General features: G+C 52.0%; 3 protein-coding genes, 1 non-coding gene and 1 pseudogene across 5 annotated transcripts in view; 1 reads left to right on the top strand and 4 right to left on the bottom strand.

The window, feature by feature from the left end:
- LOC135192840 (blood vessel epicardial substance-like) overlaps nt 1-31,383 on the top strand; it is a 35,130-nt gene extending 3,747 nt beyond the window's left edge. Inside the window, 7 exon segments of the mRNA XM_064176216.1 lie at nt 5,992-6,222; nt 9,410-9,534; nt 12,547-12,734; nt 13,655-13,769; nt 17,148-17,315; nt 23,132-23,273; nt 31,076-31,383. Of these exon segments, the coding sequence (XP_064032286.1) occupies nt 6,003-6,222; nt 9,410-9,534; nt 12,547-12,734; nt 13,655-13,769; nt 17,148-17,315; nt 23,132-23,273; nt 31,076-31,200 (1,083 nt within the window). The 5' untranslated portion in view covers nt 5,992-6,002 and the 3' untranslated portion in view covers nt 31,201-31,383.
- An 11,064-nt stretch (nt 31,384-42,447) lies between these two features.
- Nucleotides 42,448-96,213, bottom strand: LOC135192839 (protein lin-28 homolog B-like). Of its 2 annotated transcripts, none has more exons than XM_064176214.1 (4): nt 95,962-96,213; nt 95,304-95,491; nt 62,709-62,893; nt 42,448-43,247 (listed from the first exon to the last, which is right to left on the bottom strand). In XM_064176214.1, exons 1-4 carry the CDS (start codon nt 95,990-95,992, stop codon nt 42,953-42,955), a joined length of 699 nt encoding a protein of 232 aa, XP_064032284.1. In that variant the 5' UTR covers nt 95,993-96,213; the 3' UTR covers nt 42,448-42,952. The 2 variants fall into 2 exon arrangements, with proteins under 2 accessions (XP_064032284.1, XP_064032285.1); XM_064176215.1 differs by having other exon boundaries at nt 95,304-95,488.
- A 3,224-nt stretch (nt 96,214-99,437) lies between these two features.
- LOC135192889 (28S ribosomal RNA) lies at nt 99,438-103,608 on the bottom strand (annotated as a pseudogene).
- A 900-nt stretch (nt 103,609-104,508) lies between these two features.
- LOC135192890 (5.8S ribosomal RNA) lies at nt 104,509-104,661 on the bottom strand. The gene has a single exon (XR_010309065.1). It is a non-coding gene; the product is annotated as a 5.8S ribosomal RNA (ribosomal RNA).
- A 19,573-nt stretch (nt 104,662-124,234) lies between these two features.
- On the bottom strand, nt 124,235-126,670 carry LOC135192838 (class II histocompatibility antigen, B-L beta chain-like). Its single transcript, XM_064176213.1, has 5 exons — nt 126,580-126,670; nt 126,041-126,310; nt 124,791-125,072; nt 124,517-124,623; nt 124,235-124,287 (listed from the first exon to the last, which is right to left on the bottom strand). Exons 1-5 carry the CDS (start codon nt 126,668-126,670, stop codon nt 124,279-124,281), a joined length of 759 nt encoding a protein of 252 aa, XP_064032283.1. The 3' UTR covers nt 124,235-124,278.
- Nucleotides 126,671-141,075: the final 14,405 nt, after the last annotated feature.

Below are 141,075 nucleotides of genomic sequence, written 5' to 3'. Positions count from 1 at the left end.
CATCAAACCAGACCCCCTGAATTATAATTGGGCCACTGGACAAGAGCTCCAACATACCCAAGTGCTAGCAGTCCATAGTTCCAAAGAAGCCCAACATATTCATGTTTCCTAGGAGCAGAAGACCTTGAAAACGAAAAGGGGGGGGGGGGGAGTGGAGTGGGATAGTCTTCTTCATCTGGCAGGAGTACAACATGTACTGGTGGTTCATCAATTCTGATTCAAATTGGACTAAAATCTGTAATGCTTTTTTAAATGCCAGATCGTGCCTGGATGATAAAATAGATAGCATCTTCAATGCTGCCTTTGCAACCACAGAGGATTGCACTGTGGGTTTTGCAGTGATAAATGAAGAATCATTCAAGCAGTGGAAGCTATGTCTCTAGTAAGCTGGGCTTTGAATATTTAAAGACTAAATAATAGCAGCTTCTCTGTATGCAGCACTTCTAATGAACCCTAAACTGTTCCCTGTTGATGCCTTCCCCCTCACCCAGCCTTTTCTCCACTTAAATATATATATATATGTTGGCAGAAATCTGAGGGAATTGGAAGTAAAATCAAACCTTACCAAGCTCAGTCAGCTATAAGTCATAGAATCAAGCAGGGCTGGAAGGGACCACAAGGATCAGCCAGCTCCAACCTCCCTGCCATGGGCAGGGACACCTCACACTACATCAGGCTGTCCACAGCCTCATCCAGCCTGGCCTTAAACACCTCCAGGGATGGGGATTCCACCACCTCCCTGGGCAACCCATCCCAGGCTTTCACCACCCTCATGCTGAAGAGCTTCTTCCTAACATCCAGTCTGAATTTAGCCATTTCCAGCTTTGTTCCATTCCTCCCAGTCCTACCACTCCCTGACAGCCTAAAAAGTCCTTCCCCAGCTTTCTTGTGGCCTTAAGATAGTGAAAGGCCACAATAAAGTCACCTCAGAGCCTTTTCCACTCCAGACTGAACAGCCCCAATTCCTTCAGTCTCTCCTCACAGCAGAGCAGCTCCAGCCCTCTGCTCATCCTTGTGGCCTTTCTCTGGACACCTTCCAGCACCTCCATAGCCCTCTTGTCCCAGGGGCCCCAGAACTGGATGCAGTACTCCAGGTGGGGTCTCACTCAGTGCAGAGTGGCAGGATCACTTCCCTCGCCCTGCTGCCCACACTGCACTTGCTGCAGCCCAGGCTCTGGTTGCTCTCTGGACTACAAGAGCACACTGACAGCTCAGATTGAGCTTCTCATCCATCAGCACCCTCAAGTCCCCCTCCTCAGGGCTGCTCTCAAGCCAGTCACTGCCCAGCCAGTATTGATGCTTGGGATTGCCTCGACCCAGATACAGGAGCTTGCACTTGGTCCATGGAAGGGCTCCTGTTGAAGCTGTCTGCTTTGGAGGAAGCAGTTCTACATCTGCTGCAGCAGGCAGTCCGGTGAGGCCAAGCAGTCACCATGCTCATGCTGCTGGTGGATTGATTGTGTGGAGCACTAACTTCAACACAGAGACAGCACTGGGTGCCTCCAGGCTTAGGTGGCAGCTCATTGAAGAGCATTCTTGGTTGAAATGTCTTGAACATAGGAACCTATATTCTCCCTGTCCAAAGCAGGGGTTTGGCTCCAAAATGTGTCACTTGGCTAGTGGTCATTTCTCAGAGCTGCCCTGAAGGCACTGAAGCACCACTGATGGCAGGATGTGCCCCAGCTTTGAGCATTCCCAGAAGGATTGCTTCCCAAGAAGCACGAATGTTCCAGGGGCAAGGGTGCAGTTCAGCAGTCAAAGCCCACCAGGGTCCTGGAAGGACTGCTAAGGGTGCAGTTTGGCCATTCGTGCCAGGGCCTGAGATGCTTCACCTACCAAGGGACAGCCTACACTGACCTGGGGGGTGAGGCATAGTGCTGAGACATCAGCCAGACACAAGATGCCTTCCTCAGCCCGAGGGAGAGCAAATCCATGCTCCTTCCTCCCGTGAGGGTGCCTCGAGTGACTCAGTTTGGTTCCTGTGGGTGGGTCACTTGCTGCCCTTCCTGTTGAAGCTGTGCTGTGCAGGAAGGAGGCTGAAGGAGAGAGAGCTGCACTGCAGCCACTCTTCATTTGGCACTGGGGACACTTGCCCAAGGGGCAGCATGCAGAGGCTGGAGCTGCAGTCCTGTCTCGTGTAGACATCCCTTCTTTGGAACACATGGGCAGGTGGGATACTGGCTCCACATGGGTGAAGGCTGCTTCTGGAAGGTCTGTGTGAGGACTAATTTCAGAGGTCTACCTGTCCTCAGGGGTTTATGTTCTCTAAGGTAGCTGCTTAGCTGGTGTCTGAGTTGGGCTTCCAGGTTGCTACATAACAGAAAATAGAACTGCAGTAAATCAATTAATTATTTTTAATAATAGCATCCCAGCACCAGCAGCACTTTAAGCATTGACTTCTGTGGCTCTTGAGGGCAACCAAAAAGCTACCTTTGATATTCTAGAGAAGCTAATCATTTCCACTGCAAGGCAGTTCTTAGCTTCCCTGCTGTCTACCAGGAAGAGAAGCAGACAGTAAAAGACTTTGGGTTGCCATTCTGATGACACCAGTGATAGACCCTGGCTTTCAAATTCCAGCCATGGCTAATCTCACCTGGGAGCAGGTATCTGCACTTCAACAGGCAGGCAGAGGAAGCTGGCTCTGGTTTCATTTGATGATTCCTTTTGTGGGTTGGTGCATTGTTTTTTTTTTCCCTTTCACCCTTTTGGGTGGCACATTTAACATCTTTTATTTGATCCATTGAATGTTTTTGCAGTGTTAAACAATGAAATGTGGCCTGTGGCATGAAATTATACGAGGTAGAAGTTGGGATGTTATCAAATTGCTTTGTGAATGCTCTCTGTAAAGTGCTTTGCATTTTCCAGTGAGAGAACCTCTCTGAAACTCTTTAAGCTTTGCAGTCTTCCTTATCCAGGGCAGCTTTGTCACCCTTGCTGGAGAAAAAAACACCTCCCATGACACCAGGATTTCCCTTTCTGTGGTGTTTGGGTGTGTAGTTTATTGTCTCTGATACCAGAGAGCAGCCTTGCTCAGCTCCATGAGAGCGGTGGGACCTAACTGCAGAGGAGGTGAACAAAGAACAGGAGTTTGCTGTCGGTTCTTGCCCAAGCACTATGTAGGGCATCAAGTGAGACCTTGCAGGCAGCCTTCAAATGGGGGAGGATTTACAGCCTGGTCATAAAGTAAGGTAGCCTCTCTTCTCCCAGTAACACAGCACAGCTTTTTTTGCTATTCACAAGAAACATGAAATAAGTCCTCTGGAAAGCTGTGTGGGTTTATAATAGGATGCAGACAAAGTTACTTCTTGCAGTCATTTTGATCTTGATCTTTGAAAGGAGGTTGGAGCAAAGAAGGAGACAGCCTCTCCTCCCTGGTGGCAAGTGGCAGGGCTAGAGGGAATGGTTACAAGCTGCAGGATGGGGGTTTAGGCTGGATATTGGGGATGTTTTTTCACTGAAGGGGTTCTCCAACGTTGGAATGGTCTGCCCAGGGTGGTGCTGGAGTCACCATCCCTGGAGGTATTTAAACAGCATGCAGACCTGGCACTCAAGGACATGGTTTAGTGTTGACCTTGCAGCGCTGGGACAAAGATTGGAGTGGATGATCTTGAAGGTCTCTTCACTCTTTAATTCAGTGATTCTGATGGGCTTATGGTTGGGTTTGTATCTGTATGTGAGTTTGGTTGTCTTTGCTTGCTCTCTGGCCACATGATGCTTTTGTTGGCGGATGATGGAGCAGCAAAAGACTGGATATAGATGGGAACTCAGTTGCTGACTGTGCCAAAGCTCTAGAGGCCCTGCTGTCCAGTATTGGTTTATATTGGTTGAAACCAGCAGGAACAGGACGAGGAGAGGTGTGTAAATGAGCACAAACACAGTTAACTTCTGCTGCTGAGCACACAAAAATACCAGCCCTGCAGCTTGGTGCAGGCTCCGTGTGTGAGTGCCTTTGTCAGGACAGTGGAGCTGCTCTCCTGGCTGTCACTAAACTCAGGCCAAAGAGATGGAGGCAAGCAGGAGCAGGTCTGGTGCCTGTGTGATACCTGGACTGTGGATTTATTTGAGCACTGTGGTCATTGGTAACAACTCAGTGTAGAATTTGTCTGTGCCAGACCCCCTTGTTATCACCAGCCTTTGTGTGTAACTAATGCAGGAATGAAAAGAGGAAAGTGAGCCTGAAGGAAATAAGTGAATTATGTGTTTTGGTAAGAACTAGATTAATATTTCTTTCCTTGACAATTAGTTCTCTCCAGATATGGATATCACTGTGCCTGTGCTAGTGTCTGATCCTGCAAGATGCCTCTGCACATTCTGCAGCATGCCTTAGTGGTGACGGGTTCTGGGCGTTGAAGTGGAACTGCTAGAGGGATGAAGTTTTCTTTCTGATTTCTTTATTCCTCCTATCAATAGGCATTTAAGAGATTAATTTCAGAAACTGCCCAGCTTGCTTCTGCCTTGTACAGAAGTTGATTGCAGGCAGAATAATAGCTCTGGGCGAGGCAACTCGAAATCCCTTCACAGCCGAAGAAACACTCAAGAGAGCTGCTGAGCATATTCCAGCCTGCAGGAAATGCTGACTGTTAACTGGGACTCAGAATTGTCTGCTGAGCAGAAGAATTGCTTGAGAGTTAGTAAGCACACACAGCAGGGCCTTGCACTGTCTCTACAGGGCACAGCTGAATGCAAATCCCACCACATGCCATGTCCCGGAGCCTGTTTGCTCAGGGGCAGGTGCATGTGTCTCATTAAGGGGACGCAAGCCAAGCTCCAGCAATCTCTGCTGCTGTGGCAGTGAGGAACCTTTTGTGCTCCACTAAAAGCAGGATTCTCCTGTGTTTTTCACAGCCTGGCTAGAACAGTCATGTTCCTCCAGCTGGGAACTGCTCTGGGTTGAGGAGACCTTCTGGAGCGCTTGTAAGACTGACTGCAGCTCTCCAGAGAGAGCAGCTAGGGAAGCTTTAAAGAGTTTTAAAGGTAATGTCTTGAGATCTTCCAGTAGTAGTTATTTTAATAGGATTATTTTTTACTTTGTATTGAGAAGATTTGCTCACAGATACTTCTTTTTCCCCTCCTAAGTGCTGTGAAAGGAAAATGCAATAAGCTTATTAGAGCAAGCACAGCCCTCTGTGATTTTCAATTAGAAATCAGCTTTAACTGCCTTTGTTTTCTCCAGGAGTGTGACAGATAACCAAAGGTCTGTCAAGGTTGCTCATAGCAGGTAGACCAAGTGACTACTCTGAAAGAATGGCAACCTTAACCCTTAGCAACCTAGGCATCTCCTCTTCTGATTTGGTCCTGCACCTGGGGAGGAATCATAAACTGCACCAGAACAGGCTGGGAGATGATCTGCTGGAGAGCAGCCCTGTGGAGAGGGACCTGGGAGTGCTGGGGGAGAGCATCCATGGCACAGCAATGTGCCCTGCTGGCCAAGAGGGGCTATGGGATTGTGGGATGCATTAAGCAGAGTGTGTCCAGCAGATCAAGGGAGGTTCTCCTCTGCCTCTACTCTGCCCTGGTGAGACCTCATCTTGAGTACTGCCTTCAGTTTTGGGCTCCTCAGTTTAAGAGATTCGGGGATCTGCTGGAAAGGGTCCAAGGGAGGGCTACAAGGATGATGAGCCTGAAGCACTCCCTGATGAGGAGAGGCTGAGTGACCTCCCTGGAGGTGTTCAAGGCCAGGTTGGAAGAGGCCTTGAGCGACTTGTTCTAGTGGGAGATAACCCTGCCTATGGCAGGAGGTTGGAACTGGATGATCTCTGAGGTCCCTTCCAACCTAACCCATGCTATGAGTCTGTTTAACCTATGATGGCAACTGCTGGGTGACTTCTCTCTGTATGTGAGCTCCTTGATAGGTTTTTCTCTGCCCTGTCATCTGAGGAAGGAAGCCATAGAGAGTCTTTGCTGGGCACCTGGCATCCAGCCACCAGAGTGTCTCATCTCTTTCAGTTTAAAGCACAGTGGTTTTTAATTCTTCTCTCTCTTTCCTTGCAGGAGTCTCCAAGATGGACACCACAGCAAAGAGCCCCCTGGCTGTTCCTCCACTTGGTTTTAGTCCGGACTCAAATGCCACACTTGTGCCTTTCAACGAGACCGCCTGTGAAAACTGGAAAGAGATCCATCACCTTGTGTTCCACGTGGCAAACATTTGCTTTGCAGCTGGCCTGGTTATTCCAACCACCCTGAACCTTCACATGATTTTTCTGCGGGGGCTGCTGACCATAGGTAGGAGACTCACCCTGGAGAGACTCGCGGAATAATCTCTCCTGTAACCCAGGTGCCAGTTTGGGACCATTCCGGAGCTTCCTCCTGGTCCCTTCAGCTTCCAGTGAAATTCTAGCACATACTCATAGTTGTTGTACTCTGAAGGTGGTTTTGATGTAAGAGGAGGTCTGTTCTGACCCTGACAGACTTATTCTAGAAAGGTCATTTGTCTCTAGGCTCTCAAAACATCCCAGAAATACAACTTACATCTTCAAGCCTGTGTAGATGTCAACCAGAAAATAAGTGCACCTCGTTTACTTCAGGCAGGCCTGACTGCTCATAGCCCATTTAATTCCAAACTATAGTTAAGTCTTTGGATCCTTAAGATCTTCATTTTAGATTCCAGTTAAGCACATTGCCTGCTGTGACTGCAAGAAGTAAGGTTTGCCTTGAGAAGCTTGATTGTAGAGTCAGAGAATGCACTGAGTTGGAAAGGGGCATCTAAAGGTCATCTTGCCCAACACTCCTGCAGTCAGCAGCACCTTCTCCTCTACAGAATCACAGAAGCATCCAGCTTGGATCAGGATCACCAAGTCCAACCTCTATCACCAAGTCCAACATCTAGGTCAGGTTGCTCAGAGCCCTGACAAGCCTGATCTTGGAGGTCTCCAGGGATGGGGCCTCCACCACCTCCTCTGCAACCTGTGGAATGTGTTCCACCACCCTCATACTAAAGAATTCCTTTTGCCTGGATATCACCTCCCATAGAATCATCATCACAGAATTAGCCAGGTTGGAAAAGACCTCTGAGATCATCCAGCCCAACCTATCACCTAACCCTTCTCATTAACTAACCCATGGCACCGAGTGCCTCATCCAGCCTCCTCTTAAATACCTTCAGGGATGGGGACTCCACCACCTTCCTGGGCAGCCCATTCCAATGCCAGTCACTCTCTCTGTCAAGAACTTCTTCCTAACACCCAGTCTGAACCTGCCCTGGCAAAGCTTGAGGCTATGTCTCTGGGTGCCTGGCAGAAGAGCCCAAACCCACCTGGCCACAACATCCCTTCAGGTAGTTGTAGAAAGCAATGAGGTCTGTCCTGAGCCTCCTCTTCTCCAGGGTGAGAAAAGTTGTTTGGATTGGAAAAAATCTCTCAGATCATTGAGTCCCATTCTGGGCTGTACCTTTCTGCTCTTCCCCAGTCCTGATGTGAATTCTTGCCATGCCAGGATTGCAGTCCCATGCCACAGGACCCCATGCAGCTGTCAGCCTGCAACCTCCAGTCCTTACTAGATAGAGAGGGGAACATAGTGACAAAGGATGAGGAAAAGGCAGAGGTGCTTAACACCTTCTTTGCCTCAATCTTCACTAATGGGACAGGTTTTCTCCAGGACAGCTGGACTCCTGAAGTGGTGGATGGAGTCAGGGACCAGTACAGTCCCCCTCTAATCCATGAGGAAGCAGTAAGGAACCTGCTGCGTCATTTGGATCCTCACAAGTCCATGGGACCGGATGGGATCCACCCTAGGGTGCTGAGAGAGCTGGCAGCTGAGCTGGCCAAGCCACTCTCCATCATTTATCAGCAGTCCTGGCTCACTGGAGAGGTCCCTGAAGACTGGAAGCTGGCCAATGTGATACCCATTCACAAGAAGGGCCGTAAGGAGGAGCCAGAAAACTACAGACCTGTGAGCCTGACCTCAGTGCCAGGCAAGGTCATGGAACAGGTAATCTTGGGTGCCATCACAAAGCACCTACAGGATGGCCAAGGGATCAGGCCCAGCCAGTATGGGTTTAGGAAGGGCAGGTTCTGCCTCACCAACCTGATCTCATTTTATGATCAGGTTACCTCACCTGGTGAATGTGGGGAAGGCTGTGGATGGAGTCTACTTGGACTGCAGCAGAGCCTTTGACACAGTCTGCCACAAGAAGCTCCTGGCCAAGCTGGCAGCTCATGGTTTGGACAGATTCACTCTGTGCTGGATCAAGAACTGGCTGGATGGCAGAGCTCAGAGAGTGGTGGTGAATGGTGCCACATCCAGTTGGCAGCCAGTCACTAGTGGTGTTCCCCAAGGATCAGTGCTGGGCCCAGTCCTGTTCAATATCTTTATTGATGACCTGGACAAGGGGATTGAGTCCAGCATCAGTAAGTTTGCAGATGACACCAAGCTAGGAGTGGGTGTTGATCTGTTGGAAGGTAGGAGAGCCCTGCAGAGGGACCTCACAGGCTGGATGGGTGGGCAGAGGCCAATGGGATGAGATTTAACAAGGCCAAGTGCAGGGTTCTGCACTTTGGCCACAACAACCTCAAGCAGCGCTATAGGCTGGGGACTGAGTGGCTGGAGAGCAGCCAGGAGGAAAGGGACCTGGGGGTACTGACAGATAGTAAGCTGAAGATGAGCCAGCAGTGTGCCCAGGTGGCCAAGAGAGCCAATGGCATCCTGGCCTGCATCAGGAGCAGTGTGGCCAGTAGGACAAGGGAGGTTATTCTGCCCCTGTACTCAGCACTGGTCAGGCCACACCTTGAGTACTGTGTCCAGTTCTGGGCCCCTCAATTCAAGAAAGATGTTGAGGTGCTGGAACATGTCCAGAGAAGGGCAACAAAGCTGGTGAGGGGCCTGGAGCACAAATCCTATGAGGAGAGGCTGAGGGAGCTGGGCCTGTTCAGCCTGGAGAAGAGGAGGCTCAGGGGTGATCTTATTACTGTCTACAACTACCTGAAGGGGCATTGTAGCCAGGTGGGGGGTGGCCTCTTCTCCCAGGCAACCAGCAATAGAACAAGGGGACACAGTCTCAAGTTGTGCCAGGGTAGGTATAGGCTGGATGTTAGGAAGAAGTTCTTCACAGAGAGAGTGATTGGCATTGGAATGGGCTGCCCAGGGAGGTGGCGGAGGCACCGTCCCTGGAGGTGTTCAAGAAAAGACTGGATGAGGCACTCAGTGCCATGGTCTAGTTGATTGGTTAGGGCTGGGTGCTAGGTTGGACTGGATGATCTTGGAGGTCTCTTCCAACCTGGTTGATTCTATGATTCTATGGTGCATGTTTGTAGCGTTGCAGCTCTCCTACCAGTGCATGCATGGCTCCACAGAGCCTGACTGCAGCAAAGCTTGGAGGGTGTGCTGGCTTTGGGGGTGGGCAGGTTCCTGCTGCCTTGGTGTGGATGTGTTTACAGCTCAGTGGGATTTCACTGCCTTCTCTCCACTGTCACAGGGTGTGCATTGTTCATCATTTGGGCTACGCTCTACCGCTGTGCCTTGGACATCATGATCTGGAACTCTGTGTTTTTGGTGGTCAACCTCTTGCATTTCATCTACCTGGTGTACAAAAGAAGGCCAGTAAGTATGGCAGCTGCACTGCTCTGGCAGCCTAGGAAGGTGCAACAAAAATTAAAGCTTTAGAATCATAGAATCAGGCAGGGTTGGAAGGGAGCACAAGGAGCAGGCAGTTCCAACCACCCTGCCATGCCCAGGGACACCTCACACTAGAGCAGGTTGCACACAGCCTCAGCCAGCCTGGCCTTAAATACCTCCAGGGATGGGGCCTCAACCACCTCCCTGGGCAACCCATGCCAGCCTCTCACCACTCTCATGCTCAACAACTTCCTTCTCACCTCCAGGCTGACTCTCCCCACCTTCAGCTTTGCTCCATTCCCCCCAGTCCTATCACTCCCTGACAGACTGAAAAGTCCCTCCTCAGCTTTTTTGGAGGCCCCTTCAGAATCTGGAAGGCCACAAGAAGGTCACTTTGGAATGGATTGAAGCTTGAGTAGGGCAGACTTAGGCTGGAGATTGAGAAGAAATTCTTAACAGTGAGGGTGGTGAAACACTGACACAGGTTGCCCAGGGAGGTTGTGGATGCTCACTCCTTGGAGGTGTTCCAGGCCAGGCTGGTTGAGGCTTTGAGCAACCTGGGCTGGTGGAAAGTGTCCCTGCCCATGGCAGGGGGGCTGGAACTGGATGACCTTGAAGTTCCCTTCCAATCTAAATGATTCCATGAATTCTTTTAGCACATTCAATGAATGACAGCATGGTGAAGCTGCACTGTATTTCTGCTAGTTGGCCATGACCCTGCTGTCTGCTGCACCATGTCAAATCACAGCAGGTTTAAAACCAAAAAGCTAAAACAAGGCTCTCAGGAACTCATTTTGAATGAGATTTTTTTTTCTGCCTGCAGCTATTGCATTGCCCATCTCAAAATCAATTTTATTTAGTCATCTGCACAAATGATGTTTTTAAGGAAAGAAAGGAATGGAAGAATAATGAGAAGTTGGTGATATTACAAAATGAATAATTGATCTGTGCAGTTGTTAATTATTTATTTTGTTAAATGGAGCAGCAAGTTTCTTTTCTGACCAGAAGAGTATTTCTGTGCCTTTGACTCCTTGGAGCTTTAGAGATTTGGCTTTTTTAGTCTGAGTGGAAGCTGAAAGAGTGTAATCAGTGTCTCTACAGAGCTCTGAGTCGAAGCTCTGGCAGCATCCCAGGAGATTTCAACCACTGCTGAACAAAACATTACACCTACCCATATGGCTCACTTGGAACATGACCCACGTGGATGACTGCAGGAGCAGTCAGCTGTGCTGGTGAAGAGTGAACAGTCTGGTGTGAGAGGGACCACCTAAGGTCTGCCTGAGGGGGACCACCTAAAGTCTGCCTGCAGCATCCAGAGTCACGAAGTGCATCTGGTTGGAAGGGACCCTCTAAGGTCATCTTGTCCAACCCCCTCGCAGGCAAGCAGGGACACCTCCAAACAGAGCACATCCAACCAGAGCCACATCCAGTCTGATCTTGAATGTCTCCTAGGAGGGTGCCTCGACCACATCCCTGTTGCAGTGTCTCACCACTCTTTGTGCAGATCTTCCTCCTGATGTCCAGCCTAAATCTCCCCTGCTCCACTTTCAAACCTTTCTCCCTCATCCTATCACCACAAGCCCTTCTAAACAGTCCCTCCCCAACCTTCCTGTAGGCTTCCTTCAGCTACTGAAATGCAGCTCTGGAGTGCCCCTGGAGCCTTCTCTTCTCCAGGCTGAACAGCCCTGCTTCTTCCAGCCTGAATTTACAGGAGAGGCTCTGCAGCCCTCTCTCTTCTCCCCTGTTCTTAATGTTGCAACACAAACAGATGTAGAAAGTGGCACCAACTTGGAACTTCCTGATTTGTTGAAGGGTTGACTTTCTCCTTTCCTTCCTCCTTTTTTCCTTTTTCTTGGATGCTTTTCCTCATTCTCTGTCCTATGCATATTTTATCTTTTCATTATCTGGTGCCTCTTGTTCTCCTTTGTTTCCCTCCCACCAAATATGCAGCCTTTGTTCAGGCTGCCTCTGCTGTCACAGGGAATTCAGGACACTGTCTCATTCCCTGCTGCCTTCATTCAGGAAAGATTTCCAGGCTGCTGGGTTTCAGCCAGCATCCTTTCCCTCGTTGCTGCTGCCTGAGTTTGGGTGGGCTCCTAGATGTGGGATGTTCAGCTGGCAATGTTTTGGGGTGGGTTTTTTTTTGTCCTCCATCACATCTGGTTTTAATAGGATGGGTTTGTTTTTCAGGACTTACTTGTTGCTCTACTGCAAGTAAGCCAAGAAGCTCAGGGATGGAAAGGGCTCCCAGAAGAGCTTGAGAGATGCCCAGAAGGAGGTGTGCATGGGGAGTGAAAGATGCCAGCAACCTCTTTTTGGTTTATTTTTTTCCTTTTCTTTTCCCCTCTGTACTTCTGGCCCAAGTCCTCCTCACTGTTACACCAGCAGAAGTCTCAGAAGACACCTTGTGTCTGATGAAATGTGCTCCTGGGGTGGAACAGCATTCCACAGCCACAGTGTGCCACTGGCTGATTTCAGATAAGGTTTGGGTCACCTTGTCCTAGGCAGTGTCTGTGGAAAAGATGTCACACTTTACCACTCCTTTTCTTGCTGAAACTTCATGGAAGTCAAAGGTGACCTTATTGTGGCCTTTCAGTGTCTTAAGGGGGGCTACAGGAAATCTGGGGAGGGACTTTTTGGGATATCAGGGAGTGATAGGAAAAAAAGATAGAAATGGGTAGAGTCAGACTGGATATTAGGAAGAAGTTCTTCAGCATGAGGGTGGTGAGAGCCTGGGATGGGTTGCCCAGGGAAGTGGTCAAGCCTCCTTCCTGCAGATGTTTAAGGTCAGCCTGGATAAGGCTGTGGACAGCCTGATCTAGTGTGAGCTGTCCCTGCCCACAGCAAGGGGGCTGGAACTGCCTGATCCTTGTGGTCCCTTCCAGCCCTGACTGATATATGATGTCCCTCACATGTAGCAACTAAAGCCTATGTGCAGGCTCACCCTTCTGTAACTAATGCCTGTGTTTGTTGATGTCTTTTGTCTTGGCATTCTAGATCAAGATAGAGAAGGAACTGAGCAGCCTCTACAAGAGAATGTTTGAACCTCTCCATGTGCCTCCAGAGCTCTTCCAGAGACTAACTGGACAATTCTGCAACATTCAGACTTTAAAGCCAGGTCAAGCCTATGCTGCAGAAGATAAAACCTCAGTTGATGATAGGCTAAGCATCCTCCTGAAGGGGAAGTAGGTTCTATAAAGCCTGGGTCCAGTCTCATGTTTGATGTGATGGCTGAATAGATCAGAGAGTTGTTGGAGGTTTTGCTTAGCTTTTAAATGTTCCTGTTTCTAGAGAGTTCTGGCCTGTGGCTGAGTAACCTGTAGCTCTAGAGTGTTTGTGGCACTGCTTTCAAATGGCTGTGATGCTTCCTGCTGGGAGCATACAATGTCCCCAGGTGTGTGTGCAGCTGCATGGGTTTTAATGGGAGCTGTATTTATGTCGTGCCAAAGGCAGAGTCTTCCAGAACAAGGTTTGTTTGAGTCTTAGATACCTAAGCCATCTTCTCAGTGCATTCTCAGGCTGTAAGGTTAAAAATACTGTGCATAAGGCAGGGGGGGTGGAGGAGGGACTGCCCCTCCAGCAGACCGCGTGACAAGCTCATTGGAGTTGCAGGCAGGAAGGGGCATCTCTGGTGCCAAGGGACTGGTGGGACCCAGGTGAGAATGAGAAAATAAATGTCTGTGGCCAGGCTTGAAGCTCTTGCTAGCCTCTGGCCAGTGTTTTAACCAGGTCCTGTTGATAGGAGCAGTAGAGGCAGGCTCCATTGTTTTCCTGAAGCCATTAGCTGCTGGTTGCTGCAAAGCTACTTCCCTAAAGGAAGTCTGATTCTTCTCTGGCTGTAGAGCATGACCCTGCAGACCTCTTTCATCTTGTTTTGAGGACACACACCCCACGTTTAGCAACCCAGTTTGCCTGGCAGCCTGTTCTGCTTGGAGTCAGTGGAGGTGCAGGTGGAAAAAAGGGCAGCCCTGGGGCTGAAATTCCAGCAGATGTTTTGCTTGCTCCCTCCTGCTTTAGCACTGTCTATGCTCCTATCCAAACCCAGACTGAATGCATCAGCTTCCATGCCTTTTAAAATGTTCTTTCATGCATTTTTTCTTTCCAGAATGAAGGTGTCTTATTGAGGGCATTTCCTGCACAATATCTACCCCTGTGCCTTTATAGATTCTCCTGAATTCCGCTCCACACAGATGAACCGGGGAGAGAAATTCCAGGGATGAGTTTGGGGTTAAATCTGCCTGGGATGTAAGCTGATGAGGATGGATTCCATCAGTGCTGAACTGCTTGACTTAGAATCATAGAATCCACTTAGAACCCATAGAATCATCCAGGTTGGAAGAGACCTCCAAGCTCAGCCAGTCCAACCTAGCACCCAGCCCTACACAATCAACCAGACCATGGCACTAAGTGCCCCAGCCAGGCTTGGCTTCAACACCTCCAGCCACAGCAACTCCACCACCTCCCTGGGCAGCCCATTCCAGTGCCAATCACTCTCTCTGACAACAACTTCCTCCTCACATCCAGCCTAGACCTCCCCTGCCACAACCTGAGACTGTGTCCCCTTCTTCTGTTGCTGCTTGCCTGGCAGCAGAGCCCAACCCCACCTGACTACAGCCTCCCTGCAGGGAGTTGTAGACAGCAATGAGCTCTGCCCTGAGCCTCCTCTGCTACAGGCTGCACACCCCCAGCTCCCTCAGCCTCTCCTCACAGGGCTGTGCTCCAGGCCCCTCACAGCTTTGTCGCCCTCCTGTGGACACGTTCAGTATTGCAACATCTCTCTTGAATCGAGGAGCCCAGAACTGGACACAGCCCTCAAGGTGTGGCCTGAGCAGTGCTGAGTCCAGGGGCAGAAGAACCTCCCTTGTCCTGCTGGCCACACTGCTCCTGATACTGGCATTGTTATTTTAGTTATTTTTGGTGGTGTTTGTGGTGATTTTATTTTTGGCTTTTCCTTCCATCTTTCTAGCCCTGGTGATCCATGAAGGATCATCCCCAGAGTAACTCTGAAATGCTGTGAAACGTTTTAAATGATGTCATGATGGAGTTTGCAGAGCAGTCTGTCTAGCAGTGACATTATACTGCTGCATTAAAGGATATTCATAGATTCTTAAATTAAGTGAACATGCTAAAATAATTCATGGGATGGGTTGGAAAGAACCTTAAAGATCCAGTTCCAATCCTATTGCCAGGGGCAGGGATGCCTTCCACTAGCCCAGGTTGCTCAAGGCCAGGTTGGATGAGGCCTTGAACACCTCCAGGGAGGGGGCATCCACAACCTCCCTGAGCAACCTGTGTCTCCCCACCCTCACTGTCAAGAATTTCTTCCTAATCTCCAGTCTAAATCTACCCTCTTCAAGCTTCAGTCCATCCCCTCTCATACTATCCTATAGCCCCTGGGGGGAAGCACTGTTAGAGAACTGAAATAGTGATTTTGTTATCTCTTACTTGAAGTTCCCTGTGTGATAGTGGCCAGGCTGTGGCTGACTGAGTGATACCCTGGCAGAAAGGGAGGGGAAGAGAGCAACACAGACTCTAAAAGCAGGGTCTGATGTCATATCTTCCAGTCAAACACTAGGCGTAACGCCAAAGGAAATGCCCAGATGCACTCTGCCCTCCTGGCACAGCCTCTTTCTCTCCTAAGCCACTGGATACAGATTGGTCCTTTTGAAGGGAAAAGGCTCAGTCCTCAATCTTTTGCCTGCCTTAAACGGCTGCGATCTGGCGTGGAGTGGCATCCTCCCCTGCTGAGCTGGGCTGTGGCTGCCGCACAGACCCGATCGGCCCTGCCGCTGCAGGAGGCTTGAACCTTACGGCCCCCATCTGCTGGCAGCGCTGCCAAGTGCTTGCTCGGGCAGCGCCTTCATTGCCGGCTGCAGCTCGGATCCGCCCGGGTGTGCCAGGCTCCCCTTACTCCGCAGGCTTTGCATAGTGCTGCTTTTCAGGGTGTGCGAGCAGCCTGCGCTAGCAGCGAGCAGCCTGTTCCTCGGGAGGTGCCCACCTTTGCCCCGCAGAGCCACCGCTGGGCACCGCCGAGCGGCGCAGGCTCTGCTGTGTCGTTGCCCTCTGCTGGCACAGGGCGGGTGAGCCTGGCAGCTCCAGCCACAGGCTGCAGGCTCCTCTCCGGCTGTCGAGAGCTGCGTTGTAGAAGCAGAGAACCACTGCAGCTGGAAAAAACCTTTCAGATCATTGAGCCCAACCATGCCAGAAGAGGTCTAGGCTGGATGTTAGGAGGAAGTTGTGGGCAGAGAGAGCGATTGGCATTGGAATGGGCTGCCCAGGGAGGTGGTGCAGTTGCCATCCCTGGAGGTGTTGAAGCCAAGCCTGGCTGGGGCGCTTAGTGTCATGGTCTGGTTGGCAGGGAAAGGGCTGGGTGCTAGGTTGGACTGGCTGAGCTTGGAGGTCTCTTCCAACCTGCTTGAGTCCATGATTCCAGCAAATCTGGTGTTAAACCATGTCCACTGCAGAATTAACCAGGTTGGAAAGGATCACTGAGCCCAACCTATTACCTAGCCCATGGCACTAAGTACCTCATCCAGCCTCCTCTTAAACACCTCCAGGGATGGGGAATCTGCCACCTCCCTGGGCAGCCCATTCCAATGCCATTCACTCTCTCTGGCAAGAACTTCTTCCTAGCATCCAGCCTAAACCTGCCCTGGTGCAGTTTGGGACTGTGTCCTCTTATTCTCTGCCTGGGAGAAGAGACCAACCTCACCTGACTACAACCTCCTTTCAGCACCACATCCCTGCCTCCTAGAAATGCTTCCAGGGATGGGGATTCAACCCTGGGCAGCCTGTTTGGGAAAGCTTTCAGGGATGAAGTTTCTTCTAATGTTCAACCTGAACTTCCCCCCCAGTGCCACTTAGAGTCTTTTCCTCCCATCCCATCACTTTCTACAGAGGGAAGAGGCCAACCCCCACCTAGCTCCAACCTCCTTTCAGAGAGCTGTTGAGAGGCAGCAGCCTCCCTTCAGCCTTCTTTCTTCCAGGCTAACCCATCCCAGTTCCCTCAGCTGCTCTAAGCTTTGTGTCTCCACGAGTTACTTCAGCTGGGAGCACAAGTGAATTGGTGTCACTCATTTCAGAGGAGTGCTGATCCTGAGCATGACTCTTGACAAGGTCTTGGAGTGACAGGACAAGGAGGAATGGGTTTAAACTGGCAGAGGGGAGATTGAAACTGGATGTTAGGAAGAAGTTCTTTGCAGTGAGGGTGGTGAGACACTGGCACAGGTTGAGGGTGGTGAGACACTGGCACAGGTTGCCCAGGGAGGTTGTGGAGCACAGAAGCACCCAATGTGATCTTTGATCACATTGGGTGCTTCTGTATTCCACAACCTCCCTGGAGGTGTTCAGGATCAGGTTGGATGAGGCCTTGAGGTTCTAGTGGGAGATGTCCCTGCCTATGGCAGGGAGTTGGAACTGGCTGAGCTTTGAGGTCACTTCCATCCTAAACCATTCTATGGTTGTGCCTGCTCTGGCAGAGGGGCTGGACCAAAGGAGCTTTTGAGGTCCCTTCCAGCCCCTGACATTCTGTGGTTCCATTCTGTGGTTCCATTCTGTGGTTCCATTCTGTGGTTCCATTCTATGATGTCTTTTCTCAGGTCACCATCATTGCAGATGATAACTGCAAGTTCCTGTGCTGGTCCAGGGAAAGGCTGACCTATTTCTTGGAATCTGAGCCATTCCTCTACGAGATCTTTAAGTACCTGATTGGCAAAGATATTACCAATAAACTCTACTCATTGAACGACCCAACCTTAAATGACAAGGTAAGCAACAAGAGATTTAACTTGGCAGCTTTCCTCCTCCACATAGATGCTTTGTTTCTTGAAAACTGTGTTCAGTTTTGGGCTCCCCAGTTGAAGAGGGACAGGGATCTGCTGGAGAGGGTCTAGCGGAGGGCTACGAGGATGGTTAAGGGACTGGAGGGCATGGCTGATGAGGAGGGGCTGAGGGACCTGGGGCTGCTTAGTCTGGAGAAGAGAAGACTGAGAGGGGATTTGATAAATGTTTATAAGTATCTGAGGGGGTGACAGGCTCTGCTCACTGCTCCCTGGGATAGGTCAAGGAGCAATGGGTGTAAGTTGCAGCAAAAGAGGTTCCAGCTCACACAAGGAGGAACTTCTTTCCTGGAAGGGTCCCAGAGCACTGGCACAGGCTGCCCAGAGAGGTTTTAGAGTCTCCTTCTCTGGAGCCTTTCAAGGCCTGTCTGGATGTGTTCCTCTGTGATCTGTTAGATAGGATTGTCCTGCTCTGGCAGGGGGGTTGGACTCGATGATCTCCTTGGGTCCCTTCCAACCCCTAACATCCTGTGAGCCTGTGCTCCTGTGAACTTTAAATTGTCTTAAACCACCTCTTTTTTCTCTTCTTTTTTTTTTTGTCTAGCACACTGCTCTCAGCAGCTGAATTCAGACTCATTGCCTTCCAGTGCCAAATTATGGCTCAGTGTAAGGTTGTTGTCAGGAGCAAGTTTGGTTTAAAGTTAGTACAGTCATATGCAAGAAAGATGAGTAAATGAGATTCAGAGCTGACTGACAAGCAGAGCTATTTCTAGCCAGGCAGTAGACGTGATGGCTGGGGGCTAAAAAGATGCTTCTCCTGCCTGGGAAGGTTCAGTGGAGGTATCTATTATGCTTTTGTCATTGATTGCTGCACTCACGTACACTGGAACAGCTTTCTGGCTTGCAGGAATGCTTAAGGTACAAGGTATGGTTGCACATTAACATTAGAGTGCAAAGACTTCTCAGGAAGGACTCAAAGCAAATGGAAGCTTCTGAGACCATTTGACAGTCTCAAGAAGACTGCACAAAGCAATGGAAACTCCTAAGTACATCTGACAGTCTCAGAAACACTGCTCAAAGCAAGTGGAAGCTCCCAAGTCTGCCTTCAGTTAAATCAAGGGCCAAATGCTCAGATGCCAGGAAGGAAGGATGTTTTACTCTCTTCTAACATGAGGAAATGAAAAACCAGGACAGTGCCCAAGCTCCTGTAAGGCCATAAGTTGCTGAGCTCTCTACCCAGCCTGCTGTCATGTTTAGCAGGGAGGACAAGGCTCAATACATCACAAAGCACAATAAATACAGAGGTATAATTAATTGCAGAGCATCATACCTAAAAGACCAAAAGCCACCCTTTCTGTTGGAAATGTGTGCTAGTTTGAAGCAAGCTGGAATGTTTTGGTAGAAGAACTAGATAACAGGCAGTGAAATGAAAAACAATTGTGTCTACTTCTCTCACAGTCACGCTGAGAACTCTGGGAAGAAGAAAGACTTTTTCTCCATTTTGGTTTTTTCACTCTTGCTTTTGCCTTAGACCTGGTCACATCTCATTAACCCTGCTCCTACTAACCTTGCTCCCTAACCTCTTGGCTGCACCTCTCTTCTTCCTGAGGACTGGGGTAAGGTTGAGAGGGACGGGGGGAGGTGTTGGGGTGGTTTGAGAGCCCCTCCTGGGAACTTAGGTTTCTGGGAGGGGAGTTGTGCTTTTGTATTGTTTATCCTTTGTATATTTCTGTATATAACTGTATATAACTGTATATATTGTAAATAGCTGCTTGTAAATTCTGCTAGCTGTAAATAAATTGCTTCATCTATATTCCCAGGGTCCGTCTGAGTTAGCTGGGGCAAATTCAAAAGTGTGGGGGGGCGGGGTAACCCCCAAACCATCACATTTTTTAATTGGCGCCCAACGTGGGGCCTTTTGCACGGCAGGCAAGCACTCTACCCCAGAGCCACCATGACATTGCTTATGCTTTCTTCTCTATTCCCATAGCAAAGGAGTGCAGGCCTCAGTTTGCATTCACCTGGAGAGGAATCCAGTACCAGTTCAATCGTTTGCCTCAGGGGTGGAAACACAGCTCAACCATCTGTCACTCAGTCATCCACAATGCACTGGAGAAAGGTAAAGCTCCAGAGCACATCCAGTATATCGACGACATCATTGTGTGGGGCCAAACTGCTGAGGAAGTCTTCAAGAAAGGTAACAAGATCATTGACATTCTGTTGCAAGCAGGTTTTGCCATTAAGAGAGACAAGGTCAAAGGACCTGCCAAAGAAATTCAGTTTCTGGGAGTGCGGTGGCAGGATGGTCGCCGTTACATTCCTCAGGATGTGATCAACAAAGTCTCTACCATGGCAGTTCCCACCAGTAAGAAGGACACACTTTCTTTTCTTGGTGTGGTGGAATTTTGGAGACTACACATTCCTGGTTTCAGTCAGATTGTCAAACCTCTGCATGATGTGACTCGTAAGAGAAACAATTTCGAGTGGGGACCTGAACAACAAGCAGCCTTTGATCAGATCAAACGAGAAGTAGTCCATGCAGTGGGCTTGGGACCTGTGAGATCTGGTCCGGACATTAAAAACATTCTGTACACGGCTGCCAGTGACAATGGTCCAACTTGGAGTCTTTGGCAGAGAGCTCCAAATGAGACACGTGGTCGTCCACTTGGTTTCTGGGGACGTTGTTACAGAGGTTCAGAGACAAATTACACTGCAACTGAGAAAGAGATTCTAGCAGCCTATGAGGGAGTGAAAGCAGCTTCTGAAGTGATTGGAACTGAGTCACAATTGCTTTTAGCTCCTAGACTGCCAGTTCTTAACTGGATGTTCAAAGGCAAAGGTTCATCACCACATCATGCCACAGATGCAACCTGGTCTAAATGGATGGCTTTGATAACCCAACGAGCACGAATGGGTAATCTTGACCGACCTGGTCTGGTGGAGGTGATCACCAACTGGCCGGAAGGCACAGACTGTTCCAAACCTCCAGAGGAGAAAATAACTCGTGCTGAGGAAGCTCCTCCCTATGGTGATCTCTCTGATCAGGAAAAGAACTATGCTTTGTTCACAGATGGTTCCTGTCGTCTTGTTGGGAACAAGCGAATATGGAAGTCAGCGGTTTGGAGTCCAACCAGGAGAGTTACCGAAACGAAAGATGGAGAAGGAGAATCCAGTCAGTTCGCTGAGGTAAAAGCTGTTCAACTTGCTCTTGATGTGGCTGAACGTGAGAATTGGCCTATCCTTTACCTCTACACCGACTCGTGGATGGTAGCCAATGCTCTATGGGGTTGGCTGAAGGACTGGAAGAAGCATGGTTGGCAGAGGAAAGGAAAGCCTATTTGGTGTGCTGATCTATGGCAGGACATTGATGCACGGCTGGAGAGAACTCCAGTGAAGGTGCGGCACGTAGATGCACACATGCCTAAGAGCAGAGCCACTGAGGAACATCAACATAACCAGCAGGCAGACCAAGCTGCTAAGATTGCTCAAGTTGATACCAACTCTGAACTTGACATTGACCTTGATTGGAAACACCGAGGTGAACTGTTCTTAGCTCGGTGGGCCCATGATTCATCTGGACATCAAGGCAGAGATGGAACATACCGATGGGCTCGTGATAGGTCAATTGACTTGTCCATGGACGCTATCACCCAAGTCATCTATGACTGTGACATTTGTGCTGCTATTAAGCAGGCTAAGCGAATCAAGCCCTTATGGTATGGTGAGAGATGGTCAAAGTACAAGTATGGTGAAGCCTGGCAGATTGACTACATCACTTTACCTCGATCACGTTCTGGCAAGCAGTATGTGTTGACGATGGTAGAAGCCAGCACTGGATGGCTGGAAACCTATCCAGTTCCACATGCTACTGCACGTAACACTATTGTTGGTTTGGAGAGACAGATATTGTGGAGACATGGAACTCCAGAGAGAATTGAGTCAGACAATGGTACTCATTTCAAGAACAATCTTGTGAAAAACTGGGCCAAAGAGCATGGTATTGAATGGATCTATCACATACCCTACTATGCACCAGCTTCAGGGAAGATTGAACGCTACAATGGTTTGCTGAAAACCACCCTAAAAGCCATGGGGGGTGGAACTCTGAAAAACTGGGACAAACATTTAGCACAAGCTACCTGGTTGGTAAATAGTAGAGGTTCAGTAAACAGAGCAGGACCTGCACAATCAGATTTGGTCCAAACAGTAGACGGTGATAAAGTTCCTGTTGTACATGAGAAGAATCTGTTAGGGAAAACTGTTTGGGTATTTTCTCCTTCGGGCGAAGGGAAACCTGTCCGAGGGGTGGTTTCTGCTGAAGGTCCTGGTCATACATACTGGGTAATGCAGGAGAATGGTGAAATCCAGTGTATTCCACAGAGAAATTTAACCTTAGCTGAGAGAGTTTAAATTCAAGCTGTTATGAGTTTTCTGTTCTAGGTAACATCGGCGCCCAACATTGAGAGAATCTACGATAGAATCTACAGTACGTGAGCACGAACCCAACATCACCTGAGAGTCCCTGTTCTGAGCTTTTGAATCACCTACATCTGATTGAAGTGTGAACTGAACTTGTATATATTATTTTGGTGTAAATATTGGTTTAGATTAGATTGGATAATTCTCAGCGATACTCTGAGCGAAGTAGACAAGGGGTGGATTGTGCTAGTTTGAAGCAAGCTGGAATGTTTTGGTAGAAGAACTAGATAACAGGCAGTGAAATGAAAAACAATTGTGTCTACTTCTCTCACAGTCACGCTGAGAACTCTGGGAAGAAGAAAGACTTTTTCTCCATTTTGGTTTTTTCACTCTTGCTTTTGCCTTAGACCTGGTCACATCTCATTAACCCTGCTCCTACTAACCTTGCTCCCTAACCTCTTGGCTGCACCTCTCTTCTTCCTGAGGACTGGGGTAAGGTTGAGAGGGACGGGGGGAGGTGTTGGGGTGGTTTGAGAGCCCCTCCTGGGAACTTAGGTTTCTGGGAGGGGAGTTGTGCTTTTGTATTGTTTATCCTTTGTATATTTCTGTATATAACTGTATATAACTGTATATATTGTAAATAGCTGCTTGTAAATTCTGCTAGCTGTAAATAAATTGCTTCATCTATATTCCCAGGGTCCGTCTGAGTTAGCTGGGGCAAATTCAAAAGTGTGGGGGGGCGGGGTAACCCCCAAACCATCACAAAATGACATGAAAAGTTCAGCACAGAACAATTGAAATGGAAGATGTAATCTGATTTTTCCTTTTTTTTCAGTGTCCCAGTAGATTACTGACATCTGTTCTCATTTCAGTCATAGAATCATAGAATCAGGCAAGTTGGAAGAGAGCTCCAAGCTCATCCAGACCAAACTAGCACCCAGCCCTGGCCAATCAACCAGACCATGGCAGAGTCTTTGCTTGAACACCTCCAGCCACGGCCACTCCACCACCTCCCTGGGCAGCCCATTCCAACGCCAATCACTCTCTCTGCCAACAACTTCCTCCTAACATCCAGCCTAGATCTGCCCTTGCACAACTTGAGACTGTGTCCCCTTCTTCTGTTGCTGGTTCCCTGGCAGAAGAGCCCAACCCCACCTGGCTACAGCCTCCCTCCAGGTAGCTGCAGACAGCAATGAGCTCTGCCCTGAGCCTTCTCTTCTGCAGGCTGCACACCCCCAGCTCCCTCAGCCTCTCCTCAACACTGCATAGGAACTTCTGCTCTAGCCACAAATAGCTGAGACCAGAGCATCTCCCACAGAGGAACCATGCTTTTTCTCATTCATTTGCTTGATACCTTGATTAAAATCCTGGGTTTCTTTTCTCAGGCTTCAAAAAAGACTGACCGGCAGCCCAGCCTTTGCTCGCAGCTCTCGGTGATGCAGATGAGGAACAGCACAGCCAGCACCAGTGACAGTGAGGATGGCCTGCAGATGTTCCTCCGTGGGACTTCCTCTGCTTCTTCTCTTCGTGAGTGCTCCAAATAGTGCCAACAGAAAGGGTTCAAACCCTGCTAGTTTGGTTGCAGAGCTCCTGGTGTCTCCAGTGGGAGCAGGGTGTAGGTTTTGGGATGCTGCTGGACCTTAGCTAAGTGGAGGGACTGAACTGTAGAGAAACCAGAGGATGTGTAAGGCTTTGTATGCAACCCTCTCCAGTGGGAGCAGGGTGTAGGTTTGGGATGCTGCTGGACCTTAGCTAAGTGGAGGGACTGAACTGTATGGAAACCAGAGCATGTGTAAGGCTTTGTATACAACTGGGGCTGCCTCATGTAGAGACTGGCAAAAAACCCCATCAGGTCCCACCACCAATTCTGGCATGCTGTGGATATGTAGGCATGGTATGGAATGTTTCCAGTGGGATGAAACTGAATGCACAGCCCCTGCCACAGCAACGTCTCCTTAGGCTGGTGCCTGTAGACATCAAAAGCCCAAACAAAACATCTCCCCTCAGCAGCTCAGTGCTCTGCACTGTCTCCCGAAGTGGTTTGTTTTGGCAGGCTCTGGAGAGGTCTGGTGCACAACCAAGGTTTTGATGCCACCTGGAAAATCTCCAGATGTCCTATTAGGCTCTCCTGTGCTTTGTATGACAGCAGTAGCAGAGAACAGATCAAGAAGCCACATCTGACCTTTTTGCTTCTGCTCTTGGAATTTATTCCAATACTGAAACCTCCCAAACAATTCTTTCCAGGCTTTTGCTGCTGTTTGTTTTGAATTCCCCTGAATCTAAACTTCAGCAGCAGCCTGAGCTTGGAAAGCAGCTTTTGAACAACAAAAGAACCCCAGAGATGCTCAGGTTTCTTATTCAACATAAGCTGTCAGTATAATGGTGTTTAAAAGGATCCTGCAGGCTTATTTATGTTGATTTGGGCAATACAATTTAGTAATTAGACATCAACTCTAGGAAGAAAAATCACTGCCAGTTGACTGCTGTGGTTAAACTCTCTGCTGAGAAGAAAGTGCTTTGAAGTACCTGTGCTTTCCCATTTAATTTATCTGTTCTCTGTTGTGAGCCTCACAGTTCTCATCCAGGAACTCCTTCAGAGTTAGAGGGTGTCTCTGTTTTCATTCCTTAGCTTGGTACAACCTTCATGCCCAGCCAAACTGAAGCACAAAAGCCTTGCTGGTCTTACACCCTGCTAGAATCACAGACTGCCTTGAGTTGGAAGGGACCTTTAAAGATCTACTTCAAATCCCCCTCCACGGGCAGGGACATAGAATCATAAAATCAACCAGGTTGGAAGAGACCTCCAAGCTCAGCCAGTCCAACCCAGCACCCAGCCCTGTCCAACTAACCAGACCATGGCAGAGTCTTTGCTTGAACACCTCCAGCCACAGCCACTCCACCACCTCCCTGGGCAGCCCATTCCAATGCCAATCACTCTCTCTGACAACTTCCTCCTAACATCCAGCCTAGACCTCCCCTGCCACAACTTGAGACTGTGTCCCCTTCTTCTGTTGCTGGCTGCCTGGCAGAAGAGCCCAACCCCACCTGGCTACAGCCTCCCTGCAGGAGCTGCAGACAGCAATGAGCTCTGCCCTGAGCCTCCTCTTCTGCAGGCTGCACACCCCCAGCTCCCTCAGCCTCTCCTCACAGGGCTGTGCTCCAAACCCCTCCCCATTCTTGCTGCCCTGCTCTCAACACCTTCCAGTATCTCAACAGCTCCCTTGAGCTGAGGAACCCAGAACTGGACACAGCACTCAAGGTGTGGCCTGACATCTCCTACTAGAGCAGGCTGCTCAAAGCCTCATCCAGCCTGCTCTTAAACACTTGCAGGGCTGAGGCATCCACAACCACTCTGGGCAAGCTGATTGCCAAGAGTGACACCTAGGACACAGTTGAGGTGAGAATCACAGAAACATGCAGGTTGGCAAAGCCCTTGAGGACCTTTTTCATTCACCTGCTGGCTGTGCTCTTGCTAACGTGGCTCAGTCTGTGGGTGGTCTTGCTCACTGCAAGGGCTCACACTCGTTTTGTGTCCACCACCAGCCCTCCCAGGTCTGTTGCTGCAGAGCTGCTTTCCACCTAGGTGATGTCCAGGCTGCACTGCTGCCTAAGTTTGTTGTGCTCCAGCTGCAGGAGTTTGCCTTTGTGGAACTTTGTGTGCTTCCTGTTGCTCCTCCAGCCTCTGAGGGCCCTATCAAGCAGTCAAATGAGCCACCCTAGCCCCTGGCTTGTCAACAGTTTCCCTCCCAGCTTAGCTGTAGTGTGATGGTGGCAGGAGTGGACTCCATCCCACCCTCCAGGTCAATCATGTGTTGTCCATTGTAGTCCTTGGTGCTGGCCCTGCAGGGACACTGCTGTTAAGCAACTGCCAGCTGGGTTTTGTTCTGCTCTTCACCACCCTGAGAACTCGACATTCCAGCCAACTTTTCACCCAAGCTGCAGTCTGTCTCCAGTCCATCTCCCGCCCTCGTGGCTAGAAGGGTAGGTTATGGAGTGCCACCATGCAGTCCTGGCAAGCAACATCCACAGAGCCCAGCATTCCAGCACAGGAGGTGCTCAGACTACTCAGGCACCATCTGCCCATGGCACATCCGTGCTGGCTGTTCCCAGTCACCTTCCTGTCCTTCGTATGCTTGGGCATGGCTGCCAGGAGTCCATAATCTTGGAGGCTGAGCTTAGGCTGCTGGGCCAGTGGTTCCTTGGGTGCTCCTCCTTGACCTTGAAAATGGCCACAACACTGCCTTTTCTCTCTCTGCCTTTCTTCCTCTGCCATGACCTTTCCAAGATGGTAAATTGCTTCAGCCAACCCTCAGCACCCTTGGGTGCAGCCTGTGTGATTCCCAGTCCTGTGTTTGCCCTGTTGGCTCAAGTGGTCCCTGCCTCAGCCCAGCATTCCTGTAAGCCCAGTAGCACTCTCTGTCTCACCATTGGACTTGGAGACTTGGGAGGCCTCAGGACAAACCCTACCAGTAACATCTGAAGCAAAAAAGCCACTGGGAATCTCAGCCTTTCCATGTCCTTAGGTCCTGTGCCCCACCGAGCCCCTCAGTCCCTTCCTTTTGTTGTTGATGTATCTGTGGAAGCCTTTCTCGTTGCCCTTCACTTGAGACAAGAGCAGCTGAGCCTTGGCTTTGCTGATTCCATCACTGCATGCCTCTGTCTGTATCCCTACCAAACATCTCATCCCTGCTTTCACTTCACATGTCTGTGTGGTTGAGCTCTCTCAGGACTTGTCTGTTCATCCATGCCAGCCTTCTACCATGCTTGCTCAACCTTCTGTACACCAGAATGGACTCTCTCTGTGCTTTGAGGAACCTTGTCCTTGAAGATGAAGCATCTGTCCTTGAGTCCCCTTGCCCCTGCAGGCTGTGTCCCATGAGTAGCCACAGCTCCCTGCCCTCAGCTCTAGGGCTGTAACTCTCTTTTGTCTTGCACACTTCTCAGGATCTTGAACTCCATCAGCTCCTGGATGCTGCAGCCAACTTTGCCATCAGCCTTCAGCTCCCTGATGAATTCTTCCTTGTTCACCAGTGACAGGTGCAGCAGAGCACCTTCCCTAGCTGGCTCATCCATCACTTGTGTGAAGAAACTGCCTGCTGCACTCTCCAGAACCCTCCCAGACTGCCTGCTCCCAGCCCTGTTGCCTTCCCACCAGACGTGGGGTGGGTAGAGCTCCCCACCAGTGCCAGTGCCTGCCATCGTGGGGCTTCAGCCAGTTGGATAAAGAAGCCTTCCAGCTCCTTGCTCTTATGATCAGGCAGCCTGTAGCAGATACCTGCCACGAAGTCTCCTGTCTCGGTCTGTTCTCTGGTCTTTACCTGTGTGCTCTCGACTGGCTTTCCACCTGTCCCACAGCAAAGCTCCATGAAGCTGAAGCCTCTCCTTGGTGTGGAGAGCCCCTGGACCAGTGTGCCCTGAGGGAAACTGTGAAACTGTGCTTGTGCCATCAGCTAGCATTAGAATTGTCTTTCAGACTTAGCAGCAGAGCACAGCAGTGCTTCAGCCTGGGGAGAAGGTGATCTAAGTGCAAGACTTGTTCAGCTGAGGACATCAGTCCCTGCGACGTGGCCATGCTCAGCACCATCTTCACAAATACACTTCTCTGTTGTACTTCTCTTTGCTTTCTGTACCGCATTTTTCTGGTGTGTGGGGTCTGCTTTTACCAAAAGAGGTTTAAATATCTTTTATCTCCTGACACTGGTCAGTTCAACAGTGGTTGGTGTGGCTGATAGTGTCACCATCCCACTGGCAGCAGCAGATGTGGCAGCAGCCACCCAAGGCCAGTAAGTGCCCTTAGTTCTGGGGAGGTGGAGGTGTCACCCATGCAGCCTGTGAAATGCTGCCAGCATTTCTCCTTTGCACTTGGACTGGTGTGAAATGACTCCTGCAAAGGGCTGATAAAAGCTCTTGGTGGAGGGTTCTTTATCTCACTCAAATGTGGTGCTTCACTCTTTATTTCTGCCCAGCTTATTAGTTACTCCTGGGTTCTGTCATTGCCAGGGGTGGGTTTGATACCAAGGTGAGCTCTGCTGAAATCTTTGTGTTCCATGTGGATTGTGGACATGTTGGGTTTTGTCTCTCAGGTCACAGGAAAAACTGAACAGAATGCTGCTGTTTACCTTGCCACACGTTCATAGAATGGCTTGGGTTGGAAGAGGCCATAAAGCTCCTCCAGTTCCAACCTGGGACACCTTCCACTAGCCCAGGTTGCTCAGGGCCTCATCCAACCTGGCTTTGAACACCTCTTGGGAGAGGCATCCACAACCTCCCTGGGCAACCTGTTCCAATGTCTCACTGCTGTTGGTTTGTTGTTTGGTTTTTGTTTCTTTTTGAACCTTGATGTCTTCAGAAACCTTCTCCTGGGTGCTCTCAGTGCAGCAGGCACCATTTTCTTGGGGTGTTTTGGTCTGTTTAAAATCCAGTCTGGGGAACATACTGAGGATTCACTGCCTCAGTGCTGTTCCTCTCAATCCTTCTTCTGCAATTATAAATGATTTAATGACAAACAAAACCCTCAGACCCTCAGAATACTTAGTGAGGAGCACGTGGAAAGGACAAGCTTTTAAATGTGTTTGGGTTTAGGTCAAAATAAATGACCAAGAGAAGCTTCTCTGTGTAGGAGCCCTGCAGGAATGGTGTCTTCTCATAGCTATGTGATGGATAACGACTTGGTGTGTGGACCAAAGTAGCCCATGGTAAATAGGAGGCTTCACTGCTGCAATGCAAAGAGTTTTTTTACTCCTGATTTCCGTGTTCTTGAAAAATTGGGCATTTATACGCTTGTATGACTCAAACTTGCAAAGTTTATGCTGTTATCTTCTCTGCCAACAAGCAGCTTTGCCTCATTCCTCTCAAGAAACTGAGAACGCAAAGCTTGATCTCAAAGCATTCAGTGGTGAACAGGTGAAAGGTACTAATTAGCAGGTGCCAGGCTACAACGACTAACAAAACTGTGTTTTGAACTTGATTACCTGTGAAACACAACTAACTCTTTGCTTTTGTGTCAAGGAAATAACCAGCAAGAGTTCTATAATGCTTATGGAGTGAGTCGTTTGCAGCATGATGTTTTCCGTTGATAACATCACATTAACTCAGCAAGCATCCTCTGAAAGGTACCAAGAGTGGGGGGTGGTTTGTCTCCTGACGCTTGTGTTTGCTTTCTGTGGGCCATCCCAATGCCATTTGTTGGGAAATGGAGTTGGTGATTACCTGGTTTTAGTCTCTTTTTCCATGCTGCTTGGCTTAGGTTGCTCCCATTTGCTGGGCTGCAGCATCCTGTGTTTGCAGACTTGCAAGCTAAGCAGGGATGTGGAGAGGTTTGGTCTTAATGGAATGGCTTGAGTTGGGAGGGACCTTAGAAGATCATCTAGTTCCAACCCACCCTGCCATAGGCAGGGACACCTTCCACTAGAGCAAGTTGCTCAAAGCCTTATCCAGCCAGGTCTTAAACACTGGCAGGGATGAGGCATCCACAGCTTCTCTGAGAAACCCTTTGCAGTGCCTCACCACCCTTACAGTAAAGAACTTCTTCCTAATGTCCCATCTAACTCTACCTTGCTCTAGTTTCAAACCATTGCTCCTTGTCCTGCCACCACAGGCCCTTCTAAACAGTCCCTGTCCAGCTCTCCTGTAGGTCCCCTTTGGCTACTGGAAGGCTGCTCTAAGGTTTCCTTGGAGCCTTCTCTTCTCTAGGCTGAACAGACCAAACTCCCTCAGCTTGTCCTTGCAGGAGAGGTGCTCCAGCCCTCTGATCATCTGGACCTTTTCCTACAGATCCATGTCCTCGCGTGGTGGGCTCTAGAGCTGGCATTTATTTGTCTTAGCTCTTGGAGAGTGCTCCCTGTGTTTCACCCAGCTTGTGGTTGCAAAGAGGGTTTGGTGTTGTGGTAAATGCCATTTTAACACCTGGTGGAGCTTAGGCCCTTGAGAAATGGCAACAGAGCAGTGTGTGGAAAGCCTGGGTTCAAGATTTGACTCAGCCTCTTGAACATCTGTCCCACACTGGATGAAGGAAGGCATCAGCAGACCACTGTCTTTGACCCCAACAACCTCACACTGTTAGACCTTATGCTGGGTCCTGTTGAACAGCCTCACAGGCTTCTTACTACCAGTCTAAAAGCAGTAATAAAGTCCTAACAAAAATCTTCTTAACAATTCCAGTATTTAATATGTGTGCAAATAAGCCTTTGCCAGGGTAGCTTTTGACTGTTGAAATACTAATTTGTCTTTTAACCAAGCTCTTAAAAGCTAATTCTGAGTAGTTTTGTGTGGATGTGACTTTAAAATGCAGTGAGCTGGTAACCTGCTGCTCTTGCCTCTAGTTAGTGTTTTGCTCCCTGTGTGTAACTTGCTCAGCACAAAGGAGTCGTTCCTCACAAATAGGCTTCCTCAGTGGAGCTGTTTACTGTGTAGCTAATGAAGTGGGGTTCAAGCACTAAGAGTAACTCAGCACTAAGTGTTGCCTGATAAATGTTGGCATTTTTAACATGAAAACCTGGAGATTTAGCTTTCATCCAGGGGATCTGTCAGACAACAACTCCGCTGCTTCTGAAATGCTACTGCAGAGATTTCCCTCATCCTTCTGGCCACAGCCTTGTGCCCTTGTGGTGATTGAACTTGAGGAGAGAGGGGGGAGGAAAAGTGCAGAAGCAATTTCAGAATGAACAGTGGGAAATAAACCTGCTTGGCTGATGGCAGAGGAGCTCTCTGGTTTAACCCTCAGGCTGATTATTTAACTACCACAGGGAGGTAGCTTGCACCAAAACTTCATGTGGTGTCTTAGTGGCAGTGGCCATTGCGTGTGCTCTGCTCTGGCAGGTTTTGAGTCCTTGCTTTTCTGAGCCTGTCTCAGAGCAGTGAAGTCCCTGGCAGCCAAAAGTTACCTCTGAATCTTGCTGTCCTTGGGGTTAGTTGTAGAGCTGTTGTGTTTTCCATCCTGCTCTTCAGGCAGTGAGCAGGTAGCCACCAGAGGTTTACCCAGTACCCTGAGGTCCACTTGCCTTGGCTGTGAAAAACCTCTACCTTTGGGGTACATCATGTGTGGGTGAAAGAATTGGTGAGTGTAAGGGTGAGGAAATGACCAGGGGCACAGCCTCGGATGGGCAGGGTTTGGGGAGAATGCTGTGCCTGTGGCTAGCTGCAGGGACTGAGCCTTGCAGGTCTACAGAGCATGGCTGTGCCACAGCTACAACTTCCTCTGGCCAGATAGCAAAGCTTCACCTATCAAGCCAGGGCAGGGCCATCAGGTTGTGCACTCTTGGTCACAAGTAGGGACATGGAGCAGGTCTGTCTTGTGAAATTAATTGGAGGTTTCTTTGTGACTGTGGCAGGCCCAGGTCGGACCTCTCCCTACCTGAGAACATTGGCCAGAATGAAGCCAATAGAAGAAAGTGTTGAAGATGATGTCTTTGAAGCACCATCTGCTGATAAGCTTGAGCTCCAGCACCTGCCTTGAGCAGATGTGCCCTCAGCTGTGTCAGAGCTTGCACACAGCTCCAGTGCAAGAGGCAGAAGATGACTTTTGGGAGGAATCTGAAAGCTGAAACCACTTCTCCGTGTCCAGCCTCACCACAGTGCACATCAGTGGCTTCCAGATGGATTCATTTTACTCCTGAGTACAATAAAACAAAAACCTGCATGGGTTTTACCTGTGTCTTCTGGAGAGGGAGGTTTAGGTTGAAGGTTAGAAGAAACTTCATCCCTGAAAGGGTTCTCAAGCCCTGAAGTCCTCTGCCTAGGGTTGAATCTCTACCCTTGGAGGTGTTTCAAAGAGACAGAGATGCAGTTCTGAGGGACAAGGTTTAGCACCGGACTCAGTGCAATTAGAAAGTGATTGGATTCAACGATCGTAAAGGTCTTTCCCAGCCAAAACATTTCTGTGATGCTAAAAGCAGTTAAAGACAGAGAGGAGGCAGGGGGGTAGGTCTGAAATGGGTCAGTCTTAAAGCTGCCGAGGCAGGTACCTCGCTGTGTGATGCTGAGGAGCAAAGCAGTGCAGGCTGAGGAGCAAAGCAGTGCAGGCTGAGGAGCAAAGCAGTGCACGCTGAAGAGCAAAGCAGTGCAGGCTGAGGAGCAAAGCAGTGCACGCTGAGGAGCAAAGCAGTGCAGGCTGAGGAGCAAAGCAGTGCACGCTGAGGAGCAAAGCAGTGCAGGCTGAGGAGCAAAGCAGTGCATGCTGAGGAGCAAAGCAGTGCACGCTGAGGAGCAAAGCAGTGCACGCTGAGGAGCAAAGCAGTGCATGCTGAGGAGCAAAGCAGTGCACGCTGAGGGCCTCTGGGCTCCGCTGACTGTCCCGAGGTGGAACGAACCAAGCAGCGGCCGGAGGATGCTATGCAGGAGCAGTGAGTGCCAGAGCCCTGCTCTTGCCCTGTGCCTGCTGGAACCTCTTCCAGAAAGTTTGGGCACTTTCTGGGAGCTGCTGAAGCTCCACTTCAGACATTTCAATCCTTTCGCGGGAAGCAGAGGTCTGTCCTCCCTGCTGACCTGTGACCTGGCTGCCGGGGCCTCGCTGGGAGCCAGTGAATAGCAGACAGGGATGAGATGGAGTAATTAGGGCCGGTGAATGGGGGGGATAAAGATGGGCTGACTTTTTCCCTTTATCTCGGAGAGAGGCGCTAATTTAGGGAGCCTTTCTGACAAAAGCTCACAGTGACCCAAATCTTTCCTCCTTTGACTCCTTGCGAAGGCTTAGAGGGACACTTAAGCGGCGCCGGGCGGCAGTGCAGGGGGATGCTGCGGGGGGATGCTGCGGGGGATGCTGGCAGTGCCAGCACGGACCCGGGAAGCTTTGGTGGGGGCTCTGGGTGACCGCAGGAGCCCTGTGCCACTCAGGACCTGCCAGTGCCAGTGTCTCTCTGTAGCCAGAGAAAACCAACTGAGAGAGACTCTTGACCTTCTTTGTTCTCCCACCAGCCCTCCCTTCATGTACCCTGTCACTTTGCTTTCTGTCTCGGGCTTTGTGGTGGAGAATCCCGCAGGAAATGCATGATTTTGGGGGAATTTTGAGTGAGTTGAGCCTGTCCTGGTGTGGCTGGCAGGAGTGACAGTGTTTTCCTGGCTTGCTGCTGCCAGCTAATTGATACCTTGCGTTCCTTAGGGGCTCAAGAGCTGTGCTCATCAGGGGATTTTCTTCCACTACTGTCCCTGTTGTAGCTCCCTGCCCAGCTGTAGCTCCCCGCCCAGCTGTAGCTCCCCATGTCCAGGAAAGAGGCAAGTAAGTAGCTTTTTACTCTGGAAAGTTTCACCTGGGAATCAGTTTTAACCTCCACCCTGTGGAGAGCAGTGCCCAGCACCTCTGAGCTGAGGGACTTACAGAATCACAGCGTGGGTTGGGTTGGAAGGGAGCTCAATGCTCAGCCAGTTCCAACCCCCTGCCATAGGCAGGGACACCTCCCACTAGAACAGGTCACTCGAGGCCTCATCCAACCTGGCCTCGAACACCTCCAGAGAGGTCGTGGAGCACAGAAGCACCCAATGTGATCAAAGATCACATTCTGTGCTTTTGTGCTCCACAACCTCCCTGGGCAGCCTGTGCCAGGGTCTCACCACCCTCAACCTATGCCAGTGTCTCACCACCCTCAACCTGTGCCAGAGTCTCACCACCCTCACTGCAAAGAACCCTTTCCTAACATCCACTTTCAATCTCCCCTCTGCCAGTTTAAACCCATTCCTCCTCGTCCTGTCATTACCAGACCTTGTCAATAGTCCCTCCACAGCCTTCCTGTAGCCCCCTTCAGGTCCTGCAAGGCCACTCCAAGGTCTCCTCAAAGCCTTCTCTTCTCCAGGCTGCACAGCCCCAACTCTCTCAGCCTGTGCTCAGAGCAGAGCTGCTGCAGCCCTCTCAGCATCTTGGTGACCTCCTCTGAACTGGCTCCAACACTTCCATGTGCTCCTTGTGCTGGGGGCTCCAGAACTGCACCCAGGACTCCAGGTGGGGTCTGAGGAGAGCAGAGCCAAGGGGCAGAATCCCCTCCCTTGCCCTGTGCCCACACTGCTCTGGCTGCAGCCCAGCACAGGGTTGTGTCTGGGCTGCACTCACACTGCAGGCTCCTGTTGAGCTTTTCATCAGCCCAGACCCACAGATCCTGTTCCTCAGGGCTGCTCTCAGCCATTCCCCACCCAGCCTGGATTTATGTTTGGATTGCACTGACCCAGGTGCAGGACCTCACACTTGGCCTTGTTGAATGTCATGAGGTTGTCTTGTGCCCACCTCTTGTAGGAAAATACACTTGCCTCAGAGGTAGGTCAGCACAGTGCCAGCTCAGGTGTGGGTCTGCTCTAAATCCACAGAGCTGGGCCCAGCAGGAAAAATATTTTCACTCCTGAGTGCCTGTGTCCTGTCCTTGCTCAGCACTGTGAGGCTTCAATAGCAACAGAAAAGGTTTCATAGAATGGTTTTGGTTGGAGGAGACCCCTCAGAACACCCAGTCCAGCTGTCAAGCTCAGACCACCACAGCCATTAAACTGTGTCCCCAGGTGCCATGTCCACACGTCTTTTCAGCAGCTCCAGGGGTGGGGACTCCACCACCTCCCTGGGTAGCCTGTTCCAATCTCTGTCCACTCTTGCAGCAAAGATATTTTCCCTCATCTCTAACCTAAACCTCTCCTGGGGCAATTTGAGGCTGTTTCCTCTCCTGTCACCTTGCACTGGTGAGAAGAGACCAATCCCCACCTCGCTGCAACCTCCTTTCAGGTAGCTGTTGAGAGCAACAAGGTTTCCACTCAGCCTCTTCTTGCCTGGCAAGAGTGCACTTGATGCTTCCAACATCACTTGCAGCTTCCTCCATGCAGTTTTCTTAATGTGTGACAAAAACCTTCACATTTTTCTGCCTGTTTGTTGCCTATTTAGCTATCTGTGTTCTTTTGTCAAGCACTGCAATGCTGGGGCATGCTAAGGGGATAGCAAATGGCACAGCCAAGCTGGTAGTGAGGAGAATCTCAGCCTCCTCCTGCCAAATTCATCAGCCAAAACAATTGTTTAGCCTACAAAGCCATTTCTGCTCACAGCCAAGTTCCTACAGGCTAAGTCCTGTCCAGAGGTCTTAGGAAACCAGGGTGGAATGCCTCAGGGGTAGGGATGTGCTCCGCTTGTGCTCTCCTTGGCATCTGCCTGTTGTTAAGTCACTTGCAAACATGCTGGCATGGCAAACAGCACTCTGATGTTGGCTGAGAATGAGGATGCTCAGCTCATGACTTCAAGGCAACAAGGATGTAGCTTGAAGCAGCCAGTTCAGGGCCATCACTTATTGGGAAAAGCAACCTCAGTGCAGTCCTTGCTCTGGAAGTGGAGCATTATTGCAACAGCTGGAAGGAGAGCAGAGCCTGTTGCTGGAAGGGGTAAGGTTGTCTAACCCTTCTGACCAAAACAAGGTCTGCAAAAAGTCAATTCTGTTCCTATTTTTTTCCTTTCAAAATGAATTTAATCAGCACCTGAATGATCAATTATGAATGGTTGAGAAAGTAAAGGAGCACAAACACAGCCTAGAACTTCACCAGGCAGTGTTCCACTGCACAGGGTAGTTCTTATCCTGCCAGCTGGCTCCTAGGTTGTGTAGGGTTTGTGTCGGGTGGGGAGGAGATTGGTGCTTGGTTCAGTCATAGACTCACAGAATGGGTTGGGTTGGAAGGGACCTTTTGTTCCCCGTGTGGATCCCACACAGTGCCCAGTGTGTGCCTGTGGACAGTGAGTTTGCTCAGCCCACAGCTTTGTTTGTGCTAGGAAACTTCACCTCCTTTCTTTGTTTCTTTTGGTGCAGGACCCATCTGCCTGTTCCTCCACTTCTTTTGCTTTAATTCCCTTTGGGTTTTGCTTCACAGAAAGGTCCCAGGGCTCTGGGGTGGGCACTTGCTGCTGCCCCCTTCCCCTCCACCCCAAGCTGTGGCTGCCAAGCAGAGGGGCTCTGAGCCAAGCCTCTGCTCCTCTGCACACAGCTTTGGGCCAGACAGCTGCTTTTCAGGAACTCTCAGGCTTCAAACTCCCCAGAAGTTACGGTTCAGCAGGCTTGACTGTGACTTTTGGTCACAGCTGTCAGGGTAGGTCAGGGAGAGATGAAAGCAGCAGAGGCTGGATGGAAAGGAACCTGCTGTGCTTTGAGCCCCCACCCTCGCTCTGCTGCTGTGGGGGAGACAGAGCATTTCTGCTTTCTTCCATGGGCAGCTTCCAAACTTGCCTCAGCTGAAGTCACTGCAGTGAGCTGCAGCCAGCCTCTCCTCCCCAGATGCCTGACTGCCCCAGAGGTTTTGGATGTGCCAGCTGAACTTTTGCTTGCTTGGTTTGCATTTGGTGGTTTGGGGAGAGGATTTGTTTGGGTGTTTTGGTTGTTTTCCTTCCTTCCTTCCTTCCTTCCTTCCTTCCTTCCTTCCTTCCTTCCTTCCTTCCTTCCTTCCTTCCTTCCTTCCTTCCTTCCTTCCTTCCTTCCTTCCTTCCTTCCCTCCTTCCTTCCCTCCTTCCTTCCTTCTCTCCCTCCTTCTTCCCTTCCTTCCCTCCTTCCTCCCTCCCTCCCACCCTCCTCGCCCTCCCTAGGAGCACCTAGGGCATGCCAATTCAGCACACTTCTAAAAGGGAAAGCAAACCAAAGCACACTTTCTAGAACACAGCAGCCCAGGGCTGTGGTAGTGACACCTCCTGCCACAGAAATCTGTAGGGAGCCAGAATGAGGCAAAATCCTGCCTGGCCAGTAGGGCAAGGGAGGGGATTCTGCCCCTTGGCTCTTCTCACACCCCACCTGGAGTCCTGGGGGCAGTTCTGGAGCCCCCAACACAAGCAGGACATGGAACTGTTGGAACCAGTCCAGAGGAGGCCACCAAGATGCTGAGAGGGCTGCAGCAGCTCTGCTGTGAGGACAGGCTGAGAGAGTTGGGGCTGTGCAGCCTGGAGAAGAGAAAGCTTAGAGGAGACCTTGGAGTGGCCTTGCAGGACCTGAAGGGGGCTACATGAAGGCTGGGGAGGGACTATTGACAAGGTCTGGGAACGAGAGAAGGAGGAAGAATGGGTTTGAAGTGGCAGAGGGGAGATTGCAAGTGGATGCTAGGAAAGGGTTCTTTGCAGTGAGGGTGGTGAGACACTGGCACAGGTTGAGGGTGGTGAGACCCTGGCACAGGCTGCCCAGGGAGGTTGTGGAGCACAACCTCTCTGGAGGTGTTCAAGGCCAGGTTGGATGAGGCCTCAAGTGATCTGTTCTAGTGGGAGGTGTCCCTGCCTGGGGCAGGGGGGTTGGAACTGGCTGAGCTTTGAGCTCCCTTCCAACCCAAACCATTCTGTGAGGCAGCTCCTCATGAAAAAAAATATATATAGATAGATATAGATATTGATGTTTGGTTTTGTCTGTAAGTGTAAAGAAGAAACTAAAATAGAGGTTTGCATTTTGTTGCTTGGGCACGAAGGGACTTTTTACTCTGGTGAGCAAAGACAAAGAGCTGGAAGTGGAGGCCAGAGCAAGTGGAAATGAATCACAGAAGCACTGCTTGTTAGCAGCAGGTGATTAAAACAAGCTGTCACAGAGCAAAGCATCTCTCTCACTCCCAACTGGAAAATATGCTTCAAGCAGCCAAGCACACAAGGCTCCAGTTAAAACTGAGAGCTAAAACCCAACCCCATAGTAACTGCCCTGAATTTAATGGCCTGTGTCATGCTTCAGGTCAGACCAGGGGAACGATTGATAGTTCCTGGCCCCCAGTTTTGAACTGCTTGTGGAAAGAAGTGGGTGGTGAGCATCTGCAGCTGGTTAGGTGTCTAAGGCCAGTACTCGTTGCTCTCTCTGCTTACTTCACCCTCTCCTGGCTGGTAACATAGGAGTAAGGACACCAGCTCAGCTCTGTTGAGTTGTGAACTGTTTGGCTGTTCCAGCTTTGAGTATCTGGGCTAAGTGATGTGCAGCAATGCCTGGGGCTAAGTATTGACCCAGCAGGAAGCACAGATCGACCAGGCTGCATGTCAACTGAGCAGCAGCAGCACCAAAACGTGCCTGGGGCTGGCTGGCAACTGCTTTGCAATCATGCGGTGGGCACGGCGGGTGCAGGGCAACCTGCTCTGGGGAGGAGTGGTTGTCCTGGAGGTCACAGCACCACAGAATCAACCAGGCTGGAAATGACCTCTAGGATCATCGAGTCCAACCTACCACCTAACCCTTCACATTAACCCATGGCACTAAGTGCCTCATCCAGCCTCCTCCAAAACGCCTCCAGGGAGGGCAACTCCACCACCTCTCCGGGCAGCCCATTCCATTGCTCAACAGCATTGTAGGCAGCAGCTGCCACTGGCAACAGCACAGCACTTTGCTGAAAGAACCTTTCATTAAGGTGCTGATAAACAGGAGGGCATCCACAGAATCAACTCCATCCTCTGCCACAGGCTGTCCTGTGCAGCTGCACGGGAGAGTGCCAAAGATGTGATTTTCTGACTGGAGCAGGCGGTGGCTATGGAGCTGGCATCCCCTTCCTGTGGGTAAGTGTTTATACAAACAGAAAGCCTTTTCTGCCTTGTATCTAGTAGAGGTTGTTAATTCTGCTGTTTAATTGTCCCCGTGCAGAGCTCTGCATTGAAAGAGAGGCAGCATCTAGAAGCCCTCCACTGTTTTACCATGCCATGAGCAGCTGCCACTGCCCACTGCTACCAGCATGCCCGAGGTCATCCAGAGATGGAACTTCCAGGTAATGGTAGGTGATAGGACTTTGCTTTTGAGAAAGGAACAACTCCTCAGCTCATTTTAAATCAGCACACAGCCTCAAGCTACACCAGGGGAAATTCAGGCTGGAGGTGAGGAGAAAGTTCTTCACTGAGAGAGTCATTGGACACTAGAATGGGCTGCCTGGGGAGGTGGTGGAGTCGCCGTCCCTGGAGCTGTTCAAGGCAGGATTGGATGTGGCACTTGGTGCCATGGTCTAGCCTTGAGCTCTGTGGTAAAGGGTTGGACTTGATGATCTATGAGGTCCCTTCCAGCCTTGGTGATCCTGTGATACTGTGATACTGTGGTATGTACAAGCCTACAGACTGTGGAAGAAGTAATAACAATGGGAAGAGGCTCTGATACCAAAAGCTTTTTATGCCAGACAATAACCCAACTGCCTGATAACTTTAATGGCCAATGTGTTCTCACTGAGAGCAAGACCCAAAAGAGCATCTTGTGGTCTGAGAGCTGAGTAGCCTCTGGGCTGCAGTTTCTGCAGCACTCCTAGCAGAGCATACACATGCAGCAGGGTCTTTCTTCCTCTCCCCATCAACTGCTGCTGTAACTAAAATTCTCTTTTCTGAAGGTAATCTCCCTCAAACTAAGTGAATGTAGGAGTATGTCAAAGGTCTGCCCAGTGCCTGGGTGAGGCTTTAACCACACAATTGTCAGGGTTGAAAGGGACCTCAAGGATCATACAGCTCCTGCCCTGGGCAGGGACACCTCACACTGGATCAGGTTGCTCAGAGCCACATCCAGCCTGGCCTTAAAGACCTCCAGGGAGGAGGCTTCCACCACCTCCCTGGGCAAACTGTTCCAGGGTCTCACCTCCCTCGTGGTGAAGAACTTTTTCCTAACGTCTAATCCAAATCTCCCCTCCTGTAGCTTGGATCCATTTCCACACCACACCCCCACCCCCGCCTCCCTCCTAGTTCTATCACTACCTGACAGCCTAAAAAGTCCTTCCCCAGCTTTCTTGTAGCCTCCTTAAGACACTGGAAGGACACAATCATAGAATCAGCCAGGTTGGAAGAGACCTCCAAGCTCAGCCAGTCCAACCTAGCACCCAGCCCTACACAATCAACCAGACCATGGCACTGAGTGCCTCATCCAGGCTTGTTTTGAGCACCTCCAGCCATGGTGACTCCACCACCTCCCTGGGCAGCCCATTCCAATGCCAATCACTCTCTCTGACAACAACTTCCTCCTCACATCCAGCATAGACCTCCCCTGGCACAGCTTGAGGCTGTGTCCCCTTCTTCTGTTGCTGCTTGCCTGGCAGCAGAGACCAACCCCACCTGGCTACAGCCTCCCTGCAGGGAGTTGTAGACAGCAATGAGCTCTGCCCTGAGCCTCCTCTTCTGCAGGCTGCACACCCCCAGCTCCCTCAGCCTCTCCTCACAGGGCTGTGCTCCAGGCCCCTCACAGCTTTGTCGCCCTCCTGTGGACACGTTCAGTATTGCAACAGCTCTCTTGAATTGAGGAGCCCAGAACTGGACACAGCCCTCAAGCTGTGGCCTGAGCAGTGCTGAGCACAGAGGCAGAAGAATCTCCCTTGTCTTGCTGCCCACACTGCTCCTGAGCCAGCCCAGGATGCCACTGGCTCTCTTGGCCACCTGGGCACACTGCTGGCTCATGTTCTGCCACTCTCTACCAGCACCCCCAGTCTCCTGGGAGCCTTCTCTTCTCCAAACTGAACAACCCCAACTCTCTCAGCCTGTCCTCACAGGAGAGGACATCCAAGTAAAGACAAAACTCAAAGGCTTGCTGTAAATGCCAACGTTATATGTTTTATTTGTAACCAAGTAACTCTTTTGAACCTCACAATATCCATGACTGCCAGGGAGAAAAAATAATAAAACAACAAACCAAAAACCAAACCAAAACACAACCAAAATCAAAAACAAAAGAAACCAAGAGAAGAAGACATTAGGCTTGAAATGAGAATATCAAACACACGATATGTAGAAAGGCAATCAGTGCTTTAGTCCCTCAAGACAGTAAACAGGTGAAACAACCTTCCCAACTTTTCACTGCCTTCTTCTTCTTACAGCATAACATTCAAGTGGTTTATTTATTTATCTGTTTATTGTTCTTCTTTTTCTTTCACCTTGTAAACAATGTACTGAGTCAAAAAAACAAAACATCAACCCAACATTACATGGTATATTCCCTGAGCAAAGTTCTTTATCCTGAGTATGCTAATGTAACAGTGATAACATTCTCATATACAAAACTAAACCCTTAAGCTTTCCACAGTAGACAGGGTTTGGTGTGTGCTCTTAGCAGTTCAGTTTGACTCGGGTGCACACAGGGGGTTTCAAACAGCACCACTCCCAAAAACCTGCAGGTGGAGAGGATTTATAATCACAGAATCAGTCAGGGTTGGAAGGCACCACAAGGAGCAGTCACTTCCAACCCCCCGGCCACAGACAGGGACACCCTACTCTAGATCAGGCTGGCCACAGGCACAGCCAGCCTGGCCTTAAACACCTTCTCCTGATCTCAGCTCTGAACTTCTTACATACAAAACAGGGACTGCCCAGCTGTCAACTCCACGGTGGCCTACTTCTAGAAGGAGCTTTGGTTTAAATTCTCAAAGTGACCTAAGTTTTGCATCTCTGCTTGTTTGAAGCTGGCTCTTCCCGCCGGCCAGAAGATCTGAGCAATGCCACTTTGATTTGTCTACATAATTTAAATAAGCTTTACTCTCCTCACATAAGGCAAGGAAGTTCTTCTCTCTATAGATACATCACATTCAATATCATCAAAAGTAAGCTTTGCATTAACGTGTTGAGAACTTCAGTATAAACCATCCAGATTCAAGCAAATGATGGCAAGGAATTCACACAAAGTCATCTTCTTCACTGAGGCATTTGATTGCTACCTGTTGACTGAAGCAGCAGCAGCAGCAGCAACAGCAGAAGGCTCAAGTGGCCATGGAAGGAGCCCTACCTGTTGGAACTGTGAGCTGCGAGTGGCTGTGGCTGGCTGGAGCCTTTCATGCAGGGCTGGAGCCTTTCATGCGGGGCTGTTGCTTCAGTTTGATTAGCCAAGCTTAAAGCTGCCTGACTCCTTGAGGCTCCAGCAGGCTGTGTTTATTGCCCATGGTAGGGATCACCCAGGTCTCTCTAATTAACTTACCCCCGCCGTGGGATGTGTCAGAGTGCGTTCCCTTACGTGTGACTTGGTAACTCAGGAGCTACAAATGGAAACCGACTGGAAGTTTTGATAGGCTCCAGCTCCATTAACCCCGAGCAAGGGCTGCAGCCCAGGGAGTCTCACTCCGAGGCCACCACTCTCTCTTCTCTTTAGTGTGTGGTCTCAGCACACTCTGGACCAGGCTGGGCAGCTACAGCCTCCAGCTCACGAGCAGCAGATGATGCTTAGGGCTTCTGGCAAATTCACAGGTGCCCTCACTCAGGCTTGTCTGCAGCAGGCCCCTGCACATCATCAGCAAGAGAGGCTGGCTGAGCAGCCCCAACTACCCATCTGCCTCTCTTCTTCACAAACCATTTATCCCAGCATCCCATGAACTACACAGTTCATTTTCTTTAAAACCAAACCAGACAACAACACAAATCCTTAGGGAGTTCTCTCCATGAGGTTTCAACAGAAAACAAAGGGAGGAGAGTCCCTTCACACTGAGGGGCAATGCTTGGGACCAAGAGAAGTTGCTGCTGCTGCTGCTGCTATACTGCCACTAAAGTCCCCTACATGTCCATAGAATGCAAAGGGTTAAGCAGGATGGTATCCTGACACCACTCAAAAGGCTCTGCGACCAGTTACACATTCTCCCCTACACAACAGTCACCTAAATCACAGTTAAGAACACATTAATTCAACAAAACATCTTGAGAAACCAGCACACAACTACACATTCATTGTCTTCTCTGGAGCTTTCAACTGCTCCCCAACATAGGACGGTGGCAACCAGAGCTGTGTTGAGTCAGCACACTGCTCTGCACAGGCAGGGGGAGGGGGGGCTGGGTTATTTTGTGGAGATGAGAAAGGAAAGAACTCAAACTTGCCAGGTTGAGCTGTGTTTCTGAGGGAGGTTTCTTGGGGTTTTCCTTGTTTGTTGTCGTTATTTTTGAATGCATTCAGACACAGGTTGTAGGGAGGAGGTTCAGAAAGCTTTGTGGATGCTGTGCCTATTGCTTCACAGTAACGTCTGGTGGGAGCTGGAGAGTGGTCTGGTGGGGGTCGGGGGGGAGGCTATTTAGAGATGTGTACACATACACACACGCATGTGCATGCTCACACACGCACCCAGAGAAGGTCAAACGTGATGCACCCTGCTCAAACGGACTTCGCTCAGAGTGATTTGTCTAGGAAAAGAAACACAATTCACACTTCCTCCACAGTAGTCAAAATTTCCAGGTCAGCTACTGAGAATGAAATAGTTTTCCCCTGTACTTGCATGAGGTAGACATCCCGAGAGGACAAAAAGGAAAGTGATGAGAAATGCTTTTTTTTCCTTTTCTGAACAGAAGGCCCCTTCCTGCTGGGTTCTTCGGGCCACACTGACAACTTACTCGCCTAAGCTTCCTGCGGCGACCTGCCCGAGCGCTTCGAGATCTCTGCCCTGCCCCCTCGAGAGTAGGATTTAGAGGAGTAGCTGTGCATCCCTCCTCCTTCTCTCGGGAAAGCAGAAGTGGAAGGCTGGGGCTCAGCTTCGTGTCTTCCCTGAGAACTGGTGGGCTGCAGCAAGCCTGCTTTAAGGGGGCAGTTAGCCACCAGGTGCATGATGCTCTGACAGTGATAGCACTTCTTTGGCTGCGGAGGTAGACTACATTCTTTAGCGTGGTGGTTGAGGACACCACAGTTGTAGCATCTGAAACACAGAGAGGGACAGGCAGCTATGAAATGCAAGCAGGCAGTTACGAAATGCAAACAGGCAGTTACGAGATGTAGAGGCAAACAAGCAGATTTTCTACTGGGGTGAGCTCGGGGTGGTCAGGATCAATGTCTGCTGCTGAAACAGCCAGAATCACAGACTGTTAGTGGTTGGAAATGACCTCTAAAGAAAGGCTCCAGAGAAGGAGACTCCACAACCTCTCTGGGCAGCCTGTGCCAGTGATCTGGAACCCTTACAGGAAAGAAATTCCCCCTTGTGTGGAGGCGGAAGCTCCTGTACTGCAGCTTCCATTCACTGCTCCTTGTCCTATCCCAGGGAGCAGTGAGCAGAGCCTGTCCCCCACTCCTGACCCTCAGCCCTCAGATCCTCTCTCAGACTTCTCTTCTCCAGACTAAACAGCCCCAGGTCCCTCAGCCTCTCCTCAGAGAGCCTCAACTCGCGTAGCCTGTTTGTCGCAGCGATGCCCAGTGCCACCCTGTGCTTGGCACTCGCTCCCGTCGCTGCCGGCTCGCCTGCCGGGCAGGCGCCGTCGTCGCTAGGGGGCAGCAGATCTCCAGGCACGGAGCCGCCGCCACAGCCGCCGTGTGCCCGGGGGTAACGGCTCGCTGAGAGCAGCGAACGGCTCAGCCCCGCCGTGTGCCCGGGGGTAACGGCTCGCTGAGAGCAGCGAACGGCTCAGCCCCGCCGTGTGCCCGGGGCTTACAGAGCAGTAACGGCTCGCTGAGAGCAGCAAACGGCTCAGCGGCGCCGTGCCCGCGGCGGGCGAACCGCGCCTGCCACAGCAAACGGCGCACAGCGAGCAGCAGGAGCCCAGCCGGGCACCGGACGCAGCCTCCTCACCCTGGGGCGGCTTTGCTCCCCCAGTCAGCGCCATGGAGAAAGGCTGCAGAGGGCAGAAACCATTCAGCCTCGGTGTAGCCATGCCCCAACGGGCATGCTGCTGCCGCGGCCAGGGAATTCCAGGCGTGGGACATGGTGCCAAGCCCCTACTCAGGGTCTGCCACCTCGCCTCCAGCCATGGAAGGTCTGGGCCAGACTGACAGTGCTGCTGCTGCTGCTGCAGAGGGTTTGCAATGAATGCATTTACGGTTTAGCTTCAAAAGCAAACTACTCGAGCCCTGCAAGAGCCATAAACCAGAGCAGGGCTTATTTTCTCTTGAAGCTCCCAAGCCACATGCAAGTGGTTGTGACCCGAGGTGCCATGTCCAACAGGAGCAGTTGGCTGTCCTGAAGGTTCTCAAAGATGGCTCAAATCCCTCTTGTCTGCCTGGGGAGTCCTGAAGGATCCTCCAGCAATTCCTTACAAACCTTCCTGCTTTGTAACGCGTGGCAGGAATGCAGGTCCCTGGACTACATTCTTCTGTCGCAATACAAAGCACGTCTGTGGCATGGTGACCCCGTGGGGGTCAGGTTCTCTACCGAGTTTTCTCTTTTGCCTATTTTTCTACGGTTTCTGTTTCTTTTGTTTTACAAAACGCAGAGACATTTTCATTTATGGCAATCTGTGATGATAAAACTTTTAATCAATTATTTGTTTTCCCTTAACCATCACCAACTAAAAAAACCCCACCCCAACAACCCAAACACCACTGCATAAAGACTTAAGCCTCATGGAGGCTTAATCCTGGTGAAGGATTAAGAGAGACTGCAACTATAACTATGTATAAAATAGTGCATAAAATAGGGGAGGGGGACCTTATTTTCAGATTCCTGGAAAGTTAAAAGGCAGATTTTCAGCTTTTATTTAGTGCTCACTATTTGTTCATCCAAACCCAAATCAGTTTAATCCATTAAAAACCTTTCTGAGGAATCTTACTAATAAAACCTGTGTGATTTTTTTCCAAAGAGATTGCAAAACGATTTGCAAATCCACTCCAAGAGAGGATCCCTCAGCATCTCCCCCTTCATCAGTGTGAGCGAAGTACTAACCGTGCCTTCATTTCAGCAGGCAAATGAAAACACAGCATCAATTGCCCGTGGCATGCTGTCATGTCTGACAAGACTGACCTATAATTTAGAGAAGTTAAATGATGAACAGGACTTCATTATCCTTGCAGAAAGCACAGTAATTAAATTGTTGCCATCTTCCCTAAAAACTAACAAGAAGTGAGAAGCCAAACCTATGACACTGAACTCTGCACTTGCATGGCATTTGCAGCAGCATACTCTAGGTGAAGTGGTTCCGTTTTCAAGTGACCAGCAAACTGGAGTCTGATGTTGGGAGCTATTTCAGTGTGCTCCTGTAGCTTAATCTATTTAACTTGAAGCAGTAGGAGCACAAGATGTTTAAAAGTGCCTGGCTGAGGCACTTAGTGCCATGGGTTAGTTAATTAGAAGGGTTAGCTGATAGGTTGGACTCGGTGATCCTAGAGGTCTTTCCAACCTGGTTAATTCTGTGATTCTGTCATTATTTTTTTTCCTGTGGAATATGAAGACTAAGCTCACACTGGTTCTGCCTGCACACACTACAGAATAACACATGAAGAGACTCAGAATAGAAAGCTTCTCTTGAGTCAGAAGGAAATAACATGTACAAGCCCCACTGCCGTTTAGTATTGATTTTCCTAGCACAGGAAGGGAAACGACATCCTAAATACATTGCAAAATGTGAGCACCCTGATCTAAGACTGAAGCAGCAATCCTTTCGTTCCTCTGATTTTACACACAACAAAGCTGTCAGTTATTAATATCCATCAGTATTTCCCACCTCCTCCCCAGGTATATTCAAATTAGTGACTCCATTTACCAGCAGCAATCAGCCTTCTTAACTGGCATTCAGCTCTCATTTCCCCAACAAGCTTCTGGATCAAATAATGGAGGAGTAAAACTTGGAGTTAGAGAAACAAGAGGAACAGCAACAGCAAAACCCCTTAAGTGTCTTGGACTTTTTTTTCTCCTCCAATAAATTAATCACAGAATTCCAAAATGTACTATTTGTTTAATTAGATTGAATTAACTAATTTTATTGATTATTATCTTCACTGGTTCCCAGCAGTGCACTTGTTTCTAGGCTAAGTGTAGCACAGTGCACTGCAGTATAGCATAATAAATGCACTATAGTATAATAAATGCAGTATACTAATAAAATGCAGTACACTGAGTACAGAACAATGCATGAGTGTGCAGACCTCCTGCAAATTGGGCATTTAATCCATTTCATCTCAGTTCAGAACACAGAATTTTATAGCTGTGAAGGCATTTGCACTTGTTTCTTGCCCTTAACAGCACATGTCTTTAGAATGGCTAAAGAACTTTGGACATAGGTTAAGGGGCCTGAGGAGCAGAGCAGACATCAGCCATGGACAAATCAATTTCATCAGTCACTATGGTATGCACTGTGTTATCCAATTCAGTGAACCATTTCACCTTACCAATTGGCCAACAACCTGCTGTCAGGGTCCCTGGCTTCCACTCCAGAAGCCTCCACCACCTTTTGCTTATCTATTTATCCACCCCTCCTACTTGCAAGGAATTGCAATCCCCTGCATGTATGCACATCACCGTAGAAGAGACCTCTATCAGCAGGAGCAGTTGTGGTCAGGCTGTGGGGCTTGGCTTTTTAGGAACGGTTTTGTTGGCACCCAAACTGGAGCATCAGGCTGAAGGCTGGCATTAGAATATATAAGTAGCAGCCAGGGTGTGCCTGGACTTACCAGGAGGCTGAGGTTTCACTTCTTGTAACTGTTTGTTCTTCGCTTCTTTTAACTATTTATTCATCCCCTGCCAATCACTCTTACCAGGAGAAGAGATCCCACCCTGCTCTGAAATGCCTTCCCTCTCCAGGGATTTACACCAAAATGGAAACGGTCAGCCAGCTCCCAGCACACAAATGATCCCACACAGCACTGCCCAAGTGCCTTAAGGTAGGGAATTAACCCTTTAGTCCGAACCGCTGCAGCTCTTCGCTCTTCTCTGCCGCGCATACATCACGAAACCTGCCAGCAAATGAAGAGCACACACAAGCTTAGAGGTCCTTACCTCTATACACATAAGCAGAGAGCAACACACGAACCAGTTCCTAGGAGTATTCACAAATTCTCGTTTGAGTATTTTCTTAGATCCTTAGGGCCCTAACAAGTGTTTCTTCACTTCAGAAGCACCGTGCAATAATCTCTGTTAGCTTAAGCACACAACGTCACAGAGTTTCAGCTGTGAATTACACCGGGAGATGAATATATAAACCACCAAAAGCCTTTCAAAGTGCAATTATAGCAGAAGCAAGCCTTACAAACCAAGCAGCAACACCAAGGACCTGTTAAAGAAAGGACTGTCTCCCTCACACCGGGCTCTCATGACTTACTAGCTACCTCCAGACTCAAAAGATAAAGCAACAGAGTAAATAGAGAGGCGGCAATTATGCTAAGGGAGAATCCTTTCTCCGCTCCAGCGCTGACAGGGAGGTGAATCAGGGTGATTTTTTGATAGGAAAGAGATGAACATTTCAATAAAGGAATACCTTGAGAAACTAGCCCAGCATTGTATTTCAACACTCTGAGGAAAATGGTAACGTTAATACCTACTAACAAAGACAGATGAGAGCATAAAGCGAGGTTAAAAGCGCTCCAGAATTCTCCTTCGCTGGAGATGAGCTCTGTGCAGTCACCATGCAGGAAGCAGGGATGTAGATTCCAGCACACATAGCTCTAGTGACTGCAAATTCACTGAAACTGCAGAATCACAGAATGTCAGGGGCTGGAAGGGACCTCCAGAGCTCATCCAGAGCTCATCCAGTCCATCCCCCCTGCCAGAGCAGGAGCACCTAGAGCAGATCACACAGGAAATGAGCAGTACTCAGTGGCACAACCAAAAGCAAACGCAAACTGCAATACTCCCTTAACTCCCAGCTTTTTGCCCTTGTCCTGGCAGCCAGCTAAGGAGCACACCCCTAGCTGGAAACAGACACCCAAGGAATCACAGCCAGGGCAGTGGTGTGTTCGATTCTTCTGCCCATTCATGCTCAGCCTTTCAGATTAAGAAAGAAAGAAAGATTTCAAAAGCAAGGATGGTTAGAGGCCAAGGATCAGTCCAGCCTGGCATGACTGATGGACCCTGCATCAGGAGATACAGATAAAACAGGAATCACAGACTTAAACCAAATGACTGAAAGCAAGGAACGATGTGGGTAAGGAGGGCACTCGTGATGATCGATGCAAGGGGACAGCAGACTGCAGCTCAGACACAGAGCACTGGCACAATGGCCACGGCTCACCCAGCACAGCACCACCAGCTCTCTGCACATCAGAAACTCCTCCCCAAATTCATAACTGAATTCACAGTTTTGAAAGCAGCCACAAGCCAGCAGAGTCTTCCACACCAGCACTGTGTCTGTGCCTTATCAGCTACACTGTGAACCAAACCACCTCCCTCTGGAGGTTTGCATGTTAAAAGGGCAACAACACCTTTTTAATGCAAGCCCTGATGTTGCCAGTGATGACTTTGCTCTCTGGTTGGGGTGGAAGGAGGCAAGAGTGTGTCTGTGCGTCTGCCGAGTGTGCACAGGCCAGCACAAAGGAGCAATAGCTGCAAGCTCTTCTGCTTTGGAGTGCAACTCCTGACTACTGGCAAATAAAGGGATGCTCAGTTCTGGTAGCCTGTCTGCTCTCTTCTGATCCCAGGCTCTGGGGGCTGGTTAGAAGACATAGAACAACGACTGGGACATACTGCAGTGGCTAGGAATAAGACATACAACGTGCCAAGCCCAGAGGAACCCACAGCCCTGACTGAAACCGCATTTCTTCCTACTTTAATGACTCTTGGGCCCTACCACTGTAAGAGATTATGGAGACACCTGTCCAGTGATCATTCTGGTGGCAGATCTTCCACAGGAAAAAAAAATGAGAGCATCCTTCTGCCACAAGAACTTAAAACATCACAGCTGACCCAGCCAGGGCAGCAGATTTGAACTTGCAGCTGGACAGAGAACAGGATCCAGTTTGTTTTCCATTCTGGATAAATGCCTATTGCTGGCTGGAGAAAGCAGGGAGTTCAGTGGCAGGAAGAGCAGGAGAGCCTGAAGCCTGCTGAGCAGGACCCCCAAGCCCCAGTCTGCATCCTTCACGTGCCTGAACCATTGCCCACAGTCCTGAGGGGCACAGGGGTGCAATAATAAATCATATGGGGTGCCAGTGATGGGTGGCTGCTGCTGCACCCTGGTGAGAACCACACCAGCAGCCCTGGGAGCTGCTGTATGCTTTGCAGACAAACTCTCGCCCTGTCCTGTCCAGAGCCTCCATCGCTGCCTGCCTTCTTCAGGCAGTCTTCCCCCAGCACCTCCTGATGCTGCTTCCACCACTGGGTATAATCCTCCTGGAAATGCTCAGTGACCCCTGCTCCCCAGAGAGTGGAGGAATCCCTGTCTCCTACCTACCATCTACTAATCTTTCTTCAAAAGGCTGAACACCCGTCTGGAGATGACAGCAAGCTCCTGGCCGAGGGAAGGCTTCCACCCAGACATGTCTTTCACACTCAGCAGGCATGGGTGAACTCTCAGGGACCTTTTGGGTGCGTTCAAGTGTGCTCACTGGCTTGGACCATACAGGTGAAGGGAAGAACTCAGGAGCCAACCTAGTTCTGCAGGGCTCAGCTGTCAGCCAGAGCGCCAAGCTGCAGGTTGCCCAGCAGAGGCCCCACCTGCTACAAGCCACAGGCAGCAAGCAAACCCAGGGTTTGAGGCTCTTGGCAGGACCCAAACCCAGTGCCTTCTGTGTGGCTGAAAAGAGTGAAACCTGACCAGTTACAGCTGTAGAAGACAAGGGACCAGACCTTTAAATCTCTGACACTTCCCACACTACTCCTGAATGCTTCTAGGAACAAAGCAATTACCAAACCAGCCTCACTCTGGAGAAGCTGGAAGGCCAGGAAGCCCTGCTCCTAAGTCAAGATCCCTTTGGCAGTCCTGCTTACAAACCTTCCACTTCCAAATATCCAAAATACTTGGAAATAGCCAATTCCAAATGGCCACAGAGCAGAGGGAGACTGTGACCTCTACACCAAGGACTCTGCACCTCAAGCACAGCCTGCAAATCTCCCTGATGAGAAGAGTGTGATCCTCTCCAGGCTCAGCAGCTGGAGAGCAAGGCATCAGCTTTCTCTGCCACAGGCAGCCTGTGAGCCTCTGTTGTGTATAACCAAACTGTTACAGGTATTTAAATGCCTAAGCCCCACTGGGATCTGAGGAAAACAAAATCCTTAAGGCTTTGAGGATCTGTGTCTGTGCCTCTTGGGTAAAGCAAGGGGAAAAAATCATCACAAACATGTGATGATAAACTAGAGCAAGAACCAAGCTCCCTGAACCCATCTTGAGTGCTGCCTTCAGTTTTGGGCTCCCCAGTTGAAGAGGGACAGGGATCTGCTGGAGAGAGTTCAGCTGAGAGCTACGAGGATGATGAGGGGACTGGAGCACTGCCTGATGAGGAGAGGCTGAGGGACCTGGGGCTGCTTAGTCTGCAGAAGAGAAGACTGAGAAGAGATTTAATCAATGTCTATAAATCTCTGAGGGCTGGGGGTCAGGAGCGGGGGACAGGCTCTGCTCACTGCTCCCTGGGATAGGACAAGGAGCAGTGGATGGAAGCTGCAGCACAGCAGGTTCCAGCTCAACACAAGGGGGAACTTCTTTGCTGTAAGGGTCCCAGAGCCCTGGCACAGGCTGCCCAGAGAGGCTGTGGAGTCTCCTTCTCTGGAGCCTTTCCAGGCCTGTCTGGATGTGTTCCTGTGTGACCTGAGCTAGGTTGCATGGTCCTGCTGTGGCAGGGGGGTTGGACTGGATGATCTCTTTGGGTCTTTTCCAACCCCTGACACCCTGTGAGCCTGTGAACAACACTCCTACCGATCACCCCCATCGCTGAAGCTCTCTGATCTCAGCTACATTACTACAAAAGGTATTCCTGACTTGTTCTCATTTTGCAAAGGAGGAGGGCAGTGCAGGCTCAGCCCTGGGAAGCAAAGCAGAACTGTCTCCTGGTGGCAGCTCCTTCTGAGGAAGTGACTCAGCTGAGGCAAATTACAGAGCCCATTGGGAGACATCGATTCCAGGAGCACACTGGTGGCTGCAGTCAGGGATTCAGTGCAGTTGCACTGCCAGAGCCTTCAACTTTCCCAAGCACATCAGCCTGAAAATACAATTTGCAGTAATTCTAACCAGCTTTGTCTGGCTCTGCAGCAACCTTCTGCTGTGAAAAGAACAGGTGAGGGAACTGAGGATGTACCCTCTCAAACAGACCCAGCAAAACCAAAGCAGGAGATCATCAGAAAAGCCAAGTGGAATTTCTAAGCAATTGAAAAGAAAAGCATTCTAACTCCTTTGGGGTTTAAATTGCTTCTTCCACAAACTCAAGATGCAATCTGCTCTACCCTGCAAGCTGCTGCACCCAAAACTTGGAGGCAGTTTTTAGTGCATTTCCAAGTAATTAGGAATGAAAACTCTCCAGCACCCTGCTCTCCTCCAGGGAAGTTTTCAATCCAGAGATCTCAGGTATCCACAGACTGGTTTTAAAGATTGGGCAACAGATGGGTAGGAAAAGCAGGGTTGGGGTCAGGGTAGACCCTGTGGAGAGGGTGTTTGAATCAAACAGAATGGAACAGGAGAATGTAGAGATGTTACACAGGTCTTCCACATGCAAAACTTGGGGGGGAAGAGGGACAGTATCACTGCTCTCTATTGACCCAAATAGCCAAGAAGCACAAATACTACTGAAATGAAACCCAGCAGAGATCTGCAGTGTTGTATGGACTAGGGAAGGAACCAGCTCTGCACTGAAGAGTTTGCTACCTAACCAGACAGAGCAGAGGGAAGGTACAGAGAGGGCTTAGGCAAACCACAAGAGGGGAAGGCAGGCACTGTCCCACACTCTCCTCCCAGCTGCTTAACTTGTTGCCTTGGTTAATGACCAAGGCCTCTATTCCTCCCCAGCGATTCCATGTTCTCACCAGTGGGTCACCAAGGCTGCCTGTGCCCTCCACCCATCAATCCCAGCGTGGGGAGAGCTGACAGGCAGGGAGCACAAAACAGCTGAGCACAGCTGCCCCATTCCAGCCCAAGAATTCCAATGGGGAATGGCACTCCAAGACACAATCCTGCTCCTTCAAATGCTCAGTTGCCTCCATGCCTGTGGGGACTCCTGGGCCACAGCTGGTCACTGCAGTGCCAGCAGGGACAGGGGGCACAGCCTGTCACTGCAGTGCCAGTAGGGACAAGGGGCACAGCCCATCACTGCAGTGCCAGCAGGGACAGGGGGCAGAGCCCATCACTGCAGTGCCAGCAGGGACAGGGGGCACAGCCCGTCACTGCAGTGCCAGCAGGGACAAGGGGCAGAGCCCATCACTGCAGTGCCAGCAGGGACAGGGGGCACAGCCCATCACTGCAGTGCCAGCAGGGACAGGGGGCACAGCCCGTCACTGCAGTGCCAGCAGGGACAGGGGGCACAGCCAGTCACTGCAGTGCCAGCAGGGACAAGGGGCACAGCCCGTCACTGCAGTGCCAGCAGGGACAGGGGGCACAGCCCATCACTGCAGTGCCAGCAGGGACAAGGGGCACAGCCCGTCACTGCAGTGCCAGCAGGGACAGGGGGCACAGCCCGTCACTGCAGTGCCAGCAGGGACAGGGGGCACAGCCCGTCACTGCAGTGCCAGCAGGGACATAGGCAGCCCCAGCAGCTGGCAGAGCCTCTCCAGCCACTCCAGCAAACTGGCAGGGAGGAAACAAAGGGGTGGCTGTGTCGGTGGGAGCAGTCGATGGGCTGCTGCTCCTCCTGCTTTCCCTTCTCCCCCGTCCCTGCAGGAGGAAGAAGCGATGGTGCTGCTGCTGCCTCTGCTGTTTCCCCTCAAGTGCAAGCTGCGCTTAAAAGCTGCTAAAAGCCTTTCGAGGACCAGTTTGGAAAGCTGTAAGCTTGCAAAGGGGTTTACATCTCATGCCCTCGACTAGCAAAGGAACAATAATCACGGGTGGAGTTCAGCTGAGGCTGACGGAGGGCTGGCTGCTGGCGTTTAGCTGTGGTTTACAGCACTTTCGTTTCATTACAGTATCACAGTATCACAGTATCATCAGGGTTGGAAGAGACCTCACAGATCATCAAGTCCAACCCTTTACCACAGAGCTCAAGGCTAGACCATGGCACCAATTGCCACGTCCAACCCTGCCTTGAACAGCTCCAGGGACGGCGACTCCACCACCTCCCCAGGCAGCCCATTCCAGTGCCCAATGACTCTCTCAGTGAAAAACTTTCTCCTCACCTCGAGCCGAAATCTCCCCTGGTGCAGCCTGAGGCTGTGTCCTCTTGTTCTGGCGCTGGCCACCTGTGAGAAGAGAGCAACCTCTTCCTGGCCACAACCACCCTTCAGGTAGTTGTAGACAGCAATAAGGTCACCTCTGAGCCACCCCTACAGCACAAGCACCATAACCCAGTGCTCGGCAGAGCCTGAGCTGTGAGCTGGCTGTAACTTTCCGCTTTCTCTCCTGCTAGGTGGCTTTGCACACTCAAACTCCTCCTCTGACTGAAGCCACTTTCTATCTGCACTCCAAGCAAGACAACAACCTGATTGCTTACACGCATCCTGGAGCTGGGGGTGTGCAGCCTGCAGAAGAGGAGGCTCAGGGCAGAGCTCTTTGCTGCCTACAACTACCTGAAGGGAGGCTGTAGCCAGGTGGGGTTGGGCTCTTCTGTCAGGCAAGCAGCAATAGAATAAGGGGACACAGTCTCAAGCTGTGCCAGGGGAGGTCTAGGCTGGATGTTGGGAGGAAGTTCTTGCCAGAGAGAGAGTGATTGGCACTGGAATGGGCTGCCCAGGGAGGTGGTGGAGTCGCCGTGCCTGGAGGTGTTCAGGAAAAGCCTGGCTGGGGCACTTAGTGCCATGGTCTGGTTAGTTGGACAGGGCTGGGTGCTAGGTTGGGACTGGATGAGCTCGGAGGTCTCTTCCAACTTGGTTGATTCTACGATTCCATGATTCTATGACTTCAGTCATGTAAAGATGCCTTTTTCTAGGTGATACCACCTTTGAGAGCAATTGTACAGCTGGAAGATTAAGCCTTCATTCTTCTGAAAACTACAGACTAATGAATTTCCAACTAGGAGGGGCAAGAACAAACAGACAAGTGCTGGGGGGTTCTTGTAAATCAATTGATAAGCTCTGAAAGGACATTCCTCGGTGACAAATTTGCATGGGAAAGGCATTCACCGTTGAAAAGCTGTAACAAAAAGGAGATGCTGATCCAGGTTTGCTTAGGCAGCCAGGAGATTCTGATCTGGGACTAACTTTTCCTCTGCCCTGAGAGCACCTGTGCTCCCCTAGCAGAGCCAGGGGTCTTCAGCAGACCACGAGAGCAAGGCTCAGGCTCCACAGGCCCTTGGTTTAGAAGCAACAGAGCTAATTCTGTGCAGGCAGCCTGAGCAGATCCTGAATTCTCACCCTAAAACTGCTGCCCCAAAGCATGCAGCACACAAAGCAGAGAGGTTTTACTGCCTGGGCACAATGTTCCCCCAGCTCAAAAACTGAAAGCCTGCAGTGTTAATGTCCTCAAATAATATAAATTGCTTGCATCAACAAACACAGCACAATTAGCTTGTTACCCTTAAACTGAGTTTAAAATAAGCAAATTGTTTGATGACTTTGATGTTTTCCACCCAAAATATGCTGGCTAATTTTTCCATTCCAGTTCCCATTCCAATCTTTTAACTGCCTTAATCTCCTGCCCTCAGATGTTGACAGAGGTCATAGGTTAGCACAGACAGCCCTCAAAAGATCTGGACTATCAATTCATGCCTGAAAGATTTCTCTGCCACAAAGAACCACTAAAAAAGCAAATTCCAAAATCCAGCTCCGCGGGGCTGCAGGAAAATATCGACTTGTTGATATGTGAGATTCACAAATCATCAGAGAGAGAAAGAGAGAGAGATTGGATCTGAGCAGGATGAATCCATTCCTGGAGGACACAAAGAAATAAATAAACCCAGAGGCACTGCCATGGGAGAACGACTGAACTTTAAAGATAAAAGAAAAGGAAAGCTCTTGACAGGAGAGAAGGGAGAGTCAGCATCTTTGGGCACAGACAGGTAGGTTTAAAATGCTTCTACTGTCTACAGCTGAAAGTGCTTCTACTGCCTACAGCTGAAAGTGTAGGAGCAGGGAATTCTGAGCACAGTTTGTTTTCTTCTAAAGGTGAAAGTATGAAATTGGTTCGTTCAGCAAACGAAGCAGCGGCAGCCCAGACAAATTTCACTCATCATTAGGGAGACTGCAAGCTCATTTTCTTGCCACCGTCAGCTACACAACGGATTCCTCGCAGCTCGTTTGCTCAGTGAGCATTCAGCTCTCATTACCAACAACAAAAAAAGGCCAGATGTGTTTCTTTTCTATGCATAAAACGAAATGTAGAGATTGTAAAGGGAGAGGAGAACTTGGTGGGGCTGCAGAGGGTTAGGAAAGGAGGGAGAGGAACAAGAGCCTTGATAAAACCATTTCTGAGCTCCAAGTGAAATTTGTACCTTACACCACGTACTTAAGAACAAAAAACATCCTCCAAGTGAAGTGAGTAGTGATACTCCCACGTTTAGTAACATCAAATACCATGGAGCTACTTAACCAGGGGGGGGAAAAAGGTAAATTAAACCACTCTGGATTCTTCTCTGAGTTAGAAAACCACAGTGCTCAACACCTTTAAAGTAATTATGAAAAGAAGATGTAGGCACAGACTCCTGGCAATTATTGTGGGAGCAGCTAGCCAGGATCCTCCAAACATAAAGCACAAAAAGATGGACAAAAATAAGCCTGGTCAGCAGGAAATTAGAGATATTATTCCTCCTCCCCTCCCTATACTTACTAGAAAGAAGTGATTTACAACAACTAACCGAGGAAGAAGCCTGCAAATAAAATGCAGCCTTTGAAAAGTTAACTACATGGATTTACACAGCTTCAAATCCTGCTGCCGGCCAGCGATGATTCCCTCCCACCGATGGAAGAAGTAACACAGACAGACCGACAGACACACACACGCACTCCCTTGTTTTGTTTCAGGCTATTACTGCAGCACAGCAAGAAGGCAGAGGCGCTAATTTTAAACACCAGCAAATCTGCAGCCCGATTGGAAAGGTGGAACTGCTTCAGGTTTTTACGCTGGTCGCAAGACATCCATTTATCACCCGGGAAATCAAAGCTTTCCGCTTCAACTTTGATGCAGAGGCTGCTGCAACATTCACTGCAGACAGTGAACTCAGAGCAGTCGGTAGTTTGCTGTCGTTTTCAGAGCTGTCTGAAGTCAGTTCAATGCTTAACGTTTCCACTGCTCAACAGCTAAAAGAGGAAAAGCTCCAAGCAGCTTCGTTCAGCACAGGACCAGCACCATTCAAATGCAGTTTCGTACTTCCAACCGCTCGTTGTAAAAGCTCCAGCGCCAGAAGGCTCCACACACCAATCGGATTGTAAATGAATGGAGATCAAAGACAAGAAATTGTTCCGCTCACTCCCATATTTCATAGTGACCCTTCACAACTCCTTCCTCCTTCACTCTTCCGCAGCTCTGTTACTGAGCAAACCCAGCTCCCTCCACGCCATCAATAATGCCAGCCTCGCCTCCCCACTCCTCCAGCTTGGCCACCTCTGCTCCCTCCTGCACATCTATTTCAGCCATGAAACCGAGTCACTTCATCCTCACCCTACAGTGTCACAGCTGGAATGAAACCCTGGTTCAAAACTTCCAGCCTAGCTGCATGTCAGGAGCAGTCAGGCTGTTTTCTACCCATTCCCTGCAAATTCAGCATGCAAAAAAAAAGAAGGAAACAGTTCAGAGTGCAGGAACAGCTTCTGGACCAACATGTGGGCTCTGCTCCACAGCCTCTTGTCATCTGCTGCACAAAATAGAAGGCAGTCACTGCACACCTCTGCTGTAGCTTGGATCCACCACTAAATCCAACTAAATCTTGACCACACTACAGAAGTTTTCAGGTCCTTCACTAAGATCACAGAACTTTAGAGGTTGGAAGGGACCTCCAGAGATCATGGAGTCCAACCTCCCTGCCAAGGGATCTCTTCAGGCACAACAAACATTAATGACTTTGCAGTGGCTCTATGAAACTGTCTGCTTTAACTGGCTCTCAACAGAATGCACAGGATTCTGGAGCCCAAGAAAAAAGTCAAGAGTCAGAATCCAGAGAAGCCTTAATCTAGGTGCCCTGTGTGTAATATTAGAGCCAAAGCTCCAACTGAGCAGCTGGTACAGCTCAGAGTGTTTGGTGGTTCTGCAATCCAGACTCCAGATGTGCCATGTTTGTCACCTGGGAAATGAGGAGCACGCAATAAGGAGACTGCTGCAAGAAGTCCCATTTAGGAGCAGCCCTCCCACATCCGTTGGAATCACCTCAGCCTAAGGTTCAAGATCGCCTTGTATTAGCTCTTCACTTGCAGCAAACTTCCAACACGCAGGAAACTTTGATTCAATCCCTGCTTGTGCTTGAGGGGATTCCCTGCTCCCTGAAGAGTGCCAGACCCAACAGCTTTGAGGTGATCACATGGAGACTGGCAGAGCTCTGTGCTTCTCACATTTCATAGAATCAAGCAGGTTGGAAGAGACCTCCAAGCTCAGACAGTCCAACCTAGCACCCAGACCAAGACAGTCAACCAGACCATGGCACTTTTCCAGGCTTTTCTTGAACACCTCCAGGAACGGTGACTCCAGCACCTCCCTGGGCAGCCCATTCCAATGCCAATCACTCTCTCTGACAACAACTTCCTCCTAACATCCAACCTATCCTTCCCCCGGCACAACTTGAGGCTGTGACCATTTGTCTCCAACAGCCTGTCCTCTGCTCCCCAAGCCCTTTTCTTCCCTCTCTCCTTCCTGATCTCTGCTTGTGATTTCCTATTCCTGCTCCTTCCTGAACTCCTCTGTATCCATTGTCCTTGAAATACCTTCCTCTCTCCCTGCCTGAGGGAACACAGACATCCCACGAGCATTCCTATTTGAGCTCCACTGCCTCTTTTCTCAACAGCTTCTCATAACCAGGAGCAGCAACTGCAAAGTCCCATTCGGTCCTGTGTCTTCTGGAGCAGGCTCTGCAGTGGGGGCTTCAACGGCTACTTCTCCCTCCCCAAATAAAGCTGCCTTTGCTGGTGCAGATATGCTCTCAAACCCATGAACATAGCCCACTGCTGCTCAAGAAGTGCTCTAGCCTACCTCTGGTGCACTTGGGAGGGTGAGGAGGAAAGAGCAGCAGCTGCCTGCACCACCACCACAGAGATGACTACCTCCATGACACATTCCTCTTACATAATGAGTCGCTGAGCTTCTTGAAAAAATAAGATGTTGAAGTAAATCCCCATTTTTAAATGATTCCTATTTAGGTAGGTTTGATCTTTAAAGTGTCAAGGACAGAAACGTGAAGCCACAGCTAATAAAAGACACAGCTGTAGTGATCTGGAGTTCCATGACAGCACAGGCTCTGTTCATTTTAAGTTAAAGGGCTCCCAGAACTTTTGTTCCTTCTGAAGAGCTTCAGATTCATCAAATCAAAGGCAATGGTTTGGGAATATCTGCTTTAGCAGCTCTTCCATAATCCAATTTTCTCCACCTTTCGGGCTCTTGGTATCTTTTCTTCAACGTACCAGGAGATATGGCCAATGTCCCCCTCATCTGGAATCACCATTAGAAACTCTGCTTTGCTTTACATAGTTATTATGTGCTTTGAGTACCTTTGCAAGGTGATGCTGAAAGTGAAACACATGAGGATGCTCAGAGGGCTTGAGCAGCTCTGCTGTGAGGACTGAAAGAGTTGGGGCTGTGCAGGCTGGAGAAGAGGAGGCTCCCAGGTGACCTTCTTGTGGCCTTCCAGGATCTGAAGAGGGCTACAAAAAAGCTGGGGAGGGACTTTTCAGGCTCTCAGGGAGTGACAAGACTGGGGGGAATGGAGCAAAGCTGGAGGTGGGGAGAGTGAGGCTGGAGGTGAGGAGGAAGTTGTGGAGCATGAGAGTGGTGAGAGGCTGGAATGGGTTGCCCAGGGAGGTGGTTGAGGCCTCATGGCTGGAAGTGTCTCAGGCCAGGCTGGCTGAGGCTGTGTGCAGCCTGCTCTAGGGTAGGGTGTCCCTGTTCATGGCAGGGGGGTGGAACTGGCTGCTCCTTGTGGTCCCTTCCAACCCTGACTGCTTCTATGATTCTATGAAAAGCAAGGAAATGCAACTGGCTTGCTCCAGTAGAAGGGATGTGAGATGTAATGACAGACACTGGGCACTTCTGGAGTAAAAGGCAGCCCAGACTGTCCGCCTTCTGTAAAAGGCACTTTGTCCTGAGCACAGGTCACTGCTGCAGCAAGAGAAACCTGAATTCAGAATATGCCAATCATGAAAACTTCTAGAAACAGAGATGATGCTTTCTAGATTAGTGCCTCGAATACTTTCAACACCCACTCAGCCGAAGTTACACAGAATCTCTGCTGAACTGAGCCACACTCAACTCTTCCGAGGTGCTGGGCTAGGTCCTGCTTTCATCTATTCCACTCTAAATCAAGATTTATTCTCAGATGCTGGGCTCAGTTCTGCTTTCATTTATCCTACTCTAAATCAAGATTTCACAGACTTGTCTACAAGTTAGCAAGCAGGTGATTAAGGTGTGAATTCAGAAGGCTTCCTCTCTCTGCATCAGCTGCCTGCAGTGGTTCCTAGAGAGCAGCCTGGCATACTTTTGTGTCAGCTCACTGTCAAAGCTCAGCAAAATACACTGCTTTTGGCATGTGTTAAGAGCTCCTACAAAGGCAGCCACAGCCTGCTTTAGTGTAAAGTGTTGCAAATTGATCCCCTGGCTTACTGAGGTAGAGAAACCAGCCCCTCCACTCTGCATCCCTGCCATAAAACACTTCTGAATCCAGCACCTGTCAAACGCAAATCCCAGTCGAGTCCCTTGAAACCTCCCTTCTATCCCAGATTACTCCAGCTACTCTGGACAAAAATATGTATGGGAGACACATGGACATGACATCAGCTTCGAGTTCTGGGAACCTAAAGTCTGCAGGCTGCTTGCAGCCACAGCTTAGTTTTACATGGAGCACAGCAGACCTTTTCCTGCTGGCAGTGGCATGAACTGGCACGCTGGCTGAGGCCAACAGCACTGACAGCAATCACAAAGCAGGTAATTACACTTGTTCAAATCACACTCTCCTTCAGCCTGTCCATTTAAACTGGGAGGCTTCTGAAGTCTTCCTTCATATACTTGTGCAACAAACAGGACAACAGCCTGACGACTGTGGCCTTTATTTGCTGTCATAGTCTGAAACACCAAGGAGCAAGGCTAATGCCAAAGGTTTAAACAGGCTAGCAGTGACAGTCCAGGGAAAGCCACTGGGCTGAATAAGAACTGTATCAGAAGTCTAGCCCAAAAAACCATTAAGAAAACCCCCAAATGACAACAACAAGAACAAGATTCTTCACATGCATTGCATGCAACACGACTCTGAAGGGGCAGATAAGGTGAGCAACAGAAAAGAAAGCCTTGTCCAGCTTACAAAGTCTCTCCTTGTGGTTATGGACCCTGATCTGTTACAGCAGCAATACATTTTGGTCATGGCCTTTAGCTTTCCCAAAGAAGGTGGAAGAGGGACAGTTATCATGCTGCCTCCAGGCCTTGATTGAAAAAGATCAAAAAATAGAGAAGGAAAATGGGGAAAAAAGGCTTTTAACTAGAGGTGAGGCTAAGTGGAGCTCATCTGCAGCCAGCAAAGGCTTCTGGAATTCTCAGCATTGTCTACACTGCCTTTCCAGGTGACCCTCTCCTCCCCAGGCTACTCTTTGCTTCAGCATTTGCAGTGGAAGAAAGCCACCTCTCAGTCATCCATCAGACACTGCAGCAAAACATGGTTATTGGGATGTTCCTCCGAGGATTCTTCCCAAGCCACATGTTCCACTTCAGCTCAGTCACTACAGCTCCTGGGCTGGGCACTGCCATGAGGAAAACAGGGAGGCTGACCCCAAGAATGAGGGGCAGGTGCTTTGTCAAAAAGGATTACAGAACTTTTTCTAGGCATCCAAAACTGAACACAACACTGGAGCTGTGGCCTCACCAAAGCTGAGTCCAAGGCACCTCCCTGCTCCTGCTAGCCACACCATGTTTAATCCAAGCCAGGATGCCCTTGGGCTTCTTGGCCACCTGGCTCACACTCAGCTCCTGTCTACTACAGCCCCTGGGTACCTGTCTGCCAGCAGCTCTCCAGCCACACTGCCCCAAGCCTTTAGCCTTGCTTGGGGTTGTTGTGACCCAAGTGCAGGACTTGGTAGCTGGCCTTGTTAAAACTCATCCCATTAATGCTGCCTCAATTGATCTAAGCCTACCCAAGTCCCTCTGCAGAGCCTCTCTACCCCCATTCAAATCAACACTGCAAATTGTATCATCAGGTAAATTGCACCAGAGGCTTTCTGCTATGCACAACTCCTGGTGCATAGGTTACAACCTCACTGCACACAGCAGCCTCTTCAGCAGGTACAGCTCTCACCTAAACACGGTGTTATCCCACCTCTGTTCAGGCTGACCTCTCAGCCTACCAGCAGGGCTTCCAAATGATCACAGAATCACAGCATGTCAGGGCTGGAAGGGATCTCCAAAGCTCAGCCAGTCCAACCCCTGCCAGAGGAGAATCACCCAAAGCAGGTCACACAGGAACACATCCAGGCAGGTTTTGAGTATCTCCAGAGAGGGAGATTCCACAACCCCCCTGGGCAGCCTCCATGAAACCTCCTATGCCTCAGCTTCCACCATTGCCCTGTCCCTGGGCATCACCCAGCAGAGCCTGGCTGCAGCCTCCTGCCACTCACCTGCACATCTTTATAACCATTGCTGAGGTCACCTCTCAGTCTCCTCTTCTCCCAGCAGCACAGCTCCAGCTCCCACAGGCTCTCCTCCTAGCAGAGCTGCTCCATTCCCTTCAGCATCTTTGTGGCTCTGTGCTGGACTCTCTCCAGCAGTTCTATGTCCCTCTTGAACTGTGGGGCCCAGAACTGGACAGAGTACTCCAGATGTGGCCTCAGCAGGGCAGAGTAGAGGGGCAGGAGAACTCTCAACCTACTAACCACAGCCTTTTTAATCCACTCCAGACTGGCATTGCTTCTCCTGGCCACCAGAGCACATTGCTGGTTCTTGGTCACCCTCCCATCCACTAGGACCCCCAGATCCTTTTCCCCTTCGCTGTCTTCCAACAGGTCAATCCTCAGCCTATCCTGATGCCTGATATGGACATTCCTTTTGAAGGCTTCCTCAAATTCAACATAACCTTCCCAAGCAAAAGTGGATGTTTGGTGTGGTTGTACAGAAAGAGCTTAGGGAAGTTCCATCCCATAACTGAGCCCAATTTACACAGCAGGCTTTGCTTTCACAGCTGAGGAAATGCTGCAAACAATTTCAAGAGCAATTTGCAAAGGAGGGGGAAAAAATCATCATGAAAAAGGAGGGGAATAGCAAAGTAAGGTAATTACCTATCTCCCTTTGGATTTCTTGTGAGTACTGTCTTCCATGTGGGTTCTTTTTCACTTCCTAAACAGGGCCTCCCACCAGGGCCTGTTACCCGTATTGCTTCAAGGCCTTTGGAAGATTTCTTAAAAGTAAATTCCACTGGTTCTCCTTCTCTTAGGCTTCTAAATCCTTCCTTGTAAATCTTGGTCTGTAAATAGGAAAAATACTCTTGGTTACCATTGCCTTACAAACAACATTGACATTCATAAGCAAAAAAGGAAGAGTGATGCTGCCTGCTAGCAGAAGGACAAACCCTGCTCTCTGCTCTCCTGGAGCACACAGGGGTTGAATAACAGCTCTCTCTGCCTGAGCTACAGCAGATGATCATAGAATCAGAGAATCAGCCAGGTTGGAAGAGACCTCCAAGATCATCCAGTCCAACCTAGCCAGTCAACTAGACCATGGCACTAAGTGCCTCATCCAGGCTTTGCTCGAAGACCTCAAGGGACGGTGCCTCCACCACCTCCCTGGGCAGCCCATTCCAATGCCAATCACTCTCTCTGTGAAGAACTTCCTCCTAACATCCAGCCTATACCTCCCCTGGCAGAACTTGAGACTGTGTCCCCTTGTTCTGTTGCTGGTTGCATGGGAGAAGAGGCCAACCCCACCTGGCTACAGCCTCCCTTCAGGTAGTTGTAGACAGCAATGAGGTCACCCCTCAGCCTCCTCTTCTCCAGGCTACAAATTGATGATGCTACAAATTACAGCCCTGGAAACACTGAGAACACCACTCAATGCTAAGCATGTAACAGGAACCTGTTTTCAGCATCAGCAGAACTGAAACAACATTTTCCCCTTCCCTGATGTAGATGCAAGCAGCAGAAAAAATGCTGCATGCTTAAAACCGCTGCCTACCGGGAACTGCAAGGGCTTCGTCCGCCAAGAGAGCCAAGGTTCACTTCAGAACCAAATTGTCACAATCTCTACTCCTCCTGTCTGGGACAGGGCTCTGGAAACGAATCAAAGACCCAAGGAGAATGAGCTGCAGGAGAAAGGCACTCTGGACACAGCTCACTTCAGATATCCCTAGCCAGCTGCTCCGCTTCTATCCACTGCCCCCAAAGCTGTGTGTAGTTAGCGTGGTTTAGGCATGGAGCTGCACGTTCCCTCTCAGAAACTAGCAGCAGCAGGGCAAGTGAAACAAATGCTGAGAAATCTTTGCTGCTGCAGTTTAGCAGCAAAAGTTTGGACAGCAGGACTTTCATCAGGGATTTTGATTGCAATTCCTGAGAAATGATGTGCAAGAGTGAGTCTGCACTGCAGGACAAGGCTCCTGAATACAAAGGTCATCAAGTTCAGTGAGGCAGTTTTGGGGGCAAGGGGGAAAAGCCACCACTGGTTGCAGGAGACATTTCTGAGAGAAGTTCCCCATTAGAGGCATGGGATCATTTGGGCTCACAGGGAGCACTGCAGACATGGGATCAGTTGGGCTCAGAGGGAGTATTAGAGGCTTAGGATCATTTGGGCTCAGAGGGAGCATTAGAGACATGGGATCAGTTGGGCTCAGGGGGAGTATTAGAGACATGGGATCAGTTGGGCTCAGGGGGAGCATTAGAGACATGGGATCAGTTGGGCTCAGGGGGAGCATTAGAGACATGGGATCAGTTGGGCTCAGAGGGAGCATTAGAGGCATGGGATCATTTGGGCTCAGGGGGAGCATTAGAGGCATGGGATCAGTTGGGCTCAGAGGGAGCATCAGAGGCATGGGATCAGTTGGGCTCAGAGGGAGCATTAGAGACATGGGATCAGTTGGGCTCAGAGGGAGCATTAGAGGCATGGGATCATTTGGGCTCCCTGTGATCCCAAGCCTCTAATGCTCTCTCTGAGCTCAACTGATCCCATGCTTCTAAGTGAGGTGATGAGACACTGGCACAGGTTGAGGGTGGTGAGACACTGGCACAGGTTGCCCAGGGAGGTGTTCAAGGCCAGGTTGGATGAGGCCTTGAGCAACCTGTTCTAGTGGGAGGTGTCCCTGCCTATAGCAGGGGGTTGGAACTGGCTGAGCTTTGAGGTCCCTTCCAACCTAAACCATTCTGTGATTCTATGATTCACTCTTACAAAACAAATGCCCAGAGGCTGTTACCTGATGCACTCATTGCATTAAGGTTTCCACTTCAAAAGACAGAAGTACTTCTTTAAAACACAACTACACAGGACCAGATGACCTTTGGAGGTCCCTTCCAACCCAGACCATTGTAGGGTTCCTAAAGCAGAGCATTATTAGAGACTCTAAAATGTTTTCTTGCCTCATTTCACTTCTAGCAATGGAACTTTCACTTCCAAACCAAGCACTGTATTTACACTAAGGGAGGGTTTAATACATTTAAATGAATGATGCAGTCAGCTGCATGACACAAGCACTGCAAAGTAGTCACTTGCATGATACGAGCACTGCAAAGTAGTCAGCTGCATGGCACAACCACTGCAAAGTAGTCACTTGCATGATACGAGCACTGCAAAGTAGTCAGCTGCATGACACAAGCACTGCAAAGTAGTCACTTGCATGGCACAAGCACTGCAAAGCAGTCAGCTGCATGATACAAGCACTGCAAAGTAGTCACTTGCATGGCATAAGCACTGCAAAGCAGTCAGCTGCATGATACAAGAACTGCAAAGTAGTCACTTGCATGGCACAAGCACTGCAAAGCAGTCAGCTGCATGATACAAGCACTGCAAAGTAGTCACTTGCATGGCATAAGCACTGCAAAGCAGTCAGCTGCATGATACAAGAACTGCAAAGTAGTCACTTGCATGGCACAAGCACTGCAAAGCAGTCAGCTGCATGATACAAGCACTGCAAAGTAGTCACTTGCATGGCACAAGCACTGCAAAGCAGTCAGCTGCATGACACAAGCACTGCAAAGTAGTCACTTGCATGGCACAAGCACTGCAAAGCAGTCAGCTGCATGACACAAGCACTGCAAAGTAGTCACTTGCATGGCACAAGCACTGCAAAGCAGTCAGCTGCATGATACAAGCACTGCAAAGTAGTCACTTGCATGGCACAAGCACTGCAAAGTAGTCACTTGCACGGCACAAGCACTGCAAAGTAATCACTTGCATGTCACAAGCACTGCAAAGTAATCACTTGCACCACACAAGTCCTGCTGTCAGGACTTCTGCTGTCCACCAGAAGCTCATTTTAGGCGGTTTGTGAAGGTGATTTTTGCATGCAGAATGCAAAACTGCCACACAAACAAATGCCCCTCACTAAACAAGAGCCTCCCTCCTCTGCCCAGGGCAATGCAGATCTCTGCTGCAGGCGCAGGATCAGAAGGGCCAGGCACCCACAAGACATCTTGCCACTGCTCCTGCTGACCTCGCTGCCTTTTTCCTGCTCCTCCAGGCTTATCTGGCACCAAATCTGGCACTTCTAGGTCCTCCCCACAAGCCAGTTTAACTCACTAATCTGACAGGAAACAAACTCAGTTTAAAATGTCTGTGTGTGTGCTGGGGAGAGGATAAAAGGAAGAGGAAGCAGGGAGAGATTTTTTTTTTCCAGGGGGCTAAATCTGTTCACAGAAGGTTAAATGAGCTCCAGGGCACACAGGGTGGAAAGGGCAAAAGAATGTGTCCCATAATAATTCATGTACTGGTCAGGCCACAGCTTGAGTGCTGTGTCCAGCTCTGGGCTCCTCAATTCAAGAGAGATGTTGAGGTGCTAGAAGGTGTCCAGAGAAGGGCAGCAAGGCTGGGGAGGGGCCTGGAGCACAGCCCTGTGAGGAGAGGCTGAGGGAGCTGGGGGTGTGCAGCCTGCAGCAGAGAAGGCTCAGGGCAGAGCTCATTGCTGTCTACAACTCCCTGCAGGGAGGCTGTAGCCAGGTGGGGTTGGGATCTGCTGCCAGGCAAGCAGCAGCAGGACAAAGGGACAGAGTCTCAAGTTGTGCCAGGGCAGGTCTAGGCTGGATGTGAGGAGGAAGTTGTTGGCAGAGAGAGTGATTGGCATTGGAATGGGCTGCCCAGGGAGGTGGTGGAGTCTCTGTGCCTGGAGGTGTTCAAGAAAAGCCTGGCTGGGACACTTAGTGCCATGGTCTGGTTCACTGGCTAGGGCTGGGTGCTAGGTTGGACTGGGTGAGCTTGGAGGTCTCTTCCAACCTGGTTGATTTTATGATTCTATAGTACAGATGCCCTTGGTTCCCACTGGGGACTCATGTTGCATGAGGCAAGGTCCTGCGCAAATGATAGAAGGTGGCAGGGGTCACCACCAAGGCTGCTGTGGCATTTGGAAGTTAGAAATCTCCATTTACTACTCATTTTAAAATTCAGCTTATTTAAAATGCAAAGAGATAAGTGCAAGCCACAAAATAATGTAGTGGTTAGAACATTTGTTTACTAAAATCAGTCTCAGGTACAGTTTTAATCAAATGACCAATGTTAGAATCATAGAATCAGTCAGGGTTGGAATGGACCACAAGGATCACCCAGTTCCAACTTCCCTGCCATGGGCAGAGACACTAGATCAGGCTATCCACAGCCTCATCCAGCCTGGCCTTAAACACCTCCAGGGATGAGGCTTCCACCACCTCCCTGGGCAACCTGTTCCAGGCTCTCACCACCCTCATGCTGAAGAACTTCTTTCTAACATCCAGTCTGAATCTACCTATTTCTGTCTTTGTTCCATTCCCCCCAGTCCTATCACTACCTGTGTCCTATCACTACTATGTTGATCAGATACTCAAAGATTTGGATAAAAGGACACTTTTGTCTGAGAGGAAGAATGAGCACAAGGTGATTTTACACTTCAAACCTTTACCACTGATGCTTTTAAGAGGAAAGGGAGTGTCAGATCATCCAACTATTTGACAGGTAAGGTAATAAAGAGCAGTGAAACCAGTAATAAATGTCTAAGAGTCTGGACATAACAGGGAGTGTGTGACTTCAAGCTGATGTGGCTTTAGAAATATACAGCAGCAAAAGGAGATGGTTCAAAATGTAACTTGGGCTTAGCAGCACCTTTAAATTGGTATTTGGGGAAGCATTTAATTTGTAATTACTGTGAAGCAGTTCTCTAAACAGTTGCATTTTAACAGCTGACAGGGTTGGCTGGAGCACTTCTGTTATCAAAGCAATATCATAGCATCCCACCTTTCTATCAAGCACCTCTGGATTTAGGGATACAAATGAGAAACCCTTCTAAAGGAAGCAGAAGGCAGATTAAAGTTGGGGTTGCTTTTTATGGAAGAGGACAAAGGATTTTAACTCTAAACTGTTTATTAGCATAGGTTGGACTTGATGATCCCAAGGGTTTTCTCCAGCCAGAATGTTTCTGTGGTTCTGTGATCAGGGAAGGACCCAAAGATGCTTTAAAAGCTTCACTTTCACAACGGTATCTTACTACTCTAGTTGGGATTGCTGAGGAGGTAGCTGTGAAACTAGAACCACACATGCCACTGCGCTCATCAGGTGACAGCAATGCTGGCTTCTGCTCAGGTTACACAACACAAGACTAGTGAAATGCTGCTGAGACTCTGCTATGGAATCTGCCACTTCTATGCCCTTCTCTCTGCTTGCTCTGCCAAGGAATGCCCACATTTTCCAAGGCCTCCTGAAAGAGGGTCAGAGCAGCTGCTGCAGGACAATGCAAAGAGGGTTCCTTAAGGACAATCTGCTGGCACAGCTCCCACCAGCACTCATGGTGGGAGCAGACCCAGAAGAAGCAGCCTGTCGTGGATTCTCCTGTGGGCTAGTCACACCTCAGACATGCCAGACACTTCTCACTGCAGACTGCAGGCAGGCAAGGAGTGCTGATGCAGGGCAAACATTCCACTGCAGCACCCAAGCCTCCTAAACACAGATTTATGGTTTGGCTGCATCAGCCAGCAACAGCCTCTTGGCCCCACGACTTGGCCATGCACTCTCCCCTGGCCCTTGAACACTGGAAGCATGTTGTTGCACGGGGCACTGCTGGCACACGTGGCATGCTCAGCTTTCCAACGCTGTTGGAGGTACAGATTTTGGCTGACAAAAAGAGCACAAACAACAGGAATCTTCTCTTCCAAACAGCCTTTCCAGGCCAAGGCACCACAGGACCCAGGACACTGTTTGCAGCAGTCACTTCTGACAAGTTTATGTCTATCGTACCCATCTGTAGTTAGCATTAAACCAGTCCTGTAGGTAATGCTGTCTGCAGCTCCCTGCAGGGAGGCTGTAGCCAGCTGGGGTTGGGCTCTGCTGCCAGGCAAGCAGCAACAGAACAGGGGGGACACAGTCTCAAGTTGTGCCAGGGCAGGTCTAGGCTGGATGTGAGGAGGAAGTTGTTGTCAGAGAGAGTGATTGGCATTGGAATGGGCTGCCCAGGGAGGTGGTGGAGTCACTGCCCCTGGAGGTGTTGAAGCAAAGGCTGGCTGGGGCATTTAGTGCCATGGTCTGGTTGATTGGACAGTGGGTGCTAGGTTGGGCTGGATGAGCTTGGAGGTCTTTTCCAACCTGGTTGATTCTATGATTCTATTCCTCTCTGTTCTGGTTGAAGATTTTTCTCCCTCATAACATCAAACTTCACACAGGAGGGGAAACAAAAAAGAAACCAACCCAAACCACCAGAACTGTGTAAAAGCTGTGTAAAAACTGTGTAAAAACTGTGTAGTGAAAAGCTTTTTCACTACAACATATTTCTGTTTCCACTCAGCATTTTTTTTTTTTTGCTGCATTCATGCAATGGTCTGGTCTCAGAGCTGCCTAACAGCAGTGAAAGCTGCCAACCCTCCTCTCCCCACACTAACAGCTCAGCACCTGAAAAAAAGCCACGATAAACAAAATGCTGCCTGAAATCTCTACCACCTCTATTACTCCTTTACAGGTCCAATAAAAGTTGCCTGCTCCCCGAGCTGTTTGCTTTTAATACCAGAAGTAAACAAATTCCAGGCTGCACTTTTATTGGAGTGTTTGAAAGAGAAAACTCCAAAGGCTAAAAACCAGAGGTACATCACACGGTGACTGTGATGCAAGAAACACAGCTGAATCGTGGCAAAGCAGGGATTCTCTGTGTTATTTCCCTATTTAGACTCCTCTCAGTACCTTATGATCCCATTGAAGGCAACATTCATTTTCCTGGCTGTTCTGTAGGACACAGCTGAAAGAACAGCACATGTTGGGTGATCATTAAAAAAAAGGCAAGTGAGTACAAATCAAAGTGAGAGGAATAAAAAGGGGTTGGACTTGCAGATTTATGTGTGACTGCAGCTGAAGGATATTCTAAGTTCTTCACTTTCCTGCAAAATCTGTTTTCCCTTACCACAGCTTTATATACCTGTGCATGTGCATGTGTGTGCGTGTGCAAATGCATATGTAACTTAAAGCCAGGTCCATAACCTAGCTTGATCAAATACATAAATCAAACAGAGGCCAAATTAAACACTGGGCCACACAAGGTGCCCATTACCAAGTATAATAAAAGGTTAGCTAGAAAGCTCTTGCTGGCAGGAAAAAAACTGACTTGCCAGTAACCTGAGTTCTGCAAATGCCTCCTGTACAAGTTACCCTGCAGAGAAACAGGATGCTGCAGTGTTTAACCATGGAGGCTTTCTCTGATCCAAGCAGGACCTACTCTGGAGCCACGCAGCAGCAGCTTCCACAGAGGTAGAGGAAGCCCACTGGGAGAGTGTGATGGTTTGAGTGATACCTGCCCCCTCACACACACTCTCACCCAGACTAGACTCAGCAGAGCTGGAGATGAGAATGAAGCTTTGTATTCACAGCTTAGCACAAGATACAAACAGGTATTTACAATATTTACAGCTAGGGACAGCAGTAGACAAGTTAAAGGTAATACAGACACACAGCAGCCCTCCCAGAAACCTGCGTCCCCAGGAGGGGCTCCCAACCACCCTTCCACCTCCTTCCCACCCCTCTGCCTCACCCCAGGCTTTGCCTGACGTTCAAAGTGAGTTTGGAGGATCAGTCAGGGAGGGTAGGGAGCAGAAGGATTAGTTACACAGACAGCAGATTAGAGAGAGAAGCGCAGCCCAAAATCCAGAGAGCAAACTCTGTTATCTGTTTATGTACTTGCTCTTACCCATCTCAGCAAGCCTATGAGTGCAGCAGACATTACCACTGTTTCCTTTTCACAGCCTAGAATCTAATTCCTCTCACCAAAATATCCCAGCTAGGCTCAAACTAGCACAGAGAGGAAGTAAGCAGAGCCAGGAGAAGCAGAGAAGGAAGGCTATTGAGTAACTGCTCAAGCTCTGGTTAAATGAACTCTAATGATTACCAGCAGAATCACCTCAGCATGGCTCCACGTCCATTTGTGAAGCCTTTGGCTCTCAGTTACAGCTGCAAATAGCTGTGCGGAAGCAGTGAAGCTGGAGGTGCAGTAAAGTAAACTCACCAGAAGAAAACCTGAACACTCTCCATGTGTGAGGATTAGTCAGCTTTTGGTAAACATCGGGTTGGAAGATGGTAGATGAAATTGAACTTGAAAACCTCGAGTAGGAACATGGTGAATCCTCAGGGAAGATTTGTTTCTACTGTCCTCTGCAATCCCCAAAATGCCAAAACACCACCTCCCAAACATACAGTAGCAGCAAGCAGACTCTCATCCAGATGAGCAGCAGCCCCACCTGAAAGGCTGCTCATGTCCCACGTCAGCTGGATCCCTGAAAGCACTGTAGCAGATAACCACAGGAGATGGAAGCGAGGAGAACACAGAGTAGGTGCTGTGCTCTAGCAGCAGCAGTGAGAACACAGAGGAGGTGCTGTGCTGATGCCACCACAGGCGGACAGCTGGAGATGCTCACGTTTTAAGACCAGTCAGGTTGTGCTGGCTCACTCAGAATCTCCACCTTCAAGTGGAGACTCAAAACTGCTACACGCAATGAGAGAGAAGGCATACATTGCACATCCCTCTCCTGCCATAAGAGAGGAGGCCTGGGAGCCCTGCGATTGTACAGGGGTACCCGGGGATGAGCTGGGGAGCAGACCTGCCTGTCTCAGCTAGATGGGAACAGTAACTATCCACGTGGGGGTATGAAGCTGCAGAGAGCACTGCAGGAAGGCTTGGCAGGCTGTGGAGCAGTGCAATCAGATATTGAGACAGTCACAGCCACTCTGAGCTTCCAGACCCTGGGGGAAAACTCGCACAGAACAGTTGTGACAAACAACTGCCTCTTCCAAGAGAGGTAAGTGATGTAGTCTGCAGGACCGTGTGTGCTCAGTGAATGTCTGCTCATGAGCAGTATGTGCAGAGACAGGGAAAAAGCCCAAAGCAACACAAAACAGGAGACCTTCCTCCAGCTGTTCAGGTGAACTCACAACAGTAATTTTGGGGCCAAGCTTACCTAATCTATTTCACTGTCTTAAACACACACACCCCCCAAATTCAATGGCTCTTAAGGACACGTTAGTAAACCAGCTCTTTCCTACAGCTGCACAGCCCGGGTGCACCTCCCAGAGCACTTACACGAGCACTATGGCATGTGAATGAGTATCTTAGGAATGCAAGGAAAGCATAAGGTTGTGTTCAGGGTTAGTCACCTATGAAGCTCCTGCAGTTCCTATGCTATGTGGGATTTCTTGTGGCTGGCTCTGTTCTGGGGACATTCTTCAGGTTCCTAAGTGTCTGCTCTGTAGAGAGGCAAGATAATTAGAAACGTTAACAAGAAAAGAGTCAGAAGAACACAACGTGAAAGTCAGGTTGTTTGGGGTGTTTTTCCAAGCTAACACAAATTACTTTGATTAATCACCCTTGCCGTTTCCAGAGTACTAAGCCCCTGAGGCTAACAAAAAGCATAAGAAAAACTTTCTAAGAGAGGGAAGGGAAAGCTCCTGGTAGAGTTAGGACATTTAACTGCACAGCAGAGATACCATAAAAACAAACACAGAGCTGAGAGATGCTCCACAGACTCAAGGCTTCAGCCTTCTCTCCTGCAATTAGGAACAGTTGAAGATACAGGAATTAAGTTGATCCATGCAACTAATGAAGGCAACCCAAAGCACTGCAAGTGAGCTGCTGGTAAAGCAAAATATCTGGCTCTCCAAACAGCTGTTTAAGCTTACAATATCCTACCGGATTCCTAAGAATGTGTGGACAAAGGCATGGATATCTTCATGTAGACACACAGAGTATCCTGTGTTCAGAAACCAACTACTTCTGCAATGACAACAAAGCTAACGTGTTAGAAGTACTCAGATAAACTTCTTAGTGCCTTCCAGTATCTAAAGGAAGCCTACAGGAAGGCTGTGGAGGGACTATTGATAAGGTCTTTTAACGACAGGATGAGGAGGAATGGGTTTAAACTGGCAGAGGGGAGATTCAAACCAGATGTCATCTTTGCAGTGAGGGTGGTGAGACACTGGCACAGGCTGCCAGTGAAGATCACACTGGGTGCTTCTGTGCTCCACAACCTCCCTGGAACTGGATGATCTTTGAGATCCCTTCCAACCCAAACCCTTCTCCTCCCAGCTGCAGAGGCAGATTCATTCCTCCACCTCATGTGCAAGGTTTGCCTTTCATTCCAGTCATCACTAGCTGAGGTAGCAAAGCCAGCACCAAATCAATCACACAAGCAAAGGGTGGAGTCTGGGGGCAGTTTGTTTGTTTGTTGTGGTCTTAGAGCAGGTGTTGCTCACTGGGCTGACTCATGCTGGAGCCTGGGCTAGGGCAGATAGAGCAAAGCTGGCAAGATTGCTGCTTCTGATGCAGCCAGCCTAAATGGCTTAAGCTGTGATGTCAGATCAGATCCTGAGAGCACCAGCCACAAAACCCTTTAAAGATAAATGAAGTGTAGCAGGTAATAATAATTTCTTAATCTTCTTTCTCTGTGGACGTTTCATTAGTCACACCTATGGATAGGAGTCACAGGGTCACAGGATGTCAGGAGCTGGAAGGAACCCAAAGAGATCGAGTCCAATCCCCCTTCAGGAGCAGGACCACACAATCCAGTACAGATCACAGAGGAACACATCCAGACAGGCCTGGAAAGGCTCCAGAGAAGGAGACTCCACAGCCTCTCTGGGCAGCCTGTGCCAGGGCTCTGGGACCCTTACAGCAAAGAAGTTCCCCTTGTGTTGAGCTGGAACCTCCTGTGCTGCAGCTTCCATCCATTGCTCCTTGTCCTACCCCAGGGAGCAGTGAGCAGAGCCTGTCCCCCCCTCCTGACCCCCAGCCCTCAGAGAGTTATAAACATTTCTTAAATCCCCTCTCAGTCTTCTCTTTTCCAGACTAAGCAGTCCCAGGTCCCTCAGCCTCTTCTCATCAGGCAGTGCTCCAGTCCCTTCATCATCCTCATAGTCTCAGAGGGACACAAATGAGTTTCTTGTGGAAAATGTAGTATTTGTGCCAAAACCTTTCTCCCAATAACTGCAAAGACCAGCAGAGAGCGCTACACTCAAATGAAAATATCCTTGGAGTGAACAGAACCAACAAAATCACTTCACTGGAAAATCAATCTGTTTGTACTAACATACCAAATTGATATCATTCATATCTGATACAATTCAATCAAGACAGTAATTCTGTTTTCAACTCTTTTCTCATGTTTACACATCCACTGCCTCCAAAAATGATGGATTAATAAAGGCTGAGTTAATTGCTACTGAATTAGACAGCAACTACCGTTGGAGTTAAGTCTGGGGAAGTAGCTGAGCTGTGTAGTTACTGGGGAAGAATATAAAGCAGGGATTCAAAACAAAACAAACAAAACCATCTCAGAACAGATCCAGCCTGCAGAGCACTGAACTACAGGGCTTTAAAAATTATTACCATGACATCCCCTCCAAAAAGCACTGAGTGGCAACAAAGGCAATCTCCAGCCCAGCATCAGAACTCAGCCTCCAGACCAGCTCATCATATAGAGCCCTCCCACTCTGCCAAAGCTCCATTACAGGCAGGCTCAGCCAGGATTTGGAAAATAAATGCCAGGAAACAAAATCTACCATCCTGGGAAAGTTCCACCCAGGCTGGGACTAAAGTTAAGCATCACTGTGTTAAGAAGAGAAATTTCAGTCTCCTGCAAGGCTCATTAATTCCGACAATCAAATATGAACTCACTTTTTAGACTGTAACTGTGGGCTCATCTTCACTACTGTTAAATCAATTGTACTTAACTCAATTACAATGAGGTAATTATACTAACATGAGTCAGTGCATCCACACATGGCATTTGCACGTGTGCTCAGAGAATTGCTTTTACCTCCCACATGGCACAAGTGCTTCACTCCAGCACACTCAGCAGCACACAGCTCAGGACACTTTCACCTGTGCTTCAAGTCAACATGAAACCACACTGCTGCCAAACGTCTCTATCCCACTTGCACAGGGTAGATTTATTGCAAAGCTGTCCTTAAAACCAGGTACAAGCTAACTACTGTGTAGCTTATACCTACCCAGCTTTGTCCTAATCTACTACGTCCTAATCCACTATGTCCTAATCCTTTTGGAAAGGGAACAAGCCCATGCAATCTGTTATCAAACAGAAAGGTGAGGAGAAAATTAATGCACAAACAAACTTTTTGGGTTACCAAAATGTTCCTCTGAACACAATCACTGTGATTCACAGGCTCCTAACTACATCTGCTGGCAGCCACACATCCACCCATTCCCTAAAGCTCTCCTGGAGCCTCTCCATCCCTCTGTGTCTCAGGCTATGTACATATTGCTAATTAAGCAGTTTGGGCACTGTTCCCTGCTTCTGAAGCAAGGTGGCAACAGCATAATTTAACACCCATCTGGCAAAATTATTTCCTTCCCCACCTCTGCCCCGTGCCCCAAAAGCCAGGGAAAGCTGCGCTCAGGCTGCTGACTGGAGCAATGCCACCAGGTCTGCATCCTTCTGCCAGATGTGCCAGCTGCAACAGTGGTTGCTGTGAGGAGGATCACACTGCACAGCCTCAGCCTGCTCCTGACCCTGCTTTATCTGTCACCAGATGGAATCTTCAAGCCCCCAAAGTGAGTAACACTGCTCCAGCTAATAAAGGAGGCTTCCTGCTACCGATGGGGCAGGCATTGTGGCAATTCCGTTTAGCTTGCCCATGATTTAAATTAAGCAAGAACCTGGTACCCTGCTACCTGTGAGCGCAGCTCAGCAGCAGTCCACATCCTGAGGAAATCTCTGCACAACTTTTTAATGTAATCAACAAGCAGTTGCCAAGAAACTGCATCCACAGGTGGACACGTAAAAAGCAGAGCCACACAGGCGGAAAACAGAACAAAACTAATGCAGCCTGGATTTTCTCTGAAAAGACTCTTTCAAAGTCCCTGAACACAGCACCCAGGAGATTCTACACTCAGATACCTGCACAAACTTTGGAATTCCTCCCCACGTTGTACTGATAGATGTGGAAATGTAACACCAACTGCAGAATGCCTTCCCTGGTGCTCAGGTGTTTGACACCAGTAACAAATGGCGGTGCTAAAACCCTGCCAAAGGCAAGATGAAAAATCAAACTAAACACTGACAGGACTTTGAAGATGTAAGGGCAAGAGGAATGTATGTTTATCATGTTTGTTTAATGAAGCACTTTCTCAAATGCTTTTAAATAGCTTCATCATCTGCTCAACTAACCAGAGAGGAGCATAATTTAGCCCCAAAGCACAAGGATTTGCCACATCTATTCTGTGGCTGATGGCAATGCTCTACAGAACACTGAACCCAGAAGCCTACTGCCATGAAATGGTTACATCTGTTAGCATAAAGGTTTGAATTATCACTCTTGTGAAATGCTAAGTGAAGCTCAACTTCAGAATGCCAACGTGTGTTTGTTTATGCACTGATCAGAGGTGGAATTCCTTAGGAATAAATACAAGGACATTTGTAAGGACCAATGAATATTTCAGTCGTGTCAGGTGGCTTTCGAGGGTTAATCTTAGGGAAACTGGTTTGACACATAGAACAGTGGGAAGGGAATAATCAGTCTCTTTAGGTCTTGTTCTTTCAAATTCAGAGTGCTTTTAACTACTCTTTATTTCTCCTAAATTGTCGTAGTATCACAATAGGAAAACCAGAACTCAACGAGATCTGTTTAGGGATGTTTAAGAGATTGCTGTGCCCTCCTCCAACACAAAATGCTGAACGCTCTGTACAACCCCCCAAGCCCTGGCTTCAGACTGCTGCATTATTTTATAGCTCAACCAGCAGATCTTCCCTTCCCCTTTTGCTGCCTTGGCTGCCTTACTCCCCCATTTGTGCACTCTCGTTTCAACCCAACGGTGGCATTCTCTGATCCTACCTCTGAGCTGTGTGGCCGCAAGCTCACTCAGAGGGGTCAAAAGAGAGCACAAGCAGAAAAGTTGTGCCAAAGGGAAACAAAATGGAGGAGGGACACCCGCAGGAGATGCAGGGAAGCCAGCAGGAGTGCCTGCAGCAGGCACTGCATTCGGCTCAGCTCTCCCTCTTGCCTTAGCACTGCACTCGAGAATTTAAAAACCAGCAATAATCAAAACTTGAGAATTTAAGCTAATAACAAAAAGCATTACAGAAAATCTCTTCTCTCCTCATCCTTCCCAAATTTCCATGGGCAATTTAGTCATTTACTATAGGTTACATCCTCTTCTGTAAGGAAACCAAGAGTCGAGGGTAAAATGCTGCTCCACAAAATGCTAAGTTGTTGGGACAGGAAAATCTCCTGTCTCAGTAACCTTCTGGACAGAGAAGAAGTGTCTTCTGTCCCAGAAATCTTCTGTCCTAAGTTACTTCTCTGTCTGAAATGAAAGGCTTATATCTTTTTTTTTGCTGACATCACTCCACTTTGTAAACCAAACAGGACCCTGTGCTATGTAAATACCTCTACATGGAAATCTACATTTTCCAGCCCTGTTCTTCAAACACTGCTTTCAAGGATGAGATTTCCTTCCAAAATAGTTTCTCAGTGCAGCTTATCCCTTCTTACACATTCGATCTTGCAACACAGAAAACAGAAGAGGAAAAAAATAAGAGTAATTGCTTGCTGCTTATGTCACTGTGGTAACTTATTATTGTAACCACCCGAAATCTGGGAATCAATAATGAGCCAAAGAACAACCTGCAAATAAAGAGAAATGATATTTTGTTCCCTTAATTCAGTCCTTGCTAGGATAATGTGCCAAATAATTTCATTTGTTAGAATACAGTGAATATTGATAAGCCTCCTTATCTGGGTGCTAGAGCTTCTTTGGTCAGTTTTATGCTAAGGTTAACTGTGGACAGTTGGGATTCACTTGGGTCCTGCATGAAACATCTCTGCACTAAGAGAACCAATTACTGTTTGCAAGAGAAAGTGCCAAATTAATCAGCCATTAGTCTCCATTAGTCTGGGGTGGCTACTGAAAAGTCTTAATGATTTCCTCACAGCTCCGTGTGGCAGGCAATTATTTTTACTGGCATTTTGGGCAGTTTTTCTTTCCAAAATAATCACCTAGATGCACTTAGAAGAAAAGCAGCTACAAATTTAAACCATATATATGATTATGTACATGAAAGACATCTTTATTGTCAGGATCCTGCTGAAATGCTGTTAAACACAGAGCTTTGCTGCTGGGTGGGCTCCACTGGTCAGCAGCAATCTGTGTAAGAGAAATACTTCCCCAAAGGGCCAGGACTTACTTGAATTTCTCAACTAAAACCAGCCACCTGCAGCAGCTTTTCCCAACCATACTGATTCTGCCCAGCACATTAACAGCTGCCAGCTCCTTCACATGCCTGCCCCTGCCCATCTAAGCTACCCAAGCCAGCTCACTCCCGACAGAAACTGCATATAGAATACACAGAAATAAAGCCTCCTTCAGTGTATGCAGATCTGCATCACTCTCTCACCAAAAAGGCCTTGGGGAGAGGGGTGGATTCTGACACAGCAGCAACATGCTGGATCTGTAGCATGGCCCATCTCAGCCAGCCACAGCACAGCTTTGAGCAGTAAACAACTGCAGGATGATCACTCTTCAGGGAAGTGGTGGGGTCACCATCCCTGGAGGTGTTCAAGCAAAGACTGGATGAGGCACTTAGGGCCATGGTCTGGTTGACTGGCTAGGGCTGGGTGCTAGGTTGGACTGGATGAGCTTGGAGCACTCTTCCAACCTGGCTGATTCTATGATTCTGTGATTCTTGCTTGTTATTAACTACATCATCCTTCTGATTTTGTAGCAGCAGCAGCCAGAACTCAGCATTTTCAATGCATCTACTAAATCTGCCCAGGTTATGCACTTGGCATAACTTTACTTAGCCTGCACTGGAAGAATTCAGTCTGAAACTGAAAGCCACCAAACCATTCTGTCACTTCTCACACAAGAGAATCCTGCACAGAACTCAGTTCTGGACCTCAGTCATGATCAGCTAAATCCAACAAAGCCCAAGTGACTTCTTAACTCTGTAGGTATGGCACAGGTAAGCAGTGGCTTGCAGCACTGAACTGGTACCACGAATGAACACGTGTGCATGTGAAGAAGCACTGCTTGAAAAACAGTTCTCAGTTCATTCAGGAAATTCCACAGAATCAGAGAATGTTAAGGGTTGAAAAGTACCTTGGAAGACCACCCAGTCCAACCCCTCTGCCAGGGCAGGATCACCCAGAACAGGTCACACAGAAACATCCAGATGGGTTTCAAATGCTTCCAGAAAAGGAGGCTCCACAACCTCTCTGGGCAGCCTGTTCCAGGGCTCTGCCACCCTCACAGCAAAAAAAGTTTCTCCTTCTGTTTCCCTGGAGCCTTCTCTGCTCCAGCTTGCCCCCAGTGCTCCTTGTCCTATCACTGGACATCCCTGAGCAGAGCCTGGCTCCTGACACTGCCCTTCACATCTTTATAAACAGGAATGAGGTCACCCCTCAGGCTCCACTTCTCCAAGAAGGAAAACCAACCAAGCCAAACAAAAGCCTATCCGAGTACCACATCTTCAGCAAACCATTTTCTCCTGCAAGACTAACAGAGGTGCTTAATTCCAAAACAACCACGCAGCACAATTCTGGGACTCACAAAAACAGCAACCAAAAGTTTGATGCACAGCAACCAAAATGCCATTAAGGCACTGGTGTATGGAATGACAATTACTGGGCTTTCTGAGATTTGGGGGTTTGGAAAAGCATTTATACCCCTTGGGATTGTAAAAGCAAGATTTAACATTAACCTGAAAAGCAGACAAAGACTTTTACATACAAAGGTTCAAACAAGTTGGAGACATTAGCTAAACATTCCAATTATCTGACACGCAGGATAAATAACATAAAAAATGTACATTTCACAACCCAGCTCTTAGGTTAAACTGAAAAGCCACAGCCAGACAGCCCAACGTGAATTAATTCAAGCTGTAGAAAACTTGAGACAAAGTTATTTCTGCTGGAAATGTGAAATGCTTCTGCTCGACAAACACTTCCATGTGTCACCTATTTGAGGCTAACAATCCAAGCAAAGCAGCCTTTAATCCCTGCACCATTTTGAAACAACCAAAGCAGTCTTAGGGTTCTGTCAGCACAAATTCCCTTCAGAGTGTATGCATCTTAAAAAATCGTTTGTAAATGTTACCACAACTGAGAGAGACTCCAGGGAGCTGGATGCTGGCGGAAAAGGAAGGAGCAAGTGACACAAATATATCACAGTCCAGGGCACCACACAAAACTCATCCCATAGGAGAGACTGTCCCAGAGGGACGAATCACTACACACAGCCTGGGAGTGGATTTACATTTTCAAAAGGCAAAAGACCAAACGAACAAAGGAAAACACAAAGAAGAATTGGTTCATTAAACTATTAGGAACCTCACTTAGGGAACTTATAAAACAGTTTTTACACAGCTTACCCACCTGGGTGGAAATATCAATATATTAAGACCCCTGCTATTAAAGATGGATTGCACAAGAAGTGTTGCTGTGGTTCATTCTTTCACATAGAGTATAAAAGTGTATATATATCTATATATATATATGCATATACTTTAAAAAGGGTATATATATGTGCATATACTTTATAAAGTGTATATATGTGCATATACTTAAAGTGTTGTGCTAGTTGGAGCCTAGCTGAGATATTCTGGTGAGAAGAATTAGATGCTAGGCTGTGAAAAGGAAACAGTGGTGCTGGCTGCTGCACTCATAGGCTTGCTGGGATGGTTAAGAACAAGAATATGAACATCAATAACAGAGTTTGCACTCTGTCTCTGGAGCTGCATGAACTTCTCTCTCTAACTTGCTGCCTGATTAATCCTTCTGCTTCCTAAGCCCTCTGGCCGACCCTCTAAACTCTACCTTAAATGTAAGGCAAAGTCTGGGGTAAGGTCGAGGAGTGGGAAGAAGGTGGAAGGGTGGGTGAGAGCCCCTCCCGGGGATTCTGGTTTCTGAGAGGGCTGCTGTGTTTCTATATTAGTTTTTAACTTGTCTATTTCTGTCTACAGCTGTAGATATTGTAAATACCTGCTTGCATATTGTGCTAAGCTGTGAATATAGCTTCATTCATTCCATTTCCAGACCGACTGAGTCTGATATGGGTGATTTTCCAAAGGGGGAGGGTGGGATGAGGGGTGGCTAACACTCAAACCATCACAAGTGTATATCTCTGCATATACTTTTAAAAAGGGTATACACAGGCATATACTTTTAGACTACCAATGCTATACTTGATCAAGTAGAGAAATATAGAGTCTGGGGCTGCTTAGTCTGGAAAGAGAAGACTGAGAGGGGATTTGATAATTGTTTATAAGTATCTGAAGGCTGGCCAGGAGAGGAGTGGGACAGGCTCTGCTCACTGCTCCCTGGGACAGGACAAGGAGCAATGGGTGTAAATTGCAGCAGAAGAGCTTCCACCTCAACACAAGGGGGAAATTCTTTGCTGTAAGGGTCACAGAGCACTGGAATAGGCTTCCCAGGGAGGTTGTGGGGGTCTCCTTCTCTGGAGCCTTTCCAGGCCCCTCTGGATGTGTTCCTCTGTGATGTGTTAGATAGCATTGTCCTGCTCTGGCAGGGGGGTTGGACTCAACGATCTCCTCGGGTCCTTTCCAACCCCTAACACCCTGTGAGCTTGTAATCCTGGTATCCTGTGAAATCATAGTTACTACATGAGGAAAACAAACAAACAAACAAACGTAAAATTCTATCAAGTCCACAAGAAACTTTGCTCAAGTGCAGCCTAAAGCCAAAGATCATTTTAAAGGGGTAAACAGTTCTCAAAGTTGCGTATTGAAAAGCCTTTATCTTGAAACCTTTCTTTACCCAAATAGTTGCTCCTAAAAAGAACAAGTGCTTGCAAGACTGGAATCCTCCAGTCGTTAATCTTCCCGAAGGACTCTGCAGCACGAAGGAGGGCGATGCTCTCCTTCCAAATAAACAAGGGCAGATCGTCCCGCTGAAAGCCGCTGTGTCGTTCAGCTTACAACGCTCAGGAGGCGAATTAAAGAGAAGCTGTGAGCCGCAAGGTTAGAAAATAAAGACAACAAAACGCTGCGGGGGAGAAAAAAAAAAAGTCGTAACGAGTTTAAGAAAGACTCTGGGTTGTCGGAAAGAATTTATGCCTTTTAAAGTCTGGGGTATTTGTGTTAAGAAGGGCTGCCCAGCACAGCCTGTTGGCCAGCGGCATGGGGTGTATGGTCATTAAGAAACTGAGAGGTTGAGGGGAGGGGGGCGGGGAATCACCAAGGGTCTAACTTTCTATCATTACATTTAATTCTCCATCCAGCATTCTTTTGTTTTCACTCCAAGCATCAAGCCAGCCCAAAAGCAAACACAACGCCCAGCTCGGCCTTCCTACGCTCTCCTTAAAAGGAGGCTGCGTGTGGTTTATTTGTTTGCCAAGTGCAGGGGAGGAAGGGCAGACATCATCACCCCCCACCCCCGAGCTCTCCAGCTCCTGCAGTACGAGACCCGCAGCCTTGCTCCTAGCGAGGAGGGCTCCGAGAGGCTGGGTGGGCGACTCGCCCCTGGCCCGGAGGGGTCCGAGTCGGGGGAGAGAGGCAGCGGTTCCCGCAGGCGCCCGCCACACAGGGTGAGGCAGAGACACCCCCGGAGCTCCACGGCTTCCACCCTCTCCAAAACCACGGTGCGGGGACGGCCCAGGGGCTGCCGCGGAGCTCGCCTGCCCGGCTCCCCCTCTGACAGCCGCCCCGGCCCGCCCGCAGCCGAGCTTCCCGCCCGTGGGGCGGAGGAAGGGGCAAGACCCCGCCACCGCGGAACGAAGCGGTGGCATCGGTCGCGGGTGGGACCTGCGAGCCGAAAGGCTATCCGGGGCCGCCGCTCGTCGTGGCGAGTCCAGTGCCTGAGGGTGGGGGCCGCGGTGGGGCTGCAGGTGAGACGCCTCCGCTGGGCCGGGCCGGGCCGGGCCGGGCCGCCCGCTCCACCGCCATCTTGTGGGGCAGCCCCGCGGCGCCCGGCCCCGGCCCGTGGTCGGCCAGAGAAGGACAAAGCGTTGGGTGCGCCTTCAGCCCCGGCTCCCGCCGGCGGCGGTGGCGCCCGCATCAACGGATGCTACCACGGCGCTAAGTGCCACCGTAAGTAGCTGCAAATCTCATGATCAAAAATCCCCCAAAACCATTAAAATGCGTTTTCAACGGCATTTGCGCCTCTGCAGGTCCTCCAGCGCGGGGTGCAGCCGTGGTGCCCTCCACACCGCGCCAGCAGCCCCGCCGCCAACCCCGAGGAGCGGTTTCGTTGCTGGCAAGATGGTTAAAGGCACTTCTCGCTTCGGCACTGCCCCCTCCAGCAGCCAGACCCTCAGACAGCTTTTTCTGTCGTTACTTCCATTCTCCAGCATGCCCGGCTCTGCACTGTCTGCTCGCTTAGCTGAAAAACAATACATTAAAAAAATCTAACCCACATTCAGAGCGTAATAAAATCCTGGAATCTTTCACATCCATCTGGTCCTTGGGCCACAGTTAACTGCCTGGGTGCTAAATGGCCCGAGGAAGCCATAGGCAATGAATGGCCCTGACCCCGGCTTCACAAGCCTGGAGCACAGCCCTGTGAGGAGAGGCTGAGGGAGCTGGGGGGTGCAACCTGCAGCAGAGGAGGCTCAGGGCAGAGCTCATTGCTGCCTGCAGCTGCCTGCAGGGAGGCTGTAGCCAGCTGGGGTTGGGCTCTGCTGCCAGGCAAGCAGCAGCAGAACAAGGGGACACAGCCTCAAGCTGTGCCAGGGCAGGTCTAGGCTGGATGTTAGGAGGAAGTTGTTGTCAGAGAGAGTGATTGGCATTGGAATGGGCTGCCCAGGGAGGTGGTGGAGTCACCATCCATGGAGGTGTCAAAGCAAAGCACTTAGTGCCATGGTCTGGTTGATTGTGTAGGGCTGGGTGCTAGGTTGGTCTGGATGAGCTTGGAGGTCTCTTCCAACCTGCTTGATTCTGTGATACCCCACATCCGAGCCAAGTGGGTGCCAATTCCTCACCCTCCAGCCCAGGGCTGTGTGTGGGGATCACTGGGTTAAGGAGGCTGCTGCTCGCTGCTCACTTTCTACCTCCAGGTAAGATCAGGATCCCCCTGTGATTTCTGTATGATATATATAGTTGCAATTCATGACAACTACCGTGGTCAGTGCTCATTGAGCTCCCTTGTAATGGACAAACTATTACTAAAAGATTAAATACTTAAATTACAGATAGCTAAAAGGCAAACAAAGCATAAAAGCATAGTCATGTTTTATACATTGCCTTAAAAATACCAATATCCATAGGAAAAAAAACAACCCCAAACAACAAACACACACACATTAATAAGTAGGAGATGCTAGAAAATCTTAGGCATTGCTCATACTATTGAATAATGAACACAGCCAATAATTAATCTTTGGCAAAGGGACAATGCTCTGACTGCAGCCACTTTCCCACTCTAGTCTTGGTTCATTTACAGTTGTCAGCAGTTAAAGAAATGATCATCCCTATGGTGAAGATTAACAATAAACCCACTTAAGCTAAGCATGGAACAGGCTACCACCTTCCAATTAACTAGCAACAGTAAAAAAAATATATTCCTTTTTTTTAACTGATATATTTGAAAAATAAAACCACTTTTCACTTAAATAAAAAAGGACAAGTAATTGCTTCATTAAAATAATTTAATGAAGATTCATATAGAAACAAATTCTTGGAGGCAACCTGTTCTAGGAGGGACACTGAGGTGCTGGAGTGGGTGTAGAGAAGGGCAGCAAGGCTGGGGAGAGGTCTGGCAAACATCAACTATGAGGAGGGGCTGAGGGAGCTGGGGGTGTTTAGTCTGGAGAAGAGGAGGCTGAGGGGGGAACCTTATTGCCCTCTACAGCTACCTAAAAGGAGGTTGTAGTGAGGCTGGAGCTGGGCTCTTCTCCTGAATTACTAATGATAGGACAAGAGGAAATGGCCTCAAGTTGCATCAGGGGAGGTTTAGGTTGGCTGTTGGGAAAGATCCTGAGCAGGTGGTCAGGCACTGGCACAGGCTGCCCAGGGAGGTGGTGGAGTCACCATCCCTGGAGGTGTTTGAAAGGAGAGTGGCTGTGGTGCTTGAGGCTGTGGTGTGGTGATGAAGGCTGCTGGGATGAAGGTTGGACTGGATGCTCCTGGTGGTCCCTTCCAACCATAGCGACTCATAATGATTAGACGTTGTGCTGAGGGCTTTGTGTCAGTCAAGGAGTCGCCAGTGTGAAACTAATGACTGGACTCGAGGAGCTTGAAAGTCTTTTCCAATCTAAGACATTCTGTGATTCTAGTGGGAGGAGTCCTTGCCTATGGCAGGGGGTTGGGACTGGATGATCTTTGAGGTCCCTTCCAACCTACACCATTCTGTGATTCTGGAACTGAGTCCACCAGTCCCATTACTAAACAAACAGAAATGCTGTTGCCCAGACTACTGCAGGTTGATTTGGAAAAGTGTTTTCTGCCTTGCAAAAAAACCCAAACCAAACCATTTTGGTTTTGCATTTAATGGCTACATAATTGAAAACAAAATGTGTTATTGCAAATAGCCTATAAAACTAAGCAAGCTTTTGATTACTGCCTTGCAAAGCACAGTAGTAAAATGAAATAAAGCTTCTTTTTTTGGTTGTTTTTACATCCCAGTACAGGCACCACTAGGAGATTTTAAAGACATCTACACTTTGGAAAAAACAAAAGCAGCCCACGAATTCACACTTAACTCTACCTGACTTAAAGCACACAAAGGCTGTCACTTTTAGTCTCAGGTTCAGCCCAGGGCTTACCTTAGTGTGTGTATTTGTATGACCAAAACCAAAGAAAGTTCTAAACACAAATGCTGAGGCAGCCTCAAGTGGCACTAGAATTAAAAGCAATCTAGGAAAACAAAAAAGTAATAATCCCTTAGCTCTTGCACACCTACAAAGGACCTTGGCTAATTAGAAGAGGAGCAGAAGGCCACTCTCAGCCCTAGCTTCATGAAAGAAGAGATTATTTTAGGATGGTTTGGGGCCCCTCACTACAAGAAGGACATTGAGGTGCTGGAGCATGTCCATAGAAGGACAAAGAAAGCAAAGGGTCTGGAGACCAGCTGAGGGAACTGAGGTGGTTCAGTCTGGAGAAGAGGAGACCTGCTCCAGCACCTCAATGTCCTTCTTGTAGTGAGGGGCCCAAAACTGAACTCAGTACTCAAGGCTTGGTCTCACCAGTGCTGAGTACAGGGGAAGCTTTTTACCACTAGGGAAGTGAACAAGGGGACACAATCTCAAATTGTGCCAAGGGAGGTCTAGGCTGGATGTTAGGATGAAGTTGTTGTCAGAGAGTGATTGGCATTGGAATGGCCTGCCCAGGGAGGTGGTGGAGTCGCTGTGCCTGGAGGTGTTGAAGCCAAGCCTGGCTGGGGCACTTAGAGAGTGATTGGACAGGGATGGGTGCTCGGTTGGACTGGCTGAGCTTGGAGGTCTCTTCCAACCTGGTTGATTCTATGATTCTATGATTGCCCCCTAGTAGATATTCTGCATAGCCTCAGACAAGTCACTTTTCAGAAGCACTGATGTAGTTAATTTTCAGAGCTCTACATCTGGAGTAACCAAGGAGCTACACTTTTCAGATTATCCACTTATTTCACTAAGCTTTCACCTCCCTGCTGAAAAGATGCAGCCAAATTATCACCACCGTGTCCTGTAAATATTATTGCTTGTGTTCTGCAGCAGCAGGAAACAACATACTACAATGACTCAAAAGTTCCTCCTCCTCCCAAAACTGTATCAATGATGCAGTTTCCATACTGCAATTCAACACACTTCAAAGCCACAGCTTAACTGCAATCAATAAAACAAGAAAAGGAAATGGATAAGCTTGAACTGAAATGTGATCCAAAAGAATTCCTGAAACATTCTCCTTGAGCATCCTGGTCCAGGGGGAGGTTTCCCTGCTTATGGCAGGGGGTTGGAGCTAGATGATCTTTAAGGTCCCTTCCAACACAAACCAACCTATGATCCTATGCAAAAAGCTTCCAAGGAGAGCTCCAATGCTTGTACTCACTCCAGTACTCACAACTACCTTTTTTCCCTGAGCAGTCACTACCTTTGCTATCTCTGAAGGTGCATCAGCACTCTGCTGGTTTGCACCAGAGGAGATAGCAGTTCCATTGGCATTTTTGCCACAACAGCTACCAGCTCTTCCTTCCAGTCTTCACCTTGCTCTTGGCAGCTGCTTGTTTGTGTCTTGGTGGGGATCATGGGGTTTGTGTGAGAGAGGAGAACTATCTGACCCAAGCTCCCCATTTTCCCCAGATGGGGTTGCCCTGCAGCTCTCAGAAGCACTTAGGCTAACCCAACAGGCAGAACTGTAAAAGCTCTTGAAGCTTGCTTAGGCAGCAGTACTGCCGCCAGATATAAAAGTACAATTATGGCTGTGAGACTCCCACCAAGAAGGGTGGCTGCAGGAGTGTGAACCTCCACCTGTTCAGCAAGCTGCCACTCCAAAGCCAACTCAGCTGCTTGCAGAGCAGCTGCTGACCTGCTGCACGTTACAGCTTTGCATGTTAAGAGAAAATCCAAAGCAGTGCCAGTTTTCCTTAATACCATGGCCTGTAAAACTTGCAGCAGGTTCCACAGCTGCTCTGCAGGCAGCTGAGCCATCTCGGGAGTGGAGATCTGGAATTCCCTTTAACCATCTCCCAGAGAGTTAAACACACACACACACACACACACACACACACACACATTTTAAGTCAGGACCAGCCAGAATAATCTGAGGACAAGCCAATTTCTCCAACTAAATATGCTCAAGCCATCAGAAACACTTCCCTACCTTCCATGCAAGGGTCTTTACTGATACTGTGCTTACGTAAAAGCAGTTTAGAGGTTCACTGCTCTCACCAGTGACAGCAAAACCTAGTCCAGCCCTGTCCTGAATAACCATCCCTTAGACAGAGCTGAATGTCCCAAAACAACTTTCCATCAGTCAGGAGAACTTTCAGATGGATTAACAAAAAGGGAGAGAAAAAAACTCACCCTTAAAGACAGAGAATTGAAAATGTAAATGGTATGTCTTTATTTCTCTGTGTTTTAAGAAACATCACAAACAGCTCTGACCTCTGGGTTCTTAGGATCTTAGGTGACAGCTCTGCAGTGACTTTTAGCCACCTCTGTAGAAACTACTGGGTCTAATTTTGCTTCTGATGCTGATCCGTGGGGAAAGACAAGAGGCTTTCCTGAGATGGCTTACAGGAAGATAAACTGCATCTACATGGAAGTATGTTTTGTAAAGAGTCCAAACCAAAAGTGTCTCTGGATACAGCTGTTACTTCAGTGGTGTAGTTACAAACCAGCACAAGCAACAATAATGACATTTCCCCCCCAATCTGACGATTCATTTCCTTTTTAGCTTCAGTTCATACATCTGCTTTGATACCTCACATTAGTGCTCCAGCCAAAATATCCTCTTCCTTCCAGTATCACAACCTCTGTGCACAGCTTCCTCAGTCCTGGAGAAAAGGAGGACAGCAGGCTCTGGGAAGGGTCTACTGACTGCTTTGCCAAAGAGGGGAAAATCTCTCTTAAGCAAAGAGTCCCAGTGCAGACCTGTCATTGGGTCATTTTCCCTTGTCACCATTGAATGTTTACATTTCTTCAGCAAACCTTTCTCTGATTCAACACCATTTCTGACTTGCCATTCGCAGCTCTTGACAGAACTGGACTGTAATCTTGGCTTTAGAAGGAAAAAAAGAGGAAATCTGGAAGGTATTTCCACAGATGGCAGCTCCATAACTTGAATACTAAATTACAGGTTTCTTTACACAGCCATCGTGCCCCTCAGTGAAGTATTTTGCCATCTGTCTAGGACTTGAAATGCAGGACTGGGCTAATTAGTAGCCTAAAGAAAGAAATAAAATCCCAAACAAGGCTGCACTGCTCCACAAATCCATAGTCCACATAATTGAAAGTCAATTTTCTCTGTACGCTCCAGCACAACTGGGTGCGTGCCCAAGCTCGGCTCCAGCTCTCCAGCAGCTACCCATTACACATTCTACACACACTGAGGCTGCTGAACAGCCTTGCATGCCCACCTCTGCTCTCTGCACGATTTGCTCACTGCAGACACAAGTTTGCTCCCCATTTGCTTCCTTTCTCGGCTTCCCTCTTGAAATCCTGCTGGCCACTGTTGTTCTGGTTAGGGCTGGCCTTGCCTGGTGCCCAGCACAGGTCAAAGATGATGCGTTTGTGACAGCATCCTCTGCATGGAGACTCCTGGACTTCAAAAAGGCACTGCTGTGCCACATTTAATGATAAGGAACAACATGGTATTGATCCTACTTGCTCGCCCAGAACTTCCAGTTATCCTGAGCATTTAAGCAGCTTTTAATAGGCTCCTAACAGCCTAGAAATGGAAAAGATGTGCACAGAATCCATGTCACAATATAAGGAAGCCAGCACTCACTGCAGCATGGCAGGCCCAACTTCATGAAAAAGAGATCAACTGTGGCATAGGAACTAATCAAATGCTTGCCTTTTTAAATGATGAGCAAGGATGGTCAGTCAAATTGAGGGAAAAGACTTTTCAGATGTGCCTTACATGTCTCATTTCCCATTTATTCTTCAGCTTACATGTCTCATTTCCCATTTATACTTGAGCTTACATGTCTAATGTTCCATTTCTTCTTCTGCTCACAATCTTAACTGAGTAGTCTCAGTCATTTCCCCTCCTTTTGTTACAGGTACTTGCAACAGCAAGAACAAAATTTGCCATATACAAACAACAGTGCAGCAAAGACCTCGGTGAAAGAAAAAAAGACTCTTCCTGTTTCATCAAATCTTGCAGACAACAGTTAGAAAGTTCAGATGAAAGTGACAAATTTCAAACCAACCATGTTCCTTTAATGAGAAAACAAAATACACCACCTCCTGCACACTGCTCCTCCCTTCCTTCCTCTCCCCATCTCATAAAAGAGGATCCCACAGAAGGATCAGGTTTAAGGTCCCACTTCAGAAATCCTCTATCAATCCTTTAATGCAGTGAGAATTTTGGTCTACAGAGCCAGGCCCCAACAAACACTTTCCACACCAAACAATCCATCTCATCCTGCAAGACACTACTCAGAACATAAAATTGTCACCCTTGATATTGCCCAAAAAATGTCTTTAATTGTATTCCTTTACACCCAGCAGCCTACTCACCAGCTTTAACACCCGGGCTTCCTGCTAAGCAAGGCAGGCAGACACCTTTCTAACACAGTCCATACACAATCAGAGCAAAAAAGAATCCAAAGCATTTTTGCCTTTCTGCCAGCATCCAAAAGAAGTTGCACACACCCAAGCTGTGGGCACAGTTTTGAATGTGCCAGAAAAAATAAGTATCAGAGTAACAAACATCATCTCCAGTTCTGTGGAACCTTGAGCTCTTCTTAGCTCTTAGCAAAGGAGAGCTTTTTTTGGGTGTGTTTTGATTGCTCTCTCCACTTCTGTTTCACCCTGTGAGAAATAGATCTTGTCAAATTTAACAAGAGCTGCTCACACACAACTATGTGCAGAATTCACATCATAAAAGAGAAGCAAGCTACAAGATTTTTTTTCTACCCTAACCTATTTGAAGTCCAAATATCAATACCGAGCCAAATGCAGCAAGGTGCTCACTCCTTGGATTTAACAAAGGGCTGACAGGACTCATCTTCATTTTCTGGCAAAACAAAGAAGTGGACTGGGACACTGCTGGCATTGGGCATGATTTGTCTTAGAGAAATTAAACAGGTTTTAGGTCTTGTAATGTTTGTCTAACACTGAACGACTCAAACAGGTGACTTAAAGCTGGAAGCTATAGCAGAATAAAGCTGGAAAGGGACACCAGGAGTGTAGATGTTTGTAAATGTCCCCAGAATAAAGCTGGAAAGGGACACCAGGAGTGTAGATGTTTGTAAATGTCCCCAGAATAAAGCTGGAAAGAGACACCAGGAGTGTAGATGTTTGTAAATGTCCCCAGAATAAAGCTGGAAAGGGACACCAGGAGTGTACATGTTTGTAAATGTCCCCAGAATAAAGCTGGAAAGGGACACCAGGAGTGTAGATGTTTGTAAATGTCCCCAGAATAAAGCTGGAAAGGGACACCAGGAGTGTAGATGTTTGTAAATGTCCCCAGAATAAAACTGGAAAGGGACACTAGGAGTGTAGATGTTTGTAAATGTCCCCAGAATAAAGCTGGAAAGGGACACCAGGAGTGTAGATGTTTGTAAGTGTCTCCAATTTACATTGTGCACACAGAGATGCACAGAGATGATGATGGCTGATGCGTTTCTCCCCTAAATAACACCTCTAGCTCAGGGTTCCACATTACCAGAAGGGCAACAACAACCTGAAAGTAGTTCAGAGATCAATCCAAACGATTAGTGCTGAAGGAAGGATTTAAAACTGTAGAGTTAAAAGCTTAATGGTGCTAAAAAAGCTCTGCTAAAAGTTCTGTTTCAGGAGCAGAGCTCTGATTAGGTGAAACAGAAGTCCAAAGAGAAGCATCATCCCCCCAAAATACCAATATGCACATTGAGCGAAGCACAGAGCTGAGAGAAAGGTGAGTACAGACTGCACACTAGCAAGGGGGAACTGCAGGAGGAAAGCAGAATTATTTATTGCCCCCTCAGAAGTCTAGGTGTAATGAGCTGAAACTATTACAGGAATTTTGACTTGACATCCAGTTAAGTTTTCTCTCAGGGCAAGATCTCATCGGCTAGGCATGACCTCGGCAAGAAAAGGCAAGGTAAGGAAGTCAAAGCCTTGTTGCAGGATCCAACCTAGCTTTGACAGGACCTGGGGGCTCAGCCTGATGGAAGCTTCTCTGCTGTCTGACTGTATGAAGTGACACCAGCAGCTACAAACATTGCAGGAGGAGCACACAAATGAATGAAGAGTTTTGCAAGCAGCACTGGACACCAATATATTGTTTCCACTCATCAACACATTTGCCTTGAAAAAGGCCTTTTCACATAACTAAGTTTTCCAGATTAATGAAACTAAGAGTGACTGTTCAGGCAACAGCCTCTCTTATACAAGCAGCAGCACTGTTAAATAATTCTGCTGCTTCCAGGACATTTTTATGCTCTGGATGCTGCTGTTACCACTGGACAGTTAACACAGAGCCTTCTATAAGGCAATATAAACCATCTACAGAACAAAACAGATGCTGCTTATTCCATTACATTAAGCAGAGCAATTCTGCTTTGGACTGAAAGAAGATTTCTCTCACTGTGAAGTTTATCTCTGCTAGATTTCATCAGAATGCAAGTGGTGAGAAATGCATTCTCTTTGTTGGAAGGCTGCTGCTAACTTCACTCAGTAATAACATCTCCAAATGACTGAGGTGCAGAGTGGATGTGTGACAAAACATGCTATTTCCCACTGCCTTTTCCACTGTGCTATGTCCTAGCAACCTCAGGATACCAATAAATTATAGTTTATTAGAGTATAGCCAAACATTTCCTTCTCGCCCCCTCCTTTAGGTGACACACATGAATGGTGGCTTCCAGATTTCTCACGTACTTTATTACCCTCTCTGACTAGTTTCCATTAAGGAACAGCACACAGTGTCTACTATGACTTAAATCTATCATCACGCAGCAGTCCAATGCTTCTCTACTTCCACAGCTCAAATATCTTTGTTTCCAAATGTGTTTTATTAACAAACGCTGCAATGCTGCCAATATTTGTCTTCTATTATCTGAGAAGCAAAAAGGATGAAGTGTTTCAACAGGAACATTAGATGAAGAAAAAGGGCTTATGCATGAAAAGTAAATTTATGGCAGTGTAAAGAGCAATTTTGTGACAGAAAATGGTATGAAGAAAGGAAGAAGGGGGGGGGAAGGAGAAAGATTGCTTCTTCTAAATGTTAAAATTCATTCAGCTCTAGAAGGAAAAAGGCAAGGAAGGGGGGGAGGGTACCTCATAGGTCAGTACAAAGTAGGACATGTAAGAATACACTAATTCTGTTCTCCACTTTACACCTAATTCCAAATGCAAGCAGGCAGCCCTTAAGGTGTGCGTCAAGCCACCAAGATGAGAAACCACTCCACCGCCGACAAGAAGCAGGGCAACGTGCGCCAGCAGCAGCCTCTCGCCCTTTTATTACGCCCCAGGAAAAGTGTGTTTCACTGTAAAAGCCTGGTTGAAGCTGCCACCGAGCGAGGCCGGGCCGTCAAGTGGCACACGGAAAGGGAATCGATCTCCAATCACGGCACACGCCCCTGGCCCCGCCACTGCCAACGTCATAGAAAATGGCCAAGCACGTCAGAGGTTCAGGTGCCTTCCTGCCTCCCTAACATGGCCCTGGCCAAGCCCAAAATGGTCTCTTTACCTGGCACCACTCTCCTGTGCCCAGACAAGGAGGGTGAACTTCACAGTGGCGTTGTTGGGACTGGAGAGTGACTGAAGAACCAGGGAAGGTCTACACAAGCTCCATCTTCACAAACCATGCCGCAGACCTCGGGGAAAGTGCCTGGATCATTGTGTAGGCATCTCTGAGGTTCCTCCGCAGGCACTCCTGCCAGCTTCCCCGTGCTGAAGGCAAACACCGTTCGTGCTGCTGTGCCTACAAATAAACCCAACGGCGGCCACAGACTCCTTCTCTCCCTTGCAGCCTCCCAGAGACTTCTGCTCTGATCCCTTAGTCCCTTTTTGCCTTTCTTTTCTTGTCTTTTATCACTTAGGAAGGAGTATTTAAAACCCATTGTCATGGAAGGGATCAGAGCCCTTTTGCCCTACAGCAGAATTTTCATTTATACACAAAATTGTGGCTCAGAGGCCTTCCATCGAAAAAGTCAAAACAATATTTCCTATCTGCTTGCACTGACGCAGCTGCTGTACCAGCAGACGTACAGGCCTTGGGAGAATCTCTCTCTCAGAGAAGCAAAGACATAAACATGGCTATGTTTTGGGAAAAGGGTTCGAATTCTCAGACATGGTGACCACTCGACAAACATCTGCTGGGGGCTGACCCCTGGGTGGTTCCATAAGTTGTTTTTGGTGAGAATTAGCCAATTGTGTAAGTTGATTATAACTTTGTACCAATCTGTAAAGCTAACGCGAGCCTGACTGAGTTGGTTGAACACACCTCTTCAAAAATACTATTAAAAAAATACCCACTTGCACCTCTTGCTCCTTACCTTAACTTAACTGGCCCCTCGCTCTCTACCCTGCTCTACTTGCACCTCTTTTGCTCGATACCCTGATCGCTGATTACACACGCACACACACGCGGCATTCGCATCGCAAACAGCCAGCTCAAGACGGCACCGTTCCAGGCGGGGCCCGATCCTTACGAGCCCCGGGAGTCAGCATTCAGCTCGACCGGACCCGCGGAGCCTCGGACAACGGCGCCTTAAAATCCATAAAGACTTTGAAACTTCTCTGAACTGCATTTGGGACAGTGAGTAATCGATAAACTTCTATTTGAAACCGAATAACTTCTCAAGACTTCAATGAACTCTCTCATATCATAGACTCTCTTCGTTTTAGTCATTCTGTATATTAAATCTCAACTACGAACCAAGAATCTACGCGGGATAATTACAAATAAGTTTCGGGAAGGGGATTTCTAGTGCTTATAATATTAAATCACTTACACCTTTTTATAAACATCGGCCTCGCATATCATTACTTCAAACCTCCCCCCCCCCCAGCAAACTTTCCCGTCCGCGACACCCATCCATCCAACCAAGCCGCATGCACGCTTCAGTGCGTCACCACAGGGACGCTCCCAGGTCCGAGTTACTGCAAAACACCACCACAATTATGTCTCCATTTCACTAACTAATCTCAGACGACCCTTGCAAAAAAAGCAATTCGCTGTTCCCAAGAAAAGCGTTCTAAATGGCATAAAAAAAGTTAACTGAACGAAACCCGACATCTATTTATCCTTTCCCGAGCTTAATTTTAACCGGTTTCCAAGGAAAGACACAATCTGCCTGTGATCAGTGCAGTAACAGATGACAAACCTTGCCAAAAAAGCAAAGCATAGCACTGGGAAACAAACAGAAAGCACAGGAGGGGATTCTAACCCAGGAGGAAGGGCTGAAGAAACAGCGTTATCCCTTTGCACAGATCTCCAGCCACGGCGACTAAGCACAATCTAACAACCTTATCTACTCGAATTGGCCTCTGCCAGTAAAACCACTACCTAAGGCCACTTTTTAATTACAGATGTACCTAAACACCTCGGAAAAATAGGCTACTGCTCTTCACATGAAACCAGAGTCCCACTGAGCTCAACCAAATTCTGGCAGGCAGATGGGAGAGGAAAAAAAATGAGTCTTACTTGGTGTACAAAGACATCAACCAGAGACTCCAAGGGGCTTCCTTCTCGGTTGGTCATGGTGATGAACCCGAATCCCACTCTCCAATTGTACCATTTGCAATGGCCGGTTCCGTGCAAAACCTGGAATTTCTCCTCTTTTTCCTGCTCCGGCACCATCCCGGGCTTGTCTCCACCTTTACTCGCCCCTGCTGAGGATGAGGGAAAGGAGGGGAGGGTGTGTGTGTGTAAGAGAACGTTGGGGAGGTGGGTGGGGGGGGAGAAAAAGAAGGAACGGGGGGGGGGGGGAGAAAAAGAAGGAACGGGGGGGAGGGGGGGGGAAACGAGATGCAAAGAGTTAAATTATGATAATATCCTTTTGCCCCCGTGTAAAGGAGTTACTTCAGTCAAGATATAAAAAACCGAACAAAACAGAAGAAATAAAATCAAAGCATGAAAAGCCTATTCCCTCCCCCCCCCCCCCCCCAAAAAAAAATCCTAAAATAAAGAACCTCCTCCCCAAAATACATAAGAACTTTAAAATCAGCGGAGGTTCCCGGGAGGAAGCAGCGCACGGAGGCTGTGCCTCTGCCCAGGGCAGCCCACGTTTCCCTCCACACGTCTATTTTTCCATTTACCTCCCTCTTTCAGTCCCATTACAGCACGGAACGCGATACTTTACCTGGATATTGCTGTTTTAAGTCCGATCCCATTGCGCAACAGAAATTCTCAGCCCAATTAGTCTCTCCTCGCCAAGGCGCAGGACTCAGGGGGGTGGGGGTGGGTGGGGGCGAAAAGGGGGGTGGGGAGGCCGAACCCAGCACCAGGAGCCGCTGAACGCCTGTCAGGCTGCTCGCTGCCGCTTCTGTCGCCTCCCTCCGCGGCTCCCGCTTTCCGTTCGCTGAAGGGGCCGAGGGGGCCGAGGGGCCGGCGGGGAGGGAGGGGGAGGAGGCGCAGACGGGGGCTGCCGGCGGGGCCGGGGGGGAGCGGCGGCGAGACCCGGTCTGCTCGGTGTCGGGGGCAGAAGCGGCGAGCGGCAGCCGAGTGGGGGGGGCGGCGGAGTCGGGCGGGGGCTGCCGGCAGGGCCGGGGGCGAACGGCGGCGGGACCCGCACTGTCCGGTGTGGGGGGAAGAAGCGGCGAGCGGCAGCCCAGTTGGGGGGACGGCGAAAGCGGCCGCGAGCAGCCGGACCGGCTGGGCGGGTCTGCCGGTTCGCTGAGGGGGCCGAGGGGTCGGCGGGCAGGGCGGGGGAGGCGGCGGAGACAGGGAGTGCCGGCGGGGCCGGGGGGGAGCGGCGGCGGGACCCCGTCTGCCCGGTGTGTGGGGGAGAAGCGGCGAGCGGCAGCCGAGTGGGGGGGGGGGGGGCGGCGGAGTCGGGCGGGGGCTGCCGGCGGGGCCGGGGTCGAGCGGCGTCGGGACCCGCTGTGGCCGGTGTGGGGGGGAGAAGCGGCGAGCGGCAACCGAGTGGGGGGTGCGGCGGAGTCGGGCGGGGGCTGCCGGCGGGGGCCGGGGGCGAGCGGCAGCGGGACCCGCTCTGGCCGGTGTGGGGGGGAGAAGCGGCGAACGGCAGCCGAGTTGGGGGGGGCGGCGAAAGCGGCCGCGAGCAGCCGGACCGGCCGGGCGGGTCTGCCGGTTCGCTGAGAGGGCCGAGAAGCCGGCGGGGAGGGCGGGGGAAAAGGCGGAGACGGGGGCTGCCGGCGGGGCCGGGGACGAGCGGCGACGGGACCCCGTCTGCTCGGTGTGGGGGGGAGAAGCGGCGAGCGGCAATCGAGGGGGGGGGGGTGGGCGGCGGAGTCGGGCGGGGGCTGCCGGCGGGGGCCGTGGGCGAGCGGCGGCGGGACCCGCTCTGGCCGGTGTCGGGGGCTGAGGCGGCCAGCGGCAGCCGAGTGGGGGGGGCGGTGGAAGCGGCCGCGAGCAGCCGGACCGGCGGGCTCCGGCTGCCGACGCCGGGGACGGCCGGCTCCGCGGCGGCAGTGCGGGGCTGCCGGTTCGCTGAGGGGGCCTAGGGGCCGGCGGGGGAGACGGCGGAGTCGGGGGCTGCCGGCGGGGCCGAAGGCGATCGGCGGCGGGACCCGGTCTGCTCGGTGTGGGGGGGGAGAAGCGGCCAGCGGCAGCCGAGTGGGGGCCGGCCGGCGTGTTCGGGGGGCCGGCGGCGAGTACGGCGGGCTCCTCCGCGGCAGGGCTCCGGTTGCCGGTTCGCTGAGGGGGCCGAGGGGCCGGCGGGGGAGGCGGCGTAGTCGGGGCCGCCGGCGGGGCCGGGAGCGAGCGGCGGCGGGACCCGGTCTGCTCGGTGTGGGGGGGAAAAGCGGCGAGCGGCAACCGAGTTGGGGGGGGGGGCGGCGGAATCGGGCGGGGGCTGCCGGCGGGGCCGGGGGCGAGCGGCGGCGGGACCCGCTGTGGCCGGTGTGGGGGGGAGAAGCGGCGAGCGGCAGCTCCGTGGGGGGGCGGCCGGCGCGTTCAGGCTGCCGGCGGCGAGTACGGCCGGCTCCGCGGCGGCAGGGCTCCGGCTGCCGGTTCGCTGAGTGGGCCGAGGTGGCGGCGGGGGAGGCGGCTGAGACGGGGAGTGCCGCCGGAGCCGGAGGCGAGCGGCGGCGAGACTCGGTCTGCTCGGTATGGGGGGGAGAAGCGACGAGCGGCAACCGAGTGGGGGGAGAGGGCGGTGGAGTCGGGCGGGGGCTGCCGGCGGGGTCGGGGTCGAGCGGCGTCGGGACCCGCTGTGGCCGGTGTGGGGGGGAGAAGCGGCGAACGGCAGCCGAGTTGGGGGGGCGGCGAAAGCGGCCGCGAGCAGCCGGACCGGCCGGGTGGCTCTGCCGGTTCGCTGAGGGGGCTGAGAGGCCGGCGGGGAGGGCGGGGGAGGCGGCGGAGACGGGGGCTGCCGGCGGGGCCTGCCGGCGGGGCCGGGGGGGAGCCGCGGCGGGACCCCGTCTGCTCGGTGTGGGGGGGAGAACGGCGAGCGGCAGCCGAGTTGGGGGGGGCGGCGAAAGCGGCCGCGAGCAGCCGGACCGACAGGCTCCGGCTGCCGGCGCCGGGGACGGCCGGCTCCGCGGCGGCAGGGCGGGTATGCCGGTTCGCTGAGGCGGCCGAGGGGCCGGCGGGGGAGCGGCGGCGTGACCCGCTGTGGCCGGTGTGCGGGGTGGAAGCGGCGAGCGGCAGCCGAGTGGGGGGGGGGCGGCGTAGTCGGGCGGGGGCTGCCGGCGGGGCCGTGGGCGAGCGGCTGCGGGACCCGCTCCGCTCGGTGTCGGGGGGAGACGCGGCCAGCGGCAGCCGAGTGGGGGGGGCGGCGGAAGCGGCCGCGCGCCGCTGCACCGGCGGGCTCCGGCTGCCGGCGCCGGGGACGGCCGGCTCCGCCGCGGCAAGGCTGGGCTCCCGGTTCGCTGAGGGGGCCTAGGGGCCGGCGGGCAGGGCGGGGGAGGTGGCGGAGTCGGGGGCTGCCGGAGGGGCCGGGGGGGAGCGGCGGCGGGACCCGGTCTGCTCGGTGTGGGGGGGAGAAACGGCGAGCGGCAGCCGAGTGGGGGGGCGGCGGCTGAGCTCGGGACTAGGGTGGGGGACGACATCTACCCCGGGCCCTCGGCGCAAGAGACTAAGTCCCAACGCTGAGCGCACGTCTACCTCGGGGACCCGCGCCAGAGACTAAGTCCCGACGCGGAGAGAACGTCTACCCCGGAGGGGGAGATTAAAAAAAAAGGGCGGGAACTAGCGCCCCCTCCGCCGCGCGGCGGAGGTACCACCGGCTCCCGCCCATGTGGGGGGAAAACCCCCACCCGGCTGCCCCGTGCACTCCGGGTGGGAGCCGGCGGGGCGCTGTGCCCCGCCGCTTTCCCAGAGTCGTGCCCTGCCCTGGCCCGAGCAGAGGCACGGGGGGGCCCCTCTCGCGCCGGACCGCGTCCTCTCCCGCCCTCGAGGTAGGGAGTGAGTAGCGCGGCGGTGCCGGCCCGGAGGCCGCCGCCGCCGGCGGAAAGCGGCGCCGAGAGGGGGTCCGCGCCCCTCAGCTCGCGCGCCCGTCACCCACCCCCCCCGCCGCAGGGGTGGGGAAAGGACGAGGAGTTGGGAAAGGGCGACGCGGCTCGGCCTGCGTCCCCCCGAGGCTGCGCGGCCCCGGGGCACCGCCGCCGCCGCCTTACAACGACCGAGAGACGCCCGCCAGCGGCGCCGGAGGTGACAAAAGCTTGTGTCGAGGGCTGATTCTCAAAAGATCGCAGCGAGGGAGCTGCTCTGCTACGTACGAAACCCCGACCCAGAATCAGGTCGTCTACGAATGATTTAGCACCGGGTGCCCCACGATCATGCGGTTCGAAACGGGGGAGAGGCGGCGCCCCATCCGTCCGCCTCTCCGGTTCCCGGCAACGAGCGGCGTTCCCCACCGGGCCCCGCCCTGCGCGGGGCGAGGCGGCCGGCTATCGCGAGCCCACCAAGGCGCCTTCGGTATCGCTACGTCTAGGCGGGTAAGTGAAAAAACGTTCAGAGTAGTGGTATTTCACCGGCGGCCGGGACACCGCCCGGCGCGCGCCCGGCCTCCCACTTATTCTACACCTCTCATGTCTCTTCACAGCGCCAGACTAGAGTCAAGCTCAACAGGGTCTTCTTTCCCCGCTGATTCCGCCAAGCCCGTTCCCTTGGCTGTGGTTTCGCTGGATAGTAGGTAGGGACAGTGGGAATCTCGTTCATCCATTCATGTGTGTCACTAATGAGATGACGAGGCATTTGGCTATTTGAGAACATACAGCGTATGTCACTTTCCGAGTTAAGTAAGGGTGGCCCGTCCACCCATTGTCATCGCCGGTGGTATGGCACACTACCGATTAGATGCCGTTCATCGGTATGTGGCGCGTCATGATAATATAATCATTACAAGATTTTGGCCCCACTGCCCACCTGATCTATCAGCCACAATATCTGGAGACGGTCAAGATTCTCCCTGCATGAACCCACAGAGGGACATGTCCAGTCCTCTGTCGGTGCAACCCCTCCAGTACACCGCCAGTGGTACATGTATCGTGTGGGAAAAATTCGGAGTCCTCATGACCGAGTTTACACCTTCCAATGTGGCAGGCGATACGGCGTCAACACTCCCGAGGGAGCATATGTAGCCGCCTTCAGAGTCACGTGAGGGCTGAGACGTCAGTTAAGGTAAATCCCCTCCAGTAAGCCTTAACTTTGCCCATCATTTTACTCCCGTGGGCGGGGAGGGATCTGGAATAGGAGTCTCTCTGAATGTCCAGTTTTAGTGTCCAGTTTTGCCCAACTATACCATCCTGTGGGCAGGGGTTCACGCATGTCCACCACATGCTGCTAATTTGGTTTCACTAATTAAATACTATCGATGGGTCGGTGAAGCCCACGATAGGATAGGAGCAAGCATAACTCTCTCTGTGGCAGGGATCAGCTCAGTTACCCGATAGGGCATCTGGCGGGACCATCTGGGAGGTGTGATCCCTGTGTGGACCCCAGATGTAACTATGGCCCGCTCTCTAGCTACTAGAGAGTCATAGTTACTCCCGCCGTTTACCCGTGCTTCATTGAATTTCTTCACTTTGACATTCAGAGCACTGGGCAGAAATCACATCGCGTCAACACCCGCCGCGGGCCTTCGCAATGCTTTGTTTTAATTAAACAGTTGGATTCCCCTGGTCCGCACCAGTTCTAAGCCGGCTGCTAGGCCGGGAGGCGGCGGCGCGCCTTACACCGGGTGCGGCTGGGAGGCGCCGGGCAAGGGGGCGGCGCCGGGCAGATGGGGGGGGCGGGCGGCACCCACCGCAGCTGGGGCGATCCACGGGAAGGGCCCGGCGCGCATCCAGAGTCGCCACCGCCCGCGCGCCCCGCCGCCCCCGCTGTGGGAGGCGGGCGGGCGGGGCGGCACGCGGTGCCTCGTCCAGCCGTGGCGCGCACCCAGCCCCGCTTCGCGCCCCAGCCCGACCGACCCAGCCCTTAGAGCCAATCCTTATCCCGAAGTTACGGATCCAGCTTGCCGACTTCCCTTACCTACATTGTTCCAACATGCCAGAGGCTGTTCACCTTGGAGACCTGCTGCAGATATGGGTACGGCCCGGCGCGAGACTTACACCCTCTCCCCCGGATTTTCACGGGCCAGCGAGAGCTCACCGGACGCCGCCGGAACCGCGACGCTTTCCAAGGCGCGGGCCTCTCTCTCGGGGCGAACCCATTCCAGGGCGCCCGGCCCTTCACAAAGAAAAGGGAACTCTCCCCGGGGCTCCCGCCGGCTTCTCCGGGATCGGTTGCGTCACCGCGCTGGGCGCCTCGCGGCGCCCGTCTCCGCCACTCCGGATTCGGGGATCTGAACCCGACTCCCTTTCGATCGGCTGAGGGCAACGGAGGCCATCGCCCGCCCCTTCCGAACGGCGTTCGCCTATCGCTTAGGACCGACTGACCCATGTTCAACTGCTGTTCACATGGAACCCTGCTCCACTTCGGCCTTCAAAGCTCTCGTTTGAATAGTTGCTACTACCACCAAGATCTGCACCTGCGGCGGCTCCACCCGGGCCCACGCCCCAGGCTTCGAGGCGCACCGCAGCGCCCTCCTACTCGTCATGGCCTAGCTCCCGCGGGCCTCGCACTGCCAGCGATGGGTGGGTATGGGCCCGACGCTCCAGCGCCATCCATTTTCAGGGCTAGTTGATTCGGCAGATGAGTTGTTACACACTCCTTAGCGGCTTCGACTTCCATGGCCACCGTCCTGCTGTCTGGATCAACCAACACCTTTTCTGGGCTCTGATGAGCGTCGGCATCGGGCGCCTTAACCCGGCGTTCGGTTCATCCCACAGCGCCAGTTCTGCTTACCAAAAGTGGCCCACTGAGCACTCGCATTCCACGGCACGGCTCCAAAAGCGCCAGCGAGCCGGCCCCCTTACCCATTGAAAGTTTGAGAATAGGTTGAGATCGTTTCGGCCCCAAGACCTCTAATCATTCGCTTTACCAGGTAAAACTGCCACGCACCGAGTGCCAGCTATCCTGAGGGAAACTTCGGAGGGAACCAGCTGCTAGATGGTTTGATTAGTCTTTTGCCCCTAGACCCGGGTCGGACGACCAATTTGCACGTCAGGACCGCTAAGGACCTCCACCAGAGTTTCCTCTGGCTTTGCCCTGCCCAGGCATAGTTCACCATCTTTCGGGTCCCGGCACGCACGCTCACGCTCCACCTCCCTGGCCGCCCTGGAATGGGTGGGCGTGGGCGAGACGGGCCGGTGGTGCGCCTGGGGCTTCTGGTGACAGCGCGCCCCGGGATCCCACCTAAGCCGGCGCGCGCCAGCCCTCACCTTCATTGCGCCGTGGGCATTCGTCTCGGCCCCTGACTCATGCGCGTGCCAGACTCCTTGGTCCATGTTTCAAGACGGGTCGGGTGGGTTGCCGACATCGCCGCTGACCCCGTGCGCCCGGATTGCGGCCCCACAACCAGCCTGGTGGCGCCGCGCGGCTGGGGCGCACTGAGCGCAGTTCGCCCCGGTTGACAGCGGTACCGGGGGCAGGCGGGCCCAGGCCCCCCCGCCGCTTACCTCGCCGGACGGCTTGAGACAGCAGGGCAGGGGGGAGAGCACGGCGGCGGTCTTCTCCCTTGGCCCCAGGTTTCGGCGACTCGCTGCCCGGCGGCTCTAACACCTGGGACGCCGCTCACGCGATGCCTCGCGACCTGCCTGCCGCGGGCCTTCCCAGCCAACCCGGAGCTGGCCGCGGCACACCGCCGCAGAGGAAATGCGCCCGGCCAGGGCCAGCCTGCCGGGCGGGCGCCGGTCCCCGCACCGGCCCGCCTTCCCTGAGCCCGCCCCCGTGGGCGGGCGCCCGGGGGACGGAGGGGAGGCGGATGTGGGGATCCGCCGCACCGCGCCGCCCAGCCGCGACTCGCCGGGTTGAATCCTCCACGTGGACTGCGCGGGGTCCACCCGTTTACCTCTTAACGGTTTCACGCCCTCTTGAACTCTCTCTTCAAAGGTCTTTTCAACTTTCCCTTACGGTACTTGTTGGCTATCGGTCTCGTGCCCGTATTATCCTTAGATGGAATTTACCACACGCTTTGGGCTGCATTCCCAAGCAACCCGACTCCGAGAAGCCCCGGGCCCCACGCGCCGGGGGGCTGCTACCGGCCTCACACCGTCCGCGGGCTGCAGCCTCGATCACAAGGACTTGGGTCCCCTGAGAGCGCTGTCGGGGAGGGGGGCTTCTGTACACCACATGTCCAGTGCCCCACCGCGGGGCAGGGATTCGGCGCTGGGCTCTTCCCTCTTCACTCGCCGTTACTGAGGGAATCTTCGTTAGTTTCTTTTCCTCCGCTGACTAATATGCTTAAAATCAGCGGGTCGCCACGTCTGATCTGAGGTCGCAAACCCAGAGGCAAGCGGCAGCATGCGCCGCATGACCCGGAGGGGACCGCCGGCAAACGGAGCAGGCCAGCCCGACCGGCACCGTGGCACAGAGCAGATGCACCAGAGCCGCCTCCCCTCCCCCCCTACGCCTGGCGAGGGGGGAGGCGCAGGCGCCGCTCGAACGCTGCGGCTACCTGCAGACGTGCGAGCCACACTCGCCCGCCTCTTCCCCATGGCACCCCGGTGTCCTAGCCCGGAGGAGGCCCGAACGGATTTCGCCCTTTCGCACGCACGCACGCAACGCTTCTTTCTGGCAAGCGCACCGGGAGATGGCCCCCCCGGGGGCGACGCCGGCCGTGACCGAAGCGTGGGGGAACCGAGCGGCAGAGGAGCTCCCTCGGGTCATAGGAAGGTGGGGAACCGGGCGGCCGAGGGGCAACCCCCCCCTGCGCCGCCCGATGGGAAACGCACGCGCGGCACGGCAGCATGGCACGGTACCGCCGCGGTACCCACCCACAGTCAGCCGCCCGCGTGGGAGTACCAGAGGGGGGGAAAGCGAGGCCCGTGCCTCCTTCCCCCCCACTGGGGCCTTCCTCCTTCTCTCTCGCCATCTCTCTCTCTCTGCCTCTTTCGCTGCCCCACTAAACGCCACCACCACCAGGCGTTCCCTTCAAACTCGTGGCCCATGCGGCAAGAAAAATCCCTCTTTGGCTTGGGCTCGGCCGACGCCCTGGGTGGGACGAACTCCGCAACAGCGGGCGCTCCGGGAGCGGGGAGCTGCAGAGCGCTCCCCCAGTCTGCACTTAGGGGGACGAAGGCCCTTGGCGAAGCGGCAGATGCCGCCCCGCCCGCGGGGCCTGCGAGGCAACCCCAGCCGCGCCGCTCGGCGGGCACCGAGGCGGCGATTGATCGTCAAACGACGCTCAGACAGGCGTAGCCCCAGGAGGAACCTGGGGCCGCAAGTGCGTTCGAAGTGTCGATGATCAATGTGTCCTGCAATTCACATTAATTCTCGCAGCTAGCTGCGTTCTTCATCGACGCACGAGCCGACTGATCCACCGCTAAGAGTTGTCTCATTTTTGGCACCGCCCCACGCATGTGGAGTGGCCGGGACCACTCGCCGGGAGCGGCCCCCATCAGGAGAGCGGCACGCAGGCTGCTCGCCTCACACTGACCGTACGAACTCAGGAGGGGAATAGTTTGAAAACCCCAAAGCGACAAAGGCAAGGGCAGGGAGCCCGCGCTCCCGCCTTCACCTTCCTCCCCCGTGGAGGAAGCGAACACACCTTGTTGTGCTTCGAGGCCGGCCCAGGTGCCTAGGCCCCCCTGCGCGGAGGCCACTGCACGCCGGAACGTGCCCCAACACCTGCGCAGCCACCTCGCCGAGGGAAGAACCCCCCCAACGCCACCGCCTTGCAGCCAACACGCAACGATTGGACGCCACCGACACCGCCCGTGCCGCCTCTGCGCGAGGCGCCACGGAAGCTAGGTGCCGCCCGGGGTGGAGTTGCCGGGGAAGGCGGGTGGGGGGGGGCACACCGCAACGGCCCCCCCCATGGAAACGCCGCTGCCTCCGCGAGACCCCAGTTCCGAACCTTTTCCGACCCCCCCTTTAGGCCCGTGTCGAGGGGGGTTGCTGGGAGGAAAAGGAGCGGGAGGGCCCACAGCGACGCCGACGCCTCCGACGCCACCGCCCTAGGGGAGCCGAATGCGCTAGCCTGTACGGGCGCCGGTGCTGGCCCCCGCGGGCAGGACACCCCGGAAAGCCCCCCAACCACTGGGGGGCTTGCCGCCCTGGCCCAGCGAGAAACACGCGCTTCCACGCCACCGACCGCAAAGTACCCGTGCAGCGAGCCGACGGGCACAGGTCGAGCCACGGCTGACCTCATGCGGCCGCTCTCCGGCTGAGACCAGGCCGCAGAGAGGGGGGGTCAGCAGAGTCCCCTCCCCGGCACGGCGAGCCCCCGGAGGGACGGCGGGCACAGCGACGGCGGACCTCACCAGTGGCATTGCCAGGCCCCTCGGTAGGGTACCCAGCCCCTTGGGAGGCAACCCGCCCGCCACGCGCACGCTCCCCATTAACTCCGGGGGCGGCACTGTGCCGCCCGGGTCTTTAAACCTCCGCCCAGCTTCTCCGCGCGGGCCGGGTCCGCAGCAGAGGAAGGCGCGGGCGCTAGGTACCTGACCCTGGGGGCGAGGGAAACCGGCTTAAGGCCCCACGGGGCTGGCTCCACCCCACTGCCGCCGTTGGCGGGGGCGTCCACCCGCGGGGGCCGCGCCCGATGTCCGCCGCCACCACCGCGCCCCTGCCCGGCTCGAGGCCCGGGGGTTTCCCTCAGCGTCCCGGCGCTGCACTCGGGAGGAGGGACGCGGCTGGGGCCGCCCATCCCGCGTGCGACGGTCCACGGCGTGCGTGGGTACGGCGGTCCCGACGGCGGACCGGCGCAGGGCCGGCCAGCGACTGGCGGCCTGCCTGGGAGGGCTTCCGCGGCCGGGCGCACGCTCGACGACGCGCCCGCGCGGGACTGGGTAGAGCCCCCTCAGCTCCTCCTTCTCCTCCTTCCCGCCCCGGCCCATGGACCCCCACCCCCGTTCCAGCACGCGCTCGAACGGGGCAGAGCGGGAAGGCGCGGGGTTAGGAGGGGTGTGGAGCCATCCAGGGCCCAGGAGTGGGCTGTGCTGGAGAGGCGTGCCCGTGCTGTGTGCCTGGCGGCGGGGCCCCGCATGCGCGGGACCCCCGAACGATCGACCGATGATCCTTCCCGGGCACACACGAGTGGGGCGGCGCACGGCAGCGGGCGGGATCGTGTTTGAAGTGGATGGAGACCGCCGGCCCGGCCGGACGCCCGGCTCGCTGCGCAGCTCCGCGCCCTCGGTAATGATCCTTCCGCAGGTTCACCTGCGGAAACCTTGTTACGACTTTTACTTGCTCTAGATAGTCAAGTTCGACTGTCTTCTCGACGCTCCGGCAGGGCCGTGGCTGACCCCGCCGGGACCGATCCGAGGACCTCACTAAACCATCCAATCTGTAGTAGCGACGGGCGGTGTGTACAAAGGGCAGGGACTTAATCAACGCGAGCTTATGACCCGCACTTACTGGGAATTCCTCGTTCACGGGGAACAATTGCAATCCCCGATCCCCATCACGAATGGGGTTCAACGGGTTACCCGCGCCTGCCGGCGGAGGGTAGGCACAAGCTGAGCCAGTCAGTGTAGCGCGCGTGCGGCCCCGGACATCTAAGGGCATCACAGACCTGTTATTGTTCAATCTCGGGTGGCTGAACGCCACTTGTCCCTCTAAGAAGTTGGACGCCGACCGCTCGGGGGTCGCGTAACTAGTTAGCATGCCAGAGTCTCGTTCGTTATCGGAATTAACCAGACAAATCGCTCCACCAACTAAGAACGGCCATGCACCACCACCCACGGAATCGAGAAAGAGCTCTCAATCTGTCAATCCTGTCCGTGTCCGGGCCGGGTGAGGTTTCCCGTGTTGAGTCAAATTAAGCCGCAGGCTCCACTCCTGGTGGTGCCCTTCCGTCAATTCCTTTAAGTTTCAGCTTTGCAACCATACTCCCCCCGGAACCCAAAGACTTGGGTTTCCCGGGAGCTGCCCGGCGGGTCATGGGAATAACGCCGCCGGATCGCCAGTCGGCATCGTTTATGGTCGGAACTACGACGGTATCCGATCGTCTTCGAACCTCCGACTTTCGTTCTTGATTAATGAAAACATTCTTGGCAAATGCTTTCGCTCTAGGCCGTCTTGCGCCGGTCCAAGAATTTCACCTCTAGCGGCACAATACGAATGCCCCCGGCCGTCCCTCTTAATCATGGCCCTGTTTCCGAAAACCAACAAAATAGAACCGGAGTCCTATTCCATTATTCCTAGCTGCAGTATGCCGGCAGCCGGCCTGCTTTGAACACTCTAATTTTCTCAAAGTAAACGCTTTGGGCCCCGCGGGACACTCAGCTAAGGGCATCCAGGGGATGCCGAGAGGCAGGGGCTGGGACAGGCGGTGGCTCGCCTCGCGGCGGACCGCCAGCTCGATCCCAAGATCCAACTACGAGCTTTTTAACTGCAGCAACTTTAAGATACGCTATTGGAGCTGGAATTACCGCGGCTGCTGGCACCAGACTTGCCAGGGCGTGCCGGCTCGAGGTTATCTAGAGTCACCAAAGCGACCGGGCGGGCCCGGGTTGGTTTTGGTCTGATAAATGCACGCGTCCCCGGAGGTCGGCGCTCGTCGGCATGTATTAGCTCTAGAATTACCACAGTTATCCAAGGAGTGGGAGAGGAGCGACCAAAGGAACCATAACTGATTTAATGAGCCATTCGCAGTTTCACTGTACCGCCCGTGTGTACTTACACATGCATGGTTTAAGCTTTGAGACAAGCATATGCTACTGGCAGGATCAACCAGGTAGCCGCAGCAACCCGAGGTACACACGCGCGCGTGCGGACGCCCCACGCGCCGGCACGCCCTGCCACATGCACACGCCCCTCTCTCTCGCTCGCTCTGCCCGACACGGCCTTGCTTCTCCTCCTCCTTTCTTTGCTCTCGTGCCCTCTCTTGCCTCGCCACGACCCCTCCTCCTCCTCCCTCCTTCCCTGGGCTCACGTCTCTCTTGCTCGCTTCGCTCCTTCGCGTTTAATTGGGTCGCCTTGCCCTCCCCTCCTTCCCTCTCTCTCTCGCTTTCTCTGGCCATGGCAGGCTTGGCAGGGACGGCACCGGCGCCGGGCACCGCCAACCAGGCACCTTGGGCAGGGTCGGTTGCACCGGCGACCCCGAGGGGACCACGATGCCTCGCCGACCCCAGTGGGCCAGCTCCTCCCGTGATGCCATGGGCAAGGCAGCCGCCGGCACCCGCTGACATGGCTCTATTTCCTTAGCTTTTCCCTCGCGTGCACGCAAGCACGACCCACCAAAAACGCTCCCAACGTGGCAACAGCGGCCGCCTGGGGCTGACCTGCCCCCCCCGCAAAGGCCGGCCCTGGCTGCCCCATCCTGGGCGCGATCGAGGCAGCAGCCCGCTCCACACATGCCCACACACCCGGCGCCGGCAAGGAGACGCTCTCTCCTCTCACCGGCCTTGCCACAGGAGCACCACGACGTGCTAGAGGAGACAGTGACCCGTGGAGACGGCCGGCACCACGGCACAACCCAGAACCCTGCCTGGGGCGGCTCGCTCGGCAGCGAGCGGGGGCTGCGGCAACTGACGACAACGAGGCCAACCGCCCTTCTGACGCCATGGCACACGCAACGGGAAACCCTCGGACCCTGCCCTGGCAGGCGAGGCCTCACGCGGCTTGAACACTCTCTCTTTCGGCGTCATCTTTCGCTCCTTTGCTTCCACCATCGGTTAAAATAAAAGCTGCTCTCTTTCTCTCGGCTCAGCCAACCCCTGCTACACAAGGCTGCTCGCGGCCGGCACCCGTGGGTACCCGGAACCGAGGACGCCGCCGGCGCCTCTCACGTCTTAGGACACCTGACATGGGGTCGCCTTGCTTTACACCAGGTTTTATCCCAATTTCCTCAGTTTGGCCTAGTTTAGTTTTAATATGAGTATGGATATTGTCGTAAAAATCTTTGATTAAACCAATAATATGCTTATCCACGCCCTTTTGTAGCAACACAGTTAGAATACGGGATGGTTAACAGAGTCGAAGGCTTTGGCCAGGTCGACAAAGACAACACCGAGGGGTTTATGATGTTTCTTAGCATTTCTGATTATCAATTGTAGTAATTTTAAATTTTCCGCACACCCGGAGGACCTAATAAATCCTCTCTGCCTCGGGTTGATGGGACACGCCTTTGTCAGCCTGGCAGTCAGAATTCTCGAGTAGAGTCTCAATATGATGGAACCAATTGTGATTGGTTGCCAATTATTGATGTCATTTTGGCGTTCGGGCGCTGAAGATTTTGGTATCAGAATAGTCTTACACCCCTTGATGACATCGGGGATTCTACCAGTTAGAAGCCAGAGGTTGTACAATTCCCTTAGTTCATGACATTTCGGGTCTAGTTTCAAAAGGTCTTTAATAGTAAACCCGTCAGGGCCTGGCGCAGATTTTTTGTTCATTTCATTAATATTCATGAAGATCTCCTTTTCTGTGATCATCATATAGAAAGCCGAATTGTCCGCCCTTCCCTGGGACTCAAAACTACCAAGTCCTGTGAATATATTTTGAGACTCCCATCTCGATTTGAAGATGTTACTAACCTCTTCCAGAGGGATGGCACACTGTGAACAGTCCTCGTCATCCAGAATGATGTTAGCAAGTTTGCCTCTGTTCAACCATATGAGGCGCTGGAATCTGAAGAACAGTCCACGCTTTTTAGATCTTTTTCTCATCCACTCCTTCTGAGGCAATTTGGGCTGGGGTTTTTGATGACTCTTTTTAGATGGTTTCTTATTCTCCAACACCTTCTCAAAGAGGTGCGAGTATTCCCCCTCAGCCACTTCGTTTATAATTTTAGTTGGATCTTTCTTGTCTTCGATAATTTGATTGAATTCTGTTTGTAGGGCCGACACAGTTCCAGTTGTAACCCATTCACTAATAGTTCATCTATAATAGCAAGAACTTCCCCACCACCTTCAGACAATAAATCAATCTTTTTACCCAGTTTCAATTTACTTTTACGCCCAGGTGTCGCTTTAATTTCAGGCGGCTGTACCGTTCTTTCCAACAGCCTTCTTTTATCGCTAATTTGTTTAGCCGTTTTAGATGGCAAATATTCGGCAATTAGTTTGTTAATATTCTTGGTTCCTTTGAATTGTTCATTTAAATTTCGCAACAGTTCAATTTCCTCTTGTGACCAAACTTGCTTATGGGCACCTCGCCTAGAGCACTCTTTGGGGCGAGTCATTTCAATTCTCTCTTTATTTCTCACGGCGGGGTGGGCAGTATGTTTGTGCTGACCCAAGCCAATTTTGGTTTGGAATGCTCGCTTACTTTCCGCACACTGGAATCCCTCATGCTGGGCAGAATCCTGGACCCCTCGACACCGGGGTATGTGGCAGGAGATACTGTGATGTTTCAAATCAGTCCTCCTGCATTGGGCACATTGGAAAATGATCTTTCTTTTTCCATGGGCTCTCCTCAGATGGTCAATTAGTCCCGTCAGTTTTCCTACTCGAGTGGCGCAGCAGGGACAAGGTGAATTTTTGTCAGGCATCTTCACCACAGGCATACCTGGTGAGACGTCAGCTGCACTTGCCATCTCGGGCGATACAGTTAATGGAGAGACAAGACCAGCAGAGCCAGGGGCAGCAGGCAAGCCTTCCTCCTCAATCCCACTCAATTCGCGATCCCCTTCCGGGGAATCAGTCCTTTGGGCGGGCGAGGGGGGACCCCCATATGCATCCGGGAATGCTGACAGTCTCTCCCCCAGGGAGTTACTCCCGCCGTTTACCTGCGCTTCATTGAATTTCTTCACTTTGACATTCAGAGCACTGGGCAGAAATCACATCGCATCAACACCCGCCGCGGGCCTTCGCGATGCTTTGTTTTAATTAAACAGTCGGATTCTCCTGGTCCGCACCAGTTCTAAGCCGGCTGCTAGGCGATCCACGGGAAGGGCCCAGCACGCGTCCAGAGTCGCCGCCGCCCACGCGCCCCGCCGCCCCCGCCATGCCTCGTCCAGCTGCGGCACGCACCCAGCCCCGCTTTGCACCCCAGCCCGACCGACCCAGCCCTTAGAGCCAATCCTTATCCCGAAGTTACGGATCCGGCTTGCCGACTTCCCTTACCTACATTGTTCCAACATGCCAGAGGCTGTTCACCTTGGAGACCTGCTGCGGATATGGGTACGGCCCGGTGCGAGACTTACACCCTCTTACCCGGATTATCACGGGCCAGCGAGAGCTCACCGGACGCTGCCGGAACTGTGACGCTTTCCAAGGTGTGGGCCCCTCTCTCGAGGTGAACCCATTCCAGGGCGCCCGGCCCTTCACAAAGAAAAGAGAACTCTCCCCGGGGCTCCCGCTGGCTTCTCCGGGATCGGTTGCGTCACCGCGCTGGGCGCCTCGCGGCACCCGTCTCCGCCACTCCGGATTCGGGGATCTGAACCCGACTCCCTTTCGATCGGCTGAGGGCAACGGAGGCCATCGCCCGCCCCTTCCGAACGGCGTTCGCCTATCGCTTAGGACCGACCCATGTTCAACTGCTGTTCACATGGAACCCTGCTTCACGTCGGACAACATGGGGAGGTCTGTGTGTCATCCTAGAAGGCATTCCATGGTATCATAGATAGGGGAGTGTGACATCACAGGGAGGACTTTGTGACATTATAGAGCAGTCTATGTGATGTCATAGAAGGCATTTTGTGACATCATAGAGAGGTTTTTGTGACACAATAGGGAGGGCACTGGAGCTGTCATCCAGCCTGCTTGATTCTATGATTCTATGATTCTATGATTCTATGATTCTATGGCTGAGCCACAGACCTACAAGCTGCAGTTGCTATGGCAACAGCCAAGTGGCAAAGGGCTGCAAGTGCTGTCCCTCAGGCATTTCTGCAGGAACTGGCACCCTCTGACTTCACTGATGGCATGGACAGGCTGTGGGTGCCATCAGGCTGAGTGGTGCATGCTGGACTTAGTGTCTCCATGTCCAACTGGACACCAGTTACAAGTGGTGCCCCTCAAAGCAAACCCATCTCCCCTGAGAATCACAGAGTCAAGCCTGTTGGAAAAGACCTCCAAGAGCATCCAGTGTTTTCATCTCCAGGGTATCTGTTTGCTATTGGGTGTCAGCAATGGTTTGGGAGCTTTGGTGCCTGGTGTGCTGCTGGATAAATGTTCCAGTGATCATAGAATCATAGAATCAAGCAGCTTGGAAGAGCCCTCCAAGCTCATCTAGGCCAACCTAGCACCCAGCCCCATCCAGCCAACCAGACCATGGCACTAAGTGCCCCAGCCAGGCTTGGCTGCAACACCTCCAGGCACAGCCACTCCACCACCTCCCTGGGCAGCCCATTCCTATGCCAATCACTCTCTCTGCCAGCAACTTCCTCCTAACATCCAGTCTAGACCTGCCCCAGCACAACTTGAGGCTGTGTCCCCTTGTTCTATTGCTGGTTGCCTGGGAGAAGAGCCCAACCCCACCTGGCTACAGCCTCCCTGCAGGCAGTTGTAGCCAGCAATGAGCTCTGCCCTGAGCCTCCTCTGCTGCAGGCTGCACACCCCCAGCTCCATCAGCCTCTCCTCATAGGGTTTGTGTTCCAGGCCCCTCACCAGCCTTGCTGCCCTTCTCTGGACACCTTCCAGCACCTCAACATCTCTCTTGAATTGAGGGACCCAGAACTGGACACAGCACTCAAGGTGTGGCCTGACCAGTGCTGAGCACAGGGGCAGAATAACCTCCTTTGTCCTACTGGCCACACTGCTCCTGATGCAGGCCAGGATGCCATTGGCTCTCTTGGCCACCTGGGCACACTTCTGGCTCAGCTTCAGCCTATTATCTATCAGTATCCTCAGGTCCCTTTCCTCCTGGCTGCTCTCAGCCACTCTGGCCCCTTTCTGTAGCACTGCTTGGGGTTGTTGTGGCCAAAGTGCAGAACCCTGCACTTGGCTTTGTTTGATCTCATCCCATTGGCCTCTGCCCACCCGTGCAGCCTGCCCAGGTCCCTCTGCAGGGCTCTCCTACCTTCCAACAGATCCACACTGCTCCTAGCTTGGTGTCATCTGCAAACTCACTGCTGCTGGACTCGATCCCCTGCTCCAGGTCATCCATAAAGATATTGAACAGGACTGGGCCCAGCACTGATCCTTGGGGAACACCACTAGTGACAGCTGTCAACTGCATGTGGCACCATTCACCACCACTCTGGGCTCTGCCATCCAGCCAGTTCTTGATCCAGCACAGTGCTTCCTAGCACCTAGCAGTGAATGCCTGATCCACTCTTTGTAACAGGCCCTGCTAAACACCCCCCACCCAGTCCTTCTTCTTGTCCCCTTTGAGCACTGCAAGGTCACAGCTCTTCACTTGCACTGCAGTGGAGAGAGCACATCTGGTTCTTCAGGCCTTCCCTTGGCTTCTGCTTATGGCCATGAGCAGAGCGAGGCTGAAGCTCTGATCTGGAAGATTCTGATGTTCTCAAGAGGTGGAAACAAACCCCATGGATGGGAGATCCCCAACCTTCATCTGGGGCAGGATGTTTCCACCTTTCCACACCTTCCTCCCCCTCAGCACCCTGGGCTGTGGGGCTCATTTGGAGGGGTCTTGGTGAGGCCAGAGAGGCTCCTGGCAGCATCTCCTCGCTGTGTCCCCTCTGCCTGCAGACAGAAGTTGCCTTTTCCTCATTTTCCCCCTAGAAGATGAAGGTTTCCATTTTTCAGCATCATTTGGGTGCTGCCAGGGCCTGAGGGGCTCAGCCCTGCTTGCCCCAAGGATTCTTCTCTTCTTGAGCAGTCAACAAAGGCTCTTCTGTTCTGTCTCTGTATGCCACTTGCAGGGATGCTCCTTCACCTCGCAGTGACATTTCCCACCGAGCTGGCACAGAGCTCTCCTGGGAGGTTTCTGATGCCTTTGGGGGGGCCCACAAAGATCTTTTGTTTACAAACAAAGGATTTGGGGGCCCATTTTCTGCTGGCCAAGATCTGCTGTCCTCTGCCACTGTGCGCACCAGGCAGACTCGCTGCCAGGGACGTCACCCCCGCAGCATCTCCTCTGCCTGTACCGCTGCCCCTTCCGCCTCCTCCATCCTTCCTGCAGCCCTTCAGCTGCCAGGCTCCAGCCCTGGGTTCACAGCACTATTTTTAAGCCCACCTGCCCCAGCTCAGCCCTTTGAACATCCTCCTCACGTGGAGGGGCTGAGCTCTGGCAGCTGCACCTCAGAAGCAGGGCAGACAGGACTCAGCCATTGCACCAAGAGCACCTCCAAGGGCTGCTGCTTCAAACCCACGGGCAGGGACTGTTCTTGGCCTGCTGGGATGGACCTGCAAGATGAACCCCAAAACTCAGGCAGAGCTCTGCAGTAGGTCTGTTTTATTGCAGCCCTGGGTGCAGCAGGATGGCTCCATCAGGCCTGCATGCCCCAGGCTGGCACAAGCCACAGCTCATGCCCCAGGAGCAGGCACAGGTGTAGTAAGAGGCAGGGTTATGGCAGTGAGCTCTTGGAGGTCATTAACAGAGATATTTCCCCATTCTCCACCCCAATTCCAACCCACCCCAGTGGTCTTGGAGTGGTTGCCTGTGATGAACTCTCCCCCCTTCCCCCAAGTCTTTCTCACATTCACCTCTGCTCAGCAGACCCTTCTTTATTGCTGATGTCAGCATATCTCCATTTCTCCTCTATCTCCTTCCTGCTTTCCTTAGCCACTGCAGGTCTGGGCCTCTGCAAGCTCACATAGCAGAGCTCTCCAAGGAGCAGCTGCAGGCACTGCTGCAGCAGCCCTGAAGTTATCAACTGATGGCTACAGACAAAAATCTGGGATCTGGGGGTGCTGATTGATACCCGCCTGAAGATGAGCCAGCAGTGTGCCCAAGTGGCCAAGAGAGCCAGTGGCATCCTGGCCTGCATCAGGAATGGTGTGGTCAGCAGGAGCAGGGAGGTCATTCTGCCCCTGTACTCTGCACTGGTTAGACCACACCTTGAGTACTGTGTTCAGTTCTGGGCCCCCCAGTTTAGGAGAGACATTGAGATGCTTGAGCGTGTCCAGATAAGGGTGACGAGGCTGGGGAGAGGCCTTGAGCACAGCCCTACGAGGAGAGGCTGAGGGATTGGTTAGCCTGGAGAGGAGGAGGCTCAGGGGTGACCTTATTGCTGTCTACAACTACCTGAGGGGAGGTTGTGGCCAGGAGGAGGTTGCTCTCTTCTCTCAGGTGGCCAGCACCAGAACGAGAGGACACAGCCTCAGGCAGTGCCAGGGGAAATTTAGGCTTGAGGTGAGGAGAAAGTTCTTCACTGAGAGAGTCATTGGCCACTGGAATGGGCTGCCCGGGGAGGTGGTGGAGTCGCCGTCCCTGGGGCAGTTCAAGGCAAGGTTGGACATGGCACTTGGTGCCATGGTCTAGCCTTGAGCTCTGTGGTAAAGGGTTGGACTTGATGATCTGTGAGGTCTCTTCCAACCTTGGTGATACTGTGATACTGTGGTACACTGTGATGCTGTGATACTGTGATGCTGTGACGCTGTGATGCTGTGATGCTGTGATGCTGTGATGCTATGATGCTGTGATACTGTGCTGCTGTGATGCTGTGGCACTGTGATACTGTGACACTGTGATTCTGTGACGCTGCGATACTGTGATACTGTGATACTGTGACGCTGTGATGCTGTGACACTGTGATGTTGTGACGCTGTGATGCTGTGACACTGTGATACTGTGATGCTGTGACACTGTGATGCTGTGACACTGATACTGTGATGCTGTGACACTGTGACACTGCAATGCTGTGATACTGTGATACTGCAATGCTGTTATACTGTGATGCTGTGACACTGTGACACTGACACTGTGACACTGTGATACTGTGATGCTGTGACACTGTGACACTGTGATGCTGTGACACTGTGACGCTGTGACGCTGTGATGCTGTGACACTGTGTGGCCTTTTGAGCTGATCCTCTATCTCAGACATAGGGGAGAGATGAACATTCCAGGGATAGGCCACATAAATGGCAACAATAGATAAATTAATATAATTTCATTGGAGCATCAAGAACTTAATGTCTAGAAGCACAGTTTGTTCTCCCCCTTTCTCCCGCTGGCTTCTGCTGCTGCAGCTTCGCCTATCTTCCCCGGCTGCTGTTTTGGCTACTGCTGCTTCTGCTGCTTCGCTGCCGCTTGACCCCTTCCCCATCTCCCTTAAGGTTATTGTATTGTTTTTTTTTCCTTCCTTCCTTCTCTAGTTATTATTTCTCTTTACATTGTTATATTATAAGAAAATACAATTTCATCTTTCCCTGACTTTCAAAAAGTAGGGGAGTTTGTGTTGTGAATTTTCTTCCTGGGGGAGGGATCAGCCCAAACCCAGGACAGGATTCTTTTGGCACCTTAACATGGGGCACGATCTTGGTTTGTTGTTTTGTTTTTTTTCCTTTCCCCCTGTTGATTTATAATCAGAATAAGAACATCAGGGAAAAATGAAGTTGTTTGATATATTCTGGCCTATTATTGCCTCAATTCTGACTCTGTCGGTTCAGCAGTGTTTTACAGCTATGGTGCACTACCAGGTGTGTTCATTCTTTGCTAAGATGGTCTGGGACTCGGTAAAAGCTGTGCTAAGGAAGGTTGGAGATGTTGTTAGGAATATTTTAGGGTTTAGGAATGTCGTTGAGGGTGTGCCGTATGTGACATTGGTGTCAGAGACTAGGAGTTATTTGGAAGAGATGAGCTACCCAGTAGCCTGCCTAATATGTGTGAACTTGATGTTTTTGGCTGCTATTGTAGGTCTGGTTATAGTGTGGAGACAAGAGAAATGCAGGAATAAACAGGCTGTAAGTGAGGTTTTTACCTTCTCTGGAGGCAATAGTAGGGAGCTAAGGGTTAAAGAAACAGTCTGCAACCGAAGTGGGGGAGGGAGGGCCACGGCACCGGGCAGACAGACTGCTCGCAGGGCAGTGAAACGTCCTGCCTCGGAGCCTTTGAGAGGAGAAAAGATTGTTGGACATGGCCCGTACCCCACTGACCCTGAAGCATGGAGGCAGGAAACAATCTGGTTCCCATTCGTACCTAATAGAACGGAGGAAAGTAAAGGTAGAGGCGATGGAACCCCTGCAGAAGTGCAGTCACAAAGGGCTGCTGCGGCGGCGGCAGATCTGGCTGCAGACAGTGTGGGCTATGGCAAAGTTCCTCGGACAGATAAAGTTGAGGAACTGGTTTGTGGAAAATGCGGCTTGAACGTTTTGATCTGTAGGAGGGTCGCTGACACCAGAGCCTCTGCCAGCAGAGAGGCTGCTGAGGCAAAGATTCTTTTGCCTGCAACCAGGGGACTGGAAGCGGTCCCGGGGGAGGCGGCGAGGTCCTCGGAAGGCGAACCCACTAACACCATCAAGCCTGCTAATGCCACTGCTCCTGCCTTAGCCCTGTTTGTCTCTGCTGAGCCAGCTGCTGTTGCTGCTGTGGGGAAGGGTCCTTCTGCCTCAGCCCCACTACCGCGTGTGGAACAGAGCCAGGCAGACAAACAAAACTCAGATGATTCAGTGAAAACCACCTCCCAGAGTAAGACAGAGTTTACCTTAGATAAGGTCTCCCTTGCCCCGGTTAAAACGAGGAGAAAAATGGCAGCTAGCCTTGGGGGTTGAGATAGCTCAGATGACAATGGGGATAAAACAGAGCAGGGTGAACAAAAGAAAGAGGATCCAGGAGAAGGTACATCGGCTGGTGTGAAGGCCAGTACCCTTGTGGGCACAAGGAGTGGAAAGGCAAAAGCAAAGGAAAAACATATTCAGGAGACAGATGATAGTGACGATAGTGATGATGAGGAGGGAGCCCTGTTGCCAAGGAAGGAGGTCAGGCATATTAGGCAAGACTATGCCCGGAAAGAGCGAGAACTGCTGATGAGTTGGCTGAACAGATGCTGGGATGGAGGCATGGACACCATAAAAATAAACCCTCCGACAGTAAGGCAGTTGGGAGTTTTCTCAAGAGACAATGGCATAGATAAACACTTAGGACATCTTGGTGGCAACTCTAACCTCTGGTCACGCGTATTGACAGCTGTGGTACTGCGGTACCCTAGCAGGGATGATTTACCCTGGAGACCCTTACACTGGAACACAATTGAACAGGGGGTTCAGTGCTTGCGAGAGATGGCCATAAGAGAGCTAATCTATGGAGATTATACAACAGAGAACCCTGAGGAGATACCAATGAGCCGAGCTCTCCTAAAGAAACTTATTCAGCTTGCCCCCTCTAGTTATGCCCATACATTGGCAAGTAAGATGGTGGGGAAAGACGATGCAACAACTTCTATGACTGTGGGTGAATTCGCTGATCAAATGAGGCAAATGGAGGATAGCCTTACGGTTAATGCTATGGTGTCAGCCATAAATACTATGACTGAAGAGATTAAAGATAGCATGAAACAACTCAAGGAGGAATTTAAAACCTCCCTATCCCAGTTGGCAAAGGACAGTGAACTTTCTTCTTCACCCTCAGAGTGGGTACATGTCTCGGCCATCAGGGATAGGCGTCTTCCTAGAAGACCAATTCAACCTAACTCACTAAAAAATAGACAACAGTCACGTGGGTCTCTTTGGTTAATCCTACGTGACCAGTTTGGTGAAAACATGGATAAATGGGATGGAAAACCTACCTCTCTTCTCCTAAAAAGAGTGAGAGAGTTACAGAGTGAGAAGCCTAAAAGAGTAGTCGCCTCAGTTTCACCACATGACTCAGATGGTTCTGGTGATGATTCAACTAACACCACTAAACACTGTGCCAATTGCAATTGTAATGGCCAACATTAGGGGGGGCCCTGCCTCTTACCAGGCGGAGGCCAGGGACCAGGAAGACAACAGAATATACTGGAATGTATATGTTAAATGGCCTGGTACCTTGAAAATTCAGAAATACAGGGCTCTAGTGGACACGGGTGCACAATGCACATTGATGCCTTCAAACTGTAAAGGAATGGAGTCTATTACTATTTCTGGAATTACAGGAGGCTCTCAAGAATTGACAAGGTTAGAGGCAGAGATGAGTTTGACTGGAAGTGATTGGCGAAGGCATGTCATTGTAACAGGTCCAAATGCACCTTGCATCTTGGGAATTGACTTTCTGAGAGAAGGGCGTTTTAAAGATCCCAAGGGTTTTAAGTGGACCTTTAGAATAGCAACTGTAGAAGCTGTTGGAGACAAACTGAAGTTGCCTGCTAGGCCTGAGCTCTCAGATGAGTCTGCAGTTGTTGGGCAGCATAATGTAGAGGATGTGAAGTTGCCAGTTGCCACCCAAATTGTACACCACAGGCAATATAGAACAAACCGTGACTCTTTGGTGCCCATACATGATCTGATTCATCATCTGGAGTGCCAGGACGTCATTAAAAAGACCCATTCACCTTTCAATAGTCCCATATGGCCTGTGCGAAAGGGAAATGGAGAGTGGCGACTTACAGTTGATTTCCGCGGCCTAAATGAAGTGACTCCGCCCATGAGTTCTGCTGTGCCGGACATGTTAGAACTCCAATATGAGCTGGAATCCAAGGAGGCCAAATGGTATGCAACCATAGATGTTGCTAATGCTTTCTTTTCTATTCCAATAGCAGAAGAATGCAAGCCTCAATTTGCTTTCACTTGGAGGGGGATTCAGTATACGTTTAATCGTTTGCCCCAGGGGTGGAAGCACAGCTCAACGATCTGTCATGCAGTGATCCATGATGCATTGGAGAAAGATGGAGCTCCAGAGCACCTGCAGTTCATTGTTGACATCATTGTCTGGGGGAACACGGCACAGGAAGTTTTTGAAAAAGGTAACAAAATAATTGACATTCTGCTGAAGGCAGGTTTTGCCATAAAGCGAGACAAGGTGAAAGGACCTGCTAGAGAGATTCAGTTCTTGGGAATTCTTTGGCAAGATGGTCGCCGTCACATTCCAATGGATGTGATAAATAAGGTTTCTGCCATGGCAAATCCCACAAATAAGAAGGACACATTGTCTTTCTTAGGAACAGTTGGATTTTGGAGGCTGCACATCCCTGGGTACAGCCAAATTGTAAAACCTTTATATGATATAACTCGAAAGAGAAACAACTTTCAGTGGGGACCTGAACAACAAGCAGCCTTTGATCAGATAAACCAGGAAGTAGTTCATGCAATGGGTTTGGGGCCTGTTCGAACTGGTCCAGACATTAAGAACATTCTGTATACGGCTGCGAGTGATAATGGTCCAACCTGGTGCCTATGGCAGAGAGCCCCAGGAGAAACACGTGGCCGACCATTTGGTTTCTGGAGTAGAGGATATAGAGGGTCAGAAGTAAACTATACACCAACAGAGAAAGAGATCCTTGCTGCTTATGAAGGTGTGAAAGCTGCTTCAGAAGTAATAGGAACAGACTCTCAGCTTCTTTTGGCTCCCAGATTACCAGTTTTGAACTGGATGTTTAAGGGAAAGGGGTCATCGCCACATCACGCAACCGATGCTACCTGGTCTAAGTGGATGGCTCTCATAACACAGCGAGCACACATGGGGAGCCTTGAACGACCTGGCATAGTGGAGGTGATCACCAACTGGCCAGAAGGTACAAACTGTATAAATCCTCCAGAGGAGCGAATGAGTCGGGCTGAAGAAGCTCCTCCTTACAGTGATTTGTCGGAAGAAGAAAGAAACTATGCTCTATTTACTGATGGTTCCTGTCGCCTTGTTGGAAACAAGAGAAAATGGAGAGCTGCAGTTTGGAGCCCTATACGGGCAGTGGCTGAAACAAAAGCTGGAGAAGGTGAGTCAAGCCAGTTTGCAGAAGTAAAAGCTATCCAATTTGCTCTTAACGTGGCTGAACGTGAGAACTGGCCCATGCTTTACCTCTATACTGATTCATGGATGGTGGCTAATGCCTTATGGGGTTGGCTAAAGGACTGGAAAAGAAATAATTGGCAATGGAAAGGAAAGCCAATTTGGGCTGCTGACTTATGGCAGGACATTGCTACCCGTCTAGAGAAAATCCCTGTAAGAGTACGACACATAGACGCTCACATGCCCAAAAGTAAAGCTACTGAGGAACATCAGCACAACCATCAGGCAGATCTATCTGCCAAGGTGTTTCAGACCGATGTAAATTGTGATTTGGATTTAGATTGGGAACACCGAGGTGAACTGTTCTTAGCCCGGTGGGCCCATGATTCCTCAGGACATCAAGGCAGAGATGCTACCTACCAATGGGCACGGGACAGAGCAATCAACATCTCCATGGACGCTATAACACAAGTTATACATAACTGTGATATTTGTGCTACTATTAAGCAAGCCAAGTGTCTGAAGCCCTTGTGGTATGGTGAGCGATGGGCAAAGGACAAATACGGTGAAGGGTGGCAGATTGATTACATCACTCTACCTCGTTCTCAGACTGGAAAGCAATATGTGCTGAGCTTGGTGGAAGCAAGCACCGGATGGCTGGAAACCTATCCAGTTTCCCGTGCCACTGCACGTAACACCATTTTGGGCTTGGAAAGACAAATCCTGTGGCGACATGGCACTCCAGAAAGAATTGAATCAGATAATGGTACCCACTTTAAAAACAATCTCATAAAATCTTGGGCCAAAGAGCACGGCATTGAGTGCATCTATCACATCCCCTACTATGCACCCGCCTCAGGCAAAATTGAACGTTACAATGGCTTGTTGAAAACAACTTTAAAGGCAATGGGGGGAGGAATGTTAAAGAACTGGGAGAAACATCTAGCCCAAGCCACTTGGGTAGTGAATAGTAGAGATTCCACCAACCGAGCTGGCCCAGCTCATTCAGAGGTCTTACAAAAGGTAGAAGGTGACAGGGTTCCTGTCATTTGTGAAAAGAATTTGTTAGGCAAGTCTGTTTGGGTATTCTCCCCTTCGGGGGAGGCTACACCTGTCCGAGGGGTGGTTTCTGCTGAAGGACCTGGTCATACATATTGGGTTATGCAGAAAAACAGTAAAATACAATGTGTGCCACAAAAGAATCTGACATTGGCAGAAAGAATGTAGATATGTTGTTATGAGTTCTTTTGCAGATGATTGTGGTGTCCAAGGAAAGCCATGAAGAGCCCGCTACCCATGAGCATGAGCCCTGAGAGTGCCAAGAGTCCTGCTCTGTTCCACTCATTGAAAAAAAAACATTGAGCTAGCCAATGCCTGAGGCAGATGGAAATAAGAAGATGAATGACCAAAGATTGAAGAAAGATGCTTGAAGCCTGGAAAAAAATGACCATCTACGATACTGATGTTATTCCTAGTTACATAGAATGACTTGATGCTGCAATGGTAAATTATATTAAAGGGGTGGATTGTGGCCGTTTGAGCTGATCCTCTATCTCAGACATAGGGGAGAGATGAACATTCCAGGGATAGGCCACATAAATGGCAACAATAGATAAATTAATATAATTTCATTGGAGCATCAAGAACTTAATGTCTAGAAGCACAGTTTGTTCTCCCCCTTTCTCCCGCTGGCTTCTGCTGCTGCAGCTTCGCCTATCTTCCCCGGCTGCTGTTTTGGCTACTGCTGCTTCTGCTGCTTCGCCGCCGCTTGACCCCTTCCCCATCTCCCTTAAGGTTATTGTATTGTTTTTTTTTCCTTCCTTCCTTCTCTAGTTATTATTTCTCTTTACATTGTTATACTTATATTATAAGAAAATACAATTTCATCTTTCCCTGACTTTCAAAAAGTAGGGGGGTTTGTGTTGTGAATTTTCTTCCTGGGGGAGGGATCAGCCCAAAACCAGGACACACTGTGATACTGTGATGCTGTTACGCTGTGATACTGTGACACTGTGACACTGTGATACTGTGATGCTGTGACACTGTGACACTGTGATGCTGTGATACTGTGATGCTGTGATGCTGTGACGCTGTGATACTGTGACACTGTGATACTATGATACTGTGAAACTGTGATGCTGTGACACTGTGATGCTGTGACGCTGTGACGCTGTGACACTGTGACACTGTGACACTGTGATGCTGTGACACTGTGACGCTGTGACACTGTGACGCTGTGACACTGTGACACTGTGATGCTGTGATCTCTGCAGAGTTTGGTATTCTCTGGTGGGCCACAGGCACCTCCAAAATGTGCCTCTGCTCCCTTTGCCAGCACACCTTGACTCTTCTTCTGTCAGATGGCTCAGCAGAGTGCTTAGAGGCCTGGAAGTCCTCTGCCACATGAGGAGAGGCTGAGAGAGGAGGGTTTGTGCATCCTGGGGAAGAGAAGGCTTGGGGCAGACCTCATTGCCATGAGCCAGCACACGGAGAATGAGGAGGGAGACTCCCTCCTTCCAAGGAGCAAAGAGAAGGGGGATGGGATGGGATGGGATGGGATGGGGACAAGTCCCTGCTGGGGAGGTTCACACTGGGCTCTAGGAGAAGATCATTTCCCAGGAGTTACAGTGGAGTCCCCTGCAGTTTGGAGAGAGTTTGGCAGGGTGCTGGGACATCTAAGCTCCACCATCACGCAGGAAGGGTGGAGCAGGTGACCCTTGGGGTCTCTTCCAACCTGGCATTCTGTGACTCTGTGAACCTTCTACCTTGAAAGGTTCCCAAGCACTGGCACAGGCTCTCCAGGGAGGGGGCTGAGTCCCCATCCCAGGAGGGGTTTCAGAGTCCTAGAGCCATGGTGCTGAGGGTCGTGGGTTAGCAGCAGCCCTGGCAGGGACAGGTGCTGGTTGGACTGGCTGAGCACTGGAGGTGTTCTGAGGAGGTGCAGCCACAGCACTGCAGGCCATGGCTCAGTGGCCATGGTGGGGCTGGCAGGAGGCTTGGCCTGGCTGCTCCCAGAGCTCTCTCCCAAGCAAAGCCTTCCATGGCTCCATGGCTGCCAGGCAAGGCTGAAGAGGCCATGGGGGGGCACTGGAGTGGGCAGAGCTGCAGCAGCCCAGGGCCAACGTGGCAGGGCCCTGGCAAGCCTGGGGCCGCTGAGCAGCCAGGGGCAAGCTGGGCTGGGGCAGAGGGGCTGGGGTGAGCGTGGGGCTGGGGGGCAGCAGGGGCTGCAGGGGCAGTGTTGAGGCTGCAGGCAGGGGCTGGCTGGGGCTGAGCAGGGGCAGCAGCAGCTGCTTCAGGAAGCCTGTGGGCAGAGCAGAAGGGCAGAGTGAGAGAGGGGTGGGGGGCAGGAGGCAGTGCTGCAGGGGCTGGAGGCCAAGGCCCTGGCAGAGCAGGGGTAGGCAGAGCCCCGCAGGCAGGAGCAGCAGCAGCAGCAGCAGAAGGGCCGGGGCGGGGCGGGAAGGCTGCAGAGCTGCAGGCTGCAGCAGCTCTCTGGGCAGAGAGAGGCCCCCAGGCGCTGTCCCCCTGCTCACCTTGCTGCGCAGGTGCAGGCAGAGCCCCAGGGCCAGGCAGAGGAGCCCCAGCACCAAGCCCCCCACCCCTGTCAGCAGCTTGCCGCGCCCAGGCTCTGCTGGCGGCTCTGTGGGGACGAGAGTGGGCAGGGGGCTGAGGGCTGAGCTGCAGGCACAGCCCAGCCCCCAGCCTCCCTCTCCCCAGCCCCACACCTCCCTGCCTGCCTGTGCAGGCAGCTGCCTTCAGCCCCCTGCCCCCCGGGGGCTGCCCCGAGGGGCCAGGGCAGGGCCTTACCCCAGCGCCGGGCGATGGGGTGCTGCAGGCTGCTGTGCTCCACCTGGCACACGTAGGTGTCCCCAGGCTGCGGGCTGCTCTCCAGCAGCACCAGCACCTGGTAGCTCCAGTCCCCGTTCTGCAGCACCTCCGTGGACACGACGCTGTCTGTCTGCTCCTGCCCGTTCCTGAGCCACTTCACCTCCACCTCCGCGGGGTAGAAATCCATCACGGCACACAGCAGCCTGGTGCTGGGGGGCAGGGAGCTCGACCACACCGCATGCACCTGCACCTGGGGCTGCACTGGGGGCACAGAGCCAGAGCCAGCTGGCCAGGGGCTGGCACAGCACCGGCAGGGGGCGCTCTGCACCCAGTCACGCCCCGCCCTGGCCCAGGGCTGCCCACGCAGCGCAGCAGGAGCCCGGGCAGCCGCCAGGGGCCGTGCGTGCAGCTGGCACAGCCACACTCTGCCTTCCTGCCAGCCCAGGGCACCTGCTCTGTGCTCAGCAGCAGCACCTCAGGGCTGCCCGCAAGAGGACGGCTCCAGGCTCTGCCCGCTGCCAGCCACAGCCCAAGTGCACAAAGTGCCAGCCAGCAGCTGCCACCAGAAGGAGCTGCTTGGCTGGGAGGGCTCTGAGCCCTGGGGCAGGCTGCCCAGAGAGCCTCTGCAGTCTCCTCCTCTGCAGAGAGCCCAAAGCTGCCTGCACCTTGGCATCCTGGGCAAGCTGCTGGGGGGGACCCTGCTGCAGAAGGGGGGGTTGACATCCTGGGGCATCTGCAGAGCTTCCTGCCCACCTCTGCCAGGCAGGGAGCCCATGGCACCAGCCCTGCTGCAGGGCCGTGGCTGTGCTCTGCTGCTGCCTCAGCTCCAGCAGGCTCCAGCTCAGCTCTTCCCTCCCCACCTCTGCCCTGGCAACTGCTGCCCTGGCAGCCCTGGGCGTGGGGGGAAGCTTCTCTTGGCATCCCCCTGGCAGCCTCCTCACTCACTTCCCCTTTCCTCTGCCCCCCTCCAGCTCTCCACAAGGCACAGGAGGGCTCTTGGCATGGCTCAGAGCCACCCCAGCAGGGACCACCTCAGCTACGGGCAGTGGGCACAAGGCACCAGCAGCTGCTGCCTGCCTGCTGAAGCTGCCAGCAGGCTCCCAGCTGGACCCCCTCCTCCCCCCACTGCCCACAGGTCCTTTCCCACCCACACTGGGGGGGGGATGTGGGGAGTGCCAGGGGCTGGGCTTGTGCCTGGCACCCAGGGAAAGGCTCTGCCATGCTCTCACCTCTCCTCTCCACGGTGAATTGGCTCATTGCCTCGTAGTTGTGCCGGCAGAAGGTGTCCACAGCAGCACGGAGCCGCTCCAGTTCCTCCACTTCACTGTTCCAGAGCTGGGCTTGGTACTCACCCAGGGGGGTGTCGGCCACAAAGACCCCCAGGTCGCTGTCGAAGTGAGCAAACTGCTCCCGGTTGTAGATTCGCCTGTGGAGTAACCTGACCCTCTCGGTGCCATTCAGGAACTGGCACTCAGCCTTATTCATCCGCAGGAACACCTCTGGGTGGGCAGGGGCCAGGTTAACAGAGGGCATCGAAGCACCACGGAGCCCCCTCCCCACCTCCACTCCCCTCCCACCCTCCCCCACTGCCTGCCCAGGGCAGGATCCTCACCCCCACAGGACCCCACAGCTCAGCCTGGGCACTGCCCACAGCCAGGGAGGTGCCAGCAGGGCAGCAGGCAGTAGGGGTCCCGACAGCCCCCCCAGCAGCTGGCAGCAGCCCAGCTCAGCCCAGCCCAGGCAGCCCCTCCCCCGTGCCTCAGCCCACCTGAGAGCTCCTCAGCAGCAGCCGGGTGGGCTCCCAGCGCCAGCAGTGCCAGCAGCAGGGCCACAGCTCCCCGCGCAGTTGCAGCCCCCATGGCTGCTGCAGCAGAGGCTGCAGTGCTGCTGGGACCCCCGGAGCCAGCTGAGCTCTGGGCACAGCCCCAGCCAGGGGCGGCGCTGGCAGCCCCAGCAGGGCCCAGTGAGCAGCGGGGCTGGGCAGCATCAGCAGTCACCAGGCAGAGCCTGCCCCGCAGGGCTGCCAGCCACACTTGTGCCCTGCCTGCAGCACTCTGCCCACGGAGGGAGCTGCTGGCCCCGCACGCCTCTGGGGCTGCCCTGCCTGCCTGGCCCCCACCTGCCCCCTGCCCAACAGCCCTCTGCAGGGGGCCTTGGTGCCCCAGGGCATCGCTGCCCCCCTTGGCATCCTGCCTGGGCTGCGATCTGCCCTGGGCTGCTGCTCTGCCTGGCAACAGCTGAGTCAGCAGAGTGGCTGCTGCCATTGGCCAGGCACTGGCTGGCACCGGCTGCCCAAAGGCACCCCCGTGCCCTCTCGAACCAGCTGGCACTGCCTGCTGCCCACAGCAGGGATGGCTGCAGCAGGTGGTGCCCAGTAGGGGTGGATGCAGCAGGTGGTGCTCAGCAGGGATGGCTGCAGCAGATGGTGTCCAGCTGGTACTGCTGGCTCTGCTAAACCTGCCAGCTGTGGGAGTTGGCTCTGTGCCATATGGCCTTCTGGGCACCTAACTGGGCACACACAGACTTGATAGCTGAGAGCTGCTGGGTGAGGAACTGCCTGGAGTGGGACTGGGCTGGGTGAGGATTGGGCTGGATCAGGCCTTGGCTGGCTGGTGGCAGGCAGAGAGTGGTGAGCAGGGCACAGTGCCCCCCTGCAGAGCAGTGCCAAGTGGCTCGCTCAGGGCTCAGTGCTGGCACCAGTGCTGTGCACATCTTTCTCAGCCACATGCACACAGCAATCAGGGCACCCTCAGCAGATCTGCAGGTGGCACAAATCTGTGTGGCACAGGCAACTTGCCAGAGGGCAGGGGTGCATCCAGAGGGAGCTGGGCAGGCTGCAGAGCTGTGCCCAGGCCAAGCTTGTGGCATTCAGCAAGGCCAAGTGCCAGGTCCTGCAGCCAGGTGGCTGCAGTGCCAAGCACAGCTCCAGGCTGGGTGGGCAATGGCTGAGAGCAGCCCTGAGGAACAGGCCCTGGGGGTCTGGGCTGATGCAAAGCTCCACAGGAGCCTGCAGGGTGAGTGCAGCCCAGACACAACCCTGTGCTGGGCTGCAGCAGGAGCAGTGTGGGCACAGGGCAAGGGAGGGGATTCTGCCCCTTGGCTCTGCTCTCCTCAGCCCCCACCTGCAGTTCTGGGGGCAGCTCTGCAGCCCCCAGCGCAAGCAGCACATGGAAGTGTTGGAGCCAGTGCAGAGGAGGCCACCAAGATGCTGAGAGGGCTGCAGCAGCTCTGCTCTGAGCACAGGCTGAGAGAGTTGGGGCTGTGCAGCCTGGAGAGGAGAAGGCTTGGAGGAGACCTTGGAGTGGCCTTGCAGTGTCTGAAGGGGCTCCAGGAGGGCTGGGGAGGGACTCTCTGGGCAGCCTGTGGCAGGGCTCCAGGACCCTGACACTCAACCAGCTCCTCCTCAGGCCCAGCTGCAAGTCCCTGTGCTGCAGTCTGCAGCCACAGCCTCTTGTCCCAGGGCAGGGCGCAGCTGAGCAGAGTCTGTGCCCTCCCTCCTGCTGAGGCTCACTCCCTGCTCCCAGCACACAAGGTGTAGGAGCAGAGCAGATGCCCTCAAGCATCCCCAGGGGAGGTTTGGCTTGGCCAGGAGGAGAAACTTCTGCCTCGAGAGGCTGCCAAGCCCTGGCACAGGTGGCAAGGCTGGCAAAGGATCTCCCCAGCTCCTCCACTCCAACCTCCCCCTGCCAGAGCAGCAGCAGCAGACTCCAGCGCAGGGCACACAGCAGCAACAGCTCCAGGCAGGGCTGGGAAGGCTCCGGAGAAGGAAACTCCACAACCTCTCTCTCTGGGCAGCCTCTGCCCTGCCTTACCCCGGCCACAAGTGGCTCCCATTTGACCTCCCCCCTTGGCAGCCTCCTAGGCCCTTGCTCGGCTCCAGAGGACACTTTGGGCTCAGCGATGTCCCCGACACAGCGCCTGGGGCTGAGCAGGCACTGCCCTGCCAGGACCTGCGGCTGCTGCCTCAGCCCAGAGGCTCTGCGCTGCCTGCCGCTGGCTGCGCTGGGCAGCAAAGGGCTCCCTCTGGTGGCTGCCGCAGGGACTGCAGCGCCTCGCTCTGCCATTAATACAGCCCTTAATAGCACCATATAGCAATTAATAGTCATAACCACTCATTAGTAGTTATTAGTTTCTACTTTAATAGCATTAATTTGTTAATAACCATCAATTAATAACAAATAACATCAATTAAGTCCATTTGATCTTGAGAAACGTCCATTAATTGCAAAGGAGGTGATCATTAATAGCAGGTGATGTTAATTAATGTCCGTTAATAGTAATTAATAGAGTAATTAATAGCAAATTATATCAGTTAATTCCCAGTGATAATCAGAAATGCCCATTAATTGCAAAGGAGGTGATCATTAATAGCAAGTTACGTTAATTAATGTCCATTAATCGCAATTAATACAGTCATTAACAGCAAATGACATCCACTAATGCCCGCTAATACCAGTTAATAGCTATAAATACCCTTGAACAGCAATTAATAGCAATTAGTATCCATCAATAGCAACCAATATGGTTATTAATACCCGTTACTAGCCTATAGTGTGAATTAACACAGTAATTAATAGCAAATAATATCAATTAATGCAAATCAATGCCCATTGATAGAATTATTAACCATTAATAGCAACCAATACCGTTATTAATGGCCATTACTAGCAAATAATGCCAATTAATACAGTCATTAATAGCAAATAATATCAATTAATGCCAATAAATATCAATTAATAGAATTAATAATGATTAATAGCAACCTATATGTTATTAATGGCCATTGCTATCTAATAATGCCAATGAATACAGTAATTAATAGCAAATAATATCAATTAATGCAAATAAATGCCCATTAATAGAATCAATAACCATTATTAGCAACCAATACCGTTATTAATAGCCATTGCTAGCAAATAATGCCAATTAATACAGTCATTAATAGCAAATAATATCAATCAACGTCAATAAATACTAATAATAGAATTAATATTCATTAATAGCAACCAATATCGTTATTAATAGCCATTACTGGTCAATAACGCCAATGAATATTGTCAGTGATAGCAAAAATATCCATTAATAGCAATCAATATGGTTATTAGTAGGCATTACTACCTAATCGTGCACATTAATAGTGATTAATAGCCACAAATACACTAATAGCACTCCATATCCATTAATGCCTATTAATGGTTATTAATAGCCATTAATAGTGATTAATAGCCACAAATGCAGTAATTAATGGTGCCACCCCTGTGCCCATCATGGGTTGGGGACCCCCAGGTTGGTGCCATCCCTGTGCCCATCATGGGATGGGGGAACTCAGCCTGGTGCCACCCCTGTGCCCATCATGGGTTGGGGACCCCCAGGCTGGTGCCACCCCTGTGCCCATCATGGATTGGGAACCCCCAGGCTGGTGCCATCCCTGTGCCCATCATGGATTGGGAACCCCCAGGCTGGTGCCATCCCTGTGCCCATCATGGGATGGGGGAACTCAGCCTGGTGCCACCTGGGAGTGGCACTGGTGGTCTGGTGGAGGTGCCCCTGGTGGTCTGGTGGAGGTGCCACTGGTGGTCTGCTGGGGGTGCCACTGGTGGTCTGCTGGGGGTGCCACTGGTGTTCCGGTGGGAGTGGCACTGGTGGTCTGCTGGGGGTGCCACTGGTGGTCTGCTGGGGGTGCCACTGGTGGTCCGGTGGGAGTGGCACTGGTGGTCTGCTGGGAGTGGCACTGGTGGTCTGGTGGAGGTGCCCCTGGTGGTCTGCTGGGAGTGGCACTGGTGGTCTGGTGGGGGTGCCACTGGTGGTCTGCTGGGGGTGCCACTGGTGGTAGCTCCTCCTGTCCCAAGAACTAATTGTAGTAACCCAACCTCTGTGCTGGGGGTGCAGGAGTGTGCAGCATAAATGCTCTACCTGGAGCAGGTGAAGGTGTGCAAGGCCTCTCTGGGGGAGGTCCAGAGAAGGGCAGCAAGGCTGGGGAGGGGCCTGGAGCACAGCCCTGTGAGGAGAGGCTGAGGGAGCTGGGGGGGGTGCAGCCTGCAGCAGAGGAGGCTCAGGGCAGAGCTCATTGCTGTCTGCAGCTGCCTGCAGGGAGGCTGTAGCCAGGTGGGGTTGGGCTCTGCTGCCAGGCAGGCAGGGCCAGAAGAAGGGGACCTAAGCTGAAGCTGTGGCAGGGCAGGTTGAGGCTGGATGTGAGGAGGAAGTTGTTAGCAGAGAGAGTGATTGGCACTGGAATGGGCTGCCCAGGGAGGTGGTGCAGTGCCCATGATTCATCTGCACATCAAGGCAGAGATGCACCAAATCTCTGAGTGCCACAGGCAGGGGTGGACTGTGCTGGTTTGAGACTAGCAGGAATGCTTACATGAGGAGAACCAGGTGTGCAAGGTGAGGGTGGTGGCTGGGTGGATGGTGGCTGGGTGAGTGGTGGTTGCTGGGTAGTGGGTGCTGTGAGATGGTTGGGTAGTGGGTGGGTGGGTGGTTGTTGATGTGTGGTTGTTGGGTGGATGGTGGTTGATGGGTAGTGGGTGCTGTGAGATGGGTGGTGGTGGTTGGGTGGGTGGTGGTTGATGGGTGGTGGTGGTTGGTGGGTGGTGGTTGATGAGTGGTGGTTGATGGGTAGTGGTTGGGTGGGTGGTGGTTGATGGGTGGTGCTCAATGGGTGGTGTTTGATGTGTGGTGGTTGGGTGGGTGGTCATTGAGTGGTGGTTGGTGGGTGGTGGTTGGGTGAGTGGTGGTTGATGAGTGGTGGTTGGGTATGTGGTGGTTGCTGGGTGGTGGTTGCTGGGTGGTGGTTGCTGGGTGGTGGTTGCTGGGTGGTGGTGGTTGCTGGGTGGTGGTTGCTAGATGTTGGTTGGGTGGGTGGTGGTCGTTAGGTAGTGGGTGGGTGGATGATGGTTAATGGGTGGTGCTCGATTGGTGGTGGTTGCTGGGTGGTAAATGGGTGGGTGGTGGTTGGGGGGTGGTAGATGGGTAGGTGGTGGCTGTTAGGTGGTAGATGGGTGGGTGGTGGTTGCTGGATGTTGATTGGGTGGGTGGTGGTTTATGGGTGGTGGTTGCTGGGTGGTTGTTTGGGTGGTGGTGGTGGTTGCTGGGTGGTGGTTGGGTGGGTGGTGGTTGCTGGGAGGATATTGATGGGTCATGGCTGTGTGGGTGGTGGTAGCTGGGTGATGGTTGGATGGTGGTTGCTGGGTGGTGGTTGTGTGGGTGGTGGTAGCTGGGTGGTGGTTGGGTGGTGGTTGCTAGATGTTGGTTGGGTGTGTGGTGGTTGCTGGGTGGTAGATGGGTGGGTGGTGGTTAATGGGTGTGGTTGGATGAGTGGTGGTTGGGTGGTGGTTGCTGGGTGGTGGTTGGGTGTGTGGTGATTGATGGGTGGTGGTTGATGGGTGGTAGATGGGTGGGTGGTGGTTGTTAGGTGGTAGGTGATTAGGTGGTGGTTGCTGGGTGGTGGTTAATGGGTGTGGTTGGGTGGGTGGTGGTAGCTGGGTGGTTGCTGGGTGGTGGTTGCTGGGTGGTAGATGGGTGGGTGGCAGTTGCTGGGTAGGTCCCAGTATGGCCCCAGCAAGGCCCCAGTAGGTCCCAGCAGCTCCCACTCCACTCCAGGAGATCCCAGTACGGCCCCAGTAGACCTCTCTAGACCCCAGTGGGTCCCAGTATGACCCCAGCAAGACCTGCCCACTCTGTGCCCCCCCCAGGGGCTCTGTGCAGAGAGGGCTCAGCCTGCAGCTGCCCACGGGCACCCTGCTCACCCCGGGGGGCACCCCCTGGGCACCCTGCAGAACACAGTGGGCACCCTGTGGGCACCACAGAGACCCCTATGGGTGCCCTAGAGGCTGCTATGGGCACCCTGGATACCACCGTGGGCACCCTGCAGACCGCAGTGGGCACCCTAGGGACCCCCAGGGGTGTTCTAGGGGCACCCTGCAGGCCCCAGTGGGCACTCCTATAGGTGCCATAGGTCCCAGTAGGTCCCAGTGGCTCCCAGTATGGCCCCAGCAAGACTCCACTAGGTGCCAGCAGGTCTCAGTATGGTCCCATTCTGGCTCTAGAAACACCCCAGTGGGTCCCAGCAGCTCCCAGTCCACACTAGTAGGTCCCAGTATGGCCTCCAGTGGGTTCCAGTATGCCCCCAGTAGATCCCAATAGACCCCAGAGAGCCCCAGTATGGCCCCAGTGGGTCCCAGCAGTTCCCAGTCCACTCCAGTATGGCCCCAGCAGGTCCCAGTCTGGCCCCAGTAAACCCCTAGGTGCCCCCAGGCTCTGCTCTCACCACAGGCAGGAGGTTCCAGCAGTTTTTATTGCCCCTCCCAAATAAAAGCTGCTGCCCCCTGCCCACTCTGTGCCCCCTCTGGGAGCTCTGTGCCCGTCAGGAGCTCTGTGCCCATCAGTGGCTCTGTGCCCATCAGGGGCTCTGTGCCAGTCAGGGGCTCTGTGCCCATGAGGGGCTCTGTGCCAGTCAGGGGCTCTGTGCCCGTCAGAGGCTCTGTGCCAGTCAGGGGCTCTGTGCCAGTCAGGGGCTCTGTGCCAGACAGGAGCTCTGTGCCCATCAAGGGCTCTGTGCCAGTCAGGGGCTCTGTGCCCATGAGGGGCTCTGTGCCAGTCAGGGGCTCTGTGCCCGTCAGAGGCTCTGTGCCAGTCAGGGGCTCTGTGCCAGTCAGGGGCTCTGCCCGCAGCTTCATCTCGGTGAAGGGCAGGAAGACGTCGAAGCCTTTCCAAGGGAACCAGGAGATGCCCTGGGGGGAGGGGCAGAGAGGGCTCATAAGCCCCACAGACCCCTAGAGCCCCCCCAGGGGTGTCACCCGTAGACACCCCATAGACGTCCCACATAGACCCCCCATAGCCCCCCAAAGACCCCCAAAGGTGCCCCCCATACATGTCAATTAGTGCCCCCCATAGACCCCCAATAGCACCCCCATAGGTGTCCCCCATAGACCCCAAATGGTGCCCTCCACAGACCCCCAGTAGCCTCCCATAGGTGCCCCATATACACCTCAAAGGTTGCCCACCATAGACCCCCATAGGTGCCCCCCATAGACCTCAAATGGTGCCCCCATAGACCTCCAATAGCCCCCCATAGGTGCCCCCCATAGACCCCAAATGGTGCCCCCCATAGACCCCCAATAGCCCCCCATAGGTGCCCCCCATAGACCCCCATACACCCCAGATGGTGCCCCCCATAGACCCCCAATAGCCCCCCATAGGTGCCCTCATACACCCCCAGTAGCCCCCATAGGTGCCCCCATAGACCCCCAATAGCCCCCCATAGTTGCTCCCCATAAACCCCCAATACCCTCCCATAGGTGCCTGCCATAGACCCCAAATTTTGCCACCTTACACCCCCAATAGACCCCCACAGGTGCCCTCCATAGACCCCCAATAGCCTCCCATGGGTGCCCTCATACACCCCCAATGGCCCCCCATAGGTGCCCCATAGAGACTGCCAATAGCCCCCCATAGGTGCCCTCCATTGACCCCCAATAGCGCCCCATAGGTGCCCTCCATACACCCCATAGGTGCCCCCAAAGGTGCCCCCCATATGCCCCAAATGCTGCCCCCCATAGACTCCAAATAGCCTCCCATAGGTGCCCCCATACACCCCCAACAGCCTCCCATAGGTGCCCTCATACACCCCCAATAGCCCCCCCATAGGTGCCCACCATAGACCCCCACTAGCCCCCAAAGGGCGCCCACCATAGACCCCTAATAACCCCCCACAGGTGCCCGCCATAGACCCCAATTGGTGCCCCACATAGACCCCCAGTAGCCCCCCATAGGTGCCCTCATACACCCCCAATAGCCCCCCATAGGTGCCCCCCATAGACCCCCAATAGCCTCCCATAGGTGCCCCACATAGACCCCCAGTAGCCTCCCATAGGTGCCCCACATAGACCCCCAGTAGCCTCCCATAGGTGCCCCATATAGACCCCCAATAGCCCCACATAGGTGCCCCCCATAGACCCCCAATAGCCTCCCATAGGTGCCCCCCATAGACCTCCAATAGCCTCCCATGGGTGCCTTCATACACCCCCAATGGCCCCCCATAGGTGCCCCATAGAGACCCCCAATAGCCCCCCCATAGGTGCCCTCCATTGACCCCCAATAGCGCCCCATAGGTGCCCTCCATACACCCCCTTGGGTGCCCCCAAAGGTGCCCCCCATACGCCCCAAATGCTGCCCCCCATAGACTCCAAATAGCCTCCCATAGGTGCCCCCCATACACCCCCAACAGCCTCCCATATGTGCCCTCATACACCCCCAATACACTCCCATAGGTGCCCCCCATAGACCCCCAATAGCTCCCCCATAGGTGCCCCATAGAGACCCCCCATAGATCCCCAATAGCCCCCCATAGGTGCCCTCCATATACCCCCAATAGACTCCCATAGGTGCCCTCCATACACCCCATAGGTGCCCCCCATACACCCCAAATTCTGCCCCCCATACACCCCCCGTAGCCTCCCATAGGTGCCCCCCATACACCCCCAATAGACCCCCCATAGGTGCCCCCCATACACCCCATAGGTGCCCCCCATACAGCCCCAATAGCCTCCCATAGGTGCCCTCATACACCCCCAATAGCCCCCCCATAGGTGCCCCTATAGACCCCCAATAGCCCCCCATAGGTGCCCCACATAGACTCCCAATACCCTCCCATAGATGCCCCCGTAGACCTCCAGTAGCCCCCATAGATGCCCACCATAGACCCCCAGTAGCCCCCTATAGGTGCCCCCCATACACCCCATAGGTGCCCCCCATAGACCCCCAATAGCCCCCCATAGGTGCCCCCCATAGACCCCCAATAGCCTCCCATAGGTGCCCTCATACACCCCCAATAGCCCCCCATAGGTGCCCACCATAGACCCCCAGTAGCCCCCTATAGGTGCCCCCCATACACCCCATAGGTGCCCCCCATAGACCCCCAATAGCCCCCCATAGGTGCCCCCCATACACCCCATTGGTGCCCCCCATACACCCCAAATAGCCTCCCATAGACCTCCATAGACCCCAATTGGTGCCTCCCAATAGCCCCCCATAGGTGCCCCCCATAGACCCCAATAGTCTCCCATAGACCTCCATAGACCCCAATTGGTGCTTCCCAATAGCCCCCCATAGGTGCCCCCATAGACCCCCAATAGCCCCCAGATGGTGCCCCCCATAGACCCCCAATAGCCTCCCATAGTTGCTCCCCATAAACCCCCAATACTCTCCCATAGGTGCCTGCCATAGACCCCAAATTTTGCCCCCTTACACCCCCAATAGACCCCCATAGGTGCTCCCCATAGGTGCCCCCCATAGACCCCAATTGGTGCCTCCCAATAGCCCCCCATAGGTGCCCCCATAGACCCCCACTAGCCCCCAAAGGGTTGTCCTGGAGTCCTGTACCCCTAAATTCCTCTCCTGCCCGGACTTCAGGGGGAAAGGGGAAAAGCCGCCTGGTTTCCCCCCCCCCTCGCCTGCCCTGCAGCCATGAAGGGGGCGGGGACTGCCCCGTGAGTTCCCGCGCTGGAGCCAGGCTGGGATTGGCCGTGCGCTTTTGCGCCTAAGGTGTGGTAACTCTGCCCTTTGTCTAGCGAAGGGTATAACTGTTGGGGGTCTTCCCGCCTTTGGGGTTCCCGCTTTGGAGTGTGCCCGTGCCTGGACGTATGTGTCTGCCTGAGCTCACACACTTCCCTCGGCTGGACTGCAGAGAGACCAAGGATTCGCTTTCCTGTTAGGCACACCTTTGTGTGCCTAACGACCCTTAACGACCCTTAACGACTCCTGCAGCCGCTGGAAAGGAAGAGGAACACAGACCGCACGAGCCAGCCTGAGTGAGTGATTTGGCTTAGCTTAATTTAGTAAGAAATCGCTATTAATTAATAGCTGAGTCCTTTTCCAACTTCTGACTTTATTCTAATATAGTCAGATTATTGATGGTATCCTTGTAGATTAATTCTCATGCAACTGAACCTGTTTATTAAACTAAATTAATGTTTGTATAGATAGTTGTGGGGGCGGGGTTTTGGGAAAATAAAAAATATCTATTTTTGATAAATTCTCGACTCGGCCACGAATTAATCCTGCTCTCCGCAACATTATGGTGCAGCAAGCAGGGTAGTTCAATCATAGAATTTCTACATGAAAAAGGATGCCTAATCACAGGACTTGATTTAATTTGGGCTCAGAAAAAGTGTAAAAATCCAGAGAAAATCCTGGAGAAATTAGCTGAGTGCTCAGACCCTGTGATTACTGAGTCTCCAACGGAGCATTTCTCTGTTGTTCTGGGGTCAGTCGTGACCCAGACTCTGGCCGAATTTGAAAATTATGAAAAAAGAATTCAGGCCTTGGAAAAGGATTTATTAGCAGAAAAAGCTAAGAGCCAAAATATCTGGGAGAACATGCTGGTGCAGACAAAGAGCCTGACCGCGGCACTGACTGCCCAGATGAAAGAAAGGCTTGTAACGCCTGCAGACACCACCTCTTCAGTCTCTGTGTCTGAATGTGAATGGAGTGATTCGCGGGAATCGGAGAGAAAAGCAGAGAATGCCCCGAGGGGCTCTTCGGGGGAGAGGAGTTCCCCGAAACCAGGCACAAAAGACTCTGCTAGAGACTCAGAGAATTCCTCTGCACATGCCTCTGTGCAGCAGAAAGCCTCAAAGCCATGCAGAAAGCGCAGGGCCCGACCGGACTCCCCCGTGGCTAGCGGCGAAGAGAGCTCCGGTGAGGAGGGCGCCATGGTGCACAAGCACGTGCTGCCGGTAATAAGGACTCAGTCCGTGAAGGGCAGAAAAGGCGCTGCAGGGACCACCGTGATCAAAAAGCAGTTCACAGACGCACAGCTCAGTGACTTACAAGTCAAATATGCGAGAGATCCTGGGGACTCAGTCGCTGACTATGTGTATCGAGTGTCCCGAGCCAGTGGGGACCGAGTCCTTCTAGACTCAGAGGAAGCAGCTGGAGACTGGGGGGACGATGTGTTCCTGACACGTGAACCCGAGGGGACACACAGCCTCACCGCCCGGATAGCTTACTGGGCAAGCAGCGTCCGCCCAGCCTACCGGGGGGAGCCGACGGAACTAAAGGTCACCAGCTCCTCTGAGCTCATCACTGCTCTCCGCAGACTTGCCTGTGTCCAGGCTATCTATGATAAGGGACATTACGATTGCCCGTTTTATGCCCCTGTGGACCCAGAGAGACTGCACCCTATTATGAAGGGTTTGCCAGCAACTCTGCAAATCCAAGCAATGAAGAATGTTGAGAAAATTGAACGTGTGCTTGCAAAGAATTCAGAGAACGATGCTAAAGAGCATGTAATGACTTGGGCTGAACTGTTAACCGACTTAAATGCCCACGGGCTGCAGTTTGGGTTTGGGTCTCCTGAAGGAAAAGGGGCTGGGGAGAGAGAGTCTCGTGCTTCTCCCCCAGAAAATCCCAGGACTCTACGCAGGCAGGTCCGGCCAGTGCAGGACTGCCCCCCTCGGAGGACGGGTTCTGCAGGTTTCTCCCCGAGGGGAAGGGGCAGAGACCAATAGAGTGACTGGAGACCCAGAGAGAAGAGCAGTTGGTATAGACAAGCCCTGACTTTAGGGGTACCAAAAACTGTTTTAAGGCAGCTGGCAGACTGGCAGCTGAAGGATCTAATGCGGTGCCTTCAGAAATCGTCTGCAAAATCCAGAGGCAGCTGCGAGAAGCCCAGGGCCAGCGGCAGCGGCATGCCCAGCGGTGGCTCCCGGAGCGGCTCGCCCAGAAGCAGCAGCCCCCCCGCTGGGAACTGCAGCTCGCCCCCAGACAGAAAGGTTAACCCTTTCTCGTCTCCCACACGGGAGACGAAACACTGAATTAGTGTAATAGTGGCTCGGCAGCTTTTAATGGTCAGCAGTCACGGGGAGAGCTACAGAAGCCCCCAGAATAAAGACCTGCTGCCTAGGTGAGTCACGTGGTCACTGACCACCTGCCCCAGTACAAAAGGCCACCGGATTAGTGCACAGTGGATTGTCCCCAATTATTAATTGTCAAGCCTGGCCTTTATAGGCTGAGGCAGGTTTTGTCTCCTTACAGGTTAAGGTCGAGGCAGAGGACCAGTTCCTGACCAGCACCTGGGAAAGGGAGAGCCAGCTACACAAGAGATGGAGTCATATCACCGGGGTGGCCAGTGGATGATGGCATCCGGACCCACGGACTGTGACCTCCACCCATGGACTCATAGCATCTAAGGCTCTGCCATGAACTTGGTTGCTCTACCAGGAACAGAGCAATCTTCAATTGACTGTGTAGCTTTATTTAATACTGTTTGGGGCTATTGTTAAGCCTTGTTAAGTATTGTTAAATATTGTTGGGGCGATTAATGTGTTACATATTGTTAATGTTGGAAAAGGCTAAGCTATATATATATATTAATAGGTTACTAAATTGAAGGGGGATCACCTCTCACTCAAGTTCTAGACAAAGATGCTCATTACCACCGGGGTGGGATGTCCTGGAGTCCTGTACCCCTGAATTCCTCTCCTGCCTGGACTTCGGGGGGAAAGGGGAAAAGCCGCTTGGTTTCCCCCCCCCCCCGCCTGCCCTTCAGCCGTGAAGGGGGGGAGGAGTGCCCCGTGAAGGGGGGGGGCGACTGCCCCGTGAGTTCCCGCACTGGAGCCAGGCTGGGATTGGCCGTGCGCTTTCGCGCCTAAGGTGTGGTAACTCTGCCCTTTGTCTAGCGAAGGGTATAACTGTTGGGGGTCTTCCCGCCTTTGGGGTTCCCGCTTTGGAGTTTGCCCGTGCCTGGACGTATGTGTCTGCCTGAGCTCACACACTCCCCTCAGCTGGACTGCAGAGAGACCAAGCATTCGCTTTCCTGTTAGGCACACCTTTGTGTGCCTAATGACCCTTAACGACCCTTAACGACTCCTGCAGCCGCTGGAAAGGAAGAGAGGGACAGACCGCACGAGCCAGCCTGAGTGAGTGATTTGGCTTAGCTTAATTGAGTAAGAAACCGCTATTAATTAATAGCTGAGTCCTTTTCCAACGCCTGACTTCTAATATAGTCAGATTATTGATGGTATCCTGGTAGGTTAATTCTCATGCAACTGAACCTGTTTATCAAACGAAATTAATGTTTGTATAGATAGTTGTGGGGGCGGGGTTTTGGGAAAATAAAAAATATCTATTTTTGATAAATTCTCGACTCGGCCACGAATTAATCCTGCTCTCCGCAACATGGGGGTCGCTGGTTCCGGGGGGCAGTGCCCGGCGCGGGGTGGGCACTGCTCAGGCTGGGGGTCGCTGGTTGCTGTGGGCAGTGCCAGGCGCGGGGTGGGCACCGCTCAGCTGGGCACGGCGCAGGGCAGCAGGCGCAGGCGGTAGGGAGGGCAGCGCAGCACCGTGCCCGCGGTGCCACCCTCCAGCCGTGGCAGCTGCCCGGGCACGGCTGGCAGGAGGCGGAAGCGGTGCAGGAGGTGCCCCAGGAATGCTGCCAGCTCCGCCCTGGCCACAGCCTCGCCCGGGCACGCTCGGGCACCGCAGCCGAAGGGCATCAGCGGGGGGCGGCTGGGGGCGCCCGGGCACAGGAAGCGCTCTGGGGGGGGGGGGGCACAGGGGGCATGGGGCTCAGAGAGGGGCACGGGAGGGGAGCAGGGGGCAGGGTTGGGAGAGGGGCACGGAGGGCACAGAGGGGCACAAGGAGCCGGGATGGGCACAGTAATAAGGGTGGGCACAGGCTGAGGGGGGCACAGGGGTCAGGGTGGGCACAGGGGTCGGAGGTCAGGGAGTCAAGGTGGGCACAGCAATAAGGGTTGGCACAGGGTTCAGGGAGACATGGGCATAAGGGTGGGCACAGGGGTGAGGGGGGCACAGGGACTAGAGAGGGGCATAGGGGTCAGAGGGGCACAGGGGTCAGGGTGGGCACAGGGACCAGGGGCAGAGTGGGCACAGGTGGCACAGGGGTCAGGGTGGGCACAGGGGTCAGGGTGGGCACAATGGTCAGAGGTGGCACAGGGGTCTGGGTAGGTACAGGGTCAGGGGCACAGTGGGCACAGGTGGCACAGAGGTCAGGGTGGGCACAGGGTCGGGGGCACAGTGGGCACAGGTGGCACAGGGGTCAGGGTGGGCACAGGGTCAGGGGCAGGGTGCCTGGGGGTGCGGTGCCCAGGGGGGTAATGCCAGGGGGCGGTGCCCGGGGGGGGGGCGGTGCCATACCGGGCAGGAAGTCATCCGGGCGGTGCCAGGCCTGGGGGTCTCGGTGGGCAGCCAGGAGGTTGGGCAGCAGGATGGAGCCAGCAGGCACAGGGCAGCCGCCCAGGCTGGG

The sequence above is a fragment of the Pogoniulus pusillus genome, chromosome W, assembly GCF_015220805.1.
Source record: "Pogoniulus pusillus isolate bPogPus1 chromosome W, bPogPus1.pri, whole genome shotgun sequence".
NCBI lineage: Eukaryota > Metazoa > Chordata > Aves > Piciformes > Lybiidae > Pogoniulus > Pogoniulus pusillus.
This window is presented reverse-complemented; position numbering and strand designations above follow the sequence as displayed.

Bases quoted from the DNA above. Each gene is read 5' to 3' on its own strand.
- LOC135192839 (XM_064176214.1), bottom strand. From the start codon at position 95,992: ATGGGATCGGACTTAAAACAGCAATATCCAG. The intron at 95,492-95,961 runs GTAAAGTATCGC...CCTCATCCTCAG, and splicing joins CTTAAAACAGCAATATCCAG to CAGGGGCGAGTAAAGGTGGA. The intron at 43,248-62,708 runs GTAATTACCTTA...TCTGTGTTTCAG, and splicing joins AGAAATCCAAAGGGAGATAG to ATGCTACAACTGTGGTGTCC.
- LOC135192838 (XM_064176213.1), bottom strand. From the start codon at position 126,670: ATGGGGGCTGCAACTGCGCGGGGAGCTGTGGCCCTGCTGCTGGCACTG. The intron at 126,311-126,579 runs GTGGGCTGAGGC...CTGCCCACCCAG, and splicing joins TGCTGCTGAGGAGCTCTCAG to AGGTGTTCCTGCGGATGAAT. The intron at 125,073-126,040 runs GTGAGAGCATGG...CTGTGCCCCCAG, and splicing joins ATTCACCGTGGAGAGGAGAG to TGCAGCCCCAGGTGCAGGTG.